The sequence below is a fragment of the Gymnodraco acuticeps genome, unplaced genomic scaffold (genome assembly GCF_902827175.1).
Source record: "Gymnodraco acuticeps unplaced genomic scaffold, fGymAcu1.1, whole genome shotgun sequence".
Classification (NCBI taxonomy): domain Eukaryota; kingdom Metazoa; phylum Chordata; class Actinopteri; order Perciformes; family Bathydraconidae; genus Gymnodraco; species Gymnodraco acuticeps.
In genome coordinates this window covers 1,548,919-1,693,097 of record NW_022990224.1, presented here as the reverse complement: position 1 = coordinate 1,693,097, position 144,179 = coordinate 1,548,919, and the positions used below count along the sequence as shown (strand labels likewise).

General features: G+C 41.1%; 2 protein-coding genes across 2 annotated transcripts; one reads left to right on the top strand and one right to left on the bottom strand.

The window, feature by feature from the left end:
• Positions 1-22,319: 22,319 nt before the first annotated feature.
• Positions 22,320-23,940, top strand: LOC117547874 (T-lymphocyte surface antigen Ly-9-like). Its single transcript, XM_034218768.1, has one exon. The coding sequence runs from the start codon at positions 22,435-22,437 to the stop codon at positions 23,443-23,445; it is 1,011 nt and encodes a 336-aa protein (XP_034074659.1). The 5' UTR covers positions 22,320-22,434; the 3' UTR covers positions 23,446-23,940.
• Positions 23,941-49,869: 25,929 nt separating this feature from the next.
• On the bottom strand, positions 49,870-127,264 carry LOC117547828 (A disintegrin and metalloproteinase with thrombospondin motifs 20). Its single transcript, XM_034218691.1, has 39 exons — positions 126,864-127,264; positions 126,341-126,702; positions 122,433-122,598; positions 112,883-113,136; positions 110,914-110,997; positions 110,290-110,414; positions 110,150-110,190; positions 109,713-109,818; positions 105,677-105,823; positions 101,650-101,791; positions 100,934-101,038; positions 91,809-91,954; positions 91,354-91,535; positions 90,450-90,586; positions 89,963-90,080; positions 86,796-86,891; positions 84,014-84,180; positions 83,660-83,789; positions 81,976-82,102; positions 81,674-81,884; positions 81,007-81,171; positions 80,288-80,458; positions 79,188-79,307; positions 77,975-78,082; positions 76,264-76,428; positions 75,356-75,625; positions 73,370-73,531; positions 72,807-72,983; positions 62,117-62,284; positions 58,164-58,337; positions 57,187-57,357; positions 56,380-56,586; positions 56,072-56,201; positions 55,205-55,299; positions 55,011-55,105; positions 54,700-54,833; positions 52,987-53,078; positions 52,587-52,691; positions 49,870-52,316 (listed from the first exon to the last, which is right to left on the bottom strand). Exons 1-39 carry the CDS (start codon positions 126,952-126,954, stop codon positions 52,227-52,229), a joined length of 5,736 nt encoding a protein of 1,911 aa, XP_034074582.1. The 5' UTR covers positions 126,955-127,264; the 3' UTR covers positions 49,870-52,226.
• Positions 127,265-144,179: the final 16,915 nt, after the last annotated feature.

Sequence of the window (144,179 nt, the reverse complement as noted above, 5' to 3'; positions counted from 1 at the left end):
TCGAGCGTTAGAACTATTAACAAAGCACTTATATACTAATAAAGGGCTGGCTTATCTAAAGCCAGTTGAGTAGCACTTGAAATGTTTGGCTCTATGAAACCTGATGTACTTATATGATTCTGTTTTCTTCAAGGTTGTGTCTTCCTGGTCGAATGTACTTATTGTAAGTCGCTTTGGATAAAAGCGTCAGCTAAATGCAATGTAATGTAATAATTCCATAGCAGTGAAGCAAAACATTACACATTAGCTTTGCTGGTTCACTGATAGGCCTTATTGAAGCAGCCCAGTTGAGTGATTCAGCTTGGTCACCCAGGACCCTTATAAGTGAGTATGTTTTGACCGCTGATCACTCAGAGGAGCCCCCGCAGGTTTCACATCTTATAAGCAGAAGGGGGTGAATACCTGTGATGCAGAAACACTGTTTAGACATGGTGTTAACTGAGTGACAGTGCTGCTGTGGTGCAGCTGTGAAGCAGAGGCAGGTGTGAGGACCGGACCACCTACAGTTGGAGCTAAGAGGACACACTGTCCCCATTAAACAGTGCAGGTGTGTGAATCTCTCCCACCTACTTCTGCCTGTCTTTCTTTGTTACACCAAACAAAAAAAAGCTGATATAACGGGTCCCAATAGTTACTTCCAGGTACTGGACATGGGTACAGCGCAAAAATAAATTAACTTGCCTAAAGAAAGACCAGTATTTATTTTCCCTTTTGGCTTGTCTTAATTTTGTTTAATTTAAATACATACACAAGAAGCATGAAGTAAATTAATAAATAAAGGAAAAACTCACAAACTAAACATACTTCTTTGAAGCAGAATTCTTTTTCGGTCCCGGTCATTTTGTGAACCCTTGTGGAGGAGGCCAGCCACAGGTTGGGACCTGGGACAGTGTCTTGTTTATTCTATTAATATCAATGTATAATTACAGTATAAATAATTGTCTTCTTATTAGCATGAAGCTGCTATAGTTACAAGTGCGTAGACTGGAGTCACAATATTGTTTTTTAGCATGTAAAGTGCTATGAAATAGGCTATAAAAATAAAGTGTATTATTATTATTATATTATGTAGCTAGGAGATTTGTTCCGATAAACAAATCTTCATAAATTAATTCAGATGGTAAGACATCTGTCTCTAAACATGTGTGTCCTTGCAGATTACTATTGCAAGCGTTGCTTCTATGAGTTGGTTGACCACCAAGAGCTTTTGGGGATGATCACAAAAAACAATAGACACCAGGGTTTATTTTGACTTGTAAGATTTAGACTCATTTATGTAAAAGAAAGTCATTTGTCTTTTCTTCGATGTAAAGCCCTGTTCTGCCCTGAAGTTGTGATTTGCAGCAAAAGGCCCCTCAGTAGAGAGAGGGAGCAGACGCACTGCTCAAGGGCTCCTCATTCATCTCCTCATCCCAAGGACACTGACAGCTGGCCTTCGTGACGGGACAATGACTTCGAGGGGAGCTCCAGCAGAGAGACGCTGGCTAAGGGCCTTTTTTTCGCTCCAAAAGGCGACTCTCTCTGAAGGGGTTACAGTCTTAATCCTCCTCTATTCTCTATGGCATAAGGATTAGCCAGACAAAGTTAATACGCACACCTTCAGGTTAGGGACCAGAAGAAGATCCCTGCTCTGTGGCTGCTAAGCCTGGCTGCTGTTTGCAAACAACATGCAGCCTTCCCTGCCCTTATTGGATAAAGTCCATTTTGACCAGAGAGTGACCACCCCTATTTCAAAGCCCTTTATGCAGAAAGAACAGATTGTTTGACTTGTCCCTTTGCACTTTATGCGTATGCATTTTGTTACCACTTAACCCCTGAGCAGGGTCATGATTCAGATAGAATTTGCATGAATTCACCATGAAAATATTGCAAGAGTTGTGTATACAAGCGCATACACAGAGCGATTTCACAGCTCACACTGCTGACCCTCAAAAGGGGGTTTGTTTGCTGCTGCTCAGCAGTATATAAATATTAAATTGCCTGTTAGCCACGGCTGCTGCTAATCCTAAGCAGAAGTTGCTGCCAAGTTGGAACATATTTGTGGGCAGCTGGATAATAAATCATAAGAGCTCGAACATAGAAAGATACCAAAGAGCTGGCTGTTTACGCCTTTTGTTCTAGAGTGATGATGGTTGTGACAGTGGGCTCGTGAGAGGGGAGAAATCCCACTAAGAACTTCAGGCTCTATATGGTCTGTGCTCCGAAGAAGAGCACCACTCTTAGCATAACAAAGCATTAACGGTCCATTTTACAGTGTAGTATTGATGTTTGTAGTTAACCTTTGTAGATGTGCTCGCCATTGGCTTTATAACCCTGGACCAATGTGGCGATGCATCTGTGATCCCATCAAGATGCATAGGCAATATTTAAACTTTTCAATGATGTTCATGGTCCAAATCAAATTCTGCTTTGACCAAAAAGCAGAAAAAGAAATGAATTTTTTTTGTATATCTCCACAATGTCATAAAGAGCTTTACATTAAGATCTTTAATCAAGACGGATAATTATTAACAGTCTCAAACACTAAAAGGAAAATGTTGTGCTGACTCATCTTACTTCTACTTTTTCACTACTCAATAATTCACTCAAATGTTTATTGGCTTAAGCAAGTGGATACTGGTATGTTGTGTAAGTGGAAACAGGTGTCCAGGGCTGTGGCTGGTATAGAGACGTTCACAGTGTCTGTATCTGTGCATGTGGCGTATTTCCCATATCTTCTTTCTGTGCATATCTACTGTGCCTGTTCACATGCTCTGTTCTTAATAAAGAATAGAAGTTTGACAAATTGTTCCATGATCTTAATTCTCTACCCGAGATACTGTACGGGTCATGGGAGATATCAAAATAATGTTTACAATAGCCGACTTATATTATTTTTACAATAGCGACACAGATAGACCACACATTCCACAGAGACACAAACATTGTGGGGACACTGAGGGTATTGTGGCATATTTTTGTGGCATTCAGAGTCATAAATTGGCGCCTGCTCTCACACCACCTCTGTCAATCATGTGGGATAAGTGAGCATGCATTTGCTGAAGAACTGTCAGACACAATAACATGTTTATACTGCGGAAAGTAAAATCCATTGGGTTTGTGTCACTGAAAGACTTGTGATTGGTTCCTTTTTTCTACTGAGCCAGCAGGAAAAATATTGTTTTCAAACTTTATCTGTAAAGAAAAAGATGTGGGGGAATTTAAACGATTCCCATCAGCAGTGATTTATCCCTTATTCTTGCATATTGAAAAATGTCTATCTGTGAGCTGCGGCTGCCAGATAACTCTTTTGAATAAGCGACTGAAGCAGTTGAAGGTTATGTCACCTTGTCGAGGGCACCCAACAGTATGGGGAGGGAGGAGGGAAAGTTTTACTTTGTAAAGACACTGGCACTCCCTTTGTTATGAAGCATGTAACTTTGCATTTCTTTATACACCACTACATTGTAAGCTGGTATCCAAAGCAAAGCAGGCTATGGAGCAAGGCAGTGTTTTAACGATTGGTCAAATGATCTAGCATGGTAAACCTATAAACACTTTCAGATTCAATAATCAAAGCAGCAGAACCAAAGGTATATTGTTTTTTATTTCATACATTCTTCTTCCCGCTCAAGCCTGTTTACTGCTTAAGCCACATTACAACTCAACAGCCATCAGTTCAGTCCACATTTTGGTGTGTTATGCTAATAGCCGATAATGTCGATGATCATTTATATAATGATATGATAAAACTTGTAATGATAAGTTGAGCCTAATGTTGAGCTGAAGAGCGGAATAAGGAGTAAGCTCACATATGTTTTACTTAACAGCAATTGTTCTAGTGTCTATTGAGCCTCTGGCGTTATATCGGGAAGTAGATCATTATCAATTGTTTGGCTAACTGGCTTTACTATTATTAATTTCCTCAAATTATGAGCAACAAGACAGTATTTCTGACTCATTAAACATATTTAAACCAAACAAGACAATTAAAAAGCATTGGTGGCCATCTTTAAAAAAGGGGTTTGTGGCTCAAATCTTTAGACAGCTTTTCATTGAAAACACCTCTCCATCTATGTACCTGTGTTTTACATTACCGTACCCTCTCTCGCCAGGTATCAGTGGAATCTATGGAATGGCTAAACGGCTTGTTGAGGATCTTATGGGATTGCCTTCATCCATCTGTAATCCCACTGAGATAAGATGTGTCCTAACATATCTCATATGATATAAAGAATAGCTCCATTCATCTTCTCAATGAGAGGGATTCTGTGTTAGGCTCAAACCTCCTTCTGCTGACTAGAGTATCCATCAGTGGTCATTAAGACATGAGTAGCAAACAGACATGGCTCAGATCCAGGTGGAACTTGATTTCTGATTGGGCCGAACAAATTTCAGTTCTCGGTCTGGCTTAAGGCACAATATCAATTAATCAATCAATCAATGTTTATTTATATAGCCCAATATCACGAATGTTACATTTGTCTCAATGGACTTTACAGTTTGTACAGAATATTAATACAACACCCTCTGGTTTTCACCAGTCCGGACACGCGTGCACAATTTGGTGAATTTTTCATATATGTTCAGGGGCTCAAAAATGCTTTCAAAATGGAAAAATAAAACCTAAAATAATAATCAAGGTTGTGTCTTCCTGGTCGAATGTACGTATTGTAAGTCGCTTTGGATAAAAGCATCAGCTAAATGCAATGTAATGTAATGTAATGTATGTAATAATCCTATGGATATCAATTATGCGAGTTGTAGTGACGTGTGCGGGCTACCTGCCATCATCCTTTGGGCCCCTTTTGCCCGTTGTGTGTTTTGCAGGGTTGTCACAACCCTAATAAAGAAGCTGGAGCTGTGGAGGGCCGCTTTAATCCACAGTGAAACCAGAGCGGCCTCTGTTACCAAGCTTTGTTTATTACTCAGGGGATTAAGGTATTGCTATGTTAAGAACAACTTTGATCATGACTGCTGACTTCTAGAAAGGACAAAGGCTTGAGCTTAAGCCAAGGCAACAATTACGAGCCGACAGAGGGTCATTAGACAGAGGGCTGCTGCCCACGTTCCAGACCGCCCCCCTAACGCACGCACACACACACACACACACACACACACACACACACACACACACACACACACACACACACACACACACACACACACACACACACACACACACACACACACACACACACACACACACACACACACACACACACACACACACACACACACACACACACACACACACACACACACACCAGGACCTTTGATAACATCAAACCCACTTCCACTTCTCCAAGCTTTGCCACAATCACGCCAAGCAAGGCTGCCTAAGAACCACTTGGGTGGACTCTATTGAGCTCCAGCTTTCCCCACCACTAAAGAAGACAGGAGTGGCCCAACAGGAAGTGTCCAGGGTGGGCCAGAGTGGGAGGCTTTGCGCCCCAGGGTGGTAAGGGCTATGGAGAGCTGCTTGGATCTGGTTCAAATGAGATTGTATCTCTCTACTTTGCTTATTGATTTACCCAGGGGACAGTCAATCTAACCAAAATAGGTGCAGGATGGGTTGTGTTATTTTAGTTTTATTACAATTTCACTGTAAATATAAATTCCATTCATCCTAAACATGTAAGTATTGATGTTAAACTTCAGAAGTTTGCATAACTTAATTTTGTGCTTTAACTGTCACACTGATTTTATGGAGTTATTGAAATTCTTTCTAACACAAATCTGTACAGCGCTTTGGAGCAGATACATGAGAGCGATACTGTTTCAAATTAGCTTCTCTCCAGTGGGATCTTGTCTTAGTATCTTTGTGACCTATTTGTTTTGCTTTGTGGAAAGCTACAGTTACACACATGATGGGTCACAGGCCATTCTGAGGAAAGAAAATCAAAGACAACTTCACTTTTCGTCTACTCTCTGGACGTCTTAAGTCATAATATGTGTGTGACAGTCAAATTGTAGCATGAAATTGACAGGCGGATCTTTGACCCGTCTAGTCCTTCCTGCCCTGTTGACCCCGGTCCTGATGTAAAAGTAAGGTAACTCACCAAATGTCTGCAAGGTCAGAGCACCGTACCTTTAAACATGGAAGTTGAAAGGATTGCAGGGCCACGTTTTGTTAAAAGCCTGATAACATTTGACTTTTATTAGAGTGGTGAGGGTCAGGCCACTGTTATACTGGCTCTCAGTCTTTATTCACTGGGTCAGGACAGTGAAAAGCGTGGAATAACCCTGCTTTCATGTTTTTCTTCAAGATTAGCTTGTGCAAAGTAGAGATGGCTGGATCTTAAACTGCCACCAGCTGTGTTGAGTTCAAGACATCCTGCCAAGTTTGCTTGCTAATCAACCAGCGTACAGAGCATGTTTCTTTTGTTAAATATGCTTGTGTAAGATGTGTAGTCTCTCATAAATCTTTGAGTCGCCTATCAAAATTCCGACTCAGCACTGTTTGTCAGTGAATACGCAGCCCTGATATAATCAACAACACTCCCTTTGGGTCTGATTATGCCACAAAATGATTCAATCCCAACACTCGCTCTGGAATTATTGCTTTCAGATGGCCGAGCACCATCAATCCCCATACCAAGCACTTATATTGTTCATATCAACAGGAAAACAGTTCGGCAGCGACCCACAGTATATTTGTATTAAACTCACAACGACTGCGAGACGACTGGCAGGGAAAATGTAAATACGAAAGGGCTGTATTTACCAGGGTCTCCCAAAGAAGCCACAAAAGCTGACAGTTTGGCAAAATGTGGAGGTGAATAAATAAATTGTTTTGTGACAGCAGTTCATCAACAACTACATGAGCTAACATAATGCAATAGTTAGTGAAACAATTGGGGACTTTTGGTGCAATCATTTGAAGCATCAGTATGCTTTAACAAAGGTGATGAACAGTCTATGAAACACAATCCTCCGGCACGTTGCATCTGAAATGTCTTTGCATCTTGCCCTTTTCTCTGGTGGGTCCAACAGTACAACACGAGAGGCTGCATTTCGATAAATGGCCGTTCTGTTTAAATCTATATCCCTTATAAACAGATAATTAAATACGCTTTCTCAAACCGAAAACAGAGAATAGAAAAACAGATATTTAAAGCATGCAAACACAGCATGTCAACATGTATACAGGCTAGTCAGCAGAACTCAATAAATGTTCACTCTCCGATCTAATGCTCTCCAGTAAATCCTTCCTGCATTTGGTCACTAACTGATCTGATTGCTGTTTATCCATGTCTGCCCCTTCCTTATGGAGGACGGAACATGACTTAAGTATAAATAAATAAATGTATGAAGAAATACAGGAATAAATAAATTACGTAAATAAATAAATAAATACAGGAATAAATAAATGACGAAATAAATACAGAAATAAATAAATGTTGAAATGAATACACAAATAAATAAATAAAAGAATAAATGCATAAATAAATATGGAAATAAATACATCAATGTATAAATAAATAAATGTCGAAAATAAAACAGAACACACGTTATTATTATATATCTTTCATTTATTTCTACATTTACGCGACATACATTTATTTATTTATGTATTTATGTGTCCGTATGCTAATGAGGTGGGCGGTCCTAACCTCAGTCTGAAGCAGGATTCGCCAATTGTTGGAGCCAGGCAGAAGCAATAGATTTGTGGCAAGTCACATCATGTCGAGCTGAGCCAAGTCCTCTATACATCGTTCCACACGAAACTGGACATAATCTTTTGGTTCTCCGTTCTCTAAATGGTCCGCTAATGATCGTAAATGATCTCCAATGGCTCTTAAATCAATATCCATAAATAAACCTTACAACTGTGGATAAACCATGGATGTATAAAGATAAGGGCTAAACAGTAAAGCTCCTGCATTCGAATCAGCGCGGTTATCCAGGCGTTAGTAGTAGAGCCCTCTGCCAGAAATGATCACACACTCCTGTAACCAATCCTGCTTCAGACTGAGGTTAGGACCGCCCACCTCATTAGCATACGGACACATAAATACATAAATAAATAAATGTATGTTGCGTAAATGTAGAAATAAATGAAAGATATATAATAACGTGTGTTCTGTTTTATTTTCGACTTTTATTTATTTATTTATACATTGATGTATTTATTTCCATATTTATTTATGCATTTATTTATGCATTTATTCTTTTATTTATTTATTTGTGTATTCATTTCAACATTTATTTATTTCTGTATTTATTTCGTCATTTATTTATTCCTGTATTTATTTATTCCTGTATTTATTTATTTATTTACGTATTTATTTATTTATTCCTGTATTTCTTCATACATTTATTTATTTATACTTAAGTCATGTTCCGTCCTCCATACTTCCTATCACTGTATCCCACAAATTCCACAATCTGCTGTAGAAAATACTACATGGGAAAAACTTGAGTCATATTGAGTGCAGAGGCCTTGGCTTGCACTGTAGAACCCACAAGTTTGCAAGCCTTTACAAACATGCCAAATTTGATTGCATTTTGAGTATCCTAAGAGCTGTAATCTTTGACACTATCCAAAGAAAAACACCAATTTACTTTCATTCGCCCTAGGCTGATTTTGGAACCATAGGCGATATTTAGTCAAGGCTTTTGGGAATGTTATCACAAACACAGCACGCTGAGAGTTTATAAAACCTCTGTGATCCCTAGATTATCCTTGAACTCTGTTACCTGTGGTTAGTAAACTATATTTGGCAGCCATGGATGACACTCTATTATTGTTATTCCAGATTAGAGAGGGATTTTATTCATTTTCTGTAATTGATTAGTTTTTACTATAAATGTCAGGTGAAGTCGAGAATTTAATTTGAGATTCATTGCAATGCTCATGTGACCAGAATCCAATATCTATTCCATGAAGAAACTAAGGATATTTTTGGAAGTGTTTGCAGTGAACTGATCCTGCTGCACAGTGGGTGTTTCTCAATCGTGAGTAAAGCTGCTCCAGAGCCACTATTTCAAGCATACTACGTCATCGAGTGCCACCGAAGTACTGTTCCAATGTTCAGCATACTTGGAAATCTACCGAGCCCGGCGTACTTCGTTTGGAGAAATTTTGAGGCTGCACATGGGTAGACTTCGCGTCCTTAAAATCCCCACAATGCTTTGCGCACGGACCAATTTCCCCAAATCTGTGGCGAAAAATGTAAGGCGGGGCCTCTCATATGACGCACACCTACACACTTGCTCGCCTGTTCCACTCTTTGTTTTCCGAATGCCAGGAAGTATTCTTGCCTAGCTTCTGAAGCAAGACGCTCTGAAGACATGTGCTACCAAGAAAGCGTACTCGAGATTGAGAAACACCCAGGGGCCGTTTCTCAATCTCGAGGATACTGGCTTCCAAGCCAATATTTCAAGGATGCTACGTCATCGAGTGCGGCCGAAGGAATGTTCCAATCTCCAGCATACTTGGAGTTCCACCGAGGCAGCGTCCTTGGTTTGGGGGAAATTTCGAGGCTGCACATGGGTAGACTTCACGTCCTTAAAATCCCCACAATGCTTTGCGCACGGACCAATTTCAAAAACCCTTGCGGAGAATGGCTGAACCGACGCAGCACACATTTAAATGTAAGTATGTAGTGGCGTAGAACATGTGTTGGTAAATATGTTACTTTGTTACATTTGTTTGTTATCACCAAAAACGTGTTCCGTGAAAGTAAAGCAAGTTCATAATTAGATAGACATCGTGAGGTATTTATTTTTGGTACAGTTTAAGTTGAAACCGTTAGAGAGAGTGGCACACTTGTTAGTCTGTTCCATTCTTCTTCGTTTTCCGAAGCCGTGGCTTGGAAGCATACTTGCTTCGTTTCTGAAGGAAGTGACTTGGAAGTACGCGACTACCAAGCCAGCATCCTCGCGATTGAGAAACACCCACAGTCACAAATATTAGGCAGTGATGTTTCTGGATAATGTTTTTTTAAACAGGGGATTTCTCTTCATACTTTTCCTCCCCCTCTATCTCCCCCTCTATCTCTCCCTCTATTGGCAAACATGCAATGTAAAAGTGTAGCGTACCATTAGATCAGCATTGGTTCCAAGGCTTCTGCCCCCATGACATGGCATCACTCTTATCGGAGAAAACGCTGCATTCCACTGCAGGGCAGATGGAGTCACATTATTCAACTCTCCATCAGTAAGATTTACTATTGCGCCCACTATCTCTGTGATTTGTAGGTACAATCCACTTTCAAATTCTTCCATTTACCTCTGCTACCTCTGACGCAACACAAGGCTTTTAAACTATGTTGCACTTCCCTGTCAGAAATATTCTGTAATAATATTCTGTCTTGTTTAAAGATCCCATCAGACTTGGCTATTATTCACTAGCAGGAAGAGTAGGACACATCATGTCTCAGTATTGATATATTGTTTAGAAAATATGTATTTCTGTGATTTGATTCTGCATGTTCATATTTACTAAAACTATTCTGGCCAGTTGATCTATATATTTCTACCTATTGAAGTCCATCTGTGGCAATTAATTTATATTGCTCATACAGTACATCAGGTCATGCAAGACATTTCTTCATTTACTCAAATGGGACATCTTACTGTTCTTTTTTCAGTTGGGCTAAGGACCAACAAACTATCTTCTTTCAGTCCCTTGATGCTGCCAACTTGCTTTTTTCCGTCTTTTAACTTTACCCACTAACAAAACAGAGAAGCTTCAGTATTTGAGGAATGTTTGGCGAGGTCGATGCTGCAGCCCGATTACAACCCATGAGTTAAGGAGCACGAGGATTACAAGGAACTGACAGAACGGCCTTCTTCCTGCATTTAATTAAATCCCCCTTTCTGTCTCTCTTTGTGTCTACGGACAGCCAAGTCTGTGCTGCCACGGGCAGGGCACCATACCAGAGTGCTGTAAGCTGTTTAACCTACATGAATGAGTCACAGCTGAATAGAAAGGATGACCCCCTTTTTCTGGTCACCATATCCTTCTCAAAAATCATTTGAAGTTAAGCTCTGTGTTGAATGAATCTCTGCTCTGCAAAGATAAGACATACCTTACACAGGAGGCCTTTTGACGACCTCTTTGTAATGTAGGTTTAGGGAGGAAAATGAAATGGAATAAAACGGTATTTAAAGCCTGTTCAGCTTTTCTGAGATTATAACAAGTATAATACACTTTGAATAATATAAATAATCAATATACAATTGATTTATTTTGTGGAAGGAGGCCATGTCTTTTCTCCCTATTGCTAGAGAAAATTAGTTTAGTTATCCTGATTTGTTTTTGTAGTAAAGAATTCTAGGGAATTTCTATGCAATAATTCATGAAAAGTAATTTGTATTTTGTAAAGCTTCTAAAATAATGCTCCATGTGGAAACCATTGATAATGTGTTTGAAAGCTGTCTGCTCCATTTCTCTTCAATGTATTATTTGACATGAATCTATGTTTATGAATGTAAAAACAAAATTGTTTTCCAAAACAAAAAAAATGTCAAATCCTGAATGTAAGCAGTAAGATTGAAGTGTTGGATAACGTTGAACCTGGTACAGACTATTCTCTGGAAAGGCTCCATTCTGGTCGTCCTCACAATAAACACAGGAACAGACACTGGCCAAACACTTTAAAGCACTGGGAGAAGAACAATCACTTTTAGAATGACTGGTTTCCTTTTGGCTTATCCCCTTTGCTGAGGAATTTCTTGCATGTAAATGGTTGTTTGCGCGGATTTGATGAGTTCGGACCACACCCCACCATCGCACAAGCTAAACTGTCTAGTATCACTCGTCAAAATCCCTGCGACCTTATCACCAAACCAAGAACACAGCCTTTCTATTGCTCTGTCAGATTAGACAGACAGATTTATCTCTCCAATGTGAGGAGGTTTTTGATGTCTTGATCTTTTCTCACATTTCACCCCACATCAAAGGCTAGTCAAAAGAAGCTGGAGAATTTGGCGTCCTGTCTTCATGTGAGCTAATCCAAGCCAGGCGGAAGCAGAACAGAGGGATGAAGACTGATGGATGGCTTGCCACACAGACGTAGTTCCTGGTATTGCCAGACCATAACACCAGACAGCGCTGCGGAGCCTGCATTCGCCAGCAATGGATTCAGACTTTTTGTTTAGAAACCTGTCACTGTGCTATATTACAGCCACTTTTATGTTTGTCTTGTGATTTGAGTGCGCTTTTGTTGATTTGTGCTCGTCTCATTGTTCAGTAAATATGTCACTTGTTATCTTTGTTATCCATGCTCACATAAATTCATAACTTAGATAACCTCATATAACTGTGATAAAATGTAATGATAAATGTTTAATCTAAACAGAACTGTCAAGCACTTGACAAAAAGAGAATAAGATTCAAGTGCTGAGAATTAGTGTTGCATAGAACCTATGTCAATAGAGTATTTGAAAAAAGGACCATCATGATTGCAAATACAGCATGTACGTATGCAAAGCCTATAGTCAGAGCGGAGTACGACTCCTGAGATTTCCCTGTGTGTGATTTTTATTTATTTTTGCTGTTGTAATTTATTATCTTCTGTTTGCTATTGTAGTTAAGCGTTTTTATTGTATGTACAGCACTTTGGCTCGACCAAAAATCGTTTTAAAAATGTGGTATATAAATAAAATTTGATTTGATTTGATTTGAAAGCCACAATTTTCATTTCTGTTTATGTATAGGTTTGATCAAATAAAAAGAGGTAAACTAGTTTTTAGGGGGTGCTTTAGAACAGACATGCTGGCTGTTTTCCCCTTCTTCCAGGCTTTCTGCTAAGCGAAGCAAATTGCCTTCTTGCTTCTCCAGCCCCACAAACTTGAGTGGTCTCAATCTTCTCATTCAGCTTTCAACTTTCAGCAAGTTAGCATATACGTTTGTTTCCCAAAATGCCGAACTTCTTCGTTAAGTGATTTTGTTCATTTGAATCAAATCATAAGTTAATTTAAAGGGATCAGTACATTCTAGGTCCCTTGCACCATATCCCCCTCTTAATATGTGGGTAAGACTTGTGGCTTTTTCAAGCTATGCATCTTTTTACTAGTCTGAATTTATAAGACTTTAAGTCACATTAAGGTTTGGACGGCTGGATTTGAGTTTGGGTAAAGCTCTCAAAGGTCTTGTAAATATGCAACTATTGAACATCGTTCTACTCTTTTTCTGTATTTATAAAGTGAGGTGCATGCAGTCTCAGGTCTCGGGAAGGAAACAAGAGGCACCCTTAAAACACACTCCTTTATAAACTCCACTACCAATTAGTGGGCAGCGGTTTGAAGTCCAACAGAAAGCCATCAGGTGTGACTCGTTTTTACTAATGAGGCATACTGTTCTGTAGCATTAAGTGTTAGCTCAGTAAAAAAAAGAAAGTCAAGAGAGGTGTAATCCTTATGGACATAAAGTAAATGTCAACATTCACATTAGTGAAGACTGCCTAAAATAAACAAAGGTTTTACTGTGTGTAAGCTTAAGCCTACCTAAATCACTTTCACTTTTAATGACCTTCCTATTTTAAAGAGCACCAAGATCTGGCATTCCACTGTTTTTAGAAACAACACGTGGTGTAATGTTTTTAAACTTAAACATGATGGTATATAGACTTTATTAAGTACCACATCTACATTTTGATGGGATTCTTTCAGCTGGTCTGCCCCAGACTCTTGAGTTCAACAGACCTTACAAACGTGGGTTGTCAACGTGATAAAATGGTACATTTTTCATTTCACTGAGTCAGGCTGCTATTTCCCACCTCCAGCTGTGCAATGATTTACAACCTGGTACTATTTATATTTTGACCCGTGTGACGAGCATGTATTTAAGCTTGTTCAACAGAGTCATTTAAGCAGATTTACAAGCATTTTAATCACAGGCTTCCTGATTTATGCTCTCACGCCCTCTATCAAAAACCCCACCTTTCACCTCATCAATGATTGTGCTGTTGTTGTTGTCTTATATGCTTCACAGCTTGACATAATGTAATTAAAGATCTGTATTGGTAATGTACAGTAAAGTTGTGTTTAAAAGTGTAACATAAAATATAAAAAAGCTATAATTAAATCAGCAGCCGAGGTAGAAAGGCAAAAAAGTCAAATTATGGGAAAACAAGGACACAAAGTCATTATATGTTAAATGCGATTTTACACTACAGTTCTGAGTTAGACAAAAACATGGTGGATGAAAGTCACAAAAGTCAGAATCACTGAGCCAAAGAATAGGCTTTATTATAACATCCAGGTCTGGCAGCAATGTTAGCGAAGGGGAATAGGGAAATAAGGCCCTGGAACAAATGGGACACTTCATCTGTGGTGGAATAACTGTTTATTGGTCATAAAACATAGTGCAGACCACATGATGACCTCCAGCTAAGGACAAATGGCCTAATCTGCAGAAATCTAAAAAAAGTGTGTATTAATTCTCCCCAGCTGTTGAACAAACTTAGTTTTAACAGAGTTTCTAGAATTGGCTTTGAAGGGTAAACAAAAATGTTTTTACAAAATAATTATAAAAGGGATGGTTTTGGTTAAACCTACACATGTAGAGAATGTAGCTTTCCTGATTGAACTTAATTATAAACAGCCACATAACATTAAGTTAATGGAGTGTTATTAGTGTCCGGAGCTTATGGTCAACCACATAATGTCTCCTCTGTTTTAATTGGCTAGTACGTCCAGAGAACAGATGCCCTGCAGCCATAAAAAGGAAAAAGGAAACAAAAACAATCCTTCTCAGTTGTTTAAACTTGAACTCCGGCAGGCTGCTGGGAGGTAGGTTTTGGGGTGATTCTCCTATATGCAGCGCCTCCCTACATACATCAAAGATCCTGAGCATCAGCAGATAACTGGTTAACCCTGGTGAGCAAAAACAGCTGGGCCAGAGCAAAACAAAGATGATATAAGTGGCTTCCTCCTCGGTGGCGTCAATAAGCCCCAGCCTATATTGTTTTTGAAGAGTAGCGTCCCCCTTCTTCCACCAGCACCACCAAAACCAGACAATTTAGAGACCCATGTAATGCAAGAGGAAATATAAACGGTGATCTCTTGAACCCTGTCAAAAGTAAAAGGTCTGTTTTTTGTCTCTACCACCATTTTGGGGGAGTGGTGGGAGTGACTTTAAGTTGCATTGGCTGTGATCTGTTAAAGCATTCAATGTCAGCAAGGCAGAAAGCTTGAAGTATCATGGAGCTACATACAAAGGATGTACACTGTATGTGAAAAGATTTGCCCTCCAAGTTTTACAAATGGTGTCCTTGTTCTTCTGAGGCCTGTGTGGAAGTTATGGAAGTCAGGCCATAGATGACAAACCTCTGCCATGCCAATGAAACCCAACAGTACTCTACAAAATGCTAATACAGTTCCTAAAACAAATGTACAAAACTCTAAACGTCTCATGTTGATAGACACAAAAGCCACATAAAGATTATTCTCAAATGACATACTGAGCAAAACAGGCTGCGGTTACTGCAGACTTTAAGATCTTTTCTTTTAAGTACATTTTCCTGGACAGTACCCAAGGTGGAGGTAAACATTTTTTTACAATTTCCCATTGGATTTATCTGACAGTACTCCAGGCCTGGATGACACAGTGTAAGCAAGGATCCAACTTCACTGGATTGCCAGGAACACATGTTATTATTTTTAAAGTCTTGGTAACACCAGATACTATTTGTATGCAGGAAGAATCTGAGTTGTTTGTTCCCTTAAAGTGCACCTATCATGCTATTTGTAGGCAATAGCATAGGTCTCAGATATATACAAATATATAAAAAACATGTCTATGAAGTGTTTTGCTCAAAATACCAAACAGATTACCCATTCTAGCCATGCCTCATATCCCTCTATTTCACTTCCTGTTTCAAAAGTGCTGATATGATGTATAAAGGTTTATGCCGGTTATACCACAAGGTGAGTTCCTTTGTATTTCCTGCTTCTTCACGTGTACACATGCTCTGTGCAGTACAGGTTAGCTCTGAGTGTTAGCGATGCTAATGTAAACACTGACCATATTACGTCCAAAACAGTCGGGCATTGTTTCTGATAGTAACGTTTCTGATAGTGCTGTGGGTCCGCCGCCGATTTGACGTCATATCGGCGGCAAATCTGGATCAGCTCCGTTGTAGCCCCGTTTTTTTAGATTTGGGTACGGAGGAAAATAGAGAGGGTTTTATTTTCTGACACTGTGAGTTCCCTGACACACCGAGGACACATATTTATGTATAAATAGACCCTCCAGAAAAACGCGATTCTGCGATCGCAGAATTTACCGCATAATCAGCAAAATGGCGCAGATTTTTAAAAGGCCGCATATTTATCAAAAGGCCGCATAATCCCCGCATTTTTCCACACAAAGTTGAGAAGAAAAAAAAGTTAACTCGTCTTGACGTGAAGTGATGATGATGATGATAACGCGACGTCATCAGCTCACGCATCACAGAAGGTAAACAACACCGTAGAGTGAACGTGTGGAGCTCACACGAGAGAAAACACCAAGATGAAACAATCTAATCCATCTCATTTACCGACGAACATTTCTGCTAAAGACCGGGCAAAGCAGTACCCCGATGTCTTGCACAAAAGTGGAGGAAAACTATTCTGCACCCCGTGCAACTGTGTTGGAGCATAACGAGAAAATCCACGGTGACGACCCACTTTGATTCATTCAAACATTCGAAAATGCTTTCTGCTGCTGCGGACAAGAAAGCCAAACAACTCAAGTTCACCGAGGCATCAACCTCCAAAACCCTTTCGAGGGCTACAAGAAACGAGGTGAGTAGCCAACAAGATTGAAGCTGGTCAGATAACGAACGAGTAAATGAAAACAGAATGAGGCGGAGAAGTGTGTGTGTGTGTGTGTGTGTGTGTGTGTGTGTGTGTGTGTGTGTGTGTGTGTGTGTGTGTGTGTGTGTGTGTGTGTGTGTGTGTGTGTGTGTGTGTGTGTGTGTGTGTGTGTGTGTGTGTGTGTGTGTGAGCAACACGTTCTCACTCCCAACCCATCACATATTGACGGACGGTCAGGGCCCCTCCCCGTCGCTATATTACGCAAAAGAACGTTAGCAACCATGAATGTGTACACATTCATGAAGTAATCTTCGTCATAACTAGCAAGCTAAACATCATGTACATGTACTGCACAAATAATCAGAAATAAAAACTCATATTACTCGCATAAAATGACATCAAAACGCATTTTAATGGCCAAATGAACCTTAAAATAGGCCTTTTCCACCGAGAATAACACGAAGGTCGGCCATTGTTGTTGATCACGTGGTCTGGGAGCTGTTGCAGCGTCCATAGCAACCACCTCAGCAACCATGAATGTGTACACATTCATGAAGTAATCTTCATCATAACTAGCAAACTAAACATCATGTACATCTAGTGCACAAATAATCAGAAATGACAACTCATATTAATCGCATAAAATGACATCAAAACGCATTTTAATGGCCAAATGAACCTTAAAATAGGCCTTTTCCACCGAGAATAACACGAAGGTCGGCCATTGTTGTTGATCACGTCATCTATGAAGGTCTATGGGACGCCCTGCCCGTAGAAACCTGACGGTCAAGGGGTCCGCTGTCCGCAATGAAGGTCTATGGGACGCCCTGCCCGTAGAAGCCTGACGGTCAAGGGGTACCCTGTACGTAATATAGCGACGGTGAGGGGCCCTGACCGTCCGTCAATATGTAACGGGATGGGAGTGAGAACGTGTTGGTGTGAGAGAGAGAGAGTGTGATTAAAATAGCCCAATTGCTTTTACAATAAATACACATTGAATGTGTTTAATTGAATAGTAAATGGGTTTAACGTTAGTGGCAAGTTGTGTGTGAGAGAATAAATAAATAAGACAGCCCAATATTTATTTTTTCCGCATATTTCGCAACTTCCCGCAATTTCACCGCATAAAATCACATAAAACCCAGCATGTTTGATCGCATAATCAAGGATTTTAGCCCGCGTTTTTCTGGAGGGTCTATATAAAAGACAAACAAGTGCATTTTGCATGATAGGTCCCCTTTAAATGTATACCTTCAATCACAGCAACCTGAGTTTGAAGTGAATAAACTTTTAGTTTATCCTCATTGGGGTTCTTATATAATCGAACCAAAATGTCAAGGTTAATGGGATAGAGCTGAGAGAGGAATTATGCAGGATTATGCAAATGGGGGAGCTAATATGATTATTGTGTGCACTCTCTGTAGGCTGATGAGATTACTTTAAGTGTCAGATGGTGAATAATTGTCTTACATTATGTCAATGTATGACAGTTAACTTCTGACCTGTGTCTGGACCTTGATTAATAAAAAAAAATTAAAAACCTTCTCCCATAATTTACTTCGTTTTGGAGGATCTGTATGTCCCCTATATATTTCCCTACGTGTTTTTAATTTGTAAATTAGTAGCCTGAGTCTCTTTCAAATGTAAGTTAAGACAGAGATAAAAAGATGCCGTTGATCATTTATCAATCTGTGAAATAATTGTGCTTCATAAAATATCTTGGTAATGCAGCCTAGTCTGCAAGCTACTGTGCCTGCTGAGCAAACTGCTTACTTGTTGTTAGCTAGCTATCAACCTGCAAGCACAGGTCTTAAACATTAGCCAGAGTAATATTGTATATAGTTTGTTAAAAATATATTTTTTTTCCACAAACTCCAAAAAATACATGTACTGTATATGTTGGATCGCAAGGTTAACCAGAAGTTTGATTTAAGGTTAGCTTGGGAGCTCCCTTTCCTTTCTCTCTGGCTCTTGCATGACATTTCAACTGTTTACAAAAGTTACAGTCTATACAACAGCTCCAAGTGAATTGTCACAACTTCACTGCAATCAATTAGTTCTGGTTCGTTATCATTTTAGTTGTGACAAAGGCCAATAGAGAGCAGCTGTCCAACCACTTCAAAGTACTCAGCTCAGAATGATATCACTGTCCCCGATTATACTGACTTTGGAGGAAAGGAGGGGCCCTCCAGACCCTCTCATCCCCCCAGGGCCATCGTCACAGCCACGTCTGGGGAAAGTGTGAATCAAGGATCTCACAGCCAGGCCGTTACGCCTCCATCTGGGCCTCTGAATTAAACATCAGCTAGGCAGACAGGCTCCCTGCCCAGAGCTTAAGGGACAGGGAACAGGGACCAATTAACCCATGCCCGGTCCTTTCAGACCTTTCTTTGTAGCAATTAAGAGGGCATATTACAGACGGGAGAAAAAACTGATGATAAAACGGTTGGGTTTAATTTGACATCAGGCACAAATGGTTCTGTTCGTAATAAATCATAAACCTTTGGCAATTATTGTAGTCATCATAAACACAATGGGAGTGCCCTCAATAATAATAATTATGAAAAATCAGGGTCTTCTTGTTGTGATGTTTCGTTTACCTAAAGAGATTATGGTCATTTAAAAATAACTGTGCTCTTTTGGTTGAATCATTTCAGTACTGATCATGGAAACTCTTGCGTTGACCTCATGTCACAAGTGTTTCTTCACCACAGCACAGTTCCTCTTCTTAATATCTGTCAACAGTCTAGTGTTAGGAAATACTTGCCAATGAGACAAGGACAGGAATGATAGCAAATGAGGACTAGAAGTGAACAGACTTATTTCTTCTTCCATTGTAACGGACAGATCACAGATGTGGCTCAAGCTTCCAGTACAACAACCTTGATATGTTTCACAATACAACTGAAGATTGAGCAAATAAAGAAACCACAAAAGTCATCTTTCTTCCAAGAAAACAAATAATATATAGATTTTATAGAAAAGATATGAGGTGGAAACACTGTTTCCATAGATTGTGGATATGAAAAACATTAATGTTGACAAGAGGCAGACTGAGGTTGATTTACCTTTAATATAGTGGTGCTGTGTGTGTCCCTGATGAATATATAATATTGTGCAGGCTGCAAGTATTTGGACAGTGATATGTTTTTCATTCTCTTGGCTTCAGTTCATCTCATTGCTTTCAAAATGAAACACTTGCTATGAGTGTGTTTTACATTTGGCGAGAGGCACAGGGTATATATGAAGATTGATATAATTTCTAACTGGTTAATAAGATGTGGATGTTAATTAATACCATTAAGTTAAAGATGATAGATGGTGTATGGATTTCATACAGACATTATAGTCTCATTTAAAACACTGCAAATAATCACAGAGACAAAACTAAAATGTCCCACTACTCACAAACTGTCCCCACAGCCACAATGAATCTGAACGTTGGTCCCCTGCAGAGCAAATGTCCTCTTAATTGGCAATGATTTATCCATGGAGGGTGTTTGTTTAATGAGAATTGAGAACCAAAGGCATAATATTAATGGGGAGATTTATCAGTGTATGGCTTGTATAAAAAAAAGTTTCCATTTTCCAAAGCATTCATATTTTGATGGTGTTTCCAGACGGGGAACGTACAGTACAACATTGGATAGAGATGGTTCAGATATGGAAAGAAAACCTTTGTTGGTTCATGTCAGTTATGATATAAAATGCAAGCACACACACACACACACACACACACACACACACACACACACACACACACACACACACACACACACACACACACACACACACACACACACACACACACACACACACACACACACACACACACACACTTCTTTGGGATAGATATAATCTTTACAACATTTGCAACCAGGAATTCATTGCATTCGGCTTTCAGTATACGCCCCCTCCGAAAAGCTAACATTTTACATCAATCTATTCCCTCAGGGTAGGAAAAATTGTAATGACGGTGAAACTAAAAGAAACAGGTGTTCTTCCTTGCTATGCTTATCTTTGAAGGTGCTGAGAGTTACAGAAAGATTGTGAATCACTGCTAATTGCATGAGATTAGTTGCGGTTTGCAGATGCCATGAATTATAACATGACAAGGGTATTTCTAGATGTTAACTGAACAATGACTTTGGTTTACTGGAAACGCTGTAGGGGATTTACAGAAAGCTCGCTTGATTATGATGTGCATTTGAAGAGCTAATTTGTCATTTAATAACATAAAAAAATGCCAACTCAGTTTTCCGATCCACCTAATAAAAAATGAAAGGATAGTGTGCCACTTGGAGACTTATATTAAAACCACAAAGCCAACTGAGGTCAGAATAGCTAGGATTGTCTGAAGCGTATGTTATGTTTCGCAAAGGAAAGACTGTTTTGCGGCTTTCTGTATAACAGCTCTTTCCTCAAGGGAAGATTTATTGAAGTTGTTTAATTAAATCTTAAATTGACAGTTAAGCCCCACCTCTAATTATAAATTACAGTGTAAATGCTCTTTAGTCGAGCTGCTTGCTCAACTGATATTTAAAACTGGCATAATTGTTTTTATTTAATTGCTTTATCAAGAAAGGCAGCCATGACTAAACTAATTTATAGGCTAGACAAATACAATTCATTTGTATTCTTTGACAGGCAAAAAGCATAATTAATGAATAAAGAAGAATAACCGAAAAGCCAGGAGGGAAATATCTGACTACAAATAAATCTTGAAACTCATTTCATGCTATTTCTGTAACTTAATATACTTTGTGTCTTAACTCGATATATTACACTGTGCTTTGGTGTCTGCGTTTTGTTTGCAGGACAAACATCTAGCCAGGTATTACCTCACAGATATTCATGATCTGTGTACTTGACAAAATATATACAATGTCTGAGATGTTCACCTCAGAAGTGTAATGCTGTACAAGGCAAGATTTTGAACAGGCTAAAAAATACATTAATATTGAGTAAAAGCATGTTTTGTTAAGTGACCAGACGAAGGTGCAGGAGATTGTGTCAGCTTCTTTGGGTTTAGTCCAATTGACAAACGTTTCTAAGGCAAAGTGTGTCCGTCTTTGATTTTCAACAGTTTGGTTTGATTTTGTTATTCTTTAAGTCATAAGTAGCATTTATTTGAGCCAGTAGTAAAAGTGCTATTATTTGATCCTTTTTCGTTATTTTATATACATTAAACACACAACCCAAACAAGTAAAATTAATCAACCAGAAACGGAATATCTATAAGATAGATTTCATAATGTAGCAAATCTTACTCAACTGCAATCTTTTTTTCTAAGCAGAAGTAAAACAACATATGATGTGGTAATGGTGGTTCATTCAGCAATATTTTACCTGCAATTGTTTTGCCATCGGGTCATGCTTATTGCAGTCAATTGCAACCTAGGACACATATGTGTATGTATATATATATTTTCCATGTGGGCAGAACATGTTGGTTGCCACATGACTTTAACCAAGTTTTTGTCATGATCAGAGAACTGAAAGCAGACCTGACTAATAACGTTTCCTTCCTTCCTTAAAACCGACTACTCTTCAAGGACATATCATTTCAGTTCCTGCCACTCATTTGGACAGGACTGCTTCTTGATCAGGGCTTTCAAATCAAAGATACAATTGAGAAAAAAAATTATAATTACGCTCAAGTGATTTTTATACAGATACGTTGATCTAGTCTTATATACCATGGCATGTCTTGCTGCCACTCTTGGTCTCGTCATTTTTTCAGGAATCATGGATCTCTCAGCAGCAAACAAAGACCCTTGTGATTTGTATGCCTTAGTTGGACAGAATCTAACTCTGCCGTTTGTCTTTGAGGGACTTGGGGTACATGAGCTGAGATGGACTCATAATACAAAGATCATTTTCCGCGGACAGCAGGGCAGAGTGTCTCATGGAAAAGCAGAGGACATCTCTAAAACCGGATCTCTTTTCCTGAAGAACCTACAATTCTCAAGCGCAGGGATCTACCAAGCAGATGTCGTGAATCCCAATCGTACTCTGGCTAAAACATGGAATGGCAGTCTCTGTGTGATGGACAAGGTAGCGAAACCTCAACTCACTTACATTTGTGTCAAGACAAGTGTTGTTATTCTAAATTGCAATGTAGCTAATCCTCAGGGTTTGACATTTTCATGGACTGTCTTCATGGATGATAAGACTTTAAGCGAAACTAAACAAACCCTGAGCATATCATTGGCACAGCAGAAAGTTGTGCGGAGCTTTACATGTAGTGTGGCAAACAAAGTCAGCAAGGAGAAGAGTGACACTGTCCGTCCAACCTGTGAAAGTCCACCACCGCCACCTTTGTTCTGTTTGAAATCCCAAACTGTTTTAGCAGTGCTGGCAGGAGTGGCAGGTCTGATTCTGCTTTTGCTCGTCATAATCATCACATTATGTTGCCGCAACAGACGCATCAAAACACAAATGAGACGCAGGGATCAAAAGGGGCTCAGGATGCCTTTTCTAAACAAACTAGAGCCTAACATCAGCCCAGTTTATGAGACAATGCACCAAACTGAGGACGCTCCAACCGTGAGTCAAACTTCTTTACTCAAAGACTGTTGTGAGAATGTTACACAACCTGAAGCTCAGACTGAAAACAAGCCAGCACAGCTGTCCGCAGATGCTGAAGGACAAAAACCTTCCCCTGTGCCGAAGCCGAGGACGAAGGGCCTCAAGACACTAAACATCTGAATGTGCCATCCCAGGAGCTAAGACATATAAAGGCTTATTTTTTTACCTTGATAATGTACAACTGAATCCAAATTAAATTGTCTTTGTTACTTGTATACTTACAGTGATGCTGTAAATAGATGTTAGAAGTATGTGTGTCGAAGGACAATTAGCTTAATCATGATATGCTGTGGACCTGGGAAGTAGAGTTTGAAGCAGCAACATCTTCTTTTTCGCTGCAACTTCAAAATTGATATCATGGCTCATATGTAGAATTGTCCTCATTAATGTTTTTAATTCAGCCAATATAGTGGTGGGGGTTCAAAGTCGGTGCAAACGAGGTGTGGTCTGATCACAAGTACATGTGAGACAGGAAACTGTGGAGACATTTCAATATTGATGTATTGTTTATCATTTGTTAAGGTTACTGATGGTCTTATCTGCTTCTTTTCTTCTTTAACTGTGAAGCCAATGTTCTTCTGTGTCATGAATAAAGACATTTCCAGACGTTGTGGAAAAAACATGAAAAAATTTGACCATGCGTTGACCTGAACTTTTCACTATCTGACATATTTTCATATATTTCTTAACACTTCTACTGAAACTTGCACACACTTAAATATTTTTTCCATTGAGTTTCTGTCATATAGATTAATCACACTATATGTATACATATTTTGCTATTGAAATGAACATGGATCTGATATTTGTAAGAAAAAGAAGAGGAACCTATCTCTGTGAAACACGGTCCTCTGTTCCTGCTTCTTGGATGTCAGCATTCTTGCACTTATTAAAATGTGCTTGCTTGCAAGAAGTTATTAATAAAGGGAAAATAATCAATAGAGGAATGGATTAGCTAAGGAAAATATCTATTATCTCCAATGGGTAAATGATAATCCACACATGAAAGTGTTTGCTGTCTCGCCTAATGCTGTGTGACAGCAACATAATGGAATCCCCCTGAGCATCATCGCCTAAAACTTACAAGCCAATGTCATCTTTTGTCGGGCCCTGCTCCTTCTCCTGCGCTCTCTACATGGCTGAAATTTCAGTCCAGCCGGCAGGGATTTGGCAGTAAAGCTGGTATTGGCTCCTGGAACAATGCCATTTGTCTTTCTTGAGAAACACGGAGACTTGGCTGGCAACACGCCACATCAGCTAAAGATGTGCACCATGTACTGTAGATATGAAGAAAGGGCAACACACATGCACAAGCTAAATGATCACATACAGCACACAAACAGCTGAATTATGTTAATTGAGTCAACTGAATCTCCAACAACATACAGTTTCTTCTCAGGGTAAGATGTCTTAAGCTGCATGTGGAGCCTAAATGTCATTGATCCATTTGATATTAATCAATATATTTAACTAAAACCCCAAAAGGTTAACTCCAGCGCGGCAATAGAGGTAAAGTCAAGTGTCAACAGTGTAATTTCATGGGGACTGTATATGTCTGAAGCCGAGTTTCCTGGCTTTATCTTTGATTATGATGGATAACTGAACAGACCTGCAGGGTACAGACCATGGGGACAGTGACACTCTGGCCCCTTCACCTGCAAAACGTTACTTAAAGGTCCCCTATTATACTGTTTTTCATCAATATATTATAGGTCTCAGATATATACAAAACATGTCTCTGAAGATTCAGGTGGTAAGGTGCACTGGGCGGGTGTTACCTTAGTGGGTGATTGGCTAATGGTTACACAAGCCAAAAAAATTGTTATGACATCATAAAGTGGCCAAAATCTGATCAGCTGATTTTCAGACAGGTTTTTATATAAATGGATCAGGACAAAAAGTGAGCGGATATTTTTTCCTGAAACTTTCAGAATCTCTTTACAAAGAGGGAACACATGTTTATGCATAAAAGACATGAAAAAGTGGATTTTGCATAATAGGTGACCTTTAAAGGGACATGTAGCAACCATGAAAAAGTGTCAAAGGGGGATAATTATAAAATCAATTCAAATAGATTCAAAACAACTGCAGAAAGAAACCAAAATACTTCAAAAAAGGGACTTAACATCAATAAATATAGACCCAGAATAACACATTAGCCGAAGTACATACAGTAGTTAAACAGTGTTACCTTATATGGCATATTAGGAATTCTAGAGAAGAATTCTGCTCCGGAATGTTCACAACATATGACTATGGAACTCTGCTGGGTCTCCATACCAACGGAACTCTCTCTGCTCATTTCAAACAAACCTTCTGGAGAGAAAGCATTAGAAAACCTACACAGAGAGCACAAGTTCAAATTATGAACGACAACATGTGTTCTAGACAACACCTCATTGCTGAGATGGAGCTTGCCCACACTTTGTCCACACTGACCCCAGAGGAGAGAAAGGTGGAGGTCAGAAGAAAAATGTATGTGGAGCTCAAAGCAGTGGAGATGGAGCGCAGACAAACAGCTGCACTGGAGACCCTGGCAAAAAGCGAGAGGGACAGAGAAGAGACTCAAAAAGTGACAGAAAGTCTCAAGAAAGCAGCCATGGAGAAAGACAGGAGGCTTCAGTGGCAACAGGTGATGCTGAAGGGAGTCAAAACCCCAACTTACAATGTCATCGCACTGAATGAAGAGCAAGAGAAGAGGCGAGAGGAGGCCGATAGCCTGACCCCTGACCTGAAGTCACCTGAGAGAAAAAACAAAACTCTCTACAACAACTGGGTTACAGAGAAAGAAATGGACAGTAGGCCTGTCGTTGATGACTCCACCTATCTCCTGTTTGCTGCCAAACCAAAACCAAAGTCTGACAGTATGTATCATCAGGGTTGGGAGGGTTACTTTTTTAAATGTAATCCGTTACAGTGAAAGAAATGAAACTTTGACATTAATTAAATGTATTGTGTCAACAGATTTCAAACTGTATTGGGTCAGTTAACCTATAATATATCGATCTTTATTTGAAAATGTCTTGTAACAGTGTAATCCTGCTTGTAATCTCTATGTTTTTTATGTAACAGTAATCTGATTAGTTTTTTTTAATGTCATTGTAATTTTTTCTTGTATCCTGATAACGTTATGTCGTTACATGTAATCTGAAACTCCACAAGCCTGTGTGTAATTTTCCTCTTCTGTGGCCTTTTGTTCAATTTTTCCAATACACTTTTATCTTCTAATATCTGAAGGAAAAACAGCTGGAAAAACAGCTGAGGTCAAGGAGACCCTGCAGTCCATGCAGAAGGACAGACTGCCAGTTGGACACTGGGTTGGACTGTACCATGCGAGGAACCATGCGAGGAACCATGCGAGGAACCATGCGATGAAGCTGGAGAAACGCCAGCTGAAAGCAGAGGCTCAACACGCCTCCAAGAACACCCTGCTGAATGGACTGTTGGACTGGTCCGTATGCTAAAAGCAACAGCCTCAAGTCCACTTTCTAATAGATTTCATGTTATTGTTATTTACCTTGTTTCTTTGTTTTCTTTAGTAAGAAAGCGTTGAACAAGAAAAGTGTCTACAACAACTGGCTTGCAGAGAAAGCAATGGACAGTAGGCCTGTCAAGGATAACTCCAACTACCACCTCCATCCTGCGAAGTCTGATGGTATGTATCATCATCAGGGTTGGGAGGTTACTTTAAAAATCGAATCCGTTTCAATTAGTTACACGATCAAATATGTAATCAGTAACTTAATCTGAGTATCAAAATACAAAAGTAGTGTAACCTGATTACTTTCTGTAACTTTTCAATAACCTAAATATGAAGTGCAATGCAAATAAAAACAAGAGAAAACAAACAACAATAAGACCATTTGTGCTTAAGTGTATGTAACAATGTCACCTTAGAAAAGAGAAACCAAGATATTTCAGATCAAAAATGTAGTAATAGTAAACAAATGCTTTTTAAGCTTAATAAATTAATCAAAAGTATAACTGTATTTTTAGTTAAGAAATCAGGTGGCTACCTACTGCATTCAAATATTTATTTAAAATAAAGATGAATTAAAGTAGTCTAAATATAAACCAGAAATACAATTATTTTTAGCGCCGGCTTAAAGCAGAGGCTCAACACGCCAAATACATCGCCTCCAAGAGCCATGGCCCCCAGAACACCCTGCTGAATGGACTGACTGGCCCGTCTGCTAAAGCAGCAGCTTAAAAGCTTGGTTTTATTAAGTATAAAAGTGTTCATTATAAAACTATCAAGTTGTTTTGTCTACTCTCTTACATACATTTTGGTTAAGATGTGTGGTAAGTAACTAAGTACATTTACTGAAGTACTGTAATTAAGTACAATTTTGAGGTACTTGTACTTTACATAAGTATTTTCATTGTATGAGACACTGACACTCCTCCTTCTCAAAAAGGCATGGCACTCTCATATCAAGAGGATATCACATAGAGCCCTTCATTTATCTGGCCTTATATCTCACACACACACACCTTTGACAGATCTCCCAAATGGAAGGGAAATACCTCTGAAATGTGTTTAATCAGTGGCTCTCGGAGTCTAGAGGATATACCCTTTTGATCTTGGAGTGTGTGTGTGTCCAGGAAAAGGGTCAATTACCCATGGAAAGTATTTATACTCATGTCAGATCGTTTCAATGCAGTTCTCTCGTTGTCACGGGCCGCCAATTCTGGGGAGAGTACAAAGTACCAAATCAGAAAATCAGAGGTCAGCCAGCACATTGGCCTTTTCAACCGATTTGTCTGAAATTACAAAGATGATTATGAACTATTAGCATTCTTGAGCCAACTTAGCACTCTCTGACCTCAGTTATTTTGCTGAAACTTAGAGCATACTAGGCAGTACGTTTGTTGAAGACACAATCTTCCACTCAGTTCCAAGTGTATTGACAAAGCATTAGGGCCAATTACTCTCTAAAACCAAACAAACAGAGATATAATAGCTTTGAAAACCATGTTGTTAAAAGTAATAGCCTTATAAACGTCATTCAATATGGAAAATTAGTGGATCCTATATTTAGCTTTTTCACATTAGCCTTGTATTAAACAGTGGTAAATTCATTTTCATATGCCCCGTTAGGAATACAATTCACATTATCTGTCAACACTCCAGTCTTATTTATTTGTTCTTCTCCGTCATTTCACACTTTGTGGATACGCTCTGCACGGTCTGTGGCTGTCTGAAACACACCAAATCAATTTCACAAACTTGCTGAGGAATCAGGCTGCAGTGCATTTTAATAGAGCTGGAATATTTTCCAGACCATTGACATTTAGCACTTCTCAGAGAACTCTGTTCATAAAAGATTTCTTTTTTTACCGGATTTCCCTTGAAAAGCAGTTTCTCTGGTCTTTGCACCCTTGCCAATAATCCATCATTGTCTACTTTGACATGGTGAAAGAGACTCCTGCAGAGGCACATTTTATGAAAACCCTTGACATTAGGCTTTGTCTGACTGTAGCCTAACAATTTTATAATTTTCGTCATGGATCATTAAAGTTATAGAAAGCACATGTGTTCAACAAGGCGTTGGAAGAAAAATAACTGAGGATTGCCTTGAAAGGATTGAGAGGTTTTTTGGATTCATTTGTGTTTTGCTGCTAAGTCCTTTCTAATGCCTGCACGTCTAAAACAACCGCGAGAGTTTATGGGTTTGCTGAGGTCATGGAGGAGAAATCTAAACATGCATGTCTCTAAACGTGGTATATTCACCATATCATATGCCTAGGAAACACAGGGGTCATACAGGAAGAAGAGGTGTACAGAATCAGTGTTCTGACCATATTGACGGTGTCATAAGTAAAACATATTTCACATAATTTCATTCTAATGCCTCAGCAGCTGCACTGAGCCAAAGAGGCTGGCATGCGAAAAGAGAAAAGGCTGGGAAAACAACAGCCCTTTGTCAGACAAAAACAGGAGCACTGCTGCCATTTGTAGCAGTGAAGGAATGTGACAGCACCAAGGTTTTTTAGACATGATACTGAAAACCCCCGCTCTCATCAAATACTTTAAAAATAGTTGTGGTAGCAGAAAACAACCGTAACGTGATGTATTGTGTAAACCATCCAATGGGAACTGCTGGTGTGGCAGCAAAGACTTCGTGCTTCAGCTTTTAAAAGCAGTGGAAGTCATGTTTAGTTTAATTGTACTCAATTATATCCATTTTGTTGGTGTGTTTAAAAATGTCTGCATTGGTTCAGGAATGTGTAACAGGGCGGATAATTGTCTTGTCAGTTTGTAACAAGGGGGCCAGATGCATCATGGTTTTAACTTTGTACCTACAGAGACCGATAGAGCGCACCCAGATAGAATTAAATATGTACATATATGTAATATGTGGTTACACCTGGTTCGGTTTTATAAATCTCAATGATTGTGGAACCATGGGTACGCATTCATGTGCATCATTTCCAGCCCTTAGGACTAATATACATCTACATCTGGCCCCAGGTTTACCTCACAGCTTGTCTCCATCTTGGGTATTGCTACACATTTAAGGTAAAGCTCCTTTTCAGAGGATGAATCTCATCAAACATTCCAGGAGAATCAGCTGTCGACAAAAGGGGGTAAATCCAGTCCACGAACGCTGTAAAGCAGGCCTATCATTTCCACTTAAACTAGAGCTCTGTAATAAAAATGCTTCTATCAGCCAAATTACCCATCCATGGTCTTGCACCTGATATAAATCAGATGGAAGAAAAATTCCCCCTCTTGCTTTAATAAGCATCTTGTGTGCACAGACTCAACATTCACACAAGATCAAACCTTTCTGTAACATTTTTGGATATATTGTGGCCGTGCGCAAACACAAAATTACAACTTAGTGAAAAAAAGAAACACCCCACTATGATGTGCAATTTGCACAATAAGACTTTTTGCTTTGCATTGGGGGCAAAAGCATTTAAGATGATTCACCCAGATAGCTATAATACCTTTTGAGGAACACCCAGAAGAGATAATTTGGATAGTTTGAAGCCTTTGTCTTGGTCTACGGGCCTATCTCCTCTCAGAGAAAAGGATCCCTTAAGCCTTATTGTGTGTGTGGATTCATGCAGGGATAAGAGCATGTCAGTGACGGTGAATAGTAGAAGATGAGAGAAGTGTAAAAGGTGCGAGAGAGGGCCAACAACACAAGGTTTTGCTTTGACTATGCCATGCCTATCTAGCAGCGCATCAGCACAACACTCCAATGGCCTCCCTGTGTGGCCTTGGTTCCTTCAAATGTCTTTCAAAAGGTGCTTTGCCTCTTGCTGTGGCCTCATACTGGAAAAACTCCTTGAACTTACTCTATTATCAAAATAGAGTTTTGGGGGGGGAAATGTGTTTGCAGGTTATTTATTGCTGCCATGGAGACAAACTAGTTGAGAGAATTAACCAGAAAAAAAACCCAAATCCAAGTTTACCATGATAAACAACAGACATTACATCCAACGAAGAAGTCAAGGATTAAAGTGATATTGTATGAGACACATGCCGTTTTAAATCTTTTGTATTCAGTCTCCTAAGGACAGAAATAATTGCTACAAAGTATGAGTCATCTATCACAAGCCACATTTATTTTTAGCTGTTAGGTAAGTAGCAGAAGTCGTCAGAGAGGACAAATTAATAGAAACAACAAAAACACTATTTTCAAACACATTATTCTAATCACTAGAATATAGTGATCGTTTCCATGAAAGAATACACATTTGAAACAAATCCATGCGAGCGTTGATACTCTATCAAGCATGACTGTTTAATATGAATACATTAAATCGTCTGTCTAACAAGTCCTCTCAACCAATTAATCGAGTCAAATCTTGTCCTTATGGCGACTGACAGACAGTCTGGACGAAGCGGACACTGATGCTGCATTTTGTGCCAATAAATGTGTCACGAGCAGCTGGGTGGTGTAAGTAGTTCAGCTGCAGTACCATATGGAGTGCTAAAACTGAAACTAAAATCCTGCTGCCACCATGGCATGTTAAAAGCTTATGAATCTTTCCTACAGGACACGCTACATTTCTGATCTGTCTGGGATGTCCATGTGCACAATGGGAACAAAGGCGAGTGGTAAAGGCACGGAGCTTGAATTCAATGTTGCTGAGAAAACAATTCAGGGAAGGTGCAGCAAAGAAGGGGGCTTTGTGGTTTTCTGACATGAAAGTTGAGAACGCATGTTAGTTACTTTGGCTGTTTCAGAGCAGCCACCGTTTAGATTTACTCCTTAGTTGTTCCATTTTTTACAGCAGACAGATTCTGACCTCAACAAACGTATTCTGTTTATCTTTAAAGGTGGGGTAGGCCCGGCTAAAATAACTGGATGGCCTACCTGCCTGTCAGCCCACAGACTTATCTCGTGCCCTCATTGGTCATGTGCACGTTCGTGTGTGTTGGAGGAGGGGCTCTGTAAGGAAGTGGCAAATTTTTTCCGGCTGTGTATTTACAAATTCTAGCGCACTCAAGCTGGTTTCTCCAAAATTACCTACCCCACCTTTAAGCTTACTGAAGATCATTAGCTTTTTAAGACAACGATGTGATTCGTCTTATAAAATGCAGGCCTCACAGATTTCTTTGTACTCTTGGTCCGATGTACACTGCTTTATCATATAGAGTACAAACATTCAAAGCCTTTGGATTGCAGGATTTAAAAATGAAGTCAAATCGTTTTTTCAAACACAGAGATATATAAAACAAAAAGGTGTGTATCTCTCTTTAATACAGTTAAGGAGCCTTTTTGTTCCTCCTTCGCTCAAGTTCATGAAATATATCTATTCCTCCCCTATATTAGCCTCTCAATGCTCAGTATTACCGGGACTGAGTGGATGGTTAAATATGTACTCTAAAGTATTGAAGTACATTTGAATATATGTCCAGTCTATTGTTTAATTATAACATCTTCAGATGCCAAATGGAGACTGGAGAGCTTTGTTGGCGGCTATAGTGTGATAAAAGCTTCTCATTGGCTATTGTACCGGCCTATTGAAGTGGTTTTGTCTGTTTGAGTAGCACTACCACGAGACAGACTGGCTGGAGTGCCCCTTTTGCCATGCTAATAGACTAGCATGCACACATACAATCAAATAAATACACTTGTACCACACACACACACACACACACACACACACACACACACACACACACACCCACACACACACACACACACACACACACACACACACACACACACACACACACACACACACACACACACACACACACACACACACACACACACACACACACACACACACACACACACAGTCTGTACTCCAGACAGGAAGACATGCTCAACACAGAGCAGCAGCACTTAGACCGGCTCTTAATTAGAGCAGGTAGACAGAGGGGTGGGGATGTTTTTGAAGGGGAAAGGACGCTGTTGAGGTTTTGAGGGCCTTTTGAAAGATGAATAGCTGGACAATAGTGGACCTTTCTTGTGGGTTAAATGTGATCACACCCACATGCTGAGAAATTATGATTTATATTCAGAACAGGAGCTATTTTCATTGAGTCCCGGTTATAGAGAGCGCTCAACCCAAAGTGTCTAAGAATTCCCCAGTTTTCTCTTGTCAGGAGATGGTATCTTCCTTTGACAAATGAGGGCTAGACTACATGTCCCTTGGGTACAAGAAACCAGAAGCTATTATTCAGTCAAGCGATGAGGAAAAAGTGGGACCTTCAGAGAAGTGATTGATGAAAGTTAACCCCGTCAAATGCAGGGTTGTGGATCAGTGCAAAACGGGACATAAATCACTTCCAAATGGCCTTACCTACCACTGTTAGATCAGGCTGATACACTCTTTGCTCTCTCTGCTTCCACTATGTTTATCTCTCGATCTATTTACCATTTTAGGTATTTTTGTAGAAGTAGTGAAATTTCGCCGAGAAAAACAGTGCCATTCTTAGCTTACGTGAAGAAAGGCAACTTTGTATGTTAATATCCTCAAAACAAGCAAGAATATTTTTGATTTCATGTTTTAAATGTTATCTGCAATAAACTTGAAGATTTAAAAAGTGACAAAATACAATATTAGATTTACAATATTTGAAGGATTGTTGTACACATAAAGAATTATTTAATATGTTATACAGTATAGGCTTGTTTGACAAAAAGGAATTCAAGGACAAACTGTCATTTTTAAATTGTCAATCAATCATTTTGAGTTTTTGAGGCGAGTTCTCAATCTTTGAGGAACCGCTCTGTTTGGCTCTTTTTAATGTAGCATCCCCTCTAGTTTGAAAAAGGTCTGTTCCTTTGCAGCAAGAAAACAATTGAGTATACAAAAAAGCCATAATCTATTCTGAGCTACCTTGACAAGAATTCCCCCATGACCGCTAACGTCTTTTTCATAAGCTCTGCACATTTTTTCACTGAATAAATACAGTGTGTCGCTTGTTTCTCGCACGCAGTACAACAAACCCAAAAATCCTGGAGCCATAAGAAAGAAAATGTTTTTTTTAGGATATCTGTTGCTTGTATGTTCTATTGTTTGTGTCATCATGTGTGTGTCACTGGATTGTCCTGTATAAACCCCACAGGCCTCTTGTTAGTGTGAAATGCAGTCAAACAAAGTCGACATTCTGTTAAGAGGTTTAATATACCCTGGTGACGTGAGCCACAACAGAGTGTAAAAATCTCCAGAAAGCTCATTTGATTGGAGTGTTAGGCTGTTAAAAATAATTAGCCCCCCTCCCCTCTTGTTATCCAGTATCTAGCCTGCTAGTTTCACACACAAAAGACTGGCCACCAGCCATTCCCACGTCTGGCCTTTGCCTCATTCATCCTAACTATGCTGACATGGGGCAACATTTTCCAGGCTGCTTAACAGCCCCAAATTTTACAATGGCAAAGTATTTTCCGCAACGAAAACATTGCCACTGGTCATAATATGTGAATTACCTAAATGACTGTCAGCAGGCTTTTATGACTATTTTGCTTTGATCGCTTTGAGAATTACAGCTCCTTTTGTGGAACAAATATAGTCAATAATAGCTTCAAATTGTTAGATATCCTGCCTCCTGAGTTAAAACAAACATCCCTGAGCAGATATGGAAATCTTTTTATGACTGTCTGTTCACTAACAGTCCTATGTGTGATTCACACCAGAGTCTCACATTCATGGATCAAACAATGCCAGTCCATTTTTCATCGCACCACATGTGCACATGGGCTGTTGGCACATACATCCAGACCCCAGGGGTCCAACACCAACCCCCACCCCCTTCATACCTCCTCCAGTTGGACCGTGTCTGTCTGACAGCATACCACCGGCCCTGTGCAGTGAATAGGTGGTCAGCTTTGGACCGAGGCTGCAGTCGGCCACACATCGCATGCAGCTGTTACAAAATGGAGACTCAAGCCATGTAACACAATACCTAAAAATGACCTCATTCAGTCTCAGCTAGTTAAAGTCAAAGCTGACACAATTTCCTTCAAAAGCCCTGGCAGCCAGGCTGACGGTTCGGTTTATAAAGCCTGAGAGGCAAAGAGCCAAGGCTTCTACCCCAAACTACTGATAGCCCAGTTGGCAGGGGAGATATTGTGTTATTGTGTGTGGTTTGATGTTATAGCAGACACAGAGAATAAAATATGAAATCCATAGGCGCTTTCACACCGGAGTACTATTCCCAGTATAGTTCCGATATAGTTCCGAAAATGTGCGTTCAAACCAAAAAAATCCGGAACTAGAACTTAGTTCATGGGAACCTTTTCACCCCCTTTTCAGTCCCTGCTAGAGAGCAGGTACTTTCATGGGAGAAAAAGGTTCCCATTTCTGTTTGGCTGGGCGGATTGCAAACCACGCCCCGTAAAACTCCCAAAAGGTTTTGTGAAGCGTGTAGTGCTGTGAAAAGAGAGTCGGAGGCGGTGTATTAAGAATGGAGTTCCAATCTTTATTATCCATTAATATCAGAGAGGTTAACACATGAACTGCTCTGCCTGATGAGCTAGCAGGAATGGCAGCTAAAGCTACAGGTGTTCCCCACTAAAGGGTCCGTGTGGCAACACAATAAGCAAGGTGAATTATGGTCCCACATGGTGTCACCACACAAGCCCCCCCAGAATTCACACATAAACAAAATCAGCATGGCGGGGAGGAACGACACGCCGACCCCCACGACTCCTAAGCACGGGAGTCGGAAAAGTAACTTCCGCCTGTGCGGCCCCCGGAAGGTGAGGGACCGGAACAACAGGTCTTAAATCCGTGACAGGGGTCGAGGCCGGGGGGCGGCCCCGTCGCGGAGGTCGAGCCAGCACCAAGTCCAGGTGACCAAGTCCAGGTGAGCAGCCTTCACCCGGTCCACCGAGACGTGCTCGGCCTTGCCACCCAGGTCGACCACCAGGTGCTTGTCCCCATGCTCCAAGACCTGGAAAGGCCCATCGTAAGGGGGCTGCAGGGGGCCAATGTGCGCATCGTGCCGGATGAACATGTGCCCCGCCGAGCGGAGTACCGTGCTGAGTAGTAGGGATCGGAGCAAAGGCCTCAGCGGCGTCCTGCAGGAAAGCCCGCTGGGCCGACGCCGACCAGGGAGCCGATGCGTTAGGGAGGAAATCCCCTGGAACTCTCAACGGCTGCCCGTAGACCATCTCAGCCGTAGAGCACTGCAGGTCTTCTTTAGGCGCAGTCCTCAGGCCCAGCATCACCCAGGGCAGCTTGTCGACCCAATTCCCGTCCGTAAGGCCGGCTTTGAGAGCCGCCTTCATGGAGCGATGGAAGCGCTCGCAGAGGCCGTTAGCCTGAGGGTGGTAAGCGGTAGTCCTGTGCAGCTTAACCCCCAAACCGCCTGCCACGGCGTTCCAGAGTTCGGACGTGAACTGAGAGCCCCTGTCTGAGGAAATGTCCGACGGGGTGCCAAAACGACACACCCACGTTGCAATGAAGCAAGCGACATCGAAACGAGCGGGACCGCCTCCGGGTCGTCCTGTCCAGCATGGTGAGGAGGTAGGAAAAGCCCTGAGAGGAGGGCAATGGACCAACCAGGTCGATGTTGACGTGGTCAAACCTCCTCTCAGGCACCAGGAAACGCTCCAAAGGGGCCTTCGTGTGGCAGTGCACCTTAGCGCGCTGACAAGCCACGCACTCACCAGCCCAAGTCCTCACGTCCTTTTTCAGCCCATGCCAGACGAACTTCGCGGCCACCAAGCGCACCGAAGGCTTAACGCCGGGGTGTGACAGTCCGTGCACTGCCCCGAACACAGAGCGCCTCCAGCTGGCGGGAACAACTGGCCGCGACAGGCCTGTGGAGACGTCACACAGCCCGCGTCGCCGAACACCACGTCCTCCAAGCGCAGCCCCGCACCCTCCACCTTCAGAGCCTGGACGCCGGGGTCTGTGACCTGGTCCGCCGCCATGCGAGTATAGTCCAGGCCCAACTGGACGGCTCCGATGACGACTCTGGAGAGGCAATCTGCAACCAGGTTCGACTTGCCAGCCACGTGCTTAATGTCTGTGGTGAACTCAGAGATGTAGGAAAGCTGCCGCTGCTGACGTGCCGACCAAGGCTCTGCCACTTTAGACATGGCGAAAGTGAGTGGCTTGTGGTCGACAAACGTTGTAAACTCCCGGCCTTCCAGCATGAAACGGAAGTGCCGCACGGCCAAATAAAGACCCAGGAGCTCACGGTCAAAAGCGCTGTACCTGAGTTCTCTGGGCGTCAGCTGGCGGCTGAAAAAGGCGAGCGGCTGCCAAGCGCCCTCCACCCACTGCTCGTGCAACGCGTCCGTGGTGATGGAGATGGGAGCCGTAGATGACGGGTGTGCCAGCAAAGCCGCCTAAGCCAACGCGGTCTTGACCTCAGCAAAAGCGACGTCCGCCTCTGCCGTCCAGTCGATCGCCTGGACGGGGGTCTTGCCCTTCAATGCTTCATACAGCGGCCGCATGATGTGTGCGGCCCGGGCGATGAAACGGTGGTAGAAAGTCACCATCCCCAGAAACTCACGGAGCGACCGGGCTGTGAGCGGGCGAGGAAAAGCCGCAACAGCCTCCACCTTCGCCGGCAGAGGTGCCGCACCGCCCTTGGTGACGCAGTGCCCCAGGAAATCAATGTCAGACACCCCGAACTGGCACTTTGTAGGATTGATGATTAATCCGTGTTCGTTGAGCCGTGTGAAAAGGGCTCGGAGGTGGGACAGGTGCTCCTGCACTGAAGCACTGGCGACGAGTATGTCGTCGAGGTAGACAAACCGTTCGGTTTGGGGACGACGTGCAGGGGTGAAGCCCAAGGACTGTCGGAGCAGCGGACAATGCCCAGGCGCTCCATGGTTGCGAACTCCGCCCTCGCTACAGCCAGCTTAGAAGGGTTCAACTGCCGGGCCCTGGCGTAGACAGGAGGCCCCTCGGTAGTGACGTGGTGTTCCATTGGTTGTTGGTCGCGTTGCTCGCAAAAAATCGCCAAGCCTCTGACACGCCCAGCTTCAAGCTTTTTCGACGCCTGTAGTGTAGACGGGCCGACAGTCACTCGCTCACTCCCAGAGCATCTCTAACTGTAACGGCCCGTCTACACTATACAGGCATCACAAAATCTTGAAGCTGGGCGTGTCTGAAGCTTGGCGATTTTTTGCGAGCAACGCCACCAACAACCAATCACATGAATCTCCCGCCCCCGACATACAAAGCAATAGCAATGTTAAAACGAAGTAAACTGGATATAAAATCCCCAAACAGGCGAAAACCTACCAGTTTCACCCACTGTCTCTGCCACCTCCCTCCATGCCTGGTTCCTCCGGTTTGTATCCCGGTAAATAGTTCTGGTCGGAAAGAACCGGGTGATTTGCTACCGTAATTTCTCGTTTGGAATATGAGGAAATGAACTGCGGTCTGGCTCTCCCAGCTTGCACGCGGTTTGATTGGCTAGCGCTTGTACTGGCGGGAATTGCAAAAACGGGATTTGATTGGCTGACACCAGCTTCGAGCAAGCATCGAGCCTCAAAAGTTGAACATTGTTCAACTTTCACTCAAAAGTTGAACATTGTTCAACTTTTGACGCCGATAAACGCTCGCGATGCTTGGAACGCCTTGCCATGCTACCCACAATGCAGTTCGGTGAAGTTTTAAAATATCCTACGTCACCCCATTCAAATGAATGGGCGAAGCGTTGAAAGCATTTTTTGACGCCTGTAGTGTAGACGGGCCGTAATAATTGCGGCGGCAGCCATGCAGCAATGCGAGAAAAGTGTCCAGCTTTCGGGCAAAAGTGCCATAACTGTGAAAAAGTGAATCACTACAAAAAATGCTGCAAGTCTAAACCACGCAGCTACAGTCATTCAAATAGAAATAATTGTAACCAGTCTGTACATGAAGTAACAGTGGAAGAGCCCACAACACACAGAGTAGACACGTTCTACGTGGATGGCGTAGATATCGAAAGACGTGTTGATAGTGTTAATCCTCAAGCTAAAGACAAACAAGAAGGATTTGTTACAATTCACATTAACCTCTTAAACCCGGCCCCCCCCGATACCGGGCGGAAAAACACGTCACTGCAGGAGACAGCGTCTGGCGGCTTCTTAATATTTAAAAACCTATGAATGTCTTATACTCAAATAACGGGAAAAAACTCAGCAACCTAATGATATGAGCCATTTTTACCGAAACAAAACACAAGTCTCACAAGAAGCGTTAGCATTAGCCCTTAGTGAAAACAGGCTGATGCTACTTCCGGTGCTAACTAGCAAAAACGATCTTTAAAACTTAATATTTTCTGCACAAACTATATATCAACTGAAAGCTGATACTCCACAGATTATTTTTATATAAGTATCATCACTGTAGGACACAAACTCACTGAGCGAGCAGCCAGAACAGAGCAAGAAAACAACAACAGTGTTCTAAAGCATAACAATAATTATGTCTTACCGTTGCTGTTTTGTGATCAAAAGTCGTGTTCAAGGGAATAAAAACACTGCTCAAGGTTAATCCAATGTCTCTTAGTCACTTTAGAATTGTTCCTGATAATCCATCATTACATTCATGGCCGCATCGTAGGTATAAAGTTTTGCAGTCCGGGGTTTGGCTTTCTCACGTGCTGTTTACGCGAGCCTCTCTCTCCTTGAAGTAAGTGTTTAGCGGCGTTTACTAACCCCCCCTCGATTCTATTGGCTCCAAAGTTTCAAAAAAGGTGTCAATCACCCAAATCGACCAATGGGTTCCAGAGATAGGATCCTGCGTAGTATGAATAATGCCAGCAGCGGCTGCTTTACGCACAGACGGAGCAGAAGCAGCCGCACAACCGCTCCAGCACAGCAGCAACGAACACAACACAGCGAAGCGACAACACAGCGAACAGAGAACACAGCGAACAGAGAGACAACAGCAGGCAACCCTGATTAGGAATTCAGGAAAGGTATGTACTCTCTCTGTTTGTATCTATTAGTTGTGTATTTGGTGTAATCTATAGTAATTCCACACTCGCAAAATACAAAATGGACGCCGCTTTGTTGTTGTAGCGTTATCGTTCCATGAGAAACTAAAACAATGGCAACATCATGTTGGTGAACGTATAAATAGATTAATTGTATTTCGTGACTATAACACGGCAGTATATAAATAAAGCTGTATTGTATATCAACCCAGTATATATATATATATAGCCTATTGTTATTCCACACACGCCAAATGGATGCTGTTTTGTAGTTCTACAGACATTGACTAACAGCAGTTTATAAATAAAGCTGTATTGTATATCAGTCTATATATATACTATAGCGTGTGTAAAATAACAGTATACACATATATATATATATATATATATATATACTATAGCGTGTGTGAAATAACAGTATACACATATATATATATATATATATATATATATATATGTAGGCTATACGGTTATTTCACACACGCTATAGTATATATATATGAAATAACAGTATACACACATATATATGTATACTGTTATTTCACACACGCTAAATGGAGGAATTATTTCTGATTTGAGTTACATTTTTGAAAGAATAAGCCAGTGAAGTAATCAAGGTAATTGTTTTTTCCACATTTGTTTTCGCAGTGATGAAGACGAGTATCAAATGGCTTCTGGATCACAGCCATCAACATCTGCCTCATCCGAGCTACGACGTGCATCAGATCAGCATACAGTTGCCCCAGAGCCATCAACATCCAAGCTACGCCGCCGGACGTCTGCACCAGTACTAACTCAGCCTCCCTCTGCATCTTCTGATTCAGTGGACAGACTGTCAGGAGGAAAGTGAAACGGGCTGGTGTGTGGCAGACTAAGGTTGTTACCGTTCCTGACACTGTGATGGACTACAACAGAAGCATGGGCTGCGTGGATGTGTCCGATGCTTTGATTGGGTACAGTGTTCACCACAAAACCATGAAATGGTACAAGACCTTTTTTTTTACCATTTTCTGGACATTGCAGTGGTGAACAGCTTCCTTCTCCACAAGGAGCTGCACAAGATGAGGGGTGACCCCGGCAGGACGAAGCCACACACCCAGAAGTCCTTCAGGGAGCAGCTTGCTGCATCATCACTCGTATGCATTCCCAAGTATTATGGGGAAGATGCCACCGCGCTCAGGAGGTGCTCTGATGCTGGCAACACAACGGTGAAGACCTATCTACTGCACTAAGTGCCTGGTGCCTCAATTCAAAAACACTAAACACATTCAGGTTGTGTACATTTTTTCTTTTTTGCCAGTATTTACAAAAAAAATGCTTGCGGTGTTATTTTGGTTTTAGTGTCGTTTTTTTGTGTTATTTTTGAAATAAATCTGCTCAAGACAAGAGACAAGTGTTTCCTAATTGTTATTGTGTAAGTAAACCTTCCTAGAAGTGTTAGTCGGGTGATAAACATGTAAGGGCTGTGGCAAAGTCCACACACAGACACACACACACCAAAAAATACATACAAAAAAAATGTAATTTAAAAATACAATTTTTTTTTTTTTAAAAACACTTGTATTTGGATGGAATGATTACCTGTAGTGATAATAAAATGATTTTTACAGTATGGTACCTGAAAAAGGTCAAATGGCACTGATGGTATCCAAATGTGCCCAAATGTGCCCAAAGGTCAGTCCGCCTGGACTACTTTTAGCTAAACCTCTCTAAAAAGGTCAAATTTAACTTGTTTTGCCTCAATCTTGATACAGGGTACTTATTATATGTTATACTTTGGATTCCTAAAGCTTTTAGTCTACTATCCCATCATTCAAGGGTAGTTTTCACTATAAGTAATGTTTTTTTTGTTAGGCGGGGGTAAGAATTTACCTTTTTTTTTACTATGTTCCATCTGAATTTACTCTGACTGAGAAATATCTATATTGATTCTGACACTTCTACATCCAACTCACATATGTAACCTTGCTTTGAAAAAAGAAATTATTCATATAACCCTTTTAGAAGTTAAGTTATAGTCATTTGTTTTGGGCATAGCATTTTTGAGCCTGAAACCTTAAAAACAGGCTCAGGGCTTAAGAGGTTAATGGCATACCAACTGAAATGAAAGTTGACACAGGAGCTAAATGCAATGTGTTGTTTCAAGAAACATTCACACAAGTGACCAATGGCGAGCAACTTGTGAAGCAAGAGACTGCTATAAACCTTGTTGCTTATGGAGGAAGCAGGATTGAGACCAAAGGCCTGGTCACACTGCCTTGCTGCTTAAAGGAGCAGCACCATTCGTTGCCTTTCTTCATAGTGAACAAAGATGTGCAGCCACTACTGGGATTTCAGGCATGCGTGGACATGGGAATTGTCACATTGAGCAAAGATGTCCACCAGATCACTACGGAAAGCAACACGGATTTCACCACACAGACACTCATGCAGTACAAAGACCTGTTTGATGAAGGAACTTGGAGAACTACCAATCACTTACTCCATGACAGTTGATCCTAGTGTACAACCTGTGGTGAGACCTGCCCACCGCATTCCTATTGCAATGCAAGACAGAGTTAAAGCTGAACTTAACCGGCGCATGCAAAACATAGGTGTCATTATACCAGTTACTGAGCCCACAGACTGGGTCTCATCTATGGTGGCAGCACACAAAAAAGACAAGCAGGAAATAAGACTGTGTATCAATCCACAAGACCTCAACACAGCGCTGAAAAGACCACATCACCCTATGAGAACAGTAGAAGAAGTTGCAGCACAGATGTCAGGAGCAAAAGTGTTTTCTGTGCTAGATGCTAAAAGCTCTTTCTGGCAGATACGTCTCGACAAGAAATCCTCCATGTTGACAACCTTCAGTACTCCATTTGGGCGGTACAGATTCCTACGGATGCCCTTCGGCATTAGCTCTGCTAGTGAGGTATTTCAACGCTCGATGGAACAGCTGTTTGCAGGTTACCCATGTTCTGTCATCGTTGACGACATCATCATTGGTGGCCGCGGAGTTGCTGAGCATGATGCCAACCTCAAGAAGGTGCTGGAACGAGTGAGAGAAGTCAACCTGAAGCTGAATCCAGCCAAGTGCAAGTTTCGCCTGGATCATGTAGGATATGTAGGTCACATTTTCACAAGTGAAGGCCTAAAGGCAGACCCTTCTAAGACAGATGCAATCACTAACATGCCAGTCCCCACAGACGTTGTCTCACTACAGCGTTTCCTCGGTATGGTTAACTACCTTGGCAAGTTCATCCCGAACTTCAGCGACATCGCAGCACCACTGAGAAAACTCATCCACAAGGACACTGCATGGTGTTGGTTCCAGCAGCATCAGGATGCAGTTGACCTTCTTAGATCATGCTTATCAAGTCCACCTGTCCTGTCATACTATGATGTCAAAAGACCAGTCACGCTCACCTGTGATGCGTCATGCTACGGACTTGGAGCAGCGTGCATGCAAGATGGCAGGCCAGTAGCGTTTGCATCACGCACCCTCACTGACACAGAGACGAGGTATGCACAAATTGAAAAAGAACTGCTAGCTGTCGTGTTTGCCTGTACAAAATTCAAAGACTATGTGTATGGAAAGCCTGTAGTGGTGGAGACTGACCACCAACCTTTAGTGACTATCTTAAAGAAGCCCATCCACACAGCCCCTGCCCGTCTGCAGAGAATGTTGCTCCGGCTGCAGAGCTACGACATCAGTTTGGTGTACAAAAAGGGCAAGTATATGTATGTAGCAGACACTCTTTCACGTGCCCCAACCGCACAAACATCTCAAAGCCCTGCTAAAAATGATGCTTATGAAGTTATGTCTGTGAGCTACATCTCCACAGCCCGCCTGGAAGAACTCAGAAAGCACACAGCAGAGGACGAAGATCTGCAAGCCCTCAGTGCAGTCATTAATAGAGGATGGCCCATCCGACAGAATCAGCTCCAACCTGCTGTCCGTCTCTTCTTTCCCTACAGAGATGAAATGACAGTAGAAGAGGGAATTGTCATGAAAGGCCACAAAACTGTCATTCCTCAGTCCCTGCACAGAGAGTACATCAAAATAGTGCACAGAGGACACCCCGGCATTGAAGCAACCAAACGCAGAGCAAGAAGCATCATCTTTTGGCCAGAAATGTCTAGAGACATCACTGAGGAGTTGCTTTCATGTGCAGTGTGCAACAGCACCAGATCCCATCAGCAAAAGGAGCCCCTCCAGCTTCATCCTGTGCCAGATCTCCCATGGTCCACAGTGGCAACAGACATCTTCGAGTGGCATGGAAAACGGTATCAGGTGCTGGTTGACTCATACTCTGGCTGGTTTGAAATCGACCTTCTCCGGGATGTGACCTCATCAACTGTGATAACTAAATTGAAGAGACATTTCTCTGTTTTCGGCACACCACACACACTCATCTCTGATAATGCTGGACAGTACACCAGTCAGCATTTCAAGGACTTTGCAAAACAGTGGGACTTTTGTTCACATCACCAGCAGTCCTGAATACCCACAGTCAAACGGACTAGCAGAGAGAGCAGTCCGCAGTGCAAAACAGTTGATGGAACGTTCACACAGAGATGGCACAGATGTCTTCCTCAACCTGATAAATCTCAGAAACATTCCCCGTGATCTGACGTTAGGCTCTCCTGCTGAACGCCTGATGTCGCGACAAACACGTGCAGCCATCCCTGTGAGCAACAAACTGTTACAGCCAAACCCAAAAGATGCACAACTAATCAGAACACAACTCCTCAACAAGCGGCTCATCCTAAAGCGCCACTATGACATCTCAAGTTCTCCTCTGAAACCCCTGGCAGAGGGACAAGTGATCAGGATGCAGACCCCAAAAGGATACGATCGGCTTGGCGTTGTCAAGGAAGTGAGCGAGAAACTACGCTCTTACATAATCCAAGCCAACGGGACTTCATACAGACAGAATCGTCGTCACATCATTCCTGTTCCCAAGCCGTCGCCCCAGCAACAGCAACCTCAAGATTTCGACCCTCACAACACCGACCCCTCTATGATGGACTGTGTACCCCACACACCACACACACCTGAGAGAAACAGCAGGCTGACACAGAACAGTTCCCCTTCACTACCAAGACACACATCACATTTCCCTTGCAACAACAGTGACACACCATACATAACACGATCAGGTCGCACATGCAAACCAAACCCTAAATATGTGCAGTAACACTGTTGGACAATCTTGTTAAAGTGATATGTTTAGTCATTTCCTTTTCCTGTTACCTGGTAAGGTATTTAGTAATGGTTTATTGTTTGTGTCACCAAATGCTAAAGGAATGTTCAATATCATCTGCCTTAAATGTTATTTACTTTCAGATAGAAACATCAGCTAAAGAGAAGGGATGTAGATCATTCTCATATGATTAAGTTTGTCCTTTGCAGGCCACCGTAGCTGGTGCGTCACACGGTGACGTGTTAAGGTAATAGGCATTCAGTTGTTAGTCGGCATGCAACGTACATGTTCACTGTACATGCTGTGGTCATAAATAAAGCCACCACTTGCCTATGCATTGTGTATTCCTTGTACATACACACATGCATGTATTAAGAAGTATTGACAACTTCTACATTTGTGACGTAAGGATTTGAGTTTACCTCCTACTGAAACCATTTTGACTGTGAACATATTTTTGAGAACAGATTAACTAAGAAGTTTGTTGAAGTTTCTGCTTGTTGCTCTTTTGACAGCCATACAGACAGCTATCGGAAATGTGAAAAACTGGAGCAAAAAATGATCTCCATGTATTACCACAAACTCTTCATTCTATTCCTCATGGAATACAGTTCAAGCAAGAAGATGAGCTGTGCGTATGCAGACGGATGAACAGCTTGCGGTGACCACTGACAGACAACAGGAACTAAAGAACAGTATCAAATACATGTGTATTTGTAATTACAAAATATGACTTAAACATATTCATTCAAATGGTTTGTGTCTTTGGTCACTGTTGATGTTGCATGAGGTTAGAGAACTCCACTCAGGTGAGACAGCCTGTGGTTGTGTGAAGCTTTGCTACCATCTACTGGTGAGTAACCAAGATGCATTACAATATTCACCAAACAACATTAGTTAAGTTCAATCAAAGTTAATACAACTGTTTTAAACTCTAAACTATTATATTTAAGATAATCACTTGCAAAAGGCATTTCAACAAACATTACAATTCTCTTATTCATTAATTAAAATATAGGCAACAAATTAACAGTTTTTTCTTTTATAGAGGTCATTTTTGCCATGTCGTAAGAAAAGCACAGGTGTAAATAATACATTATGGATGTCTGAATTCCATTTACCTTTTGGTGCAGGCTCTCAGTAACACTGTCGGGGCTGACTGGGACACTTGGAGCCATCGTTAATGATATCAGTGACACCTGTGCTTTCCCACAATCACATGTCTTTATGCGTCCTGTGAAAAAGGCACATTCTCCAAGGCAGTAGTTCATCAGTCAACACTATTAATTGGATTAGTGTACCAAATATGGAGAAAACAATCTGATGAAGCTTGGCACGAATGTTGTGTAGATTGTGTAAGCAACAGGAACCCCATCATAAACTACACTGTTAGTCCCATTGAGTGTGACAGTAAAAACGCCATGCACTACTCCATGAAAAGTAGAAATATGGAAGCCAGTCATTTTTCTGAATTTAAACGTGAGCTTTTGCTTTTGTGACATGTCAAAATATCAAACTTTTGTTTCCCTTTTTTATCAAAGGGACATTTTGGCTTCAGGGATGGTTTAATAAGCAGAAATGACAAATAAACTTGATCTAAATGATTCAACCTAAAAAACATTCTCAAACACATGTGCAAAAATGACAAATGTCCAACCTTAAAGTCCTTACTAGATCATAATAGGCTTTATTTTTGCATCTAGATTGAATGTACTATAAATGACTAAAAAAAGCTTACTTGTCCTACATTTTAACAGCCAGTCCGTCCCTGCTAAGAACACATATTCATGCAGACCTTCAGTATTTGCAACGTGCTGATGTATCAACATCTGAGGCGTACTATCTTCAAACCTATAAAAACATCAAACACACAGTAGGGGTGGACCCCATTCGACAGATTATGATGCTATAAAAAAATTGTAAAACAAGCTAATTAAACAAGCTTTTGTTTGTAAAACGATTTTTGACAATCAACTGCTAAACTGAAACATACTGGAAGTCAATTATTAAACAAATGGACAAAAAAACACACTTGCTGATGTGCCCAACAGGGACAGGGGCTGTAATATCATGTTTGGCACAATAGGTGTCCCTATTTGCTCAGTTAAACAAAATACATGATTTATTGGGTGAGAGTAGGGTAGGAGATTTGCTTAATGTTAACCAGTTAGTCTCATATATGTGTTTTAAGAGGCAGGTATGGTTTTATCCTGTTGTATGTTGTTTATTTGCAGTTGTTAAAAACTAAATGATATACATTGTACACATTACATTGTAACCTATCAAGAACACAGAAACACTGCGGGTGCAGCTCAGATAAAACCTACGAATTAAATATAAGCACAAACATAATTTGCCGTAGAGTTTGCGTGTGTTGCTCCGGTGTGTCAGTGCAAATTAGGTGAATAGTGGTTTGTGGATTCAAGCTCCTCAGTGCATTTTGCAGCTGCAGATTGCACTGGAATGTCTGTGCTGTTACCTCAAAGCAGACTGTGCTGCATGGTAAACATCAATCATTAGTGTCTTTTATGAGGATTCCCTGTACAGGTTTGTGTCTTTCAGCTCAGTCATTAAAGATGTCTGGTTTACACTCACAGCAAACAGGCCAGGGAAGCGTTCTCTTACCTTGTCCACAGCCTGGAGAGTGTGGAAGGACCTCAGCCGCACAGCTTGGTTTCACTAGAAAACTGCTTTTGAGTGGGCTTGTTGTCGTGCTTCAGGACTCCACTAAATCCTTAGATTAGATGTTAGGAACCAAAGCAGGCTTCTGGCAAGAAATCAAAGCAGTTCTTCAGGGACCAACGTATCTGTTTTCATTTAATGTACAAAGTCATCTCTGTGCAATGAGCCCTGGAAAAGTGGCTTGTGTTTGCCTTATGCTGAAGTACCTGCACCTTTATTACTGAGTCATTTTAGTGACATAATTCCTTGAAAATGGTACTTTCCACCTCTTAGTGGTTTCAAAGCTTACTGGGAATTTGCCTCACTCGTTGATTTGACATAACAATTTGATTAGTCATCGGGCAGTTGACAGCTTCAGCTGTTTCCAGAACTCAAGAATATATGTACCTCAGTGAGAAATTGATTTAAAGGCATTTGCTCTGTTTATGTGTCCCATAAGTGGAACTGAACTCTAGAAAGTCATGTTATGGAAATGCAACCTGCACCACTAAGTGAATCCACATGGAGCCACAATCTGGCGAGCACAAGCACCCAGCCAACGCTGACCTGCTGCCCTTCTGTATTAACCAATTGGCCTCTCTGTGGTAGAGGGAGACTCTGCTATGGTGATAATAAACACATGAGGGTTTACTCACAAAATAATTCTGTGAAATAAGTCCTGCTCCGTTTTCATTTCATTTCAATCTTTATTTTGAACAGATTAAAAAAATAACAAATAAAAAATAACAAATGTGAAAAAACAGAATACCGTATTGTTAAAATGCAGTATTTATCCACATTCATGATACAAAAAAAGTCTTCATACTAATAATAATAATAAAAAATCATATGTGTCCGAAAGGGAGTAGGAGGAAGCAAATGCTTATTAATTCCCACCCCTTACTTGATCAATGATTGTCCTTTAAATCATTATGCAAGTTATTCCTACTTACATTTATACATACATACACAATCATTTCTCATCTTCAATCACCTTTCTTCATTCTCATAGTTTTCCAAAAAAGTGTTTCTGTACAACCTTTTAAACTGAATTATGCTTGTGCTTTGTTTTAACTCCTGCTCCAAACCATTCCATAAAATCACCCCACAGATTGTTATGCTCATACTTCTCAGAGTTGTTCTGACCTTGAGTTGTTTAAAATGTAGATTTCCTCTCAAATTCTACCCACCCTCTCTGTCTATGAACAGTGTTTTTAATTTCCTAGGAAGTAGATTATGTCTGGCTCTGTACATGATTTGTGCCGTTTTAAATTTAACCAGATCAGTGAACTTCAATATGTGACTTCAAAAATAATACATTAGTGTGTTCAAGATATCCAACATTATTGATAACTCTTATAGCCCTTTTTTGTAATGTGCATAACGGCTGTAGGTTGGTTTTGTACGTGTTTCCCCAAATCTCCACACAGTAAATCAGATATGGCAATATCAAAGTGTTATATAGAGTATGCAATGAGTTGATTAAAAATGTGTTTTCGTTATTGTCACGTCACTTGGTTGTTTGACCTCCCAGAATGATGTATGTGCAGAGTTTGACACTTAAGAGCTGTTTTTAATTCAGCATAAGAGGAAAACGTCTATGTGTTAACCCATAAGTATGTTTTAGAAATGCACGAACAAGCATGGTTTGAAAGCCAGATGTTGTCTGCTGATATGTAACTTACAAACATTTCCAGACTCAAAGCAATGATTAAGACGTAGACGTGTCATTTAATGTTATGTCTCTTGTATATTTCAAAAATATGTTTTTTAATTAGGATTTATTTTGTGTGTAAACAACTATATGAGGCGCAGCTTGTTAATCAAGCACATTTTTTTGTTATAGTTTGTAAAGTATGTGTTGAGGGAATGTTTAATGTTTAGATGTAGCGTTGGAAGCCATGCTGATATTTAAGAGTGTAGCTAGACACAAAAAAATGCTTTGATTATGTTTAGCCTGTGCAATGTGTGCAATATTCAGGTTACTGTGCACATATTTGCAAATGAGTGCAAAACACAAATTACAGCGGAGGAAGATTCTAATGTGCAGATATTTGGCCATAAACCAAAGTGTGATACAAATTCAAATATAACCTGATGATGGTGCTCAATGAAAAAGTATGACATTGGCAGCATGTACTTGCCAATATATTTTTCAAAAAAACAAAACCTTACGTTGGTGCAGATTAATGCCAATGGCTCATCAGAGTACATTGGACTCCTCTGGGGATCATGAGGGTCAGTTTGTCCATTAAATTGGTTTAATTCTTGTTGAAACATATTTAAATATTTGCCATCCCTAGAGCCATAGCTAGAAATAAACAGAAATGGACTTGTGATTTTTTTTATTATTACTTATTTTTTAACATGTTAGTATAGTAGCAAGACTTACAGTATAGGTATGATTAGTAAGCATAGCACCAGAATCAACCATTCATTTCTTTTATACAGGCTACACACATACTGTATAGGTACACATGATTTTAAAAACATCTTTGGATAAAGCAGAGCAAACAAGCACACTGTTTCTCTATTCAGTACCAATGCCCATTCAATATTTAGCACACTGTTTACAATTCAAGTATGAATATTAAAAATACATCATATATATCATAAGTTACAAATCTTAACGGTTATAAAAAAACAAAACAGGATTACATTTCTACAAAATGTATGGCACATAGTGCATCAAGTATTCTTTACATTTCTGATACAGACCTCATAGAACAATTGCCCATCATAAAAATGAATGATGGCCAAAGGTTTTCTAGCTGCTCATTGACTTATTTTTTTACTTTTACTTATTCAGCTGTTCCTTAAATCACAAGAAGCTGCATTATGTCAGAGAAAAAAAAAATCTGCGTCTATCTTCTAACTTTGGTTAAAGCTTAACATCGGAGTACCATCATGTTAGGTTACTTGATCGCTGTAGTAGTCATGGTGAAAGTCATTCATAATGAGTTATGGGCAGATTTTCTCGTGCAGTGGTTTGTCTGATATATTTTATATATCTGGATAACTTCCTGCTAGATTTTCAGCTATATTAATGAGAACCATTACATGCATTTGCAGCCAAAAGCCAGGTAATTCCAGTAGTTCAAAAGCACCATTGGAAAGATCCTCATTTAAGGTTAGTGGTTATACACTACAAATAGTAGTAGGCTAATACCTCTTTAAGCAAAGCAGACAAAGGACCAAACACATCAGACAATGGCTTCTCCGTTGGTAGTAGTCATTGTACCTTAAAACATAAAACGTATCTACAGTCATTACAGAATAAATATGGTCAAACATAAATATATTACAACACATATCTCAGTCGAGTATGGATGTTTGTGAGAGGTAGGGTTTGCAGGTACCTACAGTAGGCCCAACGGAGGGTGTGAGGTGAGACATCACACTGATACTGTTTAATGGTGTTACAGATGAGAACTCGTCTGTGTAGCGTAGTTAAAGAAAAACACAAACATTTAAAATAAAACAATCCCCTTCGTTTAAAAAAGCCAGAGAAAGGATTTACACTGTACTTAAACACTAGATAAAACACTTTTTGATCTCTCTCTGTAGAAGTCAGGGACTGCATTTGCAGGTTAAAGTAGTTTTGTGAAATACCCGACAACAGATGACGACAGACAGACTGTAGTAATACACAACATTAAAACCTAAAATGATCTATAGTTGATCTCAAGGCTCCTCAGTTTGACCTTTGATACAAGGTAGGTCACATCAGTAGTTAGTTGCTAGCTTACTCTTTTGCTAAGTCTTCAGCTCCAAAGCAATAGTTTGGGAAATACACTTCACAAGAGTAAAATGAGAAGATTGTCACTAATCTAATGACATGCAAGTGGTATCAATCTTTTCATCTAACTCTCAACCATAAAGTTGATTTGATAACATTCCAGAATATTCCTTTAAACGTGTCGTAAGGCCAAGATAATCTCCAGTGTAGCTCTTTCAGTAGTCTAAAAACATTAGTGTTTCTTTTTCATCATGCTTTCACTCTGTAGAACATATTACACTCACCCCTCGCATATTATTTCAGTGTCTGTCTGTAAAACTTCTTTGTCACCAGAAGATTACAACGATTATAAGAGACATAAAGTGTATGGATTTGTACACTTTCTCAACCATTGCTGGTAACTAAAGGCTTGCAGTGTAGCTGTAAAAACACTTCATGACGAAATACTAGAACGTTTTTTACCAGACATTTTCTTTAAAGAATACGCTTCATTCACTTCACAGAATAACTGCAAGAAACAGAGTTTTGAGAGGGAGGAGAAGATGAGAAGTTCTTCCTTGAAGTGTTCTGTGTTTTAACTGTTGTTTTCCCAGTGATTTAAAGTTTTGTATCCCTTTGTACGATGCATACCTGTGTAAGAAACAAGCATTTTAGGTTCAGAAGCGCAGGCATGTTTTGTAGCCATTGCAACTTGGTTAGCATGCTCTTCTTCAGGGTGATCAGTTTGGATGAAGGACCTTATGGTGGCCCTCTAGTACTGCACAGTACGTAGTGTCTTGTATGCTTTAGCTGCCATTTGGGAACTGGGGCTGTTACTATAAGATGCTGTTAAATGCTCCTCCATCACACTGACAGAAGACGACAGGGTCCAACAAATCACTGTTATCGAATGTTCCCGGGCTCCTGTCGTCGGGATAGATGTAGGGGTTTGGTCTGTGCGTGGCCCTCAGTGGACCTGAAGGAGTAGGCCGTTGTGAGCCTGGGGAATGCACTTCCCACAGAAGCCACCGCAGCGGCCGTAGATTCTTGCTCCGTCCTACAGAGAAAGACAAACGAGAAAGGAAAGAGTGGGCAAAGGGCAGGCTTTTACGCAGAGAATGAACGCCTCGTAAATGTCACTGGGGATTCCTCTTCAGTGAATCAGATGGAAATACAACATGGAAACTCAGATGACATTTCAGAGCAACAATTTAATTCCAATAAGTCAAGTCCCAACATGAAGCACACATCCATATCATTATACTTTCCCTAAGAGCCGCACGACATACATCATACATAAGAAACCATTTTATAAATCACTTCTTACCTCAGATCTGTGGACTTTGACGGACACATAGTTGCCCTGTGATGTCCACTTGGTGGCCTCAGCCACTTTGAGACCAGTGCCGATCAGATTAATGCTGAACTGGCCCTGAAAACACAAATCAGATTTATTTCTGAGCTTTTATTTAACAGTAAAGATCAAGAACATTTATGTTTTCAGATAAGATTTGTGGCAATGACTGAAACATGGGTGGTCCTAAGTAAAGTATTTGGAAGTTGTTAGCTGGAAAAGGGCATTTCCCCTACAGGTCCAAAGCCTTATAGCAGTAAATGCGTAGTAAATATATTTTTCTTTGGCTTCAAGGCCACACACAAACATATGGCAACATAAAACCCAAATTAAACCTTTTCTATTTAGGCACAATGTAAAAGACTTCACCAACCTGTGGACACTTGGCTGCACTATAACAATCTCCAGCTGTAGCGAAGGGCACAGGTCGACCAAGAAGAGTCTGGGAAAACTGGAGGTCTGTGACTGGTAAACAGAAAAGATACACATCTAGAGTCACAATGTGCAACAGCAGAGGTAAACAAAGAGTGCAGACAGCTGCTCTAAGGTAAATAACCACAGAGCATCAGCAACTACAGTTTATGCAATTACATTTCATTGCAGGGTTGATGTCACTGTCACATTGCCAGATGGTTTGCCTCTTAAAAGCCTTTCCACAAGAAACATTTTTGGAAAGAGATTTGGGGTTTGACTACAGTAATTAATCTAGTTAAATCTTTTGAGCAAAAGAGAGAAAAGACATATATAAAATAAGAAATGTTTTACTTGGAGCTTAGGAAACTATGTATTTCTATGAATCCAGCTATCTGAAGTAGTATAAAAGTATTTGTTACAGCAGATTTCTAATCAGAATCAAAAACAGGTTTATTGATAAGTAGGTTTACACATACGAGGAATTTCCCTTTGTGTGTATGGTGCATATACTGTATAAACAAAGTAACAGAAGATAAACTGTAAGAAGGGTATACAACTATTAAATAAACTATTTTAATAACTATTATAACATTCAAATATAAAGAGAAATATTTACATAAAATATACATTTACAAAAAAACTACAGAATCATTTGGCAAAATACTTTGAAAAATAAAACAAAATATGTGAAGTATTGGGATATAAAGTGGAGCACTGCAGATTTTAAAGAGGTACTTTTGTACATACAGTAAATGTGCAAAATATACAGTTATGTGCGGGGTTCACAATATTAAACTGAACAACAGTCTTACACATAGTAAGGTCAGTGACTCAATCTGTTTCCCATACTCTCCTGTTTATTCCCACCTACCCTGCATGGTCACAGATCAAAACCATGACCAGTACCTTTTCCTGCCCCCCCTTCACGTTGTCTTTATAAAACGATGATAAAGGTTACGAGATGCTTCCCTTCAGCTTGAACTCATTATCTCCCCCTCAGCTCTCCTCAAGCTGCCTGAAAGCCAAATGAGTACCATGCAGGAAGGGGAGGGGGGGGGGGAGAACATGTGCTGTAAGGACCCGGACCAGACCAAGAGGATGGGAGGATGAGTGTGTATGGTCTAATCCAACTTCCCCTCAGCACACACACACACACACTGTACACTAATCCACGTACTCTAATCAAAGGCATACTTGGACACAACAGGGGAGGTGGAGCTGACTGTAATAATGAGCAGAGGAATATGGCCTGAAGATGTGTGTGTATCGTGTGTCTGTGAATGTGTGATTGCATACATGCTAGTATGAGTAAGTGTTTGATATTGATGCGACTGCATGCATGTGTGTGCTCGCCAATAGAAAAGATGTGCGAGGCAGCATCGCATATTGTCTGTCTGTGCTTCAGACCAGGCACGCATGTCTCTATGTTGCACGCACACATTCCTTTATTCATATGTTCACGTGTTTGTGCTGAGGCCCGGCTTCAAGGTCCTCGCCTGGTGATGTGAACACGGAGCGCTGAAAGGTCAACATTTTGACTTCAGCGGAGACAGTGAGGGGAACGCATATTGCATTTGGACGAGTCAGTATTAAGTGCCACAGGATGAGGTGTCTGGGGGTTAAAACAACACTGGTGTGTGGTCTCATTACAGTAGACAGTGTAATTACGCACTCATTATCCTCAGGGAGCTCAGGTCCAGACGAACTTTGTGGAAAAGTGTGTATCCCGCTGCTGAGTAGTCGTTCCTGCAGTCGCAGTCCTGTCTTCGGCTGCCGTTATACGGACATTCAAAGGGGTTCAGCAACCTTTGTATTAAGCAAAACAAGCATCCAAATTGAATCAAGACAAACAGGAACATGTACACTCAGACAACCCTATGTTTATACATGTGGGGGTAAAATGCAGACTTGTATTTCTGATTTCTATATTACATAATCCCTGACAGGTGACGTGGCGATCAGTCATGGTTCGATCATACACACCTGTGCCCGTACACCTCGGAGTAGTTGTCCGTCTGACCGCTGCGCAAGGTCACAAACTCCTTGGGGAAATCAGTGTGCATCTCAGCGCAGTAAATCTGAGGCGAAACACATTGAGACAATACATGAGAGGCGGTGGGGAAGCTGTGGGTTGAGTCATGATGTGTGCAGGAGCATTTCTGACAGAACATGCACACCTGTAGGATCCGGGACTTGACTTTGAGATAGTACTCCCCATCTATCTTCACACCTAGTCTCATCTGGACCTCACGGCAGGAAGCGAACGACTGGCCTGGGTGAAGAAACATGAAAGGAGGAAGTTGAGGTTTCAGTGCAACAGCGAGAAACAAGAAACTTTGACACTGAAGTTCACCGCTGCTTTTAAAACTTGTGCAACCCGGTTAATAAATCTGTTGTCAACACATGCTAGAAAGATTGCTTAAGCGAATAAATCAAACCCCAACTTTGAGAAAACCTGGCTCTCGTCTTTTTAAATGAGAGCTGTTGTAAATGTCTCATTATTTGTGTTTCCTCCTCTGTTTTCCCAGAGTGCTGTAGGGCTCATATCAAACTGATTAGCTGATTAGCATTAATACTTGACCACAGAACTGGCTGTCACCCGAGCATATCATTTTAATTTCGGCAGTGCCTGACTTGGCAGAAGCCAAGTCGGGAATGAACAGCCCAATGTGTGGGAGCAAACCTACACACTTTGGCTTGCTGCTGGGTTTTACAGAGCCTGCAAGTCCACAATGAAGGCTGCCTCAGCTCCACGCAGCCCTACGGCGTCCTGAGACTGTCCGTTTCACAATTTGTTGAAAACGGCTGACTGTATATTTATTGTTTCACTGAGTGATCTCTCCTTGAGGCTTGAAGCGGAGGTCCCTGTTCTACATAATGTGTTGAAACAAAGCAAGAAGTTGAGTTTCTGTAAACACAATCAGATACGGTAGGGGTTGCCATATACAGCACAGGCAATTTAATACCATCACATTAGAAATTCCTGGTTGGCAGTAAGCACTATATAGATCTGATGGTAGACATTTTGAGTGGAGTTAACTCACATTCTCTGTCTCGACAAGCAGCTTGAGACTCAGGTCTTTCTGAAGGATGGCAGTGTTTGGACGCATGGCCTTTGGAGGTCATACACTCCACTCTGCGCTCCATAACTCCTGCCCCACAGGTCTGTGAGCACTGTTATACACACAAGAATACACACACAAGCATTAATCCCAAAACTACAAATCACCTATCACTAATCAGCAACCCAATCCAAATCCCCATGTGAGAATGATCAACAGAATGCACAAGTCATTTAAAGCAATTAGCTAGAAGGGATTTCTCAGTGCATGACAAGCACTTTCTGTTTCACCTTGCTCCACTGGCCAACTTTCCAGTAGGTTGTGTGCGGGCAGTCCCTGAGGAGGCAAGGCCTGGAGCCAGGAGGGTGGGGCTCGGGGCAGTGGGGGCTGGCGGAGGAGGACTGGGCAGCAGCATACGAGCGCAGAGCCTGAGAGGAGGGCACCACAGAGCAGGAGACCATACGCTGCTGGTACCCCACACCACAGCTGGACGAGCACTGAGGAACACACAGATACACACGTCGACTATCAATAAAGACAGAGCAAAAAATACAAAATAGAAGTGGGTGTCTTCGTCTGGTCTTCAGTGGGAATGACGTACTATTAATGAGAATAAATCACCTGAATCATTGTCCATGCTTTCGTACCTGAATGGTGCTAATTTATGTTAAAATGAAGTCTGTATCGCTATCCTGTGTGAACCTTGGATTTCCCAAAATGTCAATGTTTTTATGAGCTACAAAAAACAGCCCTGTGTTCTGCATTGTGAACATTTTCTGCTACTCAAGTGGGTTCTAAAATGATAACTAAAAGGTTGGAGAACTTATGCAACCTAAAAAGTAACAGTTCATCTTTTCTAAAAACATTAAAACCTCGACTTGTTGGGATCAAGCTTCTCAAATGTGAGGATTTGCTGATTTTCTTTGTTTTATAGCCTTTTAAATGAAATACTTTGGTAGTTTTGCGCTGTTGATTGGTTTAAAGAAATGCAAACTGAGACGTCTTTCGGCTTTGAGATTTTACGATGAGCATTTTCCACTCCGCATCTTTATTAGATGTGTATTTTTATCAGAACAAAACTCATTCTTTATTCCTACCTGTGACCATTGCCCTGAAGTCCACATGTAGTGGCACGGAGCTGCTTTGCAGGCCTGGTGTGATGCTGGCTGGGACGATGGCTCACAGTAGTCGTCCTGGACGGGGGTCATCGCTGCGCCCATGCACCCCACCTTCCTGCTTCTCATGCCTTCTCCACACGTTGCATTGCACTAAGAGGAAGAAGTAGCATGTCAGGAAGTGAGCAAAGAAGAGTTGGCAGAGGGGGGGCAGTGTTGTACTTTCAGCAACAACATCATCATTGACTTCTCATACTCCTGCCTCTTTAGCTTGCCAAATGTACACCCCTTAGTATGTAAAGGTTTAGGGAAATGAATTGTCGGCAACATTAGCTCTCAAGAAGCAGAATACCAAACATGTGCTGTGGTTGAATATAAAAGATAACGTTATTTCTCTCAGGCCCAGTAATGTTCAATAGGAACATTTAAAAGTCATGATTTTGGCCAGAATCTTAAAACTAATTTATATAAATAGTCAGCTGTGTGAGGATCTTCAGGGCTAAACTGTAAAAGAAACAAGGCTGTGAGTTCTCGAGGCAACACAGACAGGAATTTAAACACTGCAAACATTCTGCAGCAGGAGGACACGGCGCTATCTCCCTACATGGTGCCCCTCTTTATGCCTCACTTTCGAGGACAAAGCCCGGGACATTAAAGAAAGATGAGCAAAGCAAAAGGCTGTCTGCTAGCGTGACACAGAACCGTGATATTCAGCAGGACAAAAGCCATGATGGCCATCGGTACTTGGTGCTTTGATGTGATTTTACCGACTGATGTTATCACTAAAGCCCACACGATAGATGTGAGAGAGTAAGGGTTCTTGCAGGTCTTCCTTTTAACGGTGTAGTGGAAGAAAGAGCCGAGTTCTCAGCCAATGAAAACCTTAATGGGGTGGTTAGACATCTGTTCATGGGAGACTTGTAAATAGGAAGAGAGAGAAGGAATGAGTCTGTACTTACGTCTTCCCATTCACCAGCGACCCAAGTGTAATGTGTGCATTCTGCAGATTGGCATGGCTGGACAATGGCAAGACGCTGCTGAGCATCACATAGATCCTCTCTGACTCGCCCAGTGCCTTTCAGTCTGCAGTAAACATCTCGGTTCTGAGATCCCACTCCACAAGTGACGGAGCACTAGGAAAGCAGAAAAAAGCAGAAAGCGACACTTATAAATGGCATACTTGTGTGTTCCTGTGCTACTCATACTGCCCTGTACACAGCCACACATATAGTATGATGTTTTATTTTCATGGCATTCCAACCTCATTTCTTTCATGGGACCAATTTTATAGTAACACTCCACTGATGGCACACATTAACTTCAGTTTTCCCCTCGTGAGGAGTGCACTTGGAGACTGAGTTGTTAACAGAAAGTCTGCAATAGAAAACTTAAAGACGGGGTTAAATGGGGTCTGATTAACATTAAGGCAAATGACATGAATTACGTACAATCCACTGTTTTTGTAGTTTGACAAATACAATTGTTAAATCTCGGGCTGTTGGCCTCTGCTGCTGTATTTGCCCCATATGTATCCCAGTGGCTTACAACGACACTGCAACAAGAAAAATCCTCTGTTGCCCGAAACCAATTAACTAATTTACCCAAATTATTAAAGACAGTATGTAACTGCCAACGAGCACACGTATTAATCTTAGTATTTAGAATGTCATGAACGACTAATATTGTATGGTTTAAGAAGCTTAAGGAAAGACATGAATCTGCAGATGGGTTAGTTAATGAATGGGCAATAAATCCAATGTGGAATGGGATATGTTTTCTACTGAAATCTGGGGTGTACTTAAATAAAGTATAAAAGGCAGCAAACTAACTCAGTAATGTAACTATAAGATACTGGTCATAACAAACCAAAAAGATCTGCAACAGCAAACCACTGAGTGTTTTTAATTAAAGTGGACATATCATGCTATATTTGAAATATATATTGTAGGGCCATACCTATATAAAACATGTCAGTGAAGTTGTTTTTTTTCAAAATACCAAACAGATCACCCATTGTCGCCATGCCTCATATTGCTCAAACCCCTCTTTTGAAGCCCTGTTAGAGAAACGCGGATCTTGGGTCCTTAGCTTGAAAAAAATAAATAAGAGGAGGCGGAGCTAATGCCTGATCAGAATTCTACCGGAGATAAAGTTAAATTTGGTTGTGATAAAACGCCATCCTGTTTAAACCACATCAAAGATTATTTCTGAAACAGTATGGAGCTCAAATGCTTTTTCTCTTGCAGGTTTATCACAAGGTGAGTTCTTTTTTTATTTCCTGCTTTTTAAACACATGTGCTCTCCAGTACAGGTTAGCTCTGAGTGTTAGCGAAGCTTGCTAATGTAAACAAAGACGTCCAAAACACGTCAGGCATTGTTTATGATAGCAACTTTCTGTGGGTCCGCTGCCGATTTGACGTCAGTTCAGATGGAATCTGTATCCGCTCGTTGTACACCCGTTTTTAAAAGATTTGGGTACGGAGGAAAAGAGAGAGGGTTTTATTTTCTGATGCTGCGTGAGTTCCCCGACGCACCGGGGACACATATTTATGTATAAAAGACACCACAAAGTGCATTTTGCATGATAGGTCCCCTTTAAGTAAACTTCCGTTGTATTGCTTAAGATTTCAACTTGTCATTTTCATGAGAGAAAATTGCTTCAAAAGTTCCATAGACTTTCTTTTATGTGGCAATAATTGAAAATGTTTGCTTGGACTTCAGTGTCAGATTTACTGCTTTGATGCCCCGAAATTATGTACTTAATAAATCCAAAGCCAGTTTGTCGCTTCCGTGTAAGAAGTATATCTGGGGTCACACAAAGGTCTATCTGAAACATCTCTTTGATGTGCTTTGAGAAGCATACCTGCATACTGAGGAAGCACTCTGTAAGGCTTGAGCTGATCAGCCTGATTTCCTACAGACCTCAAAGAACTGAGCCAGGCCTCAGCGATTTCACACACTCAGAAAATCTGTGTGCTATACAGCGACTATCAAGTTCCCCAAAAACGTCCAGATGTATTTGTGTTGTTAGTTTCTCGCTACAATTGTGTGTTATCATTACAGAGTGTGTAGCGGAGTCTGAAGGGTCAAGGTCTCGAATTTGGAAAGAGAACAAAAAGCACCACAGGAAATCTGACCTTCAAATAAATAAAATGGCTTTTTAAAAAAAATCTTACAAAATAAAACCTGCTGTTAAAATGATTATACTCGCTGCTACAGCAACCGGATTCTGTTTTCGTGCCAAAAAATCTGTGCTCTTTCTTTCAGGTGCTGGGGAAACTAAAGGAGCACTATGATTTCACAGTAGAGCTCAGTGAGCCTCACCAGACTTTAAAGGGTCAGTTCACCCAAATACCTAGCCATATTTTCGGACTTCTGTCTATTGATATCTAGCCATAAATATCATTTGGGGTTGCACCCACTGATGTTAATTGAAGGTTATTTGTGCTACTGCCAGCATTGAAATATTACATTACTACTTTCAACCACAAAATATAGACCCAATTCTTTGGACTATCCAGTAAATGGATGGATGTTTATGTGTTCTTTATGTGTATTTCATGCCATACAAACACATTTCCATTCACCTCCATTGCATTAGGGTAGAGGCAGATATTTCCAGAAACTATATCTGAGAAACACAAGTGAATAAAACTCTCTACACAGCTGTAAGCTCTAGACAAAAATGAAAAATATTTACATGTGTGTGCACATGTGTGTGCACAGCATTACAAACCCCCAAATCCACTAACATGTTGCCCATTACACCTCAACTGTGAGGTGATTGAGAGGGCCGGCGAGCTGGGAATAACTAAAACAGTGGGTGCTGAGGTTTCAAAGTTGTCACATGCATGGACATTAAGATATAAAACATGTCTTTATGCTCTAGTTGAGGATTTCATGGTTGCTGGTGGTATGCGGAGGAAGATGATTGCTTCCAGACACCAGTACGAGAGAGAGGGTGGGAGGGGGGGAGGACACCCTCAAAGAGCGGGGAGTGGTAGGAGTCTTATGTTAGGAGGAGGACGTGGGTCTGGAAGGCCTTTTGGGATTCAACTCAGAAAGGAAGAGTGATGTGGTCGACTTTTAAAACAGGAGATTTTTTTAATATCTAAGTGAAACATTGTTTAACCAAGAAGTGACAGAAAATAGATAGTAAATGCTTATTCAAAGATTACACAAACCTTCGCCACTATAATCTTATTTGAAAATAATAATAACCTGATATTGCAGGTTTAAGAGGCGACTTGTTTAGGCTCTTTGTATTTATTGTTTGTTTTTGAAAATACAGTATGCTTGTTCCTCAGGGTAATCTGTGAGAGCATGTCAAATCATTCCTCCTTTCACTCTTCTTTAACAGATATTGAGGTTGTGTGCTCGGCTCCACAATGACTATGACCTCACCCTCATAGCTACTTCTCTATGTGTGACCTTTGCCCTGTGAGTGTCTGGTTTAACTAGTGTACAATGGTACAGAATCCTGCTGTGCTTCGAGAGGAGTGTCATTCTTAACGCCATGCTTTCATCTGTATAGGAATCCACAATTTGCTGCATCAGTTCCCATGTTTAAATGTGTCAGTTGAGCAACGCACACATTTAGTGCATTAAATGTGATTTGCATGAAAACACTTGTGAGGGTGTCATGCAACATACAGGAACCTTGAAAAACATGTTGGACAGTGATGAAAGCTTCAATAGTAGAATTCACTTAGCATACAACCTTACACAACTATTTCAACACTGTGTACGACCATCTTAAACCTGACTGCCCAATAATAAACTGAGTGGTGATTGGTGTGATATATGCAGCCTCTGGGAAACCTTCTGCTGTGTTTGTGCTCGTGTCTCAGCAGTAACTGTTAGCACGGTCCCTGAGAGGGAGCCTGGGAGATGGCCAGGAGTTTAAACATACCTCCCTCCACCTGTTGGCCTTCCAGCTGGGGCATCCCTGCGCCCGACAGGCCTTCTCTGTCCGCGGCTGAGGAAGATGACCGCAGTGTTCCTCCTCTATTTTGGTTTGGTTCTGATAAACACAGGCTATCTCCCGCTGCTTGGTCCCCCGACCGCAACTCACTGAACACTGGAGAGGGAAGTGGAGAGAGGGGGGAAGGGTGGAGAAAAAGAGAAAATAGGGGCATATTAGAACAGTGCTGTTGAAGATGAAAGACCTCGATCTCTGCTACGTCAACATTCAAACAGAACGTTTTTCTAAGTACTTATGGACCATTTAGACTCTTGACAAAGTAGCACTTGGTGCCCCCAACAGCTTCCTTGTTGCATTTCATGGCCAAGTGAACTCACTGCAAACAATTTTAACTGAGCAACTTAAATGGATTTCACCAAAAGCTTTTGTCAAACACTCAAACGACGTTGGAATGCAGCCAGCTATTTAACCTGTAAACAGAGGAATTACTTTTAGGGCTGCTGTGAAAGGCAGGAAGAAAAGATGGAGAGTCAATGCATGCACACGGAGAGACAGTCATCTGGTACGAATAAGGAACCCAGCAATACTTAAGGAAAGCTAGAAAGCAAAGAAGAAGGAGAAAAAACACGTTGAATAAAATCCAGACACGCTGACAGCTCTGAAAAAGGCCTTAGCCCGAGGTCGCAGATGGTAATATATTCTCGAGTCTTCGGTCCTCATGAGGCCAGACAGCAATTAGGGTGCCCGCTATTTCTGCTTGACGAGTGAGCGCCCCTATACAAAGCCACTCCAAACATGGAGTGCTGGAATCGAATACACAAGACAAGTAGAGTTGCATTTTGTCTTAGCATATTTTCCAGTCCAGATAATAAACATAATATTGCATTGTCCTCTAATTATGATCTCAGAATGTTGCATAACACATTACACACATGTCTTTCTTCAGTGTGCTCACAGTGCTAATCATACTACAAATGATGGAACATAGAAACCTAAAAGTACTTGGATTTTTATCTTTTTTAACTTCAGTTTCTGGGAGATAAAATAAATGTTCCCTGTTTAAAAACACTTTACTGATGATGAACTTTTTATTTGAACTCTTTAAACAAAGTCAACCCTTTTCTTTGTAAGTGTGTGGTGGGCAGTGGTTGACAGTGCACACACATGCATCATGCACATTGTAATTACCGAGGCATTTTAAAACACAGGCCCCTGGCTCAGCTGACGGAGAACATCAAAGCCGAGGGCCGGAGCTGACGGACTAGTCCTGAGCATGGCAGATTCGCATACACTCACTCACAATGATAACACAACTCCCTCTACCTCAGACAAGAGCAGAGACAGGCAAACATGTTGGAGGGGGGATGAGGCGGAGGGATAGCCCCTCCTTACTGCTGTAAAAGCAGGAGGAGAAAAAAAGAGAAAGAAAAAAAAAGGAGGAAGAAAGGAAATCGCAGCCATACGGGCTGTGCTCCCCCAGCTGAACTGTATCTGCATTTGAACGGTGGGAGAAAAGACGCTATATGGCGATGTGCTCCTCCCTCCACCCTTCCAACCTCATCTGTCAGCCATTAGTTAATCAGGGCTGGTCGCACAGAGCAGAGAGCTGGCACCGCTCGTGGGACCAGAGGACAGCTTCACCTCTGAGAGCAAGAAGAGGGCAAGGACTCGGAGACCTCTGCTTCACCGAGGTACAGCTGGGCTGCTTCACTCAGCAGCAGCCACTCAGGTAGGACTATTCCACTTATCACTCTCAGCCGCTAGAAGTGTGACAAGTTACCGTTTAGCTGCTTTATTCTCTTTGCTTAAAAAATAGAGGTGCCTGTGTTTGGAGAATGTCAAATTTAAAATGGATGACTTCATGTCCTTTGAAGGTTAGTGCCTGCTTATATAAAAGCATACTATGTATCATAATAGTATTTTGGGCATGTACTTAATCTGAATTATATGTCATATTCAGTTTACTATACCGTACCTTATATTCAGTTTCAACAAGTTGTGTTAGTGCTATTCTAATGTATGTATCTACTGTTTTATTCTCTGTCTCTGTTGCTGTAATGTGAGTGATTTGAATATATGGAAATATTCTTATTTTAACATGAAGGAAATCTCCTTGACTAAAACATAAATCAACTGGTCACATGGGAAATAATCACTCTTGCTGTACGACAGATTTGCCCGCCCACGTTGTCCCAGCAATTCATTTCACATGATTAGGCAGGTTAGATCTACCATAATCCTGTGAGGTTCAGCTAAGCATAATGAGGATTACTCTAAAAAAAGGGATGACTCAACCGCTTTTGAGAAAGAAGTGTCTTCCAAGCAGAACAGAAAGTCTGCAGAGATAGACATAATTGATATGTAAATCCAAATGTAATGAACACGCTGCTCTAAATGACTCTACTTAGTGGCTTTCTTGATTTGATAGTTTCACAGTTCTGAGTCAAATCACATAAGTGACTGCTAAACCCGACCCAGTTCATTTATCCCTATTCTAAAACCCTGAAAAACTGGATATTAAGAAATATAATTTTGTACGGACAGATTTCTTTAAAAAAAAAAACGAATGTTTAGCCTTATATGAGATGCTTTCTTTTGTCTAGGACTGGCAGGCGTCAACCTCAAGATGACCCCGCCCACTGCATTACTGGGAACAGGTAAGCCAATGGGACACATGGAAACTGTTAGGCATTTAAGAGGAACTCCACTGGAGTTTAAATATCTGTCACTCAGCCAATGTGGCTATCAAAGCAGCTAATACTGAACAGTACCTCCCACAGAGAAGGTGGATTCCACAAAACCAACAAAGATCAAGACGGCTTTGTTAAATTGCATTTATTTGCTCACTTATCACTCTGGCCTTAAGCACTGCATGAAAACAAGTATTACTGTGAAAACTATAATTACACAACACAAGTCTTTTAGTTTGGTCATAAAAGCAGAACAGTGTGTTCTGAAAACAATGGTTTATTGGGCCAAGAAATAAAAAAGACCTCGTAAAATTATAATGAGAGGCTTGGCAAATGTTGCTGGGTCAGTGATAAAGATATATGTATTTGATTATTGTTTGACATGCTGGTTTATTATATATGTTGCTACACATTGAAGGAAAATGTATAGAAAAATGAAATGATCTAATGGGAGTACAGCCCAGTTAGTGATATATACCATGAAGGCATAGAATGAATGCTCTATAAAGTATTAAGGGCATTATGTTAAAAGGCAACACGGACCACAAAAGAGTTTGTTAAATATGTGTTCAATATTATTTAGTGATTCTAAGTGAGACCATATCTTATAATGTGAGAGCCAAGGTCAAATTCCAATCACATTGCAGCAGGCTCGCAATGCAAGAGGATGGTAATACCAAGCATATGCTAACTGCAGTTACATAGACTTTTCAAAGGAGCTCAGTGTCGACCCGGAGCAAGAACAAACTTGCAAGTGTATACTGTGAAGGGAATTATACCCTGTGCTACAAGTGTGTCAAAGCTAACCACACTATTTAGTCAACCATGCTCCAGCTGAATGTTAAATATCTGTACAACAAATCATGCAAAGAGCAGGACGTAATAGAACTGAATGCACTCTAAGATAGTGCCATGTCTTTTGTTATAGCCTAATCAGTATCAACATGTCCTCTGGTACATAGATTACATTGCAAATCAGAAACAAAGAAGGGAGGAAAATAAAGACGTAGAAGATTCAGGATGCTTTTCTGATCTCGGTTTTGTTTTGCAGGGAGGTTTCAAAGACAGAAGTCAAAACAACACATGTCAACATGGGAACAGCTGGTAAGAGCGGCTTCATGGGGCAGAGGAATGTCAAGAGTTATAGATATTTTATCCATCAGGACAAAATAGCCAGACTTGTTTGAAACCACGCATAGGAGCAGTGTGAAATTGAAATATGCAACTCACCTCACGCTAACCCTTACTAACTTTAATCATGACCAATCTCACAACATGCTTTGAACTAAAAAACCATATGATGTTTGTTTTTTTAAATACATGCAAATATACCCACATGGAAATAAATGTGTATTCTGCTAACAGTAAAGTAATGAATTTCAGATGCTACAAGTTGATTTGACTACATTATTCATCCAATATTGGAGTGTCATTAGAGCCCCTGACAGACAGTCAGCTGCAGCGCTCTTACGATTGGCTAAAACTAAACCGTATATTATGCACAGAGTATGACTTTGCCATGTTTAAAGAGTTACATAAACAGCCAGTTGAGTAGGCATATACAGTTTCCTCAACATAGTTTCCTTTTTAAGTCAACACCACTCAGAAAAGATACACCAAGAAACCATAAGTAAAAACGAAATGACAAAACAGCCCAGTTTTTCCGTTTGTCTAAACATTACTCTGAGAGTTTTTTCCATTACCGTGTTGTACTGAAACATCCAGCACTGCTCTCTACCTATGTTTAAAGTGATGAATGACTATACAGAAAAAAGCTAATTCTTGATGACAGAATTTGAAAAATACAGCAGTGCAGCCCTAAACGTATAAAGCAGTGACCTTTGACACACAACATTCAAGTCTAAGTCCATCTTCCTGCGAAACGTAACACAGCTGCTTTTCCAATCTGTCATAGCAACCAGCTTGTCACAGCTTGCATACAGGGAAGTATGGACCATTTCCAAGAAGTGAATGATCATTGCTTTGCACAAATAGTACAAAACAAGTAAAGCAAATTCTCTTGTCCTTGTGGTAAAGCTAAAACATCACATAGTCATGTATGTTGAGGTTGAAATAGAGGATTATCTCCATTAGTGAGTTTGAACACCCAATCTGTCACTGTCTCACCACGAAGAAGGCTTCCTGATAGAGATGTCGAGTCCCACTAACTCTATTTCACTCCATCAGCTCGATAGCATCGACAGGCCCAAACAGGACACCGGCCCCGTCGAGTCTGACGTTAAGAGAAGAATATACATCTAAGTGGAGTCTGAGAAGCGACTCCTAGAGGCTTAAAACCACTTTATAATACTTGACCGACAACTTGAGGAAAAGCAGGCGCACTCTACCTGTGTCAAAGTGAGGCCATGCTCCCCATCATCATCAGTCTGGGGTAGACCAACCTAAATGCTCCCAGACTTTCACGCCCTGTCTCCTCTCATTTCTTCTTACTGCATTTGCTCCCCAAAAAAATAACATCTACGTCGTAGCTCCTCTCCTAATTTCTTCTGCACAAACTAATTTTGGTTCCAGGTCATCTCTTATTCTTTTCCAGATGGGGCTTTAATTTGACTACAGAGAGAGCATGAATATAATCTTATAACTGCTCACTAAGCTACAATAAAAATGTATGGGCTTTTAAGCAAGTGCTGGCAAACATACTGTATTTTACAGTAGGTAATCTGCATGTTTTTAGACTGCTGACCCCAAAAGAGTGTAACATTGCTAATGTGAAAGCCATGCTGTGATCCAAATATTTATAATCTTCAGATAACATCTCAGAGCATCTGGTTTCTGCCTCCCAAGCGCTTGACTTTTAACCAGCAAATCATCAACTGAACTATTTTAGCTTTCACTCAAAAGGCAGAATTGAAACATTAACTCCCAGTTTAAATTAAAGCCATGACAAGAAGCATGCTGGTGATGACAAGGGTGGGGGGGGGGGGGTCTTTCAACATGGCTTCAATTGCTCATTCTCGACTGGCATATGTGCAAGATCAGGAAACACAAGCCCAATGATGTCACGACCACCTGACCCAAGGGTGACAGGTTTGGAACGTGTTCTTGTCCACTGCCCTCAGGCCAAAGTCAAGTATGTCAATGTTGTGCATGTGGATTTCATTTGAAGCAGCATGATTAGTTCACAGACGCTCAACTGCGATCCCCCTCCATGGGAAACCCACCCCGGACAGGAAACGGTATGTTTTTGTTAGCAACAAACAGGCATAAATTACTAAAATTGTGCCTTGGTTGCCAATTGATCACACACAGCCGTATTGTTGCCGTTTGACATCGACATGTTTTTAAGGTAATTACCATTAGTTAATGATATTTACATTCCTGACAGTTTGTGTTGAAATGTGTCTGCCATCATACGTTTTTGCAATAAATGTGAGAATTGTTTTGTGTCTTTTCTTCTTGATATATGAAAAATAAGCTTTATTTACTTTTTTAAGCTGTCTCTGCAAGATTGGAGACGATTAAAGGTCCAAAGGGCAACGTGGTAGATTATTTAGAATTGTTTTGATATTTTAAATAAATTACTTATTTGCATTTGAAATAATAATTTGGGGACAATTTTGACTTTCTCAACATTTAATATGAGTCTTTATGATTAAATGAGTATTAGGAAAGCAATGGGCATTTGATTTGTGAATATTCTAAGGATGGTGGTATATAATTATTAATAAACCATTTCCATGGTTACAAGAAATTTAAGTTTATTTGAATAAAGATCTTGGTTGAAACGCATTACAAGCAATGGTATCTGTTGGGTGGGAGATGTTTTAGCTACTTTCCTACTTTGAACTTAATAAAATGATATAGAATCCTTTGTGTTTTAATGTGTGAGATTTAAGAATATATTTGATAGAAAATTGAAAAAATGAAGGATAAAGCATTAATCATTTTTATTGAGCTACTGCTGGTGTGATATTACTGGTGCAAAAGTGTCATTATTTAACATGGAGAGATAATATGGATATACTACCAACAGAAGAGGCCATTACATAAGGTAAGACACTCTCTGAAGACATGACAAATATTTTGAAAAGGTTTATGTAAAACGAGCCCCCAGACCTTTTTATCATCATCTGGTCTCTCAAAGTTGACTAGTTTCCCAACATTTGCCATTTAGACAATGTTACATTTGATTTGTAATAATTAAAATGTTAATATGGTTTCCTGTACTTTATGATAGATGGTGCATGTATAAAGCTGATTTGAGATCTGATGTTAGTGGCTGATTTTAGTCTACTGATTTAGTTTAATCTCATGTAATCTTACTGTTGCTTTATTTAGAGCTGTATTATGACTGTATGCTTCAGTGTAGCTGGTTCATTTGAGGCTCCTTACTGTAGAATAAAGTGATATGGTCTATTTGGAGTCGCTTGAATCCTAGAGTAAAGTATTGACTTGACTTATTCCATGATTTGACTATCGAGCTCGACATTACTTCTAACACATAACAAAGTGTGTGTTTTACTTCAAAGAAGGACCTCATTACAATACCAACTATAACTCAATCAGCAGTTTTCTGTAAATACTGGCTTTTCAGGGCTTGCCTTTGGTTTTCTAAACAACCCTTGCCAGCAAGCATTAATACCAATTATTGTTGTAGTAAAAATTATACTCTGTCGGGGTCCTGCCAAATGCATTACAGAGAGCTCTATTAATGCAATTGTAAACAGATGTGCCACCCAACGCCAAAGTTGGATCTGGGCTGTATATGTTTTCTCCAGAGGCATTACTAAATAAAACACATTAAAGGAAAAGGCCTGTGGGGTTTATTTAATTAAATTATGCAGAGGTATGTAAAGTACCACAGATACTATAGAGACAAATTCAAAGTGTGCCCCGAAAGGCAGAATTACATATTGGGAGCCAATCAGAATAAAGTCAATTGAAGTTCAAATACCAAAAGACCACATAATCACCTACAGGTCAAGTCTTTTATAAGAGCTGTTTATATCTAACCTAAACACTATACACTGTATAAGACCTGCTGCATGTATGGCGTGCCCATGGGTTACTGGAGCACTCTACTGTACTTTGAAACTACTGTATGTGCAGTTACTCCTGCTGTGTCAACAACTCTTCCCCTGTTAAAGCAATAAACTATATTCCAAGTGTTACTACTTTGTGTTGAACTGTGTCTTATTTTGCTTTCCTAACTTGTGAGGCTATTCCCCAGAGCGACGTCTATAGGATGTGTTCATAACCGAGCGTATATTGAGCTCTTCCTTTAGGTGCAGGCTGAAATTGTTAAAAGGCGCAGTGCTGTATTTTGTTTGCCAGCAAAATGTTGCATTGAGAAACAACACAAATGTCACAGTTATGTTTCTTTAATAATCTTTACAATGGGAAAAGCTAATTCAACATGTTTATGTATTTTGCATGTGAATGAAATAAATAGCAAAAAGAACAACAACCAACCAAAATATGCAACAAAAAAAGTAGAGTTGCCCCCTTGAGTTCGGCAACGTTGCACCACAGGGTAGAAAAATAAGTGGGAGTGAAACTGCCATGGCTGAGGAGTCTTGGTTGTAGTGGAAGTCTTGGTTGAAAATGACAGCAAGGAATACAAAAGCACAAAAAAGGAGACGGCACACATCCTCACTGAGAGGACGCCGACATGAATACAGACCCCACTGCAACACTTCACCTGAAATATGTGTCATGATAATTGCCTTAACCCAGGTATAATTCAGGGTGCTTATTGTCACATTTGAAAACTGGTCACAAATTGGGTGCCTGAAGCGTCAGAGTTTAGGAGTTTTAAAAGTGCTCAGACTATATATGGCAAAAGCACTGCTGCTGCATTAAGTGTAAGATTTACATTTACTGGGATAAGTAGCCACAGAGCTCTTGAACTCTGATTTGACCTTAAAATGTAACTTCATACCCTGTCGAAATAGCAGTATCTTAACAGCCCCTGTGCCTAAATTGAAGTCATGGTGTACTGACACACCCTGAAGTACACTTCTACATCACTACAGCAAGCTGAAGGGTTAATCCACTGAGTTTAGTAAAACCAAAGATGTTCAGCTGGTGTTGTGTTGCTTTAAAGCTTCTTTTGGCAATATTAGTGGCATAAAATCTGTTCTTCACGCTTTTTACAAGAGGACTAGCCTGAGGGATTCAGCTGTTCATGACGTTGTAATGCTGTAAACTGCCAAGGATTAATAGTTTCCATCAGCTAGCTTGACCCAGTAGCAACATATTTTATATACAGATGGAAAACAAAGCTCTTCGTAGATTCTGAATGTGTACGTGACTAAACTAGCCTATATTATTGCTCTTGAACTGGCATCTTGATCAGGTAACACAGTGCACACACTGAAGGTACTCTCTTTGCATACTGTAAAAGGCTCCAATCAGTAGTGTTCAGGTGACATGTGTGTATAATGACAAATAATTCAAGTAAAGTGTTACTTTAATCTAAATTGGAACAAGACATTAAAGCTGCAACAATTAATATTCTATTGTAAACAAATAAATACGTTTCATTTGAAAAAAAAAAATCCTTCAGAAATACAAAAACTGGCCAAAGGAAGAAAAACAAGAGACAGCAACAAACGACTCTGACTTTTTAAGGAGGAGGTATTTGTGTGCTTGCTTTATGGACAGCGATGAAGGCTGAAACAGAACGGCTCAATGATAACCCAACGATTTACTGCACGGACAGTTTTATTTTCAAAAACGCTGCACTGATGCTGCTGATCCATTCACAGAATAAATACAAATTATTCTAAGCCTGGAAATATGATAAAACTATCTTCATGATACCGATTACGCACCATTATATCATGTATTTATTAGCACCTTATGAATATGAGTATAAATTGCATTTGAATGTTTTGTTCATGCTGCTGTTTGCAGCTGGGTCACACCTCAGACTGACTTCCTGTCCCAGAAATCACATACTATAAAATAATGTATTATTGGTTTGTGAAAAGATTCTTCTTTTTTTATATTATGTAGAAACTGGATGAAGAAATATGTCTGAATGGTACAGTAGAGTTACGGTTACTGTTTTCCTTTGTGATAAAGATTGCATCATATCATGTAAAATATACTTAATTAAAACTTCAAATAACAATGAATGCTTTCCTATAATGCTTGCTTTTCAATAATTCAGCATTTTAAGGCCATTTCTATTTACGATATGTTTAAAGACGTATTTATATATTTTGTTCGATAGTTTTAGTGGGACACTGAAGTAGTTTATCCTGAAAGAGATTGAGCCATACTAAATTGCTTTTCAACATAAGTAAAAAACATATTATTAAAAACACAAATGAAACACGGATTGAAAATATATTCCTCTGTACAAACTGTATTTACTCATAGAGAGATACGAGAGGTCTGACCAAGAGCACCATCAAAAATATTAAATAGAATATTCAGTAACGAAAACTAGCTACTTGAAAAATAAATCATACTGTACATAGATACACATACAACATACAACAACAGTCCTTTGTTGCTGTTCAATAAAGGTCATAATATTAACTCTTATACACAAATATACACTTGTGTACTTCTGATACAGGGTGAAGACAGCAATAACCACAAAGAACATTTACTTCACGCCTCATATATGAAATAAATATTTTCCAGAGTCATGCCTCTGCAAATATATGGCATTGTTGGACAACACTGTCCTGATTTATAGGTCTTAATTTGGAGTCTTGGCTTAAAATGGGACCCATGTGTTTTTAATGTGGAGCGCATTGTGTTTTTGTGCTTTTCTTTCTGGATTCTAATCAGCACCATGCGACTGCAAGCTCTGGGTGGGCTGGAGCCAGCTAGCCAACAGTTGCGCTATATACCCAGCGCTCACTGCAGCACCTCCGACAGTTTTAGGCTAAAAACACACTCAGTACACACGTCTGAAGTCATTTTAGCACACACCATGTCTACTCACAGTGACGCACCCTCAGTGAGGAAGATAAGTGTTGGAGGAAAACGAGTGAGTACTATCGTACCGGCTTCCAGGGTCGGCGGTGCCAGGAGGCGGAGCCTGGGCAGGGCTGCAGGCTGCACTGCTCCATGTCGGGGGGCTTGTCCAGGATGTCACAGTTGTAGTCGTTGAGCCTCTGGCCGCTGGGCCTCTGACAAACCACCAGGCGAGTCCTCCGTCCTCCACCGCAGGTCTGAGTGCACTGACGTAAGCAAACAAAAGACATTTAATAATGCATATATTTTAGCGGAATACATAAGTACATAATTCAACATTGTCTCTGGTTAAACACTAGCATTTGTTGTTGTTGTGATGTTTTACATTCACACTAACTCAATAACAGAAGGGGACAATGTCAGTGTGTTACTATGGTGTTACCAATGCTTTTCGTCTCTATTTTCGACAAAAACGTGTCTCTAACTACTACAATATCATATAATTGAATGATAGTGTCATAATGTATGTCGTAATGTAGAATGTATCTCTTCAATGGAGAATTTCTTAACTGACAATTAGGATAAAACACAAAAGATGTATATTTATTGAAGATCATAATGAATGACAATGAAACTCTAAGTATCATCTCACCTCTCCCCATACTCCGTAGTTCCACAGCGGGCAGGGTCCAGAGTCGCAGCTCTTTGACTCGGCAGGTTTGACCCTCTCATCGCAGTAACTGTTGCTGCGTCCATCAGCGTCCTGACAGACCACCACTCGCCTCTGGAAGCCCCCTGCACAGGTACTCGAACACTGCGGAGCAAACAGGGTGTCAATGAGGAAACACACATAGGTCAACAGAAACTGTGTTCATAAAAGGCCTTTATTTTAAACTCAACCTGTCTCACTTTTTCTGGAGCTTTTGACTGTAGCCCTCAGTTTCCCAGCTTAAAACATGTTTTTAAGATCTTAAAAATGTTTTCTTTTTTTTCTTATCTAATATATGACCACTTGTTATCATTTATGTTACGTTTGTTGTACAAAGTCACAACTTCTATTGGCTACAGAAGGCAATGGGATAAGGTTGAAAGCTACCGATAATGTGAATACTGTAGTTAAAGAACGCTATCTTCTAACATATTATAGCTTAGTCAAGGAGTTCCAGTGATTGCAATATGATGGTTTCAGTGTTTACAAACCAAAAACACATCAGGCACACATATTGCATGTAATATGTAAACAGGCAAAAACACAATAAACATAACAACCTCTTATGTTGAATTTACCTGAGTCTAACCCAGACTAAACACTGTTCAAAATGATCTCCTAATGATTGAAAACATCAGTCCATGAAGGACAATCTCAAACACTGAACAACTCAGCCTTGAACAGAGCAGTAGGTACACTCTGCATCCAATTAAAATGACACATCCCCACTGTGAATGGGAGTGAGCACATTCAACGCTCTCTAAATGTGAGGGAGGACAGCACAGAGTGAGCCTGAACAGCAGTGCTTCCACTCAGCTCTAGAGAGTGAGACTGAACAGTGCTGGGGTGAATGCCTCTGCTGGGGAGGATTTGGAGAGAAGAACAATGTTCTTCTCATGGCTTTTGAAAAATACCCCCCCCCCAAAAAATCATCTATCTCTTTCCAGTAGGCACAAAGTTCATCTCTAAAATAAAGTTTCACCGTGAAATAACCAGCGGGAGTAACAGCCATTTGTTCTAACTTGTGCTTATTAGGTAAAGAGTGAATAGCGCCAACTTTAAAACTGTAAACTATGCTCTTTTAAAGCCAAGAATAGTTCTTAGCTCTAGTGTTTCGATAATGGTCTGGTCTGGGTTCACAAGTGCAATTTCATGGCAAAAATGATGCCAAATTGCACCATGCAGGAAAAAACAACTCAACCCCAACCGCACAAATGCCCCTATTTTGGCATTAGCAGTTTCAGTTCAGAGGAAACAATGCCTGACTCGGTTAAAAGGGGAAACAAAATAATTGAGCCTGACAAAAAGAACATAGTGCCTGCTTTTTTTTAATATGTTCAAGACCAAGGACATTAAGATAATTAGGCGCCTAAACTGCCCAAACCATTTGGGTTTGTTCGTGCTTAATCCATTTTAGCCTACAATAAAGTCTCTACCTTGGAGGTCATTTAGATTTGTTCATGGAAACACAGAAATAGGTTCCTAGGTGTCTATACAAACACACCATATAAATTCACTCTGCAGTGCCTAGTATGAGTTGCAACCTGTCCCTTGCTGCTGTTTGTAAAGTCCTTTACCATGTATGGCCCTCTGCCCTGGGAAATGAAAACATCTGCTACCTTCAAGTGAGTGTGTTCACAAGAATGTGTTTACAGACAGACACACTCAATCCTTCATGACAACACCTCACATACTATGAACCATGCCGGTCAAACATAAAAAAACATTAAAAAAAAGTACTAGCTGTCTTGTGAAAGTCAAAGGCCAATAAGGAATATTTACAAGGCTCCATGTGTTGATCTGAAGTTTCCTGCACTTAACGAGCAATTAATGCAAATTCTGACTGCTATTTCTCAAAAACAGATTCTACTTAAAGACAAAACACTTCTGCACAGCCCTATTTCCCCAAAGATCACATGCTGAACATACTGCGCCCCAGGGTCCGGTCCTCCACTGGTTGTCGGCTGAGGGCACGTTCCAGCTGCTGTGCCCGGGGTGGCGTCCTGGGTCCTGGGGATATCCGTAGGGCTGGTCGTTGATGCGCTGGCGGTTGTAGGGGGGGGGGCAAGGTGCACCGGTACACTCTTGTTCTGTTGCAGGTTTCTCATCGGGGTCACAGAAAGACTGGTCCACAGGCTGGTGGTAGTTAGAGCAGACCACCTGCCTTGTGGTTCTTCCAGCGTCACAGGACACTGAACACTGGGGAGAGGGAGGCAAGGTGTTCAAATCTAAGGTGAGGGAGGGGGGGGAAACTACATTTTACAAGCAAAGAACATTTGAAACAATTGAGTCATGTCATTTCATCTTAAATGAAATAAAATAATTAATAATCCTCGAATTCCGATAAATTGCATGGTAGATATCGCACAAAGTTAGAAGTCACAATGAAAGAATATACTAAATGTGATGGTCTGCATTACTACGAGTACTGTGTGCTAAACTGAGGTGATTTGAGTACTTGAGTATTGATTCATAATGTCTAGCCCGATAAGTCTGTAACTGTGGAAACATCAGGAGTAAAGAACTACTAAATATGACATGAATTTAAGCAACTTAAGACTTTATCCTGTAGGCTTTGACATGTAAAGGACTTCATTTCACATAAACACATGATTAAAAGATCATGACAATAATCTGTAAACAATCCCAACCCTGTTGTTTTGGCTCTCTTGCCAGGCTGACATTCGCAAATCAATAGAAAACTGTCCAAGATCCCAGCGGTCCCAAATGCCCATTAAGTTTCAGCGTGATTTGAACATTGTGGGAGTGATTAGTGAAAGTCTCTGGAGTGGAACACATCTGCATTGATTGGACACAGTGTTGCATAGTTTACTCACAGCAGACCACTCCCCGGCACGCCATTGGCCACAGGGGCTGAAGCAGGCGGAGGACTCGGGGGGCCGGGGCAGGTGGGCGCAGTTGGACTCGTCGGCGACTCCTCCCTGGGCGTCTCTGCAGCTGACGTAACGCGCACGCTTCCCCTTGCCGCAGGACACCGAGCACTGGAGACAAGCACATACAAGCAGAGATAAATATTTGTATAGTGTGGAATAAAAAATATGTTTGTATGATGTAGTTTTAAAGTGATTCTCTCAGCTTTATTCTACTTTCAAATGTATCATGAGGTAACACAGTGACCGCTTTGAAGTGCCATGTACTATGAATACAATATATATCATGTATGTATGGGTATTTAGTACCTGTAGTAGAAATATAATTAATTACCCATATTATTTTGTATATACTGTAAAGCGACATTGATAAGCCATAATTATGTTACCAAAAGGCCGCTTAAATCACACAATACTGTATAAAGAAATAACAAAATCCAAAAAGAAAATGTCAGCATTCCTTATTATTTTATTCATAAGTTTGTGTCCACTAAAAATACTTTTGGACCTTTTGTGCCATCGGAGGGTGAAGACTTTAATTTGTGTATAATTCAAGTATCATTCGAGTTTCAGGATGATTACATGTAATAGTTTGCTTGTTTGTAGAGGAAAGGGTCTTACAATTCAACAATACTTCATGACATGGATTTATGTTGTAAGAAATCCATTACATTTTCTTTCATGAAAGTTATATTGTATGGATTCTTTACCCAGTGTCACAAATAAATGCTTCAGAGAATTTCTTAACTGTTGCTTGTGTCCTGAAATGACTCCCTGACGAACTTTCACTTGCTTACAATATATCTTTATCGCTTCCATCTCAAAGGGACATGGCAGTAAACATTTCAGAAGAGATGAATACCTAATGCAATCAAATGGCTCAACAGGCATGTTAATATCCCTCTCATATCAGTGACTCTCTAAAGAGGATGGCAGTTCTGCTGCCCGGGGGGGAATGTATGCATGTGTAGGTGTGCATGTGCCGTGTGTATTATGTGTGTGTGTAAGACCACACTGGCGCTGGCCTCTTTGACATGTGAGCTCACAGCGACTTTCAGATTGACAGACGGGGTTCAATCTTAGAAACCGTAGACTCGTGTTTAGATGAAATCTGGTTTTCATTTGCGACAAGTAACAATGCGAAGTATCAGAGAGACAGAGGGGCCTCTCAGCCCAGACAGTGGAGCCTGTGTGTGTTTGCACGTATATGTGTGTGTGTACATGCAGCAGGGGGTAAAACAGACAATGCCAAAGAGGATTATGATCCTGTACAGTATGTACTACAGTATCTGAAGGAATGTTGGGATATACAATAAAAGTTGAATATGTCAACTTAATATTTGCAAACACACATGCAAGAGACCCATCATTGCTGAAGTGTGGTTTTCTTCAATTAAACACAGAAACATATACATACACACGTCACACAGACACATACAACGTTTTTCAGCAGTATTCTCATTTTTCATTCTTTGTTAAAAGACAGAAGTTAGTCAGATTCCAGAGCCCAGCAGATTATTTCAGCTACACGCTGAGTGCAAGCATTTGTTTACCATTCAACCAAAAATGCATGTGTATATTCTTTGGACTGTATAAGGTAAACCCACAGACGGCTATATTCTGCGATAGACCCAATAAACACAATTTGTTTCCTTACCGCAGTCCAGGAGCCGTATCTCCACTGAGTCAGCAGCTGCGCGGAGTTGTCGGGGCGAGGCGTGCTTTGCACCGGAGAGTCCCACGGACACGCCGGCATCTCACAATCCTAATCAAATAAAAATGCAAATTAAGTCAAATTTGTAATATTTGTATGTCAAACATCACTATGTTGAAGTTACAGGAGTACAAATATTTCTTTACACATTTCAGAGACTCAGGTTCAGGATTTCTCCGGCTGTACAAAAACCTTTATTGTATAATTCAATTTACAGAGCTGATACACCAATCTTATGCAATGCTCTGGTGACCCTTACTAGTCTTACTAGACAGAATAGACTGGAAGGTCATCAGCTCAACACTATCTGCCTCGTTTAGTGTGTCCCTCACTGACTAAGAGCACTTAAATCACTCAGGTAAGGTTTGCTGCAGCCTTAGGGTCTGTGTCCAGCTGGATTTGGACTTTTGGGTCAAACCAAAGCAAAACATGGAACCTTTCAAAGATGCTGATGAAGTTAACCAGGTTAGGATCAATGTCAAAGAGTGAAGACCAGGGATACTTAGCAGGTGCTTGGATCTGCTTATCTCCCAGCTTTAGACCAATTTACAGATGCTTGGCAAGCCTAAACCTCACAGGGAAACCCAATATCAATATACAATATATCATATGAACTGACTGAGAAGTATCACTACAGCTCTGCTCGGCTCTAAGTATTTTAGCATCTCATTGTTTTGGTTTTCCATCCCATCCCTCTACAACTGAGTGAACATGAGAGTACTTTGCAGTCAGCTAATTCCCTTTGGAGTTGCTGGAGACCAAAGGAAAGTACCATTTTTATTTAAAGCGCATATGTTGGATAATGTTGCTTCGTGTCTACTGGATGTTTAAAAAGAAAGTTGTTTCCTAAAGTGAGAACGGGCAAAAGGTGTGTTTACAGCTTGATTCCACTACTTTAAAATGATCCAAAGCAGAGACATATTCTATAAAAGAGTAGCCTGCTTATTGAACACATGGTGAAAATAACTTTGAACAAATATAATGTTTTGTAAAAAATCTGAGGAATCCTGTAAGCAGCTAAAGATGCTGACGTTGGTTTGGATTTGTATTTCTTAACCCTTAGAGCAAATCACTGTCTCTTGAAAAGAAAAAAGGAATCAACCATAATTGTTTGAAGAGTATATGAGAAGTTGCTAACGTTTCTTATTTTTGTTACCTGACTGTCTCTTGGCCTTGCCGCGGCGTTGCACTCTCTGTCGTCTACCGTGTCACCATAGGTCCCGGACACACACCTAACAGCTCTCATCTGGTAGCCATGGCCACAGGTCACCGTACACTGAAAGACAAAATCACACACATATGTACACACACACATATTAGTACAAGAAGAGAAGCCCAGTCAACCGCAAGTTATCTCAAACTCTATCTAAGTATGTCAATGTTGATATCTTAGAGGGGCCTCAGTCTAGATTCAGCTCAGTAGAGCCCGGGTAAGAGTCTGACATGCATGCACACATACACACACACACGTTCACATACACACCCCGAGTTTCAACCCGACCCTTAACCTAATTCCTTACTTACATAGGAGGCGATCCGACCACATTCAGGTACAACACGAGAGCAGAGGAAGTGCCACAGGATAGGTTTATTTGAGGAGCAAATTATAATTACACAAGCATTAAGGAGCCGATATATTCCAGCTCTGTAAATACCACTATCTGACTTCATTCAAACACATGTGGGAGGGCATTAGATCGAGATGTATAAACTAGACCATGAATGGCCAAAGACGCACGCCCATTCATAGATGTTTTATTCAATTTGAGCTCAACCTAGGACTAAAGCTACACAAAAACAGTTTGGATCCGAGACATTTGAATTCATAGAAAGGTAGGTGTGTGTGTGTGTGTGTGTGTGTGTGTGTGTGTGTGTGTGTGTGTGTACGCGCACTGTGGATCAGGTTTATTCTGACAGGATATGAGGGTGAAGTGAAAGCACCATGGAGGAAATGGCAGCTCGAGTCAGAGCACACTCCTCCGTAAGTTGCCGGCATATCAGGTTACCCACACACACACTAAAACTTGAAATATACACCGTCAATACTACACACCACATTCTCTCTCCGTGACGACAGACACACACACACACACTCACACAAACAGTAACAGATATGAGTCAAACTCCTAGACAGCGAGCCACACATGAAACCCATTTCCTCAGTCAAACACTGCATTAAATCACCTCACCCGGTGTCTGTGTCTCACGTGTGTGTGTGTGTGTGTGTGTGTGTGTGTGTGTGTCTACAAGACTTACCGTTCCCCATACGCCGACCTGCCAGGACGCACACTCCGGCAGCTCGCAGCTCCCCACAGCAGGGGGTTTGCTGGAGGGGTCGCAGAAGTGCTCGCTCATCTTCTCGTCCCCAGTCCCCGAGGTGCAGGACACTTGTCTGTGTCTCATCCCCTTCCCACAAGTCACCAGGCACTGGGGGAGGAACATGGGTACATATGATAAGTAATTAGTTAGAATGAGTTAATCCATGTAGACGTAAAAAAATCATGAGTAAAATTGTTGATAGCCTACCCCCATTTCTATCCTAGTTGTTTATACCAGTGGGGATACCAGAAACACCCTAATAAGCAACAACTATAAATCAAAATGATCAGAAGGTTACATTAGTAGTTAAGTATGGCATGGTCTGAAAGCATCAATACATCTCCAATATGAGCTTCATTAAGGTAGGATGTACTGCAGGGCTGTTGTGTTTGCCTGCATAGAATAACTAGTAACTGCGTAATGTTTTATAGCGATCAGGTCCACCACCTGTATCATATTATGCACCCCTGACTTTGCTGTTGGACTCAATTAGTGCTGAGCTCTGCTGAAGGCTAGTTTTCTTACTGTAGATGTTTCAAAGTTTGTAGATTTATGCTTTTCAGTCCCCTTCTAGGGATACATCAGGAAGAGGTCAAACTTTGTTGCTGCTTTTGTAAGTGAGGTTGTGTGGCTGCATGTGGGCGAGCGGTTCCTACCTCACTCCACTCGCTAACAGTCCACTTCGGACACGGCTGGTCGCTGCAGGTTTCAGTGACCACCCTCTGGTATTCATTACAGTCCCGGTCTGCCAGCCTCCTGCCCAGGTTGTTCATGCAGTAAGACTCTCTGCTGCGGCTCCCACGACCACATGTCTTAGAGCACTGTTGGCAAGAAAAAACATGTAAGGCCCACTTAATCATGTGTGCATACCTGTTCATGAAATGTTGTTAACACTGAGATGAAAATAAGAAATCGTCTTCAAAAACGTTTGAATTTGGTTCTGTCCTGATTGAAAAATGATGTGTTAAAGTTCAACACATAAATATGCATCACATATCATTTTGGGCAGCAGTAGCTCAATCCGTAGGGTCTTGGCTTGCGAACATAGGGTTTGCCGGTTCAAGACCCAGAGCGGAACAATTTACAGAATGTGGCTCTATAATAGCTAAACGCTACTGATGATTAAACCAAGATGAATGGGATTCCTCCATTTTCATATGCATTAAAACAAACATAAAGGCACATATGATACATTATCATACATAAGAAATACATAAATAAATGCAACGTTTACCCCCAGTTGGACTACGTTTCCACTTTGGTTACCTTTCAAATGATATTCAGTGAGTCCAGGCCAGCATATAAAATACAATTGTGCCATACCTGTGACCAGGCGCTGTACTGCCAGCTCTTCAGCAGACAGTCCCCATGGCAGGGCTCTCTGGTCTGAGGTTTGGCGGTGTCTCCACAGGCGCTGGCCTCCATCCTCTCACTCTGTCTCTTCATCAGGACGTATTTCATACACTGAACGTCCAGGCTGCGGTAACCTGGGCCACATTTTGCAGAACATTCGCTCTTTCCAGCGACATGCCACCTGTGTGAGAGGAGGTGTAGATAAAGGTTTAGCTCTGTGTTATGTACAGTAGTCATTTGTTTTGTGTGTGTCTTTGTGCATTAATCCATACCTGACTTCACAGTCAGTGTTGCAGGGCTCAGCAACAGCAACAGGTCGAGGTAAATCTTCACAGCGTTGGTCTGAAACCTCGAGGTGATCACTCTTACGCACGCATACCGCTTTACGTCTTCGCTGGCCTGCACACACACATAGAGAAAAGCAGGGTTTGCATTAGATAACATCTGGCAGACAGTATGCTAGCCAAAATATCACATTTCTTCACCAAGCCTGACCAGCTTTCTAGCATTCAGTCCTTCATCATATAGCCTTAGGGGTCCATGTTGGTCTAATAACACCACAAATACACCTCTTTACTGAACCATTATCAGCCCTCTGACTCGCTGGGGGCCCGACTGGCTTAATCAGGTTAAGGGCCAGGCGAAGGGGAAGGTGTCGAGCAATGGGATTGGCCGGGGTCACATTGGGGTTGCCAAGAGGGGAATTTATGGATGGGAGTCGCTTAGATAAGCGGGGGAGTGCATCTGACGAAGAGATAGGTTGTTGTTTCTTATCCTATATCTAATAGAACTGCTCGGGTCGTGATAGGTTGAGTGGGGAAGTTCATGAGACCTTTCTAGAGGGTTATCAAGAATACATTTTATCCAATGACCTTTTCCCTCTCTGTCTGTGTCTGTGTATTCTCTTGTTCCGATTAACCCAGCCAAATCTTTTTTCTTGTTTTGTATCTATATCTACGCCGGGATCCGGAGTCGAGGCTGATCCTCTTGCTGTAGTCCTGTGTCTTGGATCCTCTATCCTGAGTTCTGGATTAAGTCGTGGACTTCGGGTCGTGGCTGAACCTGTCTCTGCGGTCCTGCCTTGGGTCTCGTCATGCTGCTTCCCTGATGGCTTCCACAGGATTGTAGCTGACATCCTCGTGGATTCATCGTCTTATTACAGACACATGCATTTCCTAACATTCGGTCTATATGCTGTAAAATGTATTATCTCTCCGATTTACACACGGCATCTATTGCACGTCTGTCCGTCCTGGGAGAGGGATCCCTCCTCTGTTGCTCTCCCTGAGGTTTCTCCCATTTTTCCCTTTTAAACTGTGGGTTTTTCTCCGGAAGTTTTTCCTTGTACGATGTGAGGGTCTAAGGACAGAGGGTGTCGTTTTTCTCATACTGATATTCTGAACAATCTGTGCTGTTGTATTTGCTGTAAAGTGTCTCTACTGTAGGCTATTTTTATTATATGTACAGCACTTTGGCTCGACCAAAAATCGTTTATAAATGTGCTATATAAATAAAACTTGATTTGATTTGATGGAAAGTATCAGTAAGTTACGTTTTCCAGAGTTGAGTGTAGGTAATAGAAGAGAAATGCTAGTCTAAATGTTCCCTGAGACTTGGATCCATCTCCATGGAATTAACAATTTTGCCGAATGACGCATAATGGTTCATATAAATGTTATACTTGTTCGAGATTTCTAATTTGTAGAGTTAATATCAAGCTTAGCTGTGAAATTGTAGTGTCAGTTTGAACACAAGGTTTTTTAACAGTAAACTCTCAAGAACATTTTGTGATAATAACCATGGGCCTAAAAGCACATAATAATGTTCTGATGTGTTTCATAACCGCACGACAGCTTCCAGATATTGTTTTCAATTAGTAAAGCTTTTTAGGATCCACTGAAGTCAAAGAGAAATTATCATATTCTTCATGTGTGGAGACTTGGAAGCCGAGTTTACCCTGACAGATGCGGTTGCACTCGAGCCAGGAGCCCGAGGGGTCCCACACAAACTGCTCCTTGTGTTCCTCGATGGGTATGTTGAAGGAGTAACGGACATCTGGGTTGTAGAGGTTTCCCACACACAAGACCTGTGGGAAAAAATGGTGGGAAAGGTCAAAAGACTTAACAGTACTTTACTTATTTTGTCTAAGTCCACACAGAGATATCACCCTTTTAGACAGAGATCTATCTCTGGTAGGAGGGAAGACAGCAAACTGTAGTAAGAGGGAACAACTGGGGAATATACAGTGTAACTAGAGTGGGAATGTCCATCATAACAGAGTTAAAAACAAGGCAAGCCTTCTCCTAGTACCTGCAGAACGAGCTCCTCATCGATGCGGTCAGTGCAGTTGATGCGCTCCACTTTTGTGTCCGAGCCGCTGTAGTCGATGACGCTTCCCTTGAAGTTGATTTCCCTTTTAAACATGGCCACCACAAAGTTCCCATTCAGGAGTGAGTTGGACTGGCCGTCAGATAACGCTGGAAAAAGAAATGGACACAAACCATGAAAAAACACAAAACTCCATATGTGAAACAAATCTGCATAAATTTAGGAATGTTTGGTTTCCTATAATGAGTATGGCCCTTGCAGGTAGGTAATTTTGGAGAAACCAGCTCGAGTGCGGTAGAATTTGAAAATACACAGCCGGAGATAATCTGCCACTTCCTTACAGAGCCCCTCCTCCAACACACACGAACGCGCACATAACCAATGAGGGCACGAGATAAATTTGTGCACAGATGGAAGGCTGACAGGCAGGTAGGCCATCCAGTTATTTTAGCCGGGCCGGCTCAGATGATTGGTCGTGCTTTTTACAGTACTACGGCTTCCACAGATGACATTTTTTTATGGATTTTTTGTCAAAGCATTTAAGATATTCATTGCTATCGGGATGTTAAGAGCATTCCATGGAATATAACAAAAAGTGTATCTCGAGCCGGTTTCTCAAACTTACCTACCCCACCTTTAAGGTCTTGTTTATAAGATGTGGCATTTATCCTTCCAGGCTATATGTTAAGTAAACATTCTCTGTTTGTTATGTCAGTTGCCAACCTATTGTTTTGCAAAGCCATGGTTGTAGGGGAGGTATGTTGAAACACTGGTGACACCAAATTGCAGTTATTTGGAGTTAGACTGCATGACTCTTCTTAATGACATTGGAATGGAAACAAAGGATCTCCACTGACTGCAAATACAAAAAAGTACATAAACACACACACAAATAACACACAGGAACCCATGGATAAACACTCCCTGAGCAAACTAGCACATAAACCCAGAGTGTACACCGACCACCTCTCCCTGCCTTGAACACTATGGTTCCAGAAGACATGCTATAATTACAATCTGACAGCCATGCCGAAACAATGTATGTGATTAAGTCCCTCAGCGCTACTTTGTTTACATGTAAGTCTACAGATTATTGGATGGCAGTTAATACTACTAAGATATCCTTAACCCAAAGATGATGTGGGTCTGTGGGGTTCAAACAATGATCTACAGACTCTGGTTGTCATCATTGACGTTTTGCAGAAATGGAAACAATAAACAATGCATTAGAAAACGTGCAGGCACACAGCTCCACCAAGGAGCTGCTTCTTGGAGGCTTACTTTCAAGGAAAATGTAACCCCTTAACGCTTGGGAAGTGGCCAAAAATAAGTTGAATTAACATTGCAGCACATTACAAGATAAGTTTATTCTAGTTTAAGGTGTTAAGCCAACATGAGCTTTGAGAACTTTTATAATACTCAAAACTTTTTACATGTTGTTTCATTTCCAAGATAACATTCTAGTAAGCTAATACTTGGCTTAGTTATCAAATTCTTGTAATGGGCCCAAAGTGTGCGGAGACTTTTTGCACCATTGCATTGTAAGTAGTCAAATTGAATCACAGCACCTTTAAGAACATACTTCAAAAAGTGCTTCCCCATAAAAGACAAATGAGACACAACATAGGACGATATAGAGATTAAAAATAAATAAATGAAACCAAGTAAAGGCAGATATAACATGTGAACTTTTTTCTTAAGGTGTCCAAAGTGTCAAAATCCAACAAGAGAGAGCTTCAAAGAGCCATGACTTCAAAGTGTACTTTTTGCTGGTCATCAGGGAGGTGATTTCTCCAAAAAAGTCTACATACTGTATGTACCAGCTGTAGTTGTCAAATTGACAGGGTGTTGCAAATACAAACCACGTTTATTGCTGACAGCAGAGGCTCAGTGTGTGGTTGTGGCACTCAGGAACAGCGGGAGTCAAGCTTTTCACAGCAGCATGGCAGCGAGACCCTGCCTGATGTGTTTCCTAGCAATTTGACTTAAAACATCTTGAACCTGACTTGAACCATCTGAAAATGGGCGCCCGCCCTTACAACATAGGCAAAACTCTTTTTCTCCGTTTTTTTTTTACCTCTGTCTGGCTCTCTCTCACACGTACAAGCACACACACACACACACACACACACACACACACACACACACACACACACACACACACACACACACACACACACACACACACACACACACACACACACACACACACACACACACACACATACACACACACACACACACACACAGCGATCCTGGTGGGTCCATCTAACCCTATACCCCTATATCCACTTTCATGCGGCCTGGGCTACACATGCCACTAATTAGCACCTATTGCTGCCTCATTTATCTTTCTCCGGGGCTGACACTCCATTTGCTTTCCCAACCAACCCTCTTTGCCATGACCAGATGGAACAACGCCCCACCGCGTGTCCTCCATATATACTCAGTACAAATGACAGTTTCCTTTCCTTTATGAAAAGAGTTTGAAAACAGTTTGACAACAGTTTGCCCCATGTCCCCTTGCCCTACTTCACTAAATGCCTGCCACTACAGCTCAGGGTCACCAAAGTCTGGGTGGTTTATGGTCATGTTAGGAGATAATGGCATTGACCTATGAGATGAGAACTGAAAGGGGTGTAATGTATACATCTGATTTGTCTGGACTGCTTCTATTTTGGATTGATTCTCCCATGAAAACCCTGCAATGGGATACAGTGTTGCTTTAAAACCACATCATTGCGCTGACACACATCACACTCACCGAGGTAGTTGTCATCCTCTGGCTTTCCAGAGTAGCTGACCTGTTTGATATCAATGTTGGTGGCTCCGGCTGGGATCCGCACCACTGTGTTGTAACCTGAAGAAGGATAGTCAAACGAAAGACAGACAGAGAGAGACACGGAAAGTTAGTCTCAAAAGGGACCAAAGTGGCCACAATAACAACAGTGAGTGGTCCCACCTTGATACTTATAATAGCTTCACTATGCTTCACAGTCAGGGAAGTCCGGATCCAACCACTGGGGATTTAAATGTCACACTTGGAAAAATACCAAAAAAAAGGTCTACTCCTCTCAAATAACCTGCAGGAGGCCTTGTTTAAGTCTCAGAGGGACTGACCGTGAAATGATATGTAATTATTCCCTGGACCTACCTTCGGCCTGTAATTACTACACCAGGCCTGTTGTCCCATGATAAACTAACATACAAAACGAGTGAGATGAGAGGGGGAGAGCATGTGAAAGCCATGAGGCCACAAAAGAAAACGTGAGGATGGAAACAGAACAGGGGGCACAGAATTAAATAAACAAAATATAAAGAGAATGGAGGTAATTAGAGGGGAGAAGAATCTGTAGCTTCCCATGAGAAGTATGCAAGCTAAATATTGTTTTACCGATCAAAACGTATCCATAGCAGCAAGTATAGGAAACTATTAGCTGACATTGAGTGCTTGCTTTGATTTCTACCCTAATTACTCTCTGATCATCCAGTTGTTGATTTAAATTGTCAATTTGCCTATTTTAGTTTATTTAAGTAGATTTCCAGGCAAAGTTTCTATACAGTTTATAGATTGTTTTCTTAATATAAGTTTAGCTTCCTTTATTACATATACAAAAGGTAAGTACTGTATGTATGTTCAAAGTAAATGCAGGTTATATGTTGAAAACAAAATAAGTAACATTTTGGAGTTTTAGGTATTGATAGTTATATCAGTAAAAATATCAAATAATTTACTAAGGATACCAGTTCTACCTGTGAGAGTAGTTGTTACAGATGAGACACAACTCAACAAGGTTCCTTGTTTACCTGCTATTAAATCACTTGAGAACAAACATATTATTTTATAGCAACATATTAAGGTTGGCAGGGGTAGAAGGCTTTATCCGTGGTGTAAACGTTGCGGTGAACAGCTGTTTGGCTCCACAACAACTTTCTCCTTTTTTTTACAACTTGATTAGTCCAGTAACATCATTGGAGGTTCAAATACATTAACACTGTGGTAATAATGGGTTAATGTTAATATTCACTAATTTCATTAATAATGAGGGTTTAGCTTGAGAATTTGAACCAACATGTGTCTGAATGTAATGGCAGTAAAGGTGTGGGTTGGTTTGATCTGATGGTTAGCCTGACACCTTGAGCCACTCGGGGGCAGCACTTGGTTTACATATCTTCCTCTCATCAGTCATGTTAATCTTTACACACACATACACTCACATGCAGACACACTATCGTCATCACAATCCATGTCAACCAGGACTGGAAAACTTGTGAGACCACACTGCACAGGAAGCTTCTACTTCTACTACTATGCATTACTTCACAAAGAAACCATTTGACCACAACACAAAAACCTCATGTATATATAATCTACTGTTGTGTGAGATGTTGAATCTCCTCCTTAAACACTGGGGACAGAATAAGCACGAAAAAGACAGAGATGTATGAACTCTGAAACCGCCAACACGGCCCCCCTCTGTTGAAAAATGCTATCCAAAAGCCACCAGAGACCTCAGGGATCCCCTCGCTTAGCAACTGACCACACACACAATCCTCCGCCACCGCAGAGTGACCAAGGGATGAACAGTATACACACCACGGGGAAACAACAAAACCATGCTGAGGTTTGGGAACGCTGAGGTTTACCTCAAACATGCTTCCCCCTGCCAGTAGCAGAAAGAAGATGATGTATTAATAGCCTGCAGATGAAAAAAGGCGTCACAGGCTCACCCTAATGTTGTGAGACGATACTGACTGAGTTGAAGACAAACATCTGCTTATTTTTATTACTGTGATTGGATTATGATTCCATTGTAACACAGGAACTATTTAACCTCCTAGTTTGATTTTCCATAAAGCTCTCATTGCTTTAAGTAAAGAAATAAAAAACAAATGGTATGCCTGTATTGATTCCCCTCGTAGACCCACAGCTTCAAGTTTTCACCTACATAGAAAGAGACCCACCAAAAATAAAAATAATAATCAGGACTTCAACAGACGGTCCTTGCACAGCTGCAGAATGTAATTATAAGGAATAAAACACATACAAATGACCTTAAAAACACCATTAGCTGATACAAAACAACCTCATTCAACATATTGACTTGCAATTTGCTTATAAAGATGTGACTATAATTACTTGGAATTTCATCAAAGGACAAAAACACATTCAGATTTTACTTGGAATCTTAATTTGTCTTGTCAGGAGGACAAAAGACAGAAAGACAGGCCTGGACACAGGAGCAGAGGGATATCCTGCCTGGGCTGCACTCCCACTCCTGTTCTCTTTAATAATATCTTGCCAAATGTCCAGGGCCAAGCTCAGAGACCGGTTTGGTTCAATACAGTCCTCAAACCCTGTACCCCCAGCAGCCAACAGAAAGAAAGCAGATGGATGGAGACGTTAACGTTCCAAACTAATGCGGAGTAAACATGATGCGGGCCACATCCAGAGCTTTTATGCTAATGCTTCTGCTGCTCTGATGCCCAGACATAAAACGGATTGGAAGCAATCAGAAGTTGGCTTACAATGCAGCGCCGTATTAAGAAGGACAGTTCAAAGGAGTGAAGTAAGGTTTGTGTTTGCTATCGAAAATCAGACAAGAGTATGATTACTGTTTTAATCAGTTTCGAAAGAAACAGGGAAGTTGCATTTTTCTAAGCTTGGCTGAAACACTTATTGTTTCTGAAAATCAAGCTTAACCATAACCAGGCATGACATCAGCCCCAAATACCTGCATCTAGCGTGTCAGCAGTGCAGCCCCATGGGACTGAAGTCTTTCTTAGCCCCTCTATGTTTACTGCATATCAGACATATCATAATTCATCTGCAGAAGCTGCTGACACCCAGTATGTTCAATAGCAACACCTTTTTTTGTAGTCATATAGCTATTAGTGTACTGTACATGTAATTGGAGCAGCTGGACTCACCATACTGAGCATCGTTGAAGGTCCCTGCCAAGGTTTTACACGAGGAGTTGTCTCCGCCACACACTCCGCACTTATCATTCCTGGCTTTCGAGTTGAGAACGTGGTCGCAGCCGGCTTGCTGAAGTGGCACGGATGAAGAGAAGGTAAACACGTAGGATGTACAGTGATGTAATGTAACATACTGATTCGTTTGAATGTTTTGAATTACACATGTGTGAGCAGTGTTTCATATGGACACCATGGATTTGGCAAAAGCAGGTGTTTGTGATTGTGATACTGCACTACATTTTTTATAATTTGCAATATTACAAAACAAATCCTCTAAAAGCATGAATGAGCTGAGAGTGTTAGGTTTGTCTTCCTCAATAACAGCCAAAAATGTCAAACCGACCCTACTACATATCAAGTTGGTACGAACATTTGGTAAGGTAAGCTGACGTTTATGTGGAAGCTTGTGTTGGTGTGTGTGTGCATGAGGTCACCATACCCTGCAGAGGCCTTGAACACAGATGTCGTAAGTGTCTGGCCCACACGGCGTGCCGTCGGTGACGCGGTCCTTCAGCTGATAATACGCTGTAGTCCCAGCAACCCGGCAGAAGAGCTTACAGCGATCCTTCATTAGTACTGTATGGAGTAAGAAAACAAACTATGGAAAATGTTGGTCTATAGCTCATTAAGTTAATGAGATTAATAAAAACCTGAAAGATGAAACGCCTAGCGATGACTTGCATGTGCCGATGAAACAAAACAAAAGATATTTTTGATCTTCTCACTATTAGTTGCAATGGTCAGGGGGCTGTTGCAAGAATTGCCAAAATGTGATCTATTGTTTGGAGCAATCACTTTGTATCTGACAGTGCACTGGCTCCGGGGCCTGGCCTGTTTGCTTGTATAGAATCAATTAAATGAATGAATCACTCGCAGTAACTTAGACATGGTGGTCTTCGCCAGATGATAATCTCATGTAGCTGGGCAGGCCATCTCTGGAAGGAATGAGATACGGCTGCATCAGGGAGAGCTGCCAGGAGCTTCATATGGAAGGGCTGTGTGTTGCTTTAATGTTGCTGTTGTTAAGTGTCAACTCAAGGTTTACCATACGCAGCTCTGCGTAAGCAAAATATAAAAAGAAAAAACACACGCAGATGTGTACATATGCACCTATTTTATAATTTCCCCTCTTGTATTGAAATGATATGATGGTGTAGCTATAGAAACTACAATTGGGCTCTCCAACAAACAGTTTGGTGTGCAGCTTGTTAGTTAAATGCATCAATCTGACTCATTACCTTCAAATTACATTGTATAGTTGGATGTAAATAGTATCTATCTATGATTGAGTTACTCCAAGAACATTCAGATTGCACACTTTAGGAATACATTGGTATACTCACTGCCACTGTACTTGGGGATCCAGCGGACGGTTGGAGGTAGACCGTTGATGTTGAAGTGCTTGCCGTCAAAAAGAGAGCACTGCTCTTCGCGGAAATCTTTCTGACCTCTCGGACATGGCTCAGTGTTGCAAGAGCGGAACTTCATCCTGCGACCCACACAGAACTTCCCGCCATTTCTGGGCCTAGAGTAAGAAAATAAACAGTACTTGATTTCAATTTAAAAATCATGTGTGCTCTTGTTTGACTGGTGCTTTATGACTTCAAACCAACCGTTTACATTTAAATTCACACTAAGAAAGCAAACTGAGTGTTGCTTTAAATCAGGTTCAGGCTAACTGAATCTGGCAGTAAGTTTGACTTAAGCTTGTTTACAGCTTCTTATTCAGGCGTTTTCCTTCTCTTACAGGAGTCTGACACATATTTACATGTCTGTAATGGATCTGATTGGATCTTACTCAGGCTTGTTGCAGTCTCTGGTGTTGCTCCGGGTTCCTCCACCACAGGACCTGGAGCAAACACTGTAGGGCCCCCAAAGACCCCACTCCCCATGGACTGGCTGCAGGTCCAACTCCTTGTTCACACACATCCCGTGTCTGCAGTACTGCACGAGAAAAGACACACAAAAGAAACATGTAACTCAGACTTGAAGACAAACACACACCACATAATTAATGCAGAGCTGGGAGTGGTGTTCCTCTTTGCCTTCTTAATCCTCCGTTTAGATCTCAAGCTATATTTTTGAAAGAAATCCTAATTCAGCTTTTGTTTACACTCAAGGCACGCGTCCAACTCCTCCAGCTGTCCAAAGAGAAATGGGAGAGGGAGGGAGTGGCACGGATAGAGACAAAAATAGAGTGGAAGACAGTAAGAGACAGAGGGTGTCAATGAGAGAAACCAGAAACTGAAATGTACAGTATGTGCCACAATACTTTCTGGATGTCAAACAAATGTATAATCTATTTTTGGGATGTGGGGTCTTCTTTTTATGGGGAGCTAAGCCAAAAGTTCCTGCTCTGTTCATATCACAATTGTTGGACTGGTTCCAAAACGATATGTTCTTATCAAACAAGATATGAAAAATGTACTCTATCAACACAAGATGGAAGTCTATAGTGAGTTTCAATGTAATGCAAACAAAGGCAGGTTGAGACTCACAGGGGGTCAAATGTGTAAAACAGAACTGTGTCATAGCCCCTTTCTTTGCACAAAATCACACTGCTTTTCAAATTAGCTCTCTGTGAATGTGTCTATTAGCTCAAATCTAGCATATATGGTGTCTTCTCTTATTGAGATTAAAGTATTTTAAGCATTGGCATGGTTCAATAAAGACATAAAAACAATTCTACTCTTTGAAATGATTTTAGACATCCAACACAAATTGAGTTTATACGTAATGTTTAACAATCTAAACCCTTTGCTTTGGTGAGAATTAAATGTGGATAACCTTTTTCCAAATCACTTGGTTTGTAAATATAAAATGACCTAATATCTTTAATAGTAGATCCACTTTGACATAAAAAATAAGCCGCCTGGTATCAAACAGTGCGTACCCACTAACCAACCGGTGCCAAGACGTGCTAGAAATTGCTTTCATAAGCAAAACACAGCAGGCCCATTTCCCTTTGTGTGAAACCAAATCCCTTCTCAGTGACTTAGATATCGAAGGGTCCTGTTCACTGAAAGAATGCAGGACAGGACGGCGTCTGTCTGGGTACGCAGCCCGCCGTCCGGGCACACAGGCATGGGGAGCAGTGGCACCGCGATAAGGAAACTCTAGAGTTGTGATAACAAGAGGAGCCAAGTTCATTACTGGCTTGGCTTCAGAAATTCACTTCTGCTGCTCAGCTGTCTTCAGAGACACAGATTTGAACCTATAACCTGGAAAGGAGGATGCTGTTTGTTGACACCTCAGTGTGTCCGTCTCCACTGTTTCCTCTCAGAGTTTGAGAGTGGTTGCTGCACAAGTTGCTGCTTCCATTGCAAGGTATTTACAAATGGAACAAATGCAACTACTATAAGTTCCACCTGCCCCACAATCATTCCACTACAAGACATCCAATCCCTTACTCAAGATAAAAAAAGACGTGAGAACAGAACCATGTGAGATCCGCTTCAGTGCATTTTCATAATTACGCTAAAACAACAGGGAGGATATCAATCAAAGTCATCTCCTGGACAATAGGTGATCGGACAAGTTAAAGGTTTACCACAAATTCACAACTTGCAGCCATTACTTTAGGGGAACACCTGCAAAAGTGCAACGTCATGCACATAAACACACGTAAACATACTGAGAATTTGGCACCGTTTCCTCTTATTCCCTTGCATAAGTGTGTTTTACACACTGTTTTACACACATAAGTGTGTTTTACACACTTATGGGTCTAATGATGGAGTGTAAAGTATTTCACAATGACAGACAGGTGTTAACAGCTGCAGGATATGGAATAAACAAGCCACAAACATTTCCATAATGCAGACCTGGTTTGAGTTTTCTTCCTGTCCGGCTCCTAAATGCAAACTGATACGTTTGTTGGAGCACAAACAAGAGATTAAGACAACCATTCAAATACAAACCACTAGAAGAGATGTGATAAAACATCTGGATGAGAGGAAATGGCTTCCACACCACGAAAAGGGCAAACAGGTGCTGGTCCTTATTAGTTAGCAACCCCCTTAAGACAAAAGAGCAAATTATCTAAGTTCATGGTGGAGAAACCAGATAAACACATTTTAAGATTTTTCTTTGACACAACAAAGAGTTTCCTCCCTTTATAGCTCTAACATCCCCCCCCCCCCCCCCCCCCCACCTCTCTGTCAAACAGGACCTGGGCATCCACAGCCACACAGCCACAGCCACTCTCCACAGCCACCCATCCCCCTTATCCCCTTATGGGAAATTGCAAGGGACATGCAGGGACCACCACAGTGCAGCCAGGCGGCAGGACCCGAGGACCTGTCAAACACAGGGAGGACTGTCTGTCACAGAGGACCAAAGCCTGTGTAAGCCTCTGAGGCATTCCACTCCCCCCACTGGCACCCTGTGTTTACAACCGTTTTGTTTGGCTTGAAAAGGTGATGTGGGTGAAAAGAAGAAAGAAGGAAAGGGGGGGGGAGTGGAAGGAAGAAACATCTGTGTGAGATGATGTATGTGTGTGTGTGTGTGTTCAAGACTGTGAGCATGCACATGACTGTGTGTGTGTGTTTGGGTAGGTGTGTGAATGTGTGTTAAGTGTGAGAGTGATTGCTCAGAGTCTGGAGGCATCTGGGGGCCACGCTCAATTCCAATTAGCCTCTCTTTCCAAAGTGCACACCCTTGAAAAACGCTGAGGTGAAAGGCAAAGCTCAAACAAGCATTAAAGACACCGGGGCAACCTCTGCGAGAAAGATTGTCAAAATGTGCACTCAATTGGGAATGTGGTGAGACATTTGAAGGTCTTCAGAGAAACCTGTCCAGCTGTGACTAGCATGTGTTTCAAATTAGGAATTTCACAGAGACACACGCTGACTCACCAACTCCAACCAGGACATGTGCATATGTGCTTACATGCACATACTGTATATAGATACACATAGAATGCAAACAGGGAAACACACACAACACCTTTGTCTCCTTCACATCACACACACACACTAACTAAGTAAAGTTGAACGGACTCATCCACACATCAACAGGGAGAAGTCAGCAGCATGCTAACTCCAGCAGAAGGAATAGTATGTAAGGACAGCAGCATCTGCTCTGAGCTCCTCAGCGTGCTGGTTTGGAAGTGAGAGCCCTGTAATTGCCAGGAAGCTGTTGCACAGAGCACCTCATTTCTGAACTCAAGCCATACATCACTGCAGGAATGAGAAGGCAGAGGACTGATTTAAAAAGGCCTCCGCTCTTTCATTTTAACACGGCCGTTTCCAAAAGGCTTCACCTTTCATGTTGCGGTGTCTTTCTCATGGCTCTGAGTTCGGAGTTCACTTTGGCTTCAACCTGTTGGTCTCTGATGAGTGTTCTCCAATAGCAAACCTAAAACTGACTGCCATCCCAAAATCTGATCAATCTGGAGTCACCTGTTGCGCAACATGGACCACCGTGGTGGACTTTTCAATAAGTCTTAACGCACTTTTTTCATGTCTACAATAATAACTCGACCTGGAGGCGTGAGGCGTTGGAGAGCCTTTAAGCTAAACAGTAGGAAGGGATTCTCTGCGGAGAACTCTGGGGGGGCGGGGGACTTGAAATAAGTCAAGTGACAGCTGTTATTATAGACTTAAGATTTACACTTGTTCATTTTCCAGCCAAGGCGTGCATGTTTTCCCATGTTAGTACCATATTTCCTCTTTCCTTTATGTTAGCAAGGTGTGAAGACAGGGGGAGACAACTGACAAGGGGGAAGGGAAGGTGAGCCAGAGAGACAACATGATGCAACCATGACCCCAACCAACCTCTCCTCTCTCTATATCGGCTTACTTTGTTTCCTAACCTGCTTTTTTCCACTCTATGTGAACGCATCCTACACCCACACATGTTTTCCCAAAAGGTGTCAGGGTTGTTATTAGTAGTTTTGCTACTCAGATGTTCCATTCACACACTTTTACTCAGTACAACGGCTGAGAGATACATACCCCTTGTAATCCTCAACAACTGATCAATAATCTTTTGTACAGTTGAATGAAAAACGTTTAATGTGAAATGTTTCCCTTCTGTCAAAGACTGCGTTTCTCTACAGATATTTTGGACCTTTTTTAGCTCATGGTTTTGCCTTACAGCTTCATTAATTTATTGGCCACCTGGGGGCAGTAAAATAAATTAATATGGGATTTGCAATTAAGCATTTTAAATTCTACTCTAATCATTCTTGTTTTTTTTCGTGAGCAAGCAGATATTCTCTTTTGGAGTTCCTGTCGTTTTATCATATATTTACACTTTCTGCCCATTTCTAATGCAACCCTTTTCAAAATGTATTTTTACCACCCCCCTACAGTATAATCAGGCAAATACTTCCTCCTCCTTCTACACAGCCAGCAATGAAAGGCTCACTCACTGGCTGCTGGACACAGTAATTCCATCAGCAAACTACATGAACGCTAAAACAACAATCCTCTTGTTAGCCCAAATCCACAGATATGTCTGTGATGATGGCAAATCAAAGTGGCAACATCCTGCAAATATCCAGAGATTAACAGAGAGTGATACTGACACCAGTCTCACAATACCAAGCTCCAGTACAGGCACACAAACACTCAAACACATACACACAAACACACACCCCGTGCTCGCATCGTACGACAAGTCTGTCAGGCTGCCAGCGAGCTCCAGCCAACACTCACCGCCTGCGCCAACAGACTCCATTCTGCCCGGCTTCACTTCTCAAGAGCTCACTATTTCACTCTAATTGGCTGAAACCAAAGCAGGTTGTCATTCTTTTCCGAGGTATGCTCTGGAAATCAAAAACAACTTCCCGTTTATTCATTTAGACACTCAATTAAGCCCCTATTAACTCTCCTGTTTTCCTCGGGTCAAATTTGACTTGTTTCTTTTTGTATCGGAATAAGGGGTTATTTAGTCGATTTGACAGAAATAAAAACAAAAAAAGTGAAACTTTCAACTCAAAATCTAGTTGGTTAAAAAGTGTCACACAGATTTGGGTTATGATTTATAGAATGAGCTCACAATCAAACCGGGAGGACAAGAGTTGCACAATTGACAGTAAGACGACACAAAGGTTAAGCGAATTTGGAAGCTTTGTGTGTTTTACACGTAAAGAAAAAAGCAGTCATCAAATTAAATGAAAGCAAAAACACGTGAATATATACATTTTGCAACATTGTATAAAGAAGGCAGTGAGAGTTTTCAGCCAAGGCCACATTTAAATTGACAGTAAAGTTAACAAAAGTGACAACAATAAGACTTTGGACAATACAACACCACAGTTTATTCAAGCTCCGTCGCTGCTTTTATCTTGCCGCCACCCACTGAGCAACAACGTGGTGAGAAGCAGCGCGGGGATCTTCAAATGCTGGGATGTGGATACAGGGCTAAGCGGGCCCCGGCTTTAGCTTGACAGACTCCTATTGACCGTGCTGACTGGCCCCCACACACACACACACACACAACACACACACACACACACACACACACACACACCACACACACACACACACACACACACACACACACCACACACACACACACACACACACACACACACACCACACACAACACACACACACACACACACACACACACACACACACACACACACACACACACACACACACACACACACACACACACGTCTGCATGCGCTTCCACATAACATAAATGCACACACAAACAGACACACACACAGACGCACAAGCTCGACCCTTTGAAGAGTGAGAGGGACCGAAAAGGGGGGGCAAGGGGGGGTTAAGGGAGAAAGAGCAGCAGAAGAGAGGATGAAGGGGAGAGAGGGTGGTGGCGGTATTTATAGACAACAAGTGATGGGATGCCCTCGTTAGTGCACGGCCCACTGAACCAGATGACAGACGCGCCGCCAAAGGTCATGTGACCGCATTACTCACTCCGGCGCCCTGAGAGAGGGCCCGTTGAGCAACAGAGATGGAGCAAGGGAGGGAGGGGAGGGAAGAAGAGAGAGAGGAAGAAGTATAGAAGCAGAGAATGAACCCTGCACTGCCCCTTGCCCTATTTCAGCTAAGCTGTATACAAACAAACGTTTTTTTTATTCACTATTCATTTAGAGGACGTACCTCTTTCCCACTTTTCGGGCAATGACCTCAATTACCCGATGCGGTCATAACTTTGTTTCGTAACCCAATAGAACAAATACTCTCTGTAGACAAAGCAAGAGGTGACAGCTAGCCGTCCAGAAAATGTACTTTTCACGAGAGATGACGTTTTACGTGTAAACGCTTAGAGTGACATGGCAGGCTTTGGTGTAATGATAGGCTTTCAAATAGACCTTTAAAGGGGGGGCTGCGGCTGCTAAGACAATACCTGCTGCTCGTTTGCCCCATAGAGGCCATAGCTGTAATCCTCCAGATCTGACACCCCCCCCCCCCCCACACACACACACATGCTTAGGGCTCCACAAACACCTCAGAGCCAGGATCTCGGCCCTGTAAAGCCTTAGACCTGAACCTCATGACTTCTTTGAAGAAAGAATGACAAAGGAGTCAGCAAAGAGGTGAGAAGGTGTTATAGATGCAGAGCTTTAAGTACGTTTAGGAAAAGGCAGAAGGAGACGGTAGACAAACGCAAGACAGGCACCAAGCGATGCAAAGAAAGAACAACGCAATACTGACGTAAGAGAATCAGGAGGACTCATCTAGGTTTCAAGATTATCAGACTTTTGAGGCACACAAACGTACTCGCACAAACACACCATACCAACATGCCACATAAAAGAGCTCTTGTGTGGGCAGGTGAGTGTCTGTGCAGGGTCCCAATCTCTTTCAACTCACACCACTTCAAACAGCCCCCTGCATGAAGATGGAGCTGGGCCCTCAGCACCGCAAACAAAGGTGGTGCCTCCACTCAGACACACATAGAAATAGGGAACATTGATTTGTGTTTCTGCTCATATCAAATAAACTGTACCACTTAAACATTTCTTTAGATTTTTAGGGCTCGAGGGTTGGCCAGGTCATTTGGTCAGTTTATCCAATACTTTTCAGTTTGAAATATCTCAAAAACTATCGGAAGGACTGACAGTAAAACAGACATTTATAGTCCCAAAAGCATTCATCCTAATGGTTTTATTTATTATTGGATGGCATTCCATAAACAATTGTATAATCATGCTCCCCAGAGGACGATAAAAATCATTAGATACATTAACGTTTTAATGTGATTGGATGATCAACAGACATTAGAAATATAGCTACAAAGTAAGATCATCTTTGTTACAGCCTTTACATGACAACATGTCACAAATCAAAAACAATCAGTCCGTATTACAAATGTAAATGTTTCAATAAAATGTAACCTTGTTTTGACCAAGCCCTCTTTAGACCTGCAAATGGATAGATCAATGTTTACAGGGTTCCAATAACGACAGGGCGTCTATGGTAATCAGCCAAGTCAGCTAAAATGGGGTTAAGCGTTTGTAGCTTATTAAAGCAAACCACTTTGTGTGATTAAACCAACACCGTGTCTCCACAACCGTTTCTAGACCATACCGAGTCTCTACTCAGTCTGAGAGCAGTATGGGAGTCACTATCCCAGGACCATTAAGGTTCAGGGTGGTTGTTGTAGTTGGATTAAGACGTTAGCTATCCCCTGTTAACCTCTCCTCACTAAACAGGGCTGATCCAGGACCTAAGATGGTGAGGAGGGAGATGGAGCCAGATGAAAGGATATTAGGGATGTAAGACTTACATGGGCCCACACTGCAAAGGAGTCCAGGAGGGCAGAAGGTTAAGGAGACGAGAGAACCCTCCCTCTCTCGCTCTCTTTCTCCCTCCCTCATGCATGCTCCGAATGCTAAACATCAGCCCACCACATCCTCATCCCCCTGTACCTCCTCCTCGCTTTCCTCCTCCCCCCCCCCCCGCCTCCCGCACTGCAGAATCACTGATGTGAGGTCTTTTGTGAGAGCGCTGGCTGGCCTCAGCCCGGGCTCTGTTACGGCCTGACCACTGACCCACTCACCCGCCTTTTAAAGAGGTTTTAGGGTCATGGGTTCGCAACAAGGTGACTCAACTGTGAACGGCGGGTGGCATCCTCTTTCAAAGGGCCTTCGTCTTCACCTTTCCCTCTCAAGACTCTCTCCCTCTTTTTCGCCCCTCTGTCTCTCTTTCTTTCGTCTTTCTCTCTTTCTCTTTCTGCCCCCCCCCCCTCCCTCTGCAGCCCCTCTTTCCATGTATCCTCAGTGACTGACCCGCCGTCTCAGCCCTAATTAGCATAGCATCCCAGAGCGAGGAGAACATGAAGGCTAATGGGGGTTGGGGCCCCGTAACAACACTGAGGGTAAAGCTTCAAGTTTCTAACTAGGGCCATCACCTGACCACATTTACATGGGTTTCTGCAACCAGAATGCAGGCAGGAGAGTAATGCATGATAAATTATTCCTTTTTCTTTGTAGAGGAAGTGAACTAGAAGGGGAAGGCATCAGGATTCAAAGCAGCCCGGCTTGGGAGGTTTGGTCTTGTGTCAGTAATGTATTTGCTCTAAATTGCAATGAGGCCTGTTTTAACAACAATTCCAATTAGGGAACAGAATACGTTTTTTTGTTCTGCTTATAATAGTAGATGGATGGGCTTTACTGTGTCAGGATAATTAAGCTTGCTTATGGATGAAATGGCAGAATACCCTTTAAAAATACGTTTTTTGGGAGATGCATTCGATCCAACTACAAGAAGTTAAGAGAAATCAGAGTTAAATAATGTTGTATGTTGTACATTAAAGTGGTCATTTCAAAATTATTTGATTGCAGCCGTTTTGAGACTTTGACCTGTACCCGCAAACCTGCTGCATCAAGTGCACCAACTAAAACATCTGTGAGTCAGTTAAAAAGCACATTATAGAAAACCAAATGCTCATGATCAGTTCATAAGGCAGCGTAGATCCACATGTGGATTGACTTACCATTCCATGCCCACAGTCAGTCCCATCAGCCAGGGGCATGTGCTGTGTGCGACACCCTTTATGGTCCCCCTCTGCACTGGTACACCACAGCCTCTTGCACTGTTTCTGTGGAGTAACATGAGCACCAGCAATTAATCAGTATGCTTTAACAGGAATAGAGCATGCCTATAATGTGAGAACACAAGCTTCCAACACATGCACATTTAAAAATGATGACTTTTTTGAGCAGACAGCAGCATTTGACAGCTATTTCCTTCCATTAGCCATCTTTCTCTTGGGAGGAAGGTTGCGTGATTAGTGATTGAAATACAGTTGTTTGTTTCTTCAAACAATATTTTAGCCTAAGTAGCCAGGAACTGAAACATGTGTATGTACTGGTGATGTCCAGACATGTGAAAGATGCAATTCTAATGGCCAAGCGTTTTTTTTACTGGTGGCCATGCATTCCTTAAACGTTTTTTCTGCCTCTTTGCATTTCGTAAAAAAGCATGCTATACATTCGGCATGGTAATTTTCAAAATAAATGCATTCCATATTCCACAATTAAAGTGAGTATTCATAAAAGCAATGTAAATACATGACTACTGTTTCATATCTGTTTGCTTTCATGGATAATTGCTCTGCTCAGAAGGTTCTGCTGTAGGTCTTAGAAGATAACCACCATCTAAGATCCACCTTAAGTCTTAACTCTTAACTTTGATAGCATGCCAACTTACCATGTAAGGGCATATTTGGGAACCAGGTCCAAACATCAGTTCACATTGCCTGTTGGCGTTGTAGATCTGACCTGGGAGCAGGGTGGGCAGCTCATACGTCCTACTCACAGGCTCATCGAGAAGGCACTCACCATACCCGGTGCTAAAAAAAGGAAGAATGTGAGAATAGTAAATGAAAAAGAGAACAAAAAAAACATACATAACAGACACATGTGCAGACAAAATTGCACAGGGCACCCTTTCGTGGTATGTACAATTTCAAGATAATCCAGTATTTTCAGAACTCAGAAAGTACAATCATGTGTCCTCTCCTTCATAAGAGCATACAAAAGGTTTCTATGTCTGTTCTGATCATCCTCAGATGTGTTTTCCCCTGTGGGTGGTCTGTACAGTTACCTAACCGAGAGACTGATTCCACTTCCCCTCAATGGCCTGTTAGTAAATGCTGTCACTATGAAACTGGAGTCAGGCGCCACAGACTGAATAAAATAGCATTTTGGTATGGGCTCAAAAGGATCAGCACGCTGAAAAAAAATATGTATCTGAGAATTTGGAACCATAAAGCTCCCTGATTAAGTTACAACAATCTGTGCCAGCGCCAGCATTGCAGTATAATGACATATTGTGCTGAGCCACACCCTGAACCATGACACAGTTACAGAGACAACAAAAGCCCAGCTGGACTGAATGTATGCACCAACAGCCTGCATATTAAATCCTCAGCATTTACAGTACGCTTGTGAAAAGCACAAGTCAAACATGTTAGCAGAGCGAGGTAAGCTTCAAAGAAGCTGTTCTTTTTTTTGTTTACTTTTCGAGAAAGAAAACTGGCGGATGTGACATGTATAGATGTGTAATCAACCAACATGTCTGCACGGCTCTGACAAATGTAATCCGGGATTGGGCGGCTAAAACACCTGTTTCATACAGCACCAGCTGATGTGACAAGCCCATAATTACACAGGATTATACTGAGTTAACGTCACTTTGTTTCTTTCCCCTTTCATTTCCAGCCATAATGTCAGAATGTGCAGTAAAACAGCGCTGGGTGGCAGGGGAATGATTGCATGAGAAGAGTAAACCAGCAGTGGAGGATACTGTGAATAAAATCTGGGGCAGCCTGTCAAGGAATCACACAGACAGTCCCATATTACAGTATCTTTCAGCAGTAGGTCATCTCTCTAATCAGTGCTCTGGAACCTTATGGAATGATTATTAAGACAGGGAGAGGAAGAAGGGGTCACTGTGGTCATTTTTTAAATTAAACATTTACTCTTTTTTTAAAGAATATCAGCTGTGTGGATTCGAGACAGCGAGGCAATTCCTCTCTGGCACCAGAGGAGATTACACACCTGGCAGCCATTGGGAAACTTGAAAGTGAGTTTATTTATAAGATGACTTATAGTTAGTTGGCTGTTGTGTGCTTGTCATAAAAGACTAAACAATAATAGTTCCCATGTAAGCCATACTGGGTTTCCCTCCTCAAACACTGCAAGAAGTCTACTCATATGTCAGAGTGATGGTTTTTTGCACAAGAAGTGACATAGGGCATCATTGTAGTGTTTGATCAAACAGCGCCAAATAAACTGCACGATTGTCAGAGTTTTGATTCTGATGGCATGTATTGATTACTGTACAGGGAGATATATAACTAAATAATGAGAGGTTTAGTTGAATTTGGAGCAACATACCAAACAAAAATATCCATCTTGATTTTATTATGGAAATTGAAGATTGAAAAAATGTAAGAATGATTTCACATGGGAGTTTGGAAGAGTGTTAGGTGTTGGAGTGGATAGGCTAATTTTTGAGGTATGTAATGGAAAATGATAGGGTTTGCTCACGAGTAATGATTATATGGTTTCAATACCAAGCGAACATAACAATTAGTGGGTGGCAACAGTCAAAGATTTGCATTTTACTTTTATATTTGTATTTTCAGGCTTACATTGGCACGGTTCCATAGAGGGAATGAATGGTTGCTTTATGTAACGGTTAACACATAATAACCCTTCACAGCAGCAGGACGCTTTTCATCAGCTTTCAGGTGCGGGGGTTCAGTGCACATTATTACAGAAACATTGAGATAAGGAGGAGGGGAATCCTTTGCCTCTTGAAAAGGGGGATGTGTGAGAGGTGCCATGGCCTTTCATCTTTTTTAAACTGGTTGGAGAGCAGTGCAGAGTGTATTTGTTCTTCAGGGAGAATGGGCAGTCAAAACACTGATGTACTTGACCAGGTCAGCCCACTGAGCAGGAGTACCACTGAAGAAGTGGCAGTTTGAATCAATGCTTTTCATTGTTGGCTGGAGACGGATTTAAAAAAACACTTGGACAACTCTCTAAAGGGCCTTTCCCACCGCTACGGCTCCCACTCTGAAACCTGCATCGTTTGTTATAGATCCCATATGGTCAACAAATGTTATCTCAAATGAATTTCACATTTGCATGATACTGCTGGTTTTTGTAATCATTCAAAAACTCAACACATCCGACATGGATTGGACTAAATAATAAACAGATTCATGGCGAATTATCTTCAGCTGAATTTTCCAACCACTCCATGTTGAGGTCATCGCTGGCTGGAAACTATGTGAAGCACAACCTTAAAACTTCATACGAGGCGTCGCCTAACACTGCGTTCTCGAGATGCATCGGGTCAACAACGCCGTCCTTTGTGGAAACCTCCACAATTAACAGAGGGAATGAGGCAAATATTAAAGGGTCATGTCCAGGGAAAATATAATTATAACTGACATTTCCCATCTTAAAAGGGAAGCCTTTCACCAGGATGACCACAGCGGGTTAGGAGTCGCTGAATGAGCCGTTGCCCCGTGTTACAGGTTTTGTCGTGGAAAGCAGGCTAGTGACTAGATGACTGTTTGCCCAGCATCTTGAGAGCAGGGCTCTGTCTGAGTGGGGAGACAGCTGAGGGGCTGTGGAGGATCCATCGCTCAGGTCAGCCGAGGAAGACCCCCGATTCAAACAGGAAATACTCTTTCAATGCCAGGCAATAACAAGTCCTCACAGTTTACATTGCGCTGGCCTGTCTACAGAGCGCTGCGAGACACGTACAAGCGGTTTGTTTAACCGGCCACGTCACAACAAGTAAAAGTTAATGGCACACTCAAAATGTGGATGTGATGATACAAGAAAAAGAAAGAAATCGAGGAGCATCACTTTAGTTACATGTTACTTGTTAGAAGCTTTTATCCAAAGCGACTTACATACTCAATACTGTGGGCAATCCCCACAGGAGCAATTTGGGGTGAAGTGTCTCAGGGACACAACGACATGCTGACTGCAGTGGGGTTTGAACCTGTGCTCCCCTGAGCCGAACACCAACGCACTAGTCCACTGTGCTACATGACTCCATTTAGTCCATGAGAAGTAGGGCTGGGCCATATCTTGATATCATTTTTTCCCTCAACTTATACTTATAACTTAGAATATCCAATGTTGGAACAACTGTATAGATTGATTTATGTTATTTAGTAATACAACATTTATTTTCTAGCTGTTTTTGTTTAGATTAAAATCATTATTTATTATAATTATTTAAGTTAAAGTAATTCTTTATGCTTTTATTTTGAAGGCGGTTTTGGGCACCTGGTGATTATGTGTTAATTGGAGGTAGGTGGTGGTGGGATTGGCCCACCAGAGAGGGCACATGTTTTTTAAGTATAGGAGTTTAGGTAAAACAATTGTTCTTTATGAAATTAGAATAATGGACTACAACAAAATAAATGCACAAAAATATATTCTTGCCGGAATATTGAATATTTTACAACAATAAGATTTGCTTAATTTTGAGTTTTACTTCTTTATGTTTTTGCTGCTAGATCCACATAACTGATGATTATTTAGCAACATTCTTATTGTGCAAATATTTTGTGAAGGCATCAAAAGTCAACCCTACAATATTGTGATATCTGATTTTCTTCCTATTGCCCAACCCTAATAAGAAGAGCCAATAATCATTCATATGTTTAATAATCACTTTCAAACTGAGGAGAGTTGGTACCTACTCTAGAAACTCTGTGATGTACTTGCGGCTGCACTTGGACCACGACCAGGGATTGGTGTCATAGTTGAGGGTGGGAGCCATTACATGATACTGGTGCTTCATGCCCGCCTCCCGACACTTTGGGTTGTCATCGTGAGGCATGTTGAACCTGGTGCAGAGAGGAAGAAGAAAAGGGGGGTTAGAGATGGAGAAAGGGATATACGGAACACACACAAAGTGATTATTATCTGCTTAATGGCTTAGTCGTTGCAAGCAGGATAAATGTCACAGGATTTACGTTTAGCAATTTATAACAGGGGATCACCCAACACCATCCCTGTGGGCCGCCACACACAGATGCAGCCGCAGACACATCTATAGGTAACACCCCACAGTCTGCTGCTCACTCTACATTCATCTGTTTCCTGTATGTTTTTTCATGCACCTCCTTCCTTGCATTATCTCCCAAATGTTTATGCTCTAAAAATCCCAAAAGGTTTCAATTAAACTCCAACTAGGTGGTACAACTTTTCGTGCAAAACGTCATTCTTTCCTTATCGGCATCCTTCCTCTCCACCATCATGGCCAACATGCTAGTGGGAACCACCTCCAGTTCACCTCTGAGAGGTCAAAGGTCACCAAATCCTATTCTCAAAGGGCTTTAAGAAGAGGGAAAGATAGCGGCACTAACACCATGAGCATTATCACACATGTCTATGTTGATCAAGTGTCAACATGTAAGAATTTAAATGTATTTCAACTACAGTGGCTGCAACTTGGAAATATGTTCACTATCTATTCAATAACCCAATATTTATTTGATGTCTCATGTGTCAGAAAACTGTAATTATTTAAATGAAATTCTTGAAATTGCATTATTTGACTAAACTAGAACTAAAATATATTCAATTTGTACAAATCCTTACAGTTGAGAAGCTGGAATCAGCAAATTATTGGTATTTTTACTAAATTACAGCTTAAACGATTATCAAGGCAGTTGGCAAATCATTTTGCTTTTGATCCACTGATCAGTTAATCAGCTCATTGTTTGAACATCACTCATGATAAACAATAAAAGAAGAATCTTCACAGAACAACAGCTGTATCAAGTCAAGTACACAGCATGGCATCTGCATTTTAATGAATTCATTCAGGCTGTCTGCAGTTGGCAGTCTCATAAAGCAAGTTTTTTGATCATGTCCAGAATAATAGAATAGTCCAAAACGGATCTGCCTGTTCTGTGCTGCGGTTTGGCCTATTCCCATAAAGACATATAGTGCATGTAGACGCGCATGCACGTGTTTATATACACACAGGAAAACATGCAGCTGTATGATGTCGGGGATGTTTACAACAGTATGTGGGCGCAGGACTGTGACTGTGGGTCGACCCATACCCCCACACAAACAAGACCTTAGCATGGCTGGCATGAGGCCCACCCTACAGGGGCCGAGGGCCTGAAGGCAAACACCCAGGGAATAATTAATCCTCTGGCACGGTAATGAGCTCTGTCCGCACAAACAAACCAAGTATTTACTATTCAGTATTATTTGTATCTTCTAAAGGTGTACAGGTGTATGAGAGTGTTGCAGACAGTGACAGGCAAGTTTAAAATGAAAATAAACATCTTAATACTTTGCAATGTAGAACATGTTGTTATTGGGAAAAGAATTTGTGGAAAAACTCTGAACGATTTGTACTCTGAACACATAATGATGATTGAGTTGAACCAGGACACTGGCTTGAAATTAGACGAGAACCTTTTAGTGTGATTAGGTCATAAATCCGAATGTTTAGTGGCTTTTTGTTTTGCAACCACAAGGGATCAATCAAGAGGAGTCAATTCCAGTGGGCGGATAGCAATCCCAGCACTTCATTATAAGCATCCAGGCTTACATTTAATAAGTCCACTTACTTTTAGTGAGAGCTCTCAAAAAAACAAATAGCTTTGTTCACTGCAAAACGCATCGTTCAGAAAAGGCTGTCATCTAAAAAGATTTTCAGCAAGACAACAACATATTTATATGCTGAAAAGCCCGTTAATAATTGTAAGAGTAAGACATACTGCTAGAGCGATGAAGACCTTAATTCCTGCAGGAGTGAAGTCTGCAGCACCATCATTCATTTATCACCACTTTAACAGAGACAGAGCTCAGGGACCACACCAGAGAGACAATTGAGTTGCTACATTTTAGTTCTCAGTAATCGTGTTTACTGGGTTACAACAACGTCAGGGACATTTTGTAGTGTAGACGTTCATATTTCATAAGATGTTTGAGATAAATGCCAGTTTCCAGCTTCTAAATCTAAATTGATATCAAAACATCAGGAAGATGTAATGGTGATCTAAGACATTTAGAGCCTTAGCATCGTCTGATGACAAACTTGATTATATGTGTCACCTTTGAACGGCTATCAAATGACACCGCCTCGCCTGGTAATCCCCATGATGGCTATTAGTAATCACACGTCCTTGCAGTATTCTGAGAAAGGCCTCCGTCCATTAGGCTAAATCTTTCTTTAATCTGCCATGCTCTTGAGTGGCTCCCACTACCTGACACTGGCTTTCCCAGAGCGCTAAACACTCCGAGAGCTCACGCCTGTGAACGCAGCGATTAACCACGCCAAGAGGCAGAGCCAACTAGGCCTCCAGCTGCTTGAACTTTAGCATAAACAGATCCACACAAGATGCAAGGGGAAGAAGTGGGGGCCCGTACACTCGTCCATCTGGCTGGTTCGGTCCCATTTCTCCACTGGAAGAATGTGTGAGCGGGACAGAGGAGGTAGAAGAATATCTTTCATTCTTCACCAATAGCTCACACGACATTGGTCCTTTTTATCTAGCCTACACAAACCGAAAAGCAGACCGGAAAGAAAACCTCTCACTCATTTTCCCTTGTTTGCTACATCAGGAAGTTAGGTAGGAAGAAAGAATAGGGTAAAAATAAAAGGGCAGATGTTTGAATTTCCCCAAAAATACCACCATGAAATGAGTTAGGTTAGATCGAGAAGACAATGGTTGTGTGAGGGAAAACCAGTGTGATAAACTTAAATCAAACTTCAAATCACACCACATTTTAATTAACTTAATGAGTGATTTACTGTCATTTTGCCAGATGGATGTTTGTACTAAACATCTCCCATATCAGAGATAAAGTGATGTGTTTTACTTGTATAGATAGTATCTATCTAAATGACCAAGTCTTTTTTTTCCTCTTCTTACAAGTTGCAATATTTGCTTGTTGTGGAAACAGCCTCTGGCCGACAAGCGTGTTGTGATAACACTACTGTCACTCACAAGTCACATATGACTGCACTGTGATATCAGGGTGTTTGGTCAGTCTTTTGGAGCTGATAGATGGACAAAGGGACTGAGAACATTTAGTATTGCACTGTCTGATAAAGGTTCTGCCACTTTCGAGAAATCTTTGAAAATGTATATTTTTTTGTTTTATATTTAACAACATATCCTTTTAAGACAAAGCTCTGCCTCTGACACACACAGGGTTAATTTCCTGAGCTGTACAGTGTGGTATTATGGGCTGGCATGTTATTAAAAATCAAGTTTTCACTTTATTATGTTTTGCACCTGTGTCTGCTGCACCCTACATCTCTTAATAAGAGGGCTTTTGTTGGTCAAAGCTGGCTGTGAGGGGTGAGACAGTATATGTGTGTGTGTGTGTGTGTGTGTGTGTGTGTGTGTGTGTGTGTGTGTGTGTGTGTGTGTGTGTGTGTGTGTGTGTGTGTGTGTGTGTGTGTGTGTGTGTGTGTGTGTGTGTGTGTGTCTAAATCTGTTTACACAGTCACGTGTGGGGACTGGCCTCCCTTATGGGGACAAATTAGAGGTCCCCATGAGGGGAATCATTCATTTTAGGGTGAAGACTTGGTTAGGGTTAGGGTAAGGGTTAGGTTAAGGGTAATGGTTAGGGTTAGGCATGTGTTGGTTATGGTTAAGGTTAGGATAAGTCTCCAGGAAATGCATGTAAGTCAATGTAATGTGTGTGTAATGTGTGTGTGTTGGGGTAGGGGTTTTCTTCAAGTTCTCTGCTGCAACTTACACATGGCCCAGCTCATGAGCGATGGTGAAGGAGGCACTAATTCCATTTTCCTCACTGATGGAGCAGCTCCGGTATTGGTCGCACATGGTCCCCAGCTCTGCAAGCCCTACAGGATCACGTACACACACAGATACACATGAACACTTACAGACACACAGCTATTTAAAAAAGGAAAAAAAAGCCTGCTGCTTGGGTGTTAAAGGCGATTAAACCATCAAAACCTCTGTTCCATAAGAGAGATTAGCACCGCCACCGACTCCCTCCATGCTCCCTCCCTCCTCCCATTTCTACCACTCTGTTCTGTCACTATAATATTATTAGCTGACAGCTTGCCATAAACTCATTACTGCACAGTTTATGAGCTGTGGTTACTAGAGTGGAAAGGTAATTGAGAAAGACTGGGATATATTTTCGCAAAGAGAAGGGCAAAAGTTTACCTAATGTGTCACATTTATCTTTCGCACGGCAGATGTCTTCCCTGAAATGAAAAAAACATACAATGCAGTTAGCACTCTTTCAAGGTTTCCTGAGCATAATAGCTTTTGATTTTAGAGTGAGGATGTAGATGAAGGTGTACCTGGTGATGAGGAGTGATGTGTCATGGTGAGAGGGATGGCTGTCATCCTGGATGTTTTGGGTCTGCTGCCAGACGCAGAAGTTGTGGAGAGTGGTGGCAGCATTAAAGCTAACTGTAGGCCCTTCCTGTTTGGGATGAAACATCTTTGCAGTTATCAAGAAACCAAGTATACAGCTTCTAATTTTATCTAAAAAATTCCATATAATACGGATATCCCGCCCTTTTCAACATGTCTTGTTCTCTCATTTTTTGTCGTATTGTGACTACTGATAGTGATTTGTTTTTGAATTACTTTGTTGTGTAATATGCCCTGAGGCAAATATAAGGTCAAAGATCAGGAGCATCCTACAGATTTTCAAACAACTTCAGTTCCCTATATTTTAACTATTTCAATGGCACTTACAGTGACCCAACAAGTCAGCCTCTCATATGCAGGTGGCAAGCTGCCTCACTATGCTATCGTTTGTTTTCCAATGAGTCCTCTCTCGAAACTTGAAACTGACAAGGCAGGCAGTGTCCTTTCAAACAGGCCCCCCGGAGAAAGGGCCAGGCCAGGGACACCTGCACTGACGTCAGCCGTATTGGAGATCTGGATACAGGTAGCATTCAAGACCCCGCACTCACCTGTTCATTGTGGACGACGACTAGCTTGACAATCATGATGTTGATGAGGTTTCCTACGCTGGGGTCCCGGTACACTGCTGCTACCTGTAATAAGACAAAACACACAGACAAAAAATGCAAACCTCTACAAATCTGAACCAGTGCACAGACAGGGACTGAGGGAAATGTAGTAGCTAATTCAATACTTGGATTAAAACAACCCAGCTATTACTTTTTTTAGTTAAACTCCATCTGGTTTAATAAAATAGCAACAGTTCATTCAAGTCAAAAGACCAATCATTTCTCCTTCAGGGTAAGTTTAATCAACAGGGTATTAAAACCAATTACAACTCCAGCAGAGACCATGGCAAAGAACAAATGAACTACGAGTGGACTCGGCAACAAATGTGAAACTTCAGCAAAGCCCCTCTATGAGGACAGCAAAACATTCCCTCTGTAGTTTTTCCTCTTCGCTTCTCTTGCTTTTCTCGTGCCTGCCTGTCACGGTCGGCCAGCAGTTTGCTGAAGCCGTGTGCGTCCTCCTGACAGGAACTCATTAGTCCACCATAAACATTTAGCTTGTCTTAGCCTAGGGGGAGGCAAACGTGGCCCAGGCCTGTCCAGAATGACCAAAGGGAGCCTGTCTTGTCATGCTCCAAGTCTATCTGTGACGCAGGAAGTTGTTCTGTATGGTCTCGCCCTAATGTATGTTATTGTACGATCTGTGCAATACCCGGAGTGAGGGGGACTGCAGCCAAAACCAGACCATCAACACTAGAGTATGTCACACAGACAGTTAGCATGAAATGTGAGCTACCATCATGGAAACTAGTGTTGTATCTTTGGGGATTCATTACATAAAGAACAGTTCGGATTGATCGATTACACACATTTTTACATGGGGATTTTTTAAAGAATGATTCTAATATTTTCTCCACAAAATTGACTGATTGGAGGTTTTCAATCTGCCGTCCCTAGGGCGCTAAACACAACCTTTTGAAACAAGTATTCCTTAATCTCAGCTACATCTCTGAATATCTGAAAGAGCCACAATAACTTGTATTCAAGCATTCAATCTGCGTGGCCAAAACCTAAAAACCTCACCCAGAGAGAACCTTAAGGGTTCCGACACGGTAGGTTTGCCTAATATTTTGGCTGGGTTGGTTCAACTGTGGCTAAAGTAAAGTGGTGAAGAGACTGTTATAGAGGGAAGAAAATGTGTGTTTGTGTGTGTTTCTGCCCCACTGGTCTGCAGGCAGAACCATGGCAGAACTAATGTTTTGCTTTCAGAGCTGGCAATAAAAACCGGTCTGGCAAATTTAACACTGAGTGTACCCTCACAGTCTTACTTAAGGATAACACTCCACTGACAATCATTACACCGTGTTAATCTGTCCGTCAAACTGGTGAGAGACAGACAGCAGCAGTTTACACAGGGCAGTACAAATCGATAACCTATTCTGCTTTGACACCAACACTTTTAACACATATGTTACACTCTCTTATATGTACAAAGTCAGTCAATCACATTGAAACAGGCTTGATTACCAGCCAGCTTAAGGATTCGGAAGTGCTGAGTCAGGATTTTACCAATTAACTGGGCAACTTTCGTTCAAGCAGCAGCAGGCTAGGGTCACGTCCGGGTTTACAACCAAAATGTCAAACAGTAACATCTGAGGCCAAAAAAACACAAACTGAACTAGAGGAGGGCTTTGTTCACCAAAGTAAAACAAAGAAAACATGTTTTAAATACGATCATGCCTTGGAGATAGTTTGTGTATCATTTGTCTCAAGTTTTCAGGTGTCAGTTTCTTTGATTTTGCTCATCTCCCCAATACTATAAAGTTTACGATGTTGGGCTCATAGCGTTGAGAAAAACTCTTAATAGAAAAGACCCAGTTACTCTTGAAACTATTCAGTCTTTTTTCATATGAATAAATCTTCAACATTCAAACAAAATAATAATTTTTAGAAACATTGTTTTACTTACTACTGACATGATTGTTAGGATGTAGTGCTCGAGGTTGCGTCCATGATGGCGCACCATTTTGGCATCAGCTGTCACCATCAACTCAACGTAGCGAGGGTAAGAGAGGAAGCGCTTGCGTCTGCGATGGGAATCGGCGTGTGTGTTGGTGGAGTTGCTGTCATAAATGTGTTGATCAGCTATGGTGGCTTTGAGAGAATCCAGCTCCTCTCCCATAATCCCATTGCTCTCAAAAGCAACCGGCGTCTTGGATTTCTCTGTGAAAAAAACAAAGAAATAATGAAGAGTAATGATGTGGAGAGGAAAAGATGTTAGGAACGTATTTATTGGATTTAAAAATCATTCTCATATGGGAGAAAATAACTAACATATTCTCAAATTCCCTCACGCTGGACACCTACTGTTCAATGTTATAAAGGCATTTGATGAGAGAGCATGGTACATATACAGTTAAGAGCCAAGGGTTTTAGCTTAGCTGAATTACAGTGACATAACACAAGCATGCTGTAAAAAACCCGCCATAAATGATTGTGTCATTCCGGGGCTCAGGAAAAGTTGTACCAAGAGACGCGGGGTCAGTCGTGAGCTTTAAGAATATTCAGGTCAGGCAATGTGCATCCCCTCTGGCTGAGTGTAAGCCACACAAACAAAGAAATCCCATGACGACATTTTACAGACTCACACAGGGACCAGCCTCAGTATGCAGTCTGAAGAGGATATCAAAATCCTCAAATTTCCCCACCTCTCTGAGCCCGGCCTGTTTATTATCTGAACATTAAGTGATGTTAACATCAAATACATATGATGCCAGATTGGAACAATTGATTGTGAATAGCACTTTCAACACCAGCCATATATTATGAGGAAAAAAATACCAGGTTGTCAGCCGTACACTGTGCATACTCAACTGGCATTCCCTCAGCTGAACTGCACGTGTTGAGCTGGCCGTGAGCGATGGATTCCTTCACCATGACAGAGTGAAGTTAAAAGGGGGGGACAGAGACAGAGAAACAGACTAGGGAAACGTCAAGAGCTTGTTTAATTGGAGAAAGGAAAAAGGCAAATCTGCAAAGGTTAAGGTCGAAGCGGAGTTAATTAAACATGCACGTAAGACTGTCCATGTCCACAGGCAGACTGTACCCTTTTGAAATAGTTTGGAAGAGCAACAGGGAAAGAAGACGGGGAAGAGGCAGGCTCCAAATAGCTAATAAAAAGGCAAATGTTGTTATGGACACAAAGCTGCTTCAGCTTATTCCTGTTACTGACCAGCACATCAGCCCATACTGAAAACTAAGTGATATTCCTAGAAAAAATCTATTGAACCACATCAATGAAATTAACGATTAACACACTTTAAATCATCATCATAAACACTTCTGAATCGTCTGAAGAAAATGTTGCAACCACAATGAATAATTTATTAGAATTGGATGGATTTCAGTAGGTGTAACAGGCCATAAGAGGACACACAGATTGGTGCTGTTCAGATTAGCGGTGATGCACTGCCACATGTGATATGGTGGAAGAAAGATTGCTTGCAGAAGTTTTTGCCATCTCTCAGAAAGGGAAAGATGGATTTAGGGAGCTACCTGAAAAAGTGAGGGATAAATGTATGACGGGTAAATAGTATATCGTGCGAACTCACAGACACTACAGATTTAAATGTACCTTAGATATTCTATCACAACTAAAATACATTTTCCCAATATTTCGTAAGTATAGGGGCCCATTTTGTCTGAATGCACTCATTACTTTTATGTCAGCAATCATAGCACCCTGCAGTGTTTAGTGTTGCCTTTAATAACCAGTTGTGCTTATGGAAGTTATGGCAATGAACATTTTGAGAAATGAATTCAGCATAAAATGACATTCAGTCAACAAATGCTATTCAGTCTTTTTATCACTGTCACTGTTTACGAGCCAAGCATAGTTTGGAGTCCTCAACTTTAGATAACCCAATTATTGTGAAGACTTCCATTGTCTTTGAAAAACTCAATCTTTCCAGAGAGTCACACAGAGAGAGATTGTGTGCAACTGTTAGGTCAGAAAAAAAGAAAACTTGCTCCGAGATTATTCAAGTGATGCCCCCAGCGGGCACGCGAGGCGGAGCGTGACTCCCTGGCACAAAGGCACACAGCTCTTGCTGCCGTGAGGCCCAGCCCCACGCCAGTGCCAGCATCAGAGTCAGCGCCAAGCTTGTCTGTGCACACAGCCCGGGAAGCTGGGCCAGAACACAGCTTTGTATTTTCCAAGAAAAAACTCACCAAGGCCAAACCCACTACACTAAACCCCTTAAACAGACTCATCACAGCAGACAGTCCGACATCAAAGGGATTATCAAAGCTAAGAAGAGTATCTACATCTACAGAAGTTGGTGTTAAGTCTCAGCGCAAGTGAGTGTGAGATGAAAAAGGAGAAGAAGAAGAAGAAGAAGAAGAGGAGGAGAAAATATGGTCCTTGTTATAATAGCCTTTGAATCATTGCAGATTAGCCACACACAACCCTTCCCAAATCGCCTTAGATACAAATCCGCCTCTCACTAGGTAGTGAGCTGCTACTTACACCATGAGAAGACAGGGGTGACTGCCCTGACCCGCCGGGCGTACAGAGACATGACTTCTACCCCCAAAGCGTCAGGCCTCAAATCAGCATTACCTACCACAACACTGTATATTTGAATTGATTACTAAACAAATACAAAGTGAAACATTGTTTTTCTTTTTAAACAAGAAAAGATTAACGACCGTGAACCTATAAAACCCAGCTCCAGCAGTTCTTCATAACAGAGAATAATAAAAGGAGCCCTGCACGATGTGAGTGTGAGCACTTATAAATGTTGTAATTTGCTTGGCTCCAGTTTGCACATAGCTGAAATAGACCCACACCACACTCGCTTTTCTGCTTTAACGCCTACTTGACTTGTAAACTTGTAAAAATCTTCTCATCACTGTGCCAGAAACTAATCAGAAACAACAAATACAACACAGACAATGTTTATCTATTCACTCACTCAATAACATGTTTAATTGCACGTCATGCATCCTACACACAATACTGAACAGTTCCCTACATATTTTATTCATAAACATTAAAGCATTGAAGCATTTTGATGATTGTATAACTTTCTCTTTGAGCCCATTCATGTACATCCAGGCTGTGCTGAAGGATTTCATTGAGATTTCAATCTACATCAAAGACTTGCTCTTTGACTCTCCTTCAGCTCTCTGTCAAAAGTATCAATGCCAAGGGCCTAACAATGGGGAACACACATTTCATTGTTGAACTAATTAACATTCTTTTACAATGGCCCGCTGAGAGTTAAAGCGCCCTATTCCCCGGGTGCCAATTAAGTAGACAGTATACCTTACATTGAGTATAGGTACTGCCTTGGTTTCTATACAAGGTCAGACACTGGTTACTGACAGTACAACTCAAGAGGAAAATATGTCGAAACTCATGCAGACAGAGGAACAATTAAGTGCAATTCTGCGGCTAGGCAGTAAGAAGCAAAGGCAGCTAATTGTTGCTGCTGAAGAAAGCTTTTAAAAGTGAGGTAGCATGGCTTTTGACCTCATTGGCTTTGTACACTAACAGTCCTCTCAAGAGTTCAAATGTTATTTTTCTGTTCAGAGACATGCTAAAGACGGCATGGTGGTCAGCTGAAGAATGTGTTTGGAGTAGCATACCTCCTGTGTTGAGACAAAACGCTACTTATGGATCTGGACTCCTAATGACGAGCAAGGTGCCTGGAGTCTCTCTTTTGTCAGACTCAAACTGATTGAAGATTATGTGAATGATGAATGACTGAGAGACCTCCACAACACAATTGTTTTCATTTGTTGTTAGGAAAAAGGAAATAGGAATTGCACAAAAAAAAAAGGTTTGAAATGACACTTTCGAAAGAGCTTCATATTTGAGTCTTTTTCTATTGGAAGAAGGATTCAAGTTAGCTTATTAGTTATAAAGAATCTGTGTATTAAGAACTTAAAAAATACACAATCATAAAGAAAACTGTTTGTATAAAACATGAAAACAAGCTCAATACAATCGAGTGTTGAGGTTGAGAAGTTATAGGAGTAATGTTCCGCCAACAAAGATAGTATAGATGAAAACATCTCCAATTCTTTCAAACATCCCACCTACCTATTTTCGAACGCTGAAACATATATTTATGCCGCAACATACAAAGCAAGTTGATTGATTTTCTGGCCTCTCAGATGGTAAACAGCTAGAGCTGCAGGCAATGACACTGATGTTTCACTGGCCAGCTCTCAGCATCACCTCTCCCCAGTCCACCTCAGTGGGAAAACTGTCGCTCACCTGTCACCCCCTCTCACCTCTGACTGTTACCCAAGACACCAGGCAGTAAGTCACTGTCACTCAAATTGCTTTAACCCTTCCAATCAGCCCCCATTTGCTAAGAATGCCCAGACAGTAGACAGTGGCAGAAAATAGCCCCAGCTGGAATCTGTCACGGGAACTCCCGAGACAAAACAACACATTGGGTTCAATAGGGCTGAGGCCTCAGGCAGACACATGGCAGCTATTAAAGTTATAGACTGTCTGTGGTTGCCCAGCCCTGTTCTACCCTGTCCAGAGAATCAGTTATCTTTTAATCAGATGCCAATGAGTGTAATGGGCCATGTTATTAGCTGCTTGCACCATCTTTGTTGAAGCTACAATTTAAGGCAATGATGTGACAAAGCATCATGCCTTAATCTGTTATTCCATTATGTTTATTTATTGTGTTCCTTTCTTTAGTCTTCTTATTAAGTGTTAATGATGATGTAAAGCACTTTGAATTGCCTGTGTCTGCCTATGTCTGGAAATGTGCTATATAAATAAACGTACCTTACCTTAAATGAAAAAATCCCCATTACACAAAAACGTACACATATATTTGCTCAAGACCCGCAGTTAATGAATAATAATAGGACTAACATTATCAGCGTTCCAAATTAACGCCATGTGGATTCTAAAGGACAAAATACATTTTGATTAAGGTTCTAGGTAGGCAAACAGCAAAGCAGTGAGAAGCAGGTGTAGAAGAAAAGAAAGTGGGCAGTGCGAAAAAGCTGGGGCCTCTGCCAAGGTCTGAAGGGAAACTGACAGGCACATGCAGCGTAGGCCAGGACTGCTCAAACACATGAAGAAAGAGTCTCCTTTCGCCATTGCTATGCACTGCTTTGCTCAACAATTCCCAGTACTCAGCGGGATTCTTCGTCCATTGACAGGCCAGGGCGCTGAGATGCACTCTTGACACGCACACATAAGAAACCACATCTATGCACACCCACAAAAGGCCAAAAACAAACAGTTTTTCCGAGTAACAATAGGTACTTCCTGGAACGGGGGAGGCTCAGTCTGTCCAGGGGGCACGGGGGCATAGAGCAAGCCTAAGCCTTTTGGAGCAATCTGACATTCAGGAGCTCCACACCATCTAAAGCCAGACCCTAAAGGTGAGAGAGGGTGTCAGAGTGTTCAGCGCCCGTCCATCACACCCTGGCATGCCACCTTTCCTGACCCCTGTCAAGAGCTAGAGTTAAGAGGAAAACAAAGAGCTTTATGCATATATAGTTCTAACTGAGGCTTAGCAAACAAGCCAGCAACGCCAGTAACCACGCACCTCTAGAAGGGGAAAGACTCAAGGTCACATCCAACCGTCCACTGAGTGACTCCAAACAAAGAGGGAAGTGAGGTCACAATCAACAAGTGCTCCCATTCACATACATGAAAGCGCAAAGGGAGAGCGGGCAGCGATTCAAGTCGGCTAGTTCAAACCCCAGGCGGGGGAGGGCATTTTTTCCATGTAAATGAACCCATTGACCGAAAACCTGATGCTAGCACTGAACTACCATGTATACACAGTGGGCACCAAGGGGGGAATCCTACACAATGATTGTGTTGAGGGTCAGGGGGCACAGATGACATGTGTGCCAAGTATTGCCGCATCAAAGCCAGTCACTTCACTGTCCCAGCTGCCCTCAGTTAGCCATCAAGAAATGGGGGGAAGAGCCAAGAGCCGATGAAACGTTGGTGTTGGGGTTTACTGATGGTAATGTTTGCTGTCAAGCTGTCTGCATTCAATTGACTGTTTCTAATTCAGACAAACACCCCACAGCTTTAGACACGCAGCCAACAACTGTGAGAAAGATATACTGTACAGCTTCCCTTCCCTCCATCTCTTGCTTGTCTCCACATTTCGGAGAACAAGGGGGAGAGTTGGCGAGAGAAGAATCTGCCCCTATCTGCAGCCACCCTCATCTCTGTGGCTATCTCTATTGAAGGAGGACACAGGGATTCACATGCAAGCTCGGAGACAGATACCCCGTAGAATGTGTCATTAAAAGTCGGAGCTGTGTTGTGATTTTTAGCCCAGTAAGCTTCTTCCCTGGAGGCTTTTAAAACCAGAACAAGGCACAACAAGGCACTCTGCGACTTTCAAAGATTAATCACCCACTCAAGAGCTATCTACACTAGAGGTATTATAAACAGCAGAGAAGCCACCCAGGTTGGCTGACAAAGACAGACGACTGATGCAGTTCCTAGAAACGTCAGTCACTGAGACCACATTTCATGGTCATGTTGTTCAGGTTCTTTGATTTACTCTTACATTTCTGAACTGCAGTGTTATGGTTTCTAATGCATTCACTAAATGTTCTACTTTTGCATTTAAAATATATTTAAGCCTCACATCCGCACAGTGGAAAGGAGCAGCTGAAGACAGATATATAGTCCAGTCATGACTGCTAAAGTAACAAAACTTCCTTTTCCATCAAGCTAACACTCAAAAGCTCTCATCATTACACTTCTAGTTCACAGGTTGAGATGGCACATGTACAAAAAAAGTCAAGTATTTGTACATGTCACAGATGACAAGTGTTAAGTTAAAAACAAAAGTTCATCTTTGTTTGTTTAATTCATGTGGAAACAGCCTTCCGCTCCTTTCAACACGTTTTTGCAGGGTGTGCAGGGACTGTACACACTGGAAACTCTTACTGTGTCAGAAACAGAAGTCAGTCTGTAGTGCTCTAAGGCAGAACTATGACATGCCAAAGCTTATCTCACCAGAGGTATCTGCTGATACACATTTTGTTTCCTGGCGTTCTGCTTGATAAAACACAGCCCGTTTCATCTTTGTTGTGTTCAAAGAGATGTTTTCTTTTGCAAAGAGAAAGGCAGATACGGAATAATAATCCCCATAGAGTAAGTCTTGCAAAACAACCTATTTTCTAAAATTCTGGCAATTTTACATAAACATGTTTGGACCAACTGTGATAGTTGGCCTGTTCCAAAACCAAAGGACAATACAGCTTCAAACCCCTTGATAGTCAAAAACTAACCAAACTCCTCAGCGTTCAAACTCCAGCCTCCAATTTTGATTTAAGCCAAGCGTTCTTCTCACACGAACATAAAGTGGAGGGAAACAAGGAGAAAAGACAGAGACTGCTTTTATAGCTCGTCAAAAAAGAAGAGATACTAGGAAAGGAATCTGCACCCCACCAACACCACAGGTTCTCCAGTCGATCATCTATGCGATTAGATAAATCAGAAACATTTGCTTCTGAACTTGCTATATATCAGTTGCGTTGGAGGGTTATACTGAAGACAGAAATGCACTAAACCTGTTGTAGACAAAAAGCACCCTTTCTGTTAACCCCTGAGCTACCAGTTCAATGCAGTCCAATACAACAGCCCCGCAATGAATCATACCTTTAGGAAGACTATATAATGTTCTGTGTGTAGTGCATCATGAGGTATTTGTAACTTATAGGAGTTGTACCTAAGAAACACCTCAGTGTAGCTACATTGATGCTTGGCAATATTGTATGAATATATAAACAGAGCATTGGCTTTGTTGTACACTCCGTAATCTACTATATACCTACATCAGCTTTTAGTTTTTCGCTGCCATCCAATAATAATACAAAATGACTTGCTGTAACATACAGAAAGGTACATTCAAAAAATGCGGCTGCTTAAGGATGCTTTCCCTTGCCGCTTCTGGTTTTCTAAACACTTTTTTCTCTATCAACAATTAGACTGTGGTTAGGCACCCAATACTTAGAGACTGATTTAGTCTGATGAGGAACGTAAGGCAAAGAAACACAGACAAAGTGTACAGACATGGTGTAGAGTGGAGGCAAGGAAAATGAAGAGCTTCAGAGAGACACATAGTACACAGAGCTTTATGTGTGATACATGGAGATTTTGTCACATTGTTATCCAAAGCCAAGAGGCAAATGTCCAAATCCAAAAACAGGAGGAGCCACTATGAGTGTTTTGCAAGCAGAAGAACACGTGCCAAGCCAGTGTTTATATCTAACCAGCTAGTAGCAGCTTGGGCTGCACTCCTTCCCATAAAAAGACAGGACAGGCCTGTTAGTCTTGGCTTGGTATGGCCTTCAAAGAGCACATTTATCACAGCATCTGGAGAGGGGCCTATCAGATAAAGCTGTGGAGCCGCTGCCTGGGACACCTCACAGTACTATCTCTGGCCCTCTGGTTCTTTTAATCCTGCTGTTTACCTGCAGCCCTTTGATGAAGACCTACATGTGTCTCCTCCATTTAGGCACCTTTCTCTCTACTATTTCCTGCTGTACACTGAATTATATTTGTTTTATAGGTTATTCTGTTAATAGTTGAGGTAATGCTTTAACAATTCAGGATTTTTCTAAATTTGGGACTAAGTAGATATAAAATGAAAACTTGCTAAGAATTCAACCAAAAGTCAGGTTCATTCACTGAGCCTCCACTCACAGTTCTTGAGGGAGAGTATATTTAAAAGTGCCTCAGAGTGGGGGCTGAGAGACCCTCGAGATTTCTTAGTCTCTGTTTACCACACACAGACTGAGAGAGTCAAAGGGCAAAGCATATTAAGGAGGTATTGACCTGGCCCATCAGGTCAGTCCAAGTTCTTTAAAGCGCCGCCACACAAAGGCCACCACCAGGCGACAATTGCTGGGTTTAGACAACAAGCATATCAAGCGGTCTGCACATAAAAAGATTTATTGCATCTCACAACAAAGGCCGCCCACGGAGCTCCCTGAGAACGAATCTAAGGCCCTCCATCGTGGTAAACTCCACTCGGTCACCCCGCTTTCTCTCGAGGGCCTCTCCACCATCCAAAGGCCTCTACCATAAAAATTCAAATGAAATTGGGAGAACTTTGAAGCAGCCTCCCATGCGGAAAACCTCTCCAGTTCTTTTCATCACCACTGCTAACCTGAAAAGTAATTATTCCTTCCCTCTGAGCTCTTGCCACAGAACTTGGATTGAATTCTCCTGCACAACATGAGTGAAAACACCAGGCAGTGTTAGGGCGGGTATTTGCTTAATTAAGTTGAGGAGCTTTCAGCAACACCTCCTTAATCATGGCTGAAATCTTTTGGGTATCTTGCAAGCCAAAGATCGTGACTGCGTATAATTTCCCTTCTGGGATAGTGTTTATTGCTATGGTTTAAAAAGGTCATCAGAAAGTACGTGTTAGTGGGTTAAAGTCAGACAGACAGTGGTTACAGGCAGTGTGTTTAGGCAGTCTGTAGTCTATTACCTGAGGCAGCACAGGGCTCTGTGTTGTTGTGCGTATGCGAGATGTTCTTCCTCTCCTGTCGATAAACAAGATGAGGTTTGTTGTGCTCTTCGTCATATTCCTCCCCCTCAGCGTTTAAAAGAGGTTCCATGAAGTATTCACCATATTGTGTCGTAAATGTTCCAACCTAGAGCAGAAAAAAGAGATGTTATTGATGTATTTGGTATCAGAAATGAGCTGAATGTTTGCATACATATGTGGGAAGGATATACAGATTAAGGCAGAGTTGCATTCAAAGAGGCTGCGGTTTAATTGCAGTAATCCTGTGCTGCCCTTGGGCACCACTGTGCACATTATTTCCATGCTTTTGAGCAAGCTCAGTTTTTTTGACAGGTGCATATGGAAAGAACATGCTGACTCACAAAAGGTCAGGGATTATCTACAACATCTCGCTATTAGTCATTGTTGAAGTTGTAACCATGACTATAAAAAGCAATTGTAAGACATTTTAAGCCCTTTATACATTAATAAAGTCATAAATCATCATGCAACAGTGAACCATTTAAAAAACAAAAATTGCAAAGGCTTTTAAGAGTGCTTGTTCTGACTATGAAAATGCATTTCCCTTCACAACCTGACACTGGGACCAGTGACATCATCATACAGTACATGGACAGAGCTGCTGACAGAGGAATGCTAATATTGATTTGGCAGCTCAGTCCCTCACAAAGCTTCTTAGCTCACTCGACCATGAGGCACAATGGTGTTTGTATGGTAATTTCATGCGCACACTTAAACAGGATATAGGACACTGGAATGTTATCTTTATTGTTGTTTTTCCATAACCATCCCCACGCGTGATGGACGCTTGACAATGGAAAACATACAAATCGGATATGGAAACGAGTACAAACTGTATGTGTACTTTTCCTCTCCGCCTTTCAAGGAGTGACGGATTACTTGGCTTGCACATATGAAACATAGTTCCTCGAGAGTGCTATAGGTCTATAGTGCCCATGTGTACAGTGCAGGGTAACGAACTTGTAGAAACAGGTCACAGGATATAAGCAACCACTGGAAGAAAGCCCTCAGAAACTCATTTTTCCCTCATTGTACTCCACCTTGAAGGCTTTGCGACAATATTAGCATTTCTTGACAAGCCAGTATAAGTGTATACAACTCAGGGAATTACTCAAAGTATTTTCACAATGAAGTTACACTTTTCAAATGTGAAAAGCTATATGTACTGATTTACCTTTGCACAAAGTTTCTGGAATACTTCAATATGAGAATGTTACAACCTTACTCCAACTCCCAGTTATAATGATCTAAATATAATTAATGATTTATACAGTGTAACAACTGGTAGATGTTTACCTGTATCTTGTAAATCACTATCCACGGCGAGTTAACTTTAATTAGATGGTTACGGTTAAGCCTTTCTAAAGTTCTCATGTGGTGTTAACAGAAGGCTGAACAGACAAATGCTCTGTTTAGTCAATGAAGGGGGCAGAGTTTCAGGGTTTCCCAGCATTAGCTCAGCAGCAAATCTGGCAAAACTTTGGACAGACACAATGGTTGCTGTTCAGTAGCGGGTGCTGAACTGGACCTTACAACTGAGGGACTCCTGTTTGAAGCGAGGTCACCATCATGACATGGATGGAATGACTGTTGGCACACATCTGTTTAAACAGACCCCACAAAGGCACTTAAAAAAATGTTGGTGCCGAGTCATCGCAAAGTGACGTACAGTTGCAGTCAATCTCTAACCTAAAAGCGGACATAAAGGTGTCATGAGCCTGATCTTTACACAGAGGTGCAACGCTTGGTGCCCGATTGAAAATGAAGAGCCTCATTTCTCAGGACAGTCTGACTCAACACACACTTCTATTATGTGAGTGGACTGGGAGAGCGAGCTCCTTCAGGGAGATTTCCCACGGTGTGAGCAACCCTTAAGTTCCTTACAACCTTCATTGGCAGTTGTCTACTCTTCACAGCATTTCTCCCCTTTTCTGCCCGTCACAGCTCACTTTGAAAAGGCAAAAAAGCTCCTCAACCCCACCCCCTCGATTCCCCCCTGGGGATGGCTTTGAGCAACTCTGGACGAAAGGGGAACCTGCTTTTTCTAGAATGACCCCTTTGTTTTAGGGCTTAATTATTCCTTAATGACATCATCCCAACTAAATGTGCCTGGCCATTAAGCCCCAGTGATCAGATACGGACACATTTATGACCCAATAGCCTCTGCTGTCTCCATTGTCCTGTCATTCTCAATGAGTGATGATGCGGATAAGCAACAAAGATTGCTTGAAAAAGGATGCAAACATGTTTGGATAAGCGAGTCATACATCAAAGTTGGGCAGAGGGGCAATTAAAGGCTTATTACCCTGATAATCCCAGCATACCTCTTGTCTTAAATGGCTATACAAACTGAAAGATGTGGTGGTATCTCTTCTCCAGAGTCACACTGAATAGGAAATACCCCCCCACTAAGACTTAATGCGTGACATTTGTTTTATCATGCCAGGTTCCAACTATACAGTACAATTGCTGAATGCATTGTGAATGTACTAGATCAACATGCTATCCTGGTACTGTACAAAGTTAACCTATCTAAAATAAGGATTATGTCATTGATAGGGGGTGTGACGGGGAGGGAGACTCCAAGGTTATGTTCCTGCCGTCTGTGTTTCTGCGGCCAGCCAAACCCCCCCACCTCGCAGAGTCCAAGCCAGAATCCGGCTGGCCCGAATGAGGTCAACCCCCTGCCCCTGGACCAGTAACCTTATGTGACCCATTAAGTCATCCACTTCATCACTTGTGCTCTCACACAGGAGTCAGCAAACTAAATGACTTGGGTAACAGGATCCTCAAATGGGGCAGTAAACTCAACTCATTATTACCCAATAACTCTATTACAGCCCCGTAAGATCTAAAAGATGATAAAGGGCAATTCACAAGCAAACAGCTGTTTTAGACTGGAAGTGTGGTTTGGGGCTGTCACTGATTGCTACTTTCATTAGCTCTGACCTGATTTTCTTTAAAAAAAAAAACGATATGTAAAATAAAGAAAGAAACTGTGTAAAAACGTACAACTATTGAAAACACAAAAGGAAAAAAGTTGTCACATTTAAGAATCTAGAAAGAAACCAATGTTTGGCATTTGAGATTGATAAATTAGCAATAACATGTTTACTTTATCACATGATCAATCAACTGATAATCGACTAATTGACCACTGGTTTGGCCATATCTGCTGCGTTTGCTATTATTTTTGTTAAAACTTCAAGCAGCTTCAAGCAGTTTGAAATGGAACCAAAACAGCTGCATGTTTGGTTCCATTTCATCCCTGTATAAAAATCTACTGATACTTTTTTGATCTTTGTAAAGTGAAATTAACCTTTTTTACTTTTTTAGTAGGGTCAGCCAAAGTGCAGCAATCTCAGCATGAGCTCATCAGGGATTCTTAGTGTGTTATGCTCAAGAGCACTTCAGCAGGGTGAAGTCTTGTTGTCACATCAACTTCATTCTCTAACCACAACACCACCCTGATGCCCAGCATGCACTGTGAACTATGGGAGCATCTCCTCACAGGCACCGAGATGCAGATTGCTCTCCTCCTCCTCCTCCTCCTCCTCCTCCTCCTCCTCCTCCTCCTCCTCCTCCTCCTCCTCCTCCTCCTCCTCCTCCTCCTCCTCCTCCTCCTCCTCCTCCTCCTCCTCCTCCTCCTCCTCCTCCTCCTCCTCCTCCTCCTCCTCCTCCTCCTCCTCCTCCTCCTCAATGACATAAGTCCAGTAACACTTGCTCTTGTTACACTCCTACACACTTCACTTAACTGCGGGTTATGGGGGATATGCATGGGTGAAGGCCCTGTCAGCATCGCTTGATTAAAGCGTCTCAAAAAAAGGTACTTTAAAGTGAACACTCACAAGGCCAGTGCACATGCTGAAGACTGCAGGGAACTCGCTCTTGGCGTTGACATGTCCGCGGAAAAAGCAGTGGCGCATTTCGCTCGGGTCATTGAAGGGGATGTCCGTGCCGTTGCTCTGTTCCACTCCCAAGTGTGTCACTGTGTACGAGGGGGCAATGAAGCCGGAGTCGGCGGTCAGATTGAGATGAAAGCGTTCCCCAAATGCATCAATCCTGTAGTGAACCCGTAAACCCGACAGGTCATCATTTAAACTTCTCCGTCTCCTTCTGTAGTGCAATTTGTGAGGGAATGATTCTCCAAAGTCATTGACGCGGAGCGGAGTGATGATTTCATACGATGACAGCTGTTTGATGAAGCTTTCTGCAAAATGTAAAGAGAGAAAATAATGGGATTAATAGCAGTGTGTATCAGAGTAAATCATGCAGCTGCAGCTTGACAACTGTACATTTCACAAGGCATCATTCCCACTGCTTTGAACACCTTTAACTTCACGGTACTCCTAAATCAAATCAAAACACTACCTTGTTTCGGGTGCAAGCGGTGTTGCAAAGTTTCTCGGACAAGCGCTGACAGATGACACATAAGTCCAACCAGCCAGATAGCAAACTGCATGATTTCCTCCGCGAAGAAACCCAGGCTGTCGTCTCCAAGGCAGTAACCTCTGTCTCTCCCGAGCGGCTCCCCCTCTCCTTTCCCCCGGCTTGTCAGCAACAGGTCGTGGGATCCGCGGAGGCTCTCTGCAGCGCAAGTCTTGCAAAGTGCACTGGCCTCATCGCATTGCTAAACATGCATCCACTACCCTCTATAAAAGCGAACTATTTATGACACATTCATCCCCCTGATTAAAACAAAAATTGCTGCCTAATGTAAACTGCAGTCTTTACTGAAAGGAGGGATCAGTGCCAAGTACGCTTTCCCTTAGCCATCCCTAGAACACCCCGTGCACCCTAAGCACTCACCAGCAGCGAAGCGACGCCCCCTTTGCTAAGGAGCCAATGGGGAGCGCGCCTCGGACACCAACACATGGGGCAGGCTTCAGGGCTGCAGTGTTACAAAAAAAAAGTGTAAATAAAATATACCACAATGAAGAAAATAACCCACAACACAACCATCCCGAATTCTGGGTTTTTGGGTCTGTCCGCAATATCTATTATTGCTGATACAAAATGTGAATGGCAGTACAACGACACTTGTAGATTTGCAATAACATATTTAATTTCAAAATCTCGTGTGATAATAATGAATAATATTTATAAGGCTTATGATATGTGTCTGTTGGCAGTACATATTGAGCTTATTTGTTATACATAATACATGTTATCACTCAACCAATGTGTTTGCCACTTCTCAATATCAGTTTGGGCTGGAGTAGAAGTAGCACATTAATATAAAATATAATAATATAATTCACTTCTGATTTTATTTTGTACTTCTTTTATGCTTGGTGTTTAAAAACACATTTAAGAATTCCTTATTAGAAGTGTTTGTTTATGTAATGAATCCAAAGTGTAGGATTTAGGGGGATTTATGGGCTGAATTGGAATATAATGTTTGTAACTTTTTTGTCATTAGTGTATAAGTACCTGAAACTAAGAGAGCTGTTGTGTTTTGTTATCTTAGTATAAGCCCTTATTATCTACATACTGCCAGTGAAGTATTGATTCAAGGGGATGATCATTTTGCAGTACAAAAACATTAGAAACAAACTGTGTCAATCTATTGGTGGCAAATATACAGTATCAATACACAAAACACCTTTCAGTTGAGAGTATGGGTTGAGTCCCTGTGTTATTGTTGGTTACGTTTATATATGTAGTAAAATGAATTAAGAGCAGTGTAATCAACACTTAATGCAAATAAAGTTAATAAAGGAAGGATCTACTTGATGGTTAGTGTCTGCATGCGGCAAACAAACCCAATAAACTGGGAACTCAGTGTGTAGCAGCCTCTTACAACTTCATCGTCAGGGGTTACACCAATATTTATACGACAAGAGTAAATGTATCAATGCACAATTTGGTATAGCAATATCAACAGTGCAAGTTTGAGATGGTGATAGTGTTTATATAATGCACATTGGTCAGAGTCTATTTAACTCTATGAGTAAATCCATCCTAATCTTTAGGCCCATTTTGACTGTGTTGTACATTTAATATATTGTATGTCTAATGTGGATGTATCCACAATAGTATGTTGTTAAAACTTGAGGGAAAATATTAGGAATCAAAGCACAAAATAATTAGCACATAGGACATTATGAGCCATTCTTCACTGTCATCTATTGGAGGAAGTCGGGCTTCCTTGGCCATGATGTGGTCAGCTTCTCGTTAATCATTTAGGCACGTAAATTCTTATACAAAGTTGATGGACGTGTGAAAGGAGTCTTGTTTTTCATGTCCTTTGAAGACTGATGTCACAGCATTGTGAGTAATTAGACGCGGTGGTCTCACCGGAAACACTTTTGAATCCTGTAGGCTCTTTCTTTGACACAAAACATCTAGTCTCCAAGTCATGGCTATTACTTTTTAAAAGTCTCTCTATCTCTCCCCCTCAGCCTCTCTCCCTCTCCGTCTCTTTAAAATCACAGTGTGGTCAGTGATAGACCAAGCAGTGATTTGCCACAACCATTTTATTGCCTATTTGCTGAATATCAGCTATGGTCCTGGTATTATTGCAAATATGCTGGAGTTCACTAGTACCATATGAGACAAACACTAAAACCGATTTAAGTTTTATTTGTTTGAATATGTTGTGAATTTAATCACATGGGTTGATTAGAATTAGAGATGTCAATACAGCTCGGCAGTTCCTTATCACACAATCACCACATCAGATCAAATCACAATCCACCCATCTCTCTTTTTCTCACACAATGTGTAAACATTTCCTTTTATAAACCTAACCTTATTAAGTGCACTCACACTGAAAGACATCTGGAAACAACTTAAACTGGCTAATAAAACAACAAGATTTGCACATTCCATTTTCCTATAGCTCAGTTTTAAAGCTGCATCTTGATTTCAAGGCTTCTAAGATGAAATGATTTTGATTTTAAACAAAATCTCTCCACTGTAACTCCTCTGATGCCTCCCTGATGTGTTATTCATTCAGTCTCGGAGCCTCCTGTGAGGCTTTTCATTTCGGAAAGCCATTGTCACTGTTTTTTCATCATCAAAAGCAAAGTGAGTGTGCAAAAGAAATGTTAACACACATACAGTCATAATAGGTTGTGACAAAATGTCATGCTTAGCTTATGAGAAACTAAGAAGTGATAATGTTGTGTAAAAAAGGAAACAAATACATATCCTAAACATCTTTCTAGTACAACAACAGTAATAATATATAAAATACACATAAATGTCATTTTTGAGAAAAATGCTGTAAAGGCAAAAGGACTCTGAAAAGCTTAAAGTAAACTTTGTTGGTTATAACTAATGATGAGCCCCAGATGTGAAGCTTTCTCAGACTGTAAGAACCACTGCAGGAGGTCACCTATTGGATCCAGCACTGCATGGCATGGCATGGCACACAAGTGCGAAGGCCTCTAGCTATCACTTTAACTTAATTTCACTCAGCCATCCACTAACTAGGTTTAATCCCCTACGGCACATTATAAAGTTAGCCATATGACTGCACTGAGCTTATTTAGGGTTACTGCAGCTACTCGCATACTCATTAATTCTCCACAGATGCCAAAGTTAATGGATGAAACATCCCCAATTTCTACCAGATGTACTCAGTCAGGTCTCCAGCATGAGTCAGTTTCTGCTCTAGGCTTTTATATATTGTGGAATCCTTAAATGTGAAGTGTGTCTAGTGGATTAATGATAGTGAAGATCACTATTTATCAGTCACTTTAGGTCAGTGCCACTTCCACTGTTTTTGTTTCTAACAAAATCCAGCAGGCGGTTATGCCCTCAGTAGCCCATAATTGTGCACATATTGAGGCTATTGCTTCACAGATCAAATTACAATGTCTTAATAACAAAGTGCTGATCAGAGCTGGTTGTTTTTTACACGTTCATGTTTCATTTAATCTAATCGTTTATTTGAACAGGGATAATACACATTAATGAACACTTAAGACAAATAATGCTTCAAGTGTAAATATGCCGGATTTTTAGCTTTGAGCTAATTTCAATCCTCAGTCCCTCACATACAACATATAAGAACATGACATTTATAAAGATAGCAACAAATAAATACATGATATGCAAAAAGGGCAAGAGCAGCATACACAAGTATTTATGACATGGCAGTACAATATAGCAGCAACGACATATAAAGTGCAAGAGAAGATAAAAGAGATACATAAAGTGCAAGAGGAGATAGCAAGGACATTTTGTCCAAAAGTGGTCCTTCTATGGTGGACTTCACAGTCTCCTCTGGTTTCTGTCCTAGTGCAGCATCCAGTGTGTTTTTTGTGGATGAATTCTCCTAAGGGAGGGGGGGGGGGGGCAGTCCATGTAAACATTTATTAAAAAAAGCACTTTTAAAAGACTTAAAATTGTCAAAACTCAATAAATTGTGTTTTTCAAGGATGGTACAGTGGTGGTATGGATTTGGCTTTCTGTCAAACACCTTGATAGCTCTCTTGTACAGCTGTTCTATTGGTTTCAGGTTTGTGGCACAAGCAAACGACCAGTTTGTCAAACAGTATTCAATATGGGTCTATAATCATACAGTGGAGGTATGACTTTGCAGCATTGACAGTTAAGAAGGGTCTGATTTGTTTAACATTTTGCAAGTTGAATTTAATACTATTGGATACTTTCTTGATATGTTTCTTAAAAGTCAAGTTCGAGTCAAGTATGACTCCAAGATACTTGAAGTGGGAGACTAGTTCTATTTCTGCTCCGTTTAAAAATACTTTGGATCCTTCGATTTTGACTGGTCGTTTACTGAACATCATGCATACTGTTTTTTTTTACGTTTAACTGTAAGCAAATGTTGTTCAGCCAGTGTTGAACCTTGTCCAACGCATTTGAGAGACAAGATGAGATTATTTCAGTCTTTTTCCCGTGTATAAAGATGACCGCATCAGCATACATTTGCACATTCAACTCAGGACATACATTAGGCAAGTAATTAATGTACAGTGAAAAAAGTAACGGTCCAAGAATGGAACCTTGTGGAACCCCAACAGGGTTGACAAGGTAGGGCGATTCGGCACCGTTGACCAAAACACACTGTTTTCTGTTCGATAAGTAAGACTTGAGCCAATGTATTGAAACTGCAGAAAAATTGAAATACATCAGCTTTGTACTTGGTGGTCAACGGTGTCACATTCCTATCCCATTGACTTAAATCTGCAATGATGTATTCTGGCTGGCCCTCATAATTGCATGGCCCTTGGCCACAGTTGACCCTGTGGGGTCAGGGAAAGGGGAGGAAGGGGTTTGGTGAAAAGAGCACTAATTATTGAGGACATGGTCCTTTCCCAGCATGAAACAGTATATCATCTGAGCAATTACCTTAAAAGGACAACACCATTTTAAAAGCTATCTTGGAATTGAGTATCATCCCTTATCCCTCGTATCCTAACTTTTTATTTTATAGGTTGAATTAATAGTTTACCTCATTTCCAATTATTCTAGATTTAAGTACAAGTACAGTTAACACCTTGGTGTCCATTTTACCATTTTAGATCTGTTCAAGGGCTTTCCTCCTTATGGGAGTAAGCAAATAGTGAACCACTACACATCAATATGAGACATGTCAAGTGTAGGACATTTTATTCCATTGCTTTTAAGGGCTAATGATGCTGACCAGATAACATCGCATAAAATGTATATACTTTTCCTAACCAATGCACTATGTAGCTTGCATTTGTTGTTGGATATTGTTGTACCTGTCATACACCTTTAACTGATTTATGCTATAGTAGTGTATCTCCACATTTGATTATCTTACTTTGTCCTTTGGATTTAGGGAGATACATTAAAACTTAACGTTACAAAGGTGGCTGACCCCTATGAATTAAGCTGAACTAAAAACACAATCTCATTACAGTAACATAAATCATATAACATTAGAACAATACCAGATATTCCATGTTTGGAGCTGTCACTGTACAAAGCGTTGCTCAGTTAGTCCTACTGTACACTCTAACTAAAGGCAGCAGTGGAAGCTCTACTACTGACATATCAGGTGATTTATCATCTAGGGTTCGACTCCCACTTTTAGCCCAAACTTGAGCATAGCGCATGGCCTGAGAGCTCAAACGGCTCCAAAGCCACTCTCTTTCTCATGGTTCAATGGGTTTCAACTCCCTAGTCGTAACTGCGATCTATAACTCCCGATACACACCAGGGCCTTCACTCTGCTGTGTTGCAACCTCGGCTTTCTTTGACACATTTCTGCATGTGTAAGTGGTCTCTTGTGCAAAGATTGTAACATGACTACAGAGACAATTTATCACAGGAGGGTAACCGAAAGCTGCAATACATCGGCGCATATTGTTGTGGTTATGTAGTGTCAACAATTCCTTCAAGACAATCCACAGAGTTTAGGGAAATAATCAATCAAATGAAAGTAAAATACTAAGCAATCAGGTATTGTGTTGCAACAAACATAAACACATGATGAACTGTTCTTGTTGTAGACTAATCAGCACGGTGTGATGACTTTGAATCATGTGATAAATGGAAACGTCAGCAAGGTGTAGATAGCAGGTTACTGTGTCACTAAAGGAGTTCCCAAAACATACTGGCCACACCTCTCCTCTCTATCTCTGCTCCCAGCCTCCCCCTCCTCTGACCGTTCAGGTGGTTCTCATGGTGCAGTGATCAAGGAGCTCGGCCACCTGAGACTTGTGTTGGCTTGCACAGATTAAGCCGCTGAATTCCAAGTGCCCTTTAAACACAGTGGTCTGTCAACCTCTTTCCTGGTCCCATTGAGTGAGGCATTGTCTGTGTTAGCCCTGCAGACAGCTGTAAAACAATGACGAAGCAGCACTCTCTCACCACCCTCCTGAGCACTGTCTCATTGATGAATCATCATATTATGGCAAAATAACAAAACAAGTTGACTGAAAACAAAAAGATTCCTGTTTGCCAAAAGAAACCAAACAATGAGGCTTTTAATTTCACTCCGGGGGGAGTTGTGCAAATAAAAGATGAGGTTGTGGTGATGTCACAAGTACATATTTTTGACATCCTCTTTTCATGGCAGGGTCAGTGTTTATCATCATGCTGCTGAGGTCATTACATCACAAGCAAAACCTGCTGAGTGATGCAAGTAGGAAGGCTTGTACGAGGCAGTTATCAGTTACATTTGACAATATAGAACACAGCATTCTGAGCACTTACCAAGGAACAAGCAGGAGTAGACTGGGAACTAAATGATAATGAAAGCATCACTAGACCTAACATAACTCTGAACTGAATGGCCGTTAAGTTACATGAGAACAGACTTTTAAATGCTCTGAATGAAACTGTAACATTTTATTAGATATCTAAATTTGTGTTACTTTCTTAATGTTAACTTCTAATTCATGTAATGATTTATATATTTATCTTTTAGTTTGGGTATTTAGGGAAGAACTCCATGAACCGCACATAGCACACAGGTTATCACATTAGGTATTTTAAAGTGTTTAGGCTAAAAGGGCAAGCATTTTCTTGCAAATGGATCAATATTAGCATTTTGGGTGCTTTTTCTGGCAACCTAATCAACTTAATTCCAATATTTACCTAGCCTTGTCAGTCACCAACCTCTCTAAAATACACCTGGGTCTTTAGTTCGCCAGATGCTCTGCAATTTTTAACAGCATGGCTATGTTATAAAACACAATAATCCGTGTACTGAATGGCCAAATAGTGCTTAAAATGTAATGACAAATGTTTTTGATTACTGGCTTCCTTATCTGGCGCCCTATTGGCATAACTTTGTCCCCAACAGAATTACCACAACCAGTAGCAGGCTTGGTTACAATGAAAGTGAACCAAAACAGTTAAGTTTCCGGAAAACCAAAATGGCTCTAAAGAGCTGATGTAAACTGCAGAGTAAGGTGATACATGTTTGTGCATATTTTCTTTTAAAATAATGTTAAGGCAAAACATTTTTTAATTGTTCAATATGACTACATTGCATCACTTTACCACACACAACAGCTGATTCAGAGTAAATCAGGAATGACTCATTTAAAAAGTGTTCAGCACAAATTCAGATATCTAACAAATGACACAGTGTTTAGTTTCTTAAATATGTTTGTTTGACACTATCTACTGTATGTAATCGTCATCTACTGTGAAGTCCCTGATTAAGAAGATACGCAGGAACTCTTTGCAAGTGATTCATTCTTTATTATCAGTGTGTTCCAGTTGATACTCAAAATGTTTTTGCAACATGCTGAAGCCTCATAATCACAGAGGTGTTAAATGATTGTCCTCTCGCTCTTTGTTCTGTGTAAGCCCAGATTTTCACCATATGCGATCTCTATCCGTGAAGTTCAACCTTGAGAGCCTGATTCCAAATATGCCCCGTTTCTAACTCCCCCATCTGTATTTTGTGACTTCTCAGCTGACCCCCTCAAGGGCCAAACACTTACTCTGTTTTCCATACCAGGATTTGTATACATTTCGACAGCTAATAGGGACCTTAGGGATACAGAGCTGAGAGGGAGAGAGGGGCTTGGTCTGTGTGTGTGTGTGTGTGTGTGTGTGTGTGTGTGTGTGTGTGTGTGTGTGTGTGTGTGTGTGTGTGTGTGTGTGTGTGTGTGTGTGTGTGTGTGTGTGTGTGTGTGTGTGTGTGTGTGTGTGTGTGGTGTGTGTGTGTGTGTGTGTGTGTGTGTGTGTGCGTGCGTGGCGGGGGGGGGGGGTGTTTGGGATAGCAGTGTCATAAAGACCACATTTAATACATCACATGATTGTATGTATCATTTTCTCTAAAATAGGAAGACAGTAATACATTCAAGCGAAGTGAGATCATGCTGACCTAAAAAATATCACAAGAATAGGGGGGGTCATAAACTGTAATAAGATTTCAAGCCCATAAAGTGGGGGATGATCTAACAGAAGCTATTTGAACGTTTCACGCCCGGGATGCACCCACCGTGACTCCACTCACAACACGGCGCCTGCAACACAAGACACGTGACGGTCTGAGTGATTAGGTTTCACTGAGAAATGGATTCCCTTTCCGCAGTTATCTGCAGATAATCGTGCACCCACCCAAGAAATAGTGGGTGCTGATTTCTTCTAAAATATTTCTCACCTTCCTCACCAGCAAGTGTTTGATTGATTTGTGAGCGTGTTTTTTCCCTTGAAATATGCCTTTGTCTTCTCCAGCAGGTGGAAATGGGTCAAAAATAAATAACCATGGTTAATATAACAATTAATATTCATATTTATTAAAAGGTTCATATATGAATACATGATTGCCTACAAATACAGTTTTTTGCAACATTTCCCATGTGACAGACCCTTATCTGCCACCTGCTAGGTTTCCATTCAGTAATCATACGCCAACTCACCAGGATTCATTATGTTTTCCTAAAAGTACCGGAAACAAAACGCTGACCATTTCACTTGCAGGGCTTTGCATTTTCTCTTGTAACATAGTAGACTAATCTGGTAGTGATAATTGGCAGAGGCCATGTCAGAGACAGCTGCCTAGTATTTTGGATATTAACAGCTGTGAACTTTAAGCAGGCGATTTGAGATCTCATGAGATTTGATGACAGTCCAGTAGGGGGTCCTTGGATCTGTCTGCAGGTTCACTTAAAGTAAAGTATACACATAACATCCCATGTATGTAAGGTCATGGGTAAAGATGGCCCTGGTCTGACCCACCGAGGGGCTTGTGTTTGCTTTATAAATGTTATTACTGACCAGTGTTGGGCATTAACGTGTTACTTGATAAAGTATGTGATACTTTTTTATTTCTACACATGTTCAATACTGTTGTTGTGGGCATTGAGGATAGAGAGGGACATCTTTGAAAGAGCTGTGTAACAAAGTCAACAAGATTAGTCATTTTAATGCTAATTATTTTTTAGTTCAGTGATAAGTAAAGACATTTCATAACTTCTGGAGTGATGTGAGGTGGTTAAAGGTGCACTGGGGTTCTGTTTAATAGCTACATGTAGGAATTAGTCTATTTTTAAAGTACACTCAGGTGATACTGTATCTAAAATTATACAACTATTATTATTTAATTTGAATATGTTTCAAAAGAGAGCTTATGAAGAAAGTGTTTAAACTCTGCAAAAAAAAAAGTACATGTGCATTCTTTTCACACCAGCATGTCTGGTGGACACATCTTCCCATTTAGAGTATGTGTGAGAGCAAAGACAGCTTAAAGATGCAGTGTTTCCTGTGAATGACTACTTCCTAATAGATCACTTTAAAAATAACTACATCTGCACATTTAACTGCGCAGAGCTGCAATAGCTTTGGCTGTTTTAGAGTTTGTATAATTTGACTTCAGACTGTTGTCATCATCAGCTGCTTAAAAGGAAGGATCTTATTCATCTGAAGACAGCAGACTGACGGTGAGTTTAAATAATAGTGTGTTTATTAAGAAATTGCAAAGCTCAAAGTAAAATAGAACATATTAAGTGGCATAATGATTCATTATTAAATGTAATATTTGGCCTTAGTCAATACTTCACCTGATCGTCTGTTTGCTTAAACACTATCTATTACATCTACTTTTAAATCCAGGCTGAAGACTTTTCTTTTTGTCGCTGCTTTTAATTGAAACTGAGCCGTTGTGTTCATCAGTAAAGTGGAACTTCTGTGTGAACTATTCATATCTTAAACTGTAACTTTTTATTCATGTAATTTTTATTCATGTACTTTTACTTTTAATGTTTCTTTTATTATCTTTTTTTTTTTTAAATGCCTTTGTCTGAATGTCTTTCATTTTTGTAAAGCACCTTGCATTGCCTTGTGTTGAAAGGTGCTATATAAATAAACTTGCCTTGCCTTAAACAAGAGTGGAATTACTAACACCAGTGTGATTTTGGTGAGATTATGACCATTCTGGCCAAAGTCACAGACAGGGTGCAAAATCCGGCAGCAATACGGAGCTCAGCCAGATTTAGAAAACCCCTTTTAATGTTTCACCTGATGAGCCCAGAGTAAATGCTTTTGTTTGCTTACATTTCAGGGAATAAGAAACACCAGTATGATTTTAGTGAGATAATGACCACCCTGGTCCAAAGTTACACAGAGGGTGCCAAATCCAGCAGCCATAACACCAATCTGCCAGATTCTGCCCTTTTATACATCATGAATCCAGAGTATAATGCTTTTGTTGCTTGAAGCAGAGGGGAATAGCTCAAACTATTTCAATTTTGGCGAGATGAAATAACTAACACCAGTGTGATTTTGGTGAGATTATGACCATCCTGGTCGGAAGTTACAAGGGGGATGCCAAATCCGGCAGCAATAACGCAGCTCTGACAGATTTAGAAGCACTTCTTTACTTTTTCACCTGCTAGGCCAAGAGTAAATTGCTTTTGTTTGATTAAACTACAGAGGAATGACTAATACCAGTTTTAATTTACTCAGAATATGACCATGCTGGCCAAAGGAACACAGGGGGGAGGGGCTAGATTTAGAAAGCCCCCTTTAATAAATAATACATTTGTTCCTCAGTTGCTGCAAAACTCAAGGATGGCTTTGATCGACTCAGTTATTCTCTGCCTTTTGTTTAAAGCCGGGAGCTGCCAGCTCCAGTGTGTCAAAGGTAAGAAGTATTGTATTTTTTTAATATTAAAAAAAAGGACACCAGATATTGCATATAATGGCTAGTTAATTGTAGTAATTCAATCAAAGTTACCTCACACATTAAAGCAGAATATGGGAAATGCACTCACATCCCATATGAATTAACCTTTAACTTAACCCAAACACAGTTACAGTCCCATATAGAATGATTTGGTTCAAAGGAGATCCACAAAATAATGTAACAATATAACATCACAACAACACAATTGATTTTAAAGATAAATGACCTGGCACAGGGAGAGCATAAGTTTGGCTGCAGACTGGAATGGGAAGTACGTATAATTGTCCCTCAAAAGTTTGGATCTCAGTTTCTGGTGAGTTACACGGTACAAATGCAACATTTACTATAAGGCATGGTTCAACACAGTGAGAATGCCTTAAAGGAATACATTCAATATGCAGTAACAGCGTCTTTATAACATGAAACTCCCCCTAATAACACACACATTTTAAGTGTCAGTTTGTTTATCAAACAAACAGGTTAAATGTGTACATGTGTAACTTTTAAGTAAGCAGTAGTAGTCAGGTTAGCCGTTTCCACGGCTTGATTCCTGCTCCGTTCTTGACAACATGTGATACTGATCTTTCATCTAAGTCTCAGAATTTCACGCCAATAAGTGAACTTTTTTATGGATTTCTTTCACATATTGTTTCCAGTGATTGACATGTTATGTTAAATGTCTGTTTACTTGTATCTTGCTTGATATTTGTCCTTGTAGATGTTTCAAATGGAGCTGCTGTGATGCAAAATAAATCTCTTGCTGGACTTGATTAAGTATTATCAAATCGTATGTATTGTATAAACGCCCACTGCCAGCTGACTGACAACAAGCCTCATTAATAAGAAATCCTTTCACAGGTAATAATGTTGTGTTTATTGTAATGTGTACTGTTGTTTTCAGTATTAACCAACATACCACATGTTTGGACTACTATCTTGAAGGAGGGACTATCTGGCTCACTGAAATGTAGAGCTGATGAATTGTGCACGAAAACGCCTAGTTTCCACTGGGAGTGGACAAAGGCTGTTGAACGGTCCATGCAACGCAATACTTTATATCCTACCTTTGATGCTACAGATGTTTTACGCTTCAATCCTACAGCAGATGACCACAACACCAATGTCACATGTGTGGCAGATTATGGTAACAATTCTGTCAGGGCAACTGTGACATTGACAGTAAAATGTAAGTAGGCTGCAGCATTGATTTGACTAGACATCTATCTAACATGGTTCAATCCCACACTGACAATCTTATGTTCATCTTTCTTTCGGTCAGTTCGTCCTCAAATCCTAAATAGTTCCCAGTGCATGGTTGAAGGAGAGCTTGTGGTGTGTGTGTGCATCAGTCGAGGGAATCACCTGCCACACATCAGGTGGCATTTGGACTCTGTTAGGGACTCCTCAGTCACCACCACTAGCTCCACCCAGACAGTGAAGAGCACCATGCCTGCTGCTGACTTCCACCACATCAAATGCATCAGCAGGAATCAACTTGGCCAGGCTGTCATTTATATTCCATTTCAAAACAACACCGACTGTGAGTAGTCCCTCTATCTCCTAAATAAAATGTTTAAAAGACACCCATTATAGAATGGATTGTGGCATCTGATAGCATTATAATTTGCAACCATTATATCCCTGAAAGCTTGATTTTGTTTTAATGGCGTTCAAACTATGAATTTCTTTAGATTGGTTGGATTTATGCCCAAAGTCTTATGCAGTCCTTCCCTGGATAATCGTTGGTGGTATGTCTTTAAGTCTGAACTTGCTCCTCCTCCTAACCACCCTGATCATCTGCACTTACAAATGGTAAGAATATGAAATTACCATGAACAAGCAAACTACATGAATACACTAAACATAAAAAACATTAATTTAGTGAGTAAACAAAGATACATAAAATAAAGTTGTTTATCAACAGTTCTCATGAAGTCAAATGATCATGTTTTTACATTCTTCTAAATGTGGAGGGGGAGGGAACCGTGTGAAGAAATGAACATTTATGTTAGCATGCATCGAGCACATGTTGGCGTGTCCAAGAAGTGTTCTGGGGAGCAACAGCACATTCCCTGAAATCTCATTGGCATCCTCAGTACCTCCCCTCTTTTTTGAACACAGGAATGTAAGAATGCTTATGCCTGTACATTACTTTCACAGTCACCATGAAATCATGTCTCTAAGGTGTACTTCAACTTTAAATCACTTCCTATGTTGTATTAAAAAAAGACAATTCTAAGAAGTGTGAAAATAAGAAGTGTGAAAACCATTTTTAAAACGTGTGAAATTGTGAGTCAATGAATCACTTCCTGTCAGATCACAAGGCAAAACCAGAGATGAGGACAACAAGTGTAAGAAATCGGTTCAACCAAAATAAAACTAAAAACATTGAGACAGTCGCTAAAGCCAAACACAAATCCTTTCAAACTGTTTTAACTGAATCAAGTGTTTATGTTGTTGTTAAGATTACATTGCAGCTAAAGTAGCTTTTGTTAACTCAAAACTACACAATGTATGAATGAAATACAAGGAGTAAAAACTTCTCCAGTGACAAAAGCTGCATGAGAAATGGAAAGACGATATTATTATTTGAGGCTACCAGTTGTACATGGTGCAGGGCCGATCATTTGTAAGCTTTAAGAGTGTCAGTCTGTTTAAAGCAGGGCTCATCCCTTTAACACACCCACTGAGCTCACTGCTATTCTACGCTCTCACAAAAAGCTTTTCGCCTCATTTCATTCCCTTACAGCAGGATTAAGGACTCGTAGCACAAAGGTGTTGCACACACAGTCATGTTTTTCTTCTTAAAGATTTCCACAAAAACTGTTTTCTAATCAAATCCAGTGTCTCCAACTTGAAGCCTCAGAGCAATAGGTTGATTATAGTGTTACACTTACCAAGTTTGACATAACAGGATGGATGCCACTCTCATGTCCGCTTTATATGAAGCTCTGGCCAGCAGCCGAATATCTTATTTAGCATAAAGACTGGAAACAGTGGGAAACAGGTAGCATGGTTCTGTAAAAGCTACCAAAATATGCCTAAAAAAAGCATTTAAAAGCTCAGAAATTAGCATCTGCATTGACCAATCCCAATACTAGACCAAATCTCTTCCCATTTAGAATGTGTATCCTTTAACAATCTCTTTCCTTTAGATAATCTACCATTCATTTATTTAAGAGCATCAACATTTCCCCACTTCCTCATCTTAGTTGTGTTGTAAGTATATTTAGTCCTTACAAAAGAAACACACACATCAACACATCCGAAACCACACTGTGTTTAATCTCCGCTTGAGCTGACTCTGTCAAAGGAGGGTTTCAGTGTGCCAGGGTGTCCGTTGATGAAGACCTGCTTCTCCCAGAGTGAAAGATGGCAGCTCTCAGAGGACCCAGGGAACTTTCAGCCACATATAACCTGGCCTCAGAGATACTGGGACATCTAAAATTAGTGTTGTCAGAATGGTCTGCGATAAGGATGTTTAAGATTTCACACCGCACACTAGTTGTCACTTTGTCATATTGTTGCTCTAAGTACAGTGTGTGTGAGTGAGAGGAAAAAGACAAAACAGTGACTAAAAAAAAGAGCTGTATGTGTTGTTTTTTTACGAGCATGTAAAGATTGAAGTGTCTGAATAAGCCTCGTGCTCTTTGGTTATTTTGAGACCATATGGTAGAGTATTCTTTAATTAACATACAACTTTACGTCCCACAAATAACTGCACAACATATCACACACAAACACATGAAAACCTGTTTTTGGAAAATGTGAATTATGATTATTTGTTGTGGTTTTTTTAGGCTAGGTATTTCAAACAGTGTGTAAGTTGCATGATATCTCTGGCACACAAATGTGTACAATTTGCCCGTAGAGGGTCCAACATAGAGGATGTTATCTTAGCTTATATGCTGATATGTGCCTCCCCTTTCACAATAAAAACTGTTGCACAAAAGAGCAAACTAATTGGAATTCAGCAATCATTCATTTGACTATTTACACTTGGGCTTTTTGCCAAGTGATATGACATGTCAAAACGCACTCAGTTTAAAAAAGGGCATATCCTTCAGGCTTATTTAACTATGTTTATATTATTTAATTCACTGTATGGTTAGAGCAAAGCCATTGTGTGTGGCAAGCAGAAACAATAACAGCGGAAATGTCTTTGCTATATCACGATATAGATCGAGTGTCACAGAAATGGGTATAGTGTGATTAATTGATGGAACTGGTGCAAGATGTTGTTACACTACAATACAACCTTCAGGGTTTTGCTTTGCCACAACCTAAGTCAATGGTTATCAGTTCTCAACAACCTTTGAATCAAACACTCTAGACTTGAGGTCTTTCCAGCTTTTTGTTTACTCTCTTCAACACCAAGACTACCTGCGGAAAACATGCAGGAACAACACCTGGCAATCGGCTGTCCATTTTAACTTTATCTTGAGTTACATGTAGACGACCAGTCTCTGTAGCTTATTTATTCATGTTATCTGCAAGTGGGTGTGTGTACCGTCTCTGTGCAGTACAGATATATGTGATTTGTTTGTTGCAACAAAGTCAAATATGACGCCAGATTTCTGTTTGAGGCTACTATCTTTAAACAGTACAAAACTTCAAAAGAACCTGTATCAACAGATCTTATCTTGATTAAATATAACCACGTTGAAGACCTCAATTCTCTACGCATTCATTTGGAGTTACAGTATCAAGTAGTCCCGTGATTTGATTTGGAAAAAACCTAGCAGATATGAATATGAAACTTGTGCAAGAGAGAGTAGATAAAGTTGCGCAAAAATAAAAATGTTCTCCTTTCCAGATCACAAAATGTTAATCGATAACACGCACTGGGTTTTGAAAGTTTGAGAGCGTATACATTTTATGATGATAAATCCATCACATTTGTAACAACCCCCAATAAGACATGCAGTTCAGCAGCAGAAATGAGCTATGACCTTCGGCAGGTTCACGGCTTTAGAGACTTAAAGGAAATGGTTGAGTACCTCCTTCCTCCCCACCATCTCTGGAACCAAACAAGAATAAAAACATAGGCCTGTTTCAAATCCAGAACTGTGTAAATTCTATGGCATAAGACCATGAAGCGGTCCTGGGGAAGTAGGATAGTGTTTGGGGGATTAGCCAAAGTCCAGGTGGTCTTCATTTAGCCCCCATGAGGGTCTGTGAGCTGCTGTAACAGCTCAGCACGTGGTCATCACAGCTTCTTATCTCCCATCCATGCATCTCGGCTCTGTTTTTTAAATTAATTTCAGCGGTGTCCACCTGAGCGCTGCAGCTCTTTAAACTGCTGAACCGTTATTAAGCTTGACGGGGTCCATGATTGACCGCATGTCTCATCGTGACTCTGTTTTGCAGCTGTGGTATTAGATTATTACTATACATTTAGAATGGTTGAAAGCAAAGCAGAAATGGAAGCACATATACAGGGATGCAAACTCATCAGGTATGAAAAAGGTGACAATGATCCGAGCCCCGCGACCCCACGGAATATCGGCTTTAAAATTAAGAATAACAGAGGATTTTAGCAGTCAGAACAACTAAAGCAGTTAATAATAACAGAAACGCTAAAGAGTCACATCTAATAGAAATATATAAAAGCATTTATTTTAATTGTGTAGCAGTCAGTTTATGATTTTGGCAGCACTGTTGATCATTTTGAAAATGTATTTTCATGCCTCTGTGCAAGGCTTAGCCTTTCTATCTTTATAGCCACTGGTGTAAAGTAACTAAGTTCATAAACTCAAGTACTATACTTGGGTACAATTTTGAGATACTTGTACTTTATTTAAGTATTTCAATGTTTTGCTACTTTGTTCTTCTTCTCCTCTACAATTCAGAGGTAAAATGTGTACTTCTACTCCTCTACAGTTCAGAGGTACATGGTGTACTTTTCCTCCACTACATGTATTTAATCCCTTTAGTTACTTCACAGATGTGGATGAATGATGTGAAATCTAATCAAGTGTTAAATCAGACTTTAGTTCCACCTGGAGTAAATTCACAAGCTATCCTGCAGTATACAAAGTCATTCAAACTAGCTGCACCTTTACCAGCTTTGAGAATACTTTCATGATCAATCATTA

Coding starts and splice junctions, on each gene's coding strand:
- LOC117547874 (XM_034218768.1), top strand. CDS start 22,435: ATGGCATGTCTTGCTGCCACTCTTGGTCTCGTCATTTTTTCAGGAATC.
- LOC117547828 (XM_034218691.1), bottom strand. CDS start 126,954: ATGCAGTTTGCTATCTGGCTGGTTGGACTTATGTGTCATCTGTCAGCG. Junction 109,819..110,149: donor AGATAAATGTGACACATTAG/GTAAACTTTTGC, acceptor GTGATCCTGTAG/GGCTTGCAGAGCTGGGGACC. Junction 75,626..76,263: donor GTGCCGGGGAGTGGTCTGCT/GTGAGTAAACTA, acceptor CCCTCTCCCCAG/TGTTCAGTGTCCTGTGACGC.